This window comes from Microcaecilia unicolor, unplaced genomic scaffold (assembly GCF_901765095.1).
Source record: "Microcaecilia unicolor unplaced genomic scaffold, aMicUni1.1, whole genome shotgun sequence".
Taxonomy (NCBI): Eukaryota; Metazoa; Chordata; class Amphibia; order Gymnophiona; family Siphonopidae; genus Microcaecilia; species Microcaecilia unicolor.
In genome coordinates, this window is record NW_021962936.1 from 17,603 (window position 1) to 161,781 (window position 144,179).

The 144,179-nt window shown below is 44.4% G+C and overlaps 1 protein-coding gene across 1 annotated transcript; it reads left to right on the forward strand.

Moving 5' to 3' along the window:
* Positions 1-4,196: 4,196 nt before the first annotated feature.
* On the forward strand, positions 4,197-110,698 carry LOC115458681 (X-ray repair cross-complementing protein 5-like). Its single transcript, XM_030188509.1, is given in 11 exon segments — positions 4,197-4,211; positions 4,620-4,710; positions 12,378-12,490; positions 24,998-25,136; positions 45,717-45,971; positions 73,099-73,282; positions 95,293-95,479; positions 109,779-109,845; positions 109,848-109,946; positions 110,162-110,323; positions 110,565-110,698. Coding segments are annotated over 10 exon segments (1,416 nt in total). The 5' UTR covers positions 4,197-4,211; positions 4,620-4,634.
* The last annotated feature ends 33,481 nt before the right edge of the window (positions 110,699-144,179 follow it).

Here is a 144,179-nt window from a genome sequence, read left to right on the forward strand (position 1 = left end):
GACGGCGGTGTCCCTCCCTCAGCAATGCGCAGTACAGACCCTCTGTGTTCCGCCCCCCGTCATCACGTATTGACGTGGGGGCGGGGCAGAGGTCTCTACTGCGCATTTGCGAGTGAGTACGGTCACTCGCCGTTTATATGTTTGATGGAAGTCGTCCCATTCCCTTTATTATTTCATTGCCCTTTGAAGAGGGGAGATGTAAATAATTGTCACAAATTGAATGCAGTGAAAAACAGGTTCAGGCTTTCTAAAGTAAACTAGGCCTCTAAAATCATAGCATTTCTCAGTCCTGATACTTTACTGAAGAAATGTGACAGCCTACTTAACCTTGGCACAGTTACAAAGTTGGAAAGGGTTGTGTATAGCTGGACATAGACATACTGAGAAACTATAAAATTAATTGGGCCAGGTGAAGAAAAGTTCAATTTAAGGGTAAAGCGAAGTTCGGAGATAGGAGAGCTGAAAACTTGGTCATAATTGGATAAGAGATAAGAAAACTGAGACTTGGTCATGATTGGATTAGAGATAAGCAAACTTGCTAAGGTTGAAACTCGGTCCTAATTGGATGAAAGATAAGAAAAGTTAGAATTTGGGCATAATTGGATATCTGTGCCAATTATGACGAAAGTGCAGGTGGGAAAGTGAAATGTCTATAGGAATCTATGGGACCAAAAAAGTATAAAAGGTCTGCTACCTAAGCAGTGCGGGGGTGAGACGGAGAAGAAGCCAGTGATCTATGAAGACACATGTCATCTGTTGTGAAGTGCTGTTCTACCTGATTGTCTGTACTGCCTTTGGGTAAGATGCTTATGCTAATAAACTATCTTACTATATCTTTTGAATACTGGGTTTCCTCCTAATTACTGAATTTGCTACTGTCTAGACCCCTGATGGCGAACCTATGACACGTGTGTCAGTACTGACACGCGTAGCCATTTTCGATGACACGCGGCCGCATGTGGCCGCATAAAGAGAAGCAGCGGCGTTCCTTGCTGACACCCGGGCGGATCGCCGATGCGCCCCCCTCAAGGTGCAGCGCGACCCCCCCCCCCCCCCGGCGAAATCACCCCCCCCCCCCCCCGGTGCATGTTTACCCGTGTGCGCTCCTATTGGCTCCCTCCGAGTCCTCCGCTCGTTCCCTCCCTGCTGCTCCCTCTGCCCCGGCTCCTGCACGGCCGTTTGACCTCACTTCCGGCCGGCGGAGCAGAGAGCAGCGGAATGCCGTGGGGGACGCATCTCTGAGGGCCCTGTGATCGCCATTACCAGCAACCACATAACCACAGCAACCATCATCCAATCTACTGTTCTGGGGTGTCGTGGATTTCTAATTGACCATCATTACTGAGATAGGTGAGGGGGAGGCTGGGAGAGGCGAGGGCATGTGCTATGGGTGCCGTTTCCCGCCATTAGAAATAGCGGCAGCCATCTTAATTTACATAAGGTGGTCAGTTAGGCTAGTTAACCCCTAATTGCCTGCAGGGCTAACAGGCTATCTATAATTCTATCTTCTGTCACTGCCCCCCTGATGGAGAACCCAAAAAATAAAAAACCAAGGTTAAGTAAAGGAAGTGATAGTAGCAGTAGCCGACCCTTTCAAGAGACATGGACCGAGATGTATGGCATTATAGAAAAAAATGGCAGATCATTTTGCGTTCTATGTACTGAAACGGTAGTAAGCAGAACGTGGAATATAAATAGACATTTTGAAACTAATCATTCCCAGCTCTTGAAAAAAAGTGAGGATGAAAGGAAGGAATACATTTCCAGGCAGCTACACTTTTATAAGAGCCAATCTAATTCCATCCTTACATTTGTAAAAGGTTCTACAAATTTAACATCTGCAAGTTTGAGCATTGCTCACTCCATAGCTCAGCATGGAAAAGCACTCAGTGAGGGAGGATTTATTAAAGAAACTCTCCTAAGATGTGCACCAGTTCTATTTCACGATATGCAGAATAAAGATGCAATTATTAAGAGAATATCTGAGTTACCAGGAAATTTGGAGTGCCTGGATCCGATTACCAGACACTTTTAGCACCCTGAAAAATATAGCAATGGCTTTACTCACAATTTTTCCCTCTACGTACTTTTGTGAAACCTTATTCTCAGCGTTAAATAATATCAAAACCAACAAAAGAAACAGATTGAAAGATGACGTTAGTAGCGCTTGCTTGGGCTTGAAGTGTACAAAATACCAACCTTCAATTGAAGATTTAGCCAATGAAATTCAGCAACAAAAAAGTCACTAATAGGCAGATTAGTTAAAGAATTCCCCCTCCCCCTCACTTATCTTAGTTCACGGCACCCCACACAAGTTAAATAATATCAAGACCAACAAAAGAATCCAACTGACAGATGAACAAAGAAGTCACTAAGCAGGTAAGTTAAATAATTAGGTTTTGGTTTATTAAATACAGTTATATATTACAATTATACATTTTTGTTATTTAAACTATAAATATCGCGAAATTATGGTTTTTTTTCTCGAAGTGACACACCACCCGAGTTATGCTCGGTTTTTTGGTGAATTTTGACACACCAAGCTCAAAAGGTTGCCCATCACTGGTCTAGACTGTAAATCTTAGCAGGAGGAAATCCAGAAAGAAAACATTGCGAGGCTGGTACTAAGAACGGCTAAGGGGGAGCCCTTGACACAGCCTTTTAGGGCAAAACATGCATGTCGGGCATTGTTGAACCCCTGGTCTGACCGTTCAGTGCAAGTTAAGTATTGCTTATAAGTAACTTAGAGATTAAAAAGTAAAATGAACAGTTAAATAAGTAAATGAAGAAACAGTTTAATAAAATATTATCGCCAGTGAGGATTCGGGTGCTATTGAATGTCCAATAAAAGAGTGAAGTTGGTCATGTGCACTGCTGAGGCGATAAAAAACATAAAAAAACATATGAATGATTTCTATATGATATATGGTTAAGGTGGAGGTTAAAACTATATATGAGCCTTGATAGGGGAGTAGACTGTAAATCTGTCATGAGCAGATACAAGGTTAGAATAATTAAGTATTTAGAGGGGATATGAAGTTCTTTCCAGGTTAGTAGAAAGCCCATGCCGCTGCTGCCCAAACAGAAGAGGCAGATCCAATAGATAAACACCTTCTCTGTACCTTTTCTAATTCCACTATAAATTTGGAACTTTGTAAGTCTAAGTGCTTTGAAATGCGGTGACCAGAACTGCACACAGTATTCGAGGTGTGGTCGCACCAAGGAGCGATTAAAAAAAAAGCATTATAACATTATTCCATTCCTTTCCTAATAATAAAGTTCATATTTATTTATTTGTAGCATTTGTATCCCACATTTTCCCACCAATTTGCAGGCTCAATGTGGCTTACATTTGCCTTAATGGTGATTGCCATTTCCGGGTAGCAGAGTTACAAATGGTATTGCGTTAAGGTGCTTACATACATGGTAGCAAACATGGAGCATAACATATATGGAATAGATCATGGTATATATATATATATATATATATATATATATATAACATGTGCATACATACATGGTAAAGTAGAGAAAAATTGTGGTAGTGCATGAAGGCTCCTGAGTAGTAGATTGGTTAGTAACATGCAGGTCGTCGACTAAATAGAGTCCCTATTCCGCATAAGGTTTAAGTGAATTGCTTAATCATTAATATCATAGAGGTTAATTAGTCATGTGTTAAGAGTTCGGTTTTGTGTAGATCGTGTATAGTTTCGTTATGATACGCGCATAAACTTGAATGCAATCGAAAGCCTATTGCAAACTGCGGCTCTGAATGAGACGGGCGCTGTCTCTCTCCTTTAGCATTTCCAAAGCTAAATCCTGCACCCTTCCTCCAGGCAGCTCCTGGCTAACCCCAACACAAGGACGTCAGTGAGGTCAAAGCCGGCCCGATATATCAATGTTTCCAAACGCGATGAAGCAAAAACATACAATAACCAACAACCCCAGCCCGCAGTACAACATCTCTCCCCCCCTCCCCCTCCTGTCCTAAACTCGTCTTTCCCGCTAAAGATAGCCAGCGGCAGCACGTGACACAAGATACCTGCAGCGACCAACCCCCGGAGCCGTCTCTCTGCCGCGTCCCACCCTAATCTGACGCTATTCCTGTTTCCGGGCGGGACGGACGCGGAAGAGAGAAACAAACAGGGAAGACCCTAAATTTAGTCGCAGGTAGTTTGGGTGACGGGCTGTTTTTTAGTGGAAAAGACAAGGTGGGACGAGGGACAGATGCCTGACCGGGGGAGGGCGTGGCGCACGGACTTGCGGACACTTGCACCTTCTTGTTGCATGCGTGTGAAGAGGAGCTGTGGACGTGCGAGGGCAACCTAATACGCGTGACTTTGGTATTTTTGCAGTGTTTGAGGGTGTGGTAATTGCTGTAATCTGGGTAGTCAGCTTGTATGGATGTGGGAAGGTTATGGCAGCACCATTTTCTCTAGGCTCTTCTGGTCGACTTGTTTTCATGCTTCTGAACTTGTGTGATATTGTTTTGGTTTCCTATGGTGCTGTATTCTCTTTACCTATTTTGTGAAAAGAAAAGGTTTGTGCAAAATGTGAAACTATGGAGAAAAATTTAACCTGTTTTGTGTAATGTTTTGGCTGTTCACTTTTTACTTTAGGAAACAAAAACAACCATGGCAGACTGGAAGTCTTTTAACCCAGATGAGGATGAAGAAGAGGAGGAGGAGGAAGAAGGGGCTGAAACTGGAGGTATAACTAGGACAGAGGGGTGTGATCTTGGGTAGAGGACGGAAAGGTACCTTAAACAATTTGAGTGATTTAACAAAGTTTGATCACATTGTCTTTGTATGTTATCTCATATTGTAGGGATGTAGCTTATGGTGGCCCCATATGGCTCAGCCCAGCATAGTAATAGAAATGTAGGTGGTGGAGGGCTATAGGAAAGTTTTAAAGGAATACTTGGAGTTTAATATTGAATCAGGGCCTTCACTCAACACGGTGTAGGATGCCATGAAGGTGGTGACCAGAGGTTATTTTTTGCAATAACTAGTAAGCGCTCGCGTAAAGCTCAGGTAGCGAGATGTATGGAGAGAATTCACGTCTTGGAGGAGCAGCATAAGGCTAATCTCAGATTTTGCATGAGCTGCGCGAGCAGAGATTACAGTTAGATTCCATCTATTCGGATCAACTTAGTCATATGCAAGCGAAATATCAGGTCGGTTCGTATGAATTTGCCAACAAAGCGGGTCGACTCCTTGTAGTGCGATTATGTAGGCAAAAAGTAGAGCGTATGGTTACTCAGGTAAAGGATGGTAAGGGGGGTGCGTTGCGTACTTCCGAGCTTATCCATTGGCCTTTTGGGGACTTTTATCAAGCCTTGTATGCACAGGAGATTAATCCTTCTTTGGAGACAATAGAAGAGTATTTGGCAGACAGCGATCTCTCTACCTTGACATGTCAGCAGCAGGCCCTGTTGGACAAACCGGTTACCCCATTAGAGATACAGGAAGCCGTTCATAGTCTCCCTTCTTATAAGTCTCCGGGGTTAGATGGGTTTCCTAACGAGTTTTATAAGAAATTTGCCATGGAGCTGCCACCGCTCCTTGCGGATGTATTCAACCAGGTGGGTGCAGGGGAGTCTTTGCCACTGTCTATGAGGGATGTGTGGATAGCGGTGCTGCCCAAACCAGATAAGGATCACACGGAATGTGGCTCATATCAGCCTGTTTCGGTTTTGAGTGCAGATGTTAAAATACTAGCAAAGTCTTGGCGAATCCTTTGGCCCCGCTGCTCCCGGTACTTATACACCCTGATCAGGTGGGATTTGTGTCATATAGAAAGGCAATGGATAATATCATACGGGTGTTGGACCTCATGCATTTGGCTAAAAGGGCCCAGGGGCCTCTGTGTCTCCTTGGATTGGATGCGGAAAAAGCCTTCGACAGAGTTCATTGGCCCTTTATGTACAAGGTCCTGGAGGCTTTTGGGTTTGGGGTACAGTTCCGGGTATGAATACAAGCATTTTATGACTCCCCTAGAGCGTGTGTGAGGGTCAGTGGGAGTAACTCGGAGATGTTTGCTTTGTATAGAGGAACTCGCCAGGGATGTCCTTTGTCTCCTTTTATTATTTGCTATGGTGATGGAGCCTTTTGCCTCTAGGGTGCGAATGAATCCAATCATCTCGGGAGTTAATATTGCGGGCAGGGCGCAAAACTGTCTCTTTTCGCTGATGATGTTTTGTTGTTTGTAACCCGGCCCTTGACCACGTTTCCTTGCCTTCTAAATGTTATAGAGGAGTATGCGGCAGTATCCGGGTTCAAAGTGAATATGACAAAGTCGGAGGCATTAAACGTTGCTCTTCCTGTGGAATTAGAGGATTCTTTGAAGTCTTCTTTCCCATTTCGCTGGGCTAAAAAGGGAATTCGTTATTTGGGGGTGAATGTGACCTCAAATCTTTCTGAGCTTTTCTCAGCTAACTGTAAGGGTTTGGCTAGAGTTATTGCAACAGATCTGGGGAAGTGGGGGGACATGGCTGTTTCTTGGTTTGGTAGGATAGCCATTGTTAAGATGAATGTTTTGCCGCGTCTGCTATACTTATTCCAAGTCCTTCCTGTGATGATGCCCAGGTGATTTATTGCCGCTCTACAGGATCGCATTGTGCTTTTCGTCTGGGCAGGGAAGCGCCCGCAGTTGTCGCGTTCTCTTCTTTATCAAGAGGGAAGGGAGGGATGGGAGTCCCTAACCTTATATGGTATTATAGAGCAGCGCAAGGGAAGGCAGCTGTTGAATGGTATCAGGACTATCCAGATAGGCAATGGGTGCATCTGGAGCAGCATTCATTGGGCCAGAGGCCGTTGGGGGCGCTTATGTGGCTTCCAAGGTTGCATAGATCGCTGGGGGAGGGATTGTGCTCATCCATATCTGTTACACTTCACTACGGGGATAGCCTTTTTCCAAATAAAAGATGTCCTATCCCGTTTGTCGCCTATAGCGTTTAATCCTTTGTTTTTGCCTGGTGACACAAGAGGAGTATTCACGAGATGGTATGGGGAGGGCTTGCGAACTTGGGGTCAAATGTTCGAGGCGGATGTGTTGTTGTCCTTTTCTGCCTTGACAAAGAGGTACCCAGTGGTGGGGAAGGATGAATTCGCGTATCGCCAGCTGTCTCATTTTCTCAGGACGGCGGCAATAAATGTGGTAATGGGAAGGGAAAAGTTAGGTTTGGAAGAGATCTGTGAAAAGCGCACTTCATCTAGAGGTCTGATTGGCTGTTTATATAAATGTAGTAGCGCACAGGCTCCACTTTATACACTTCACAGGTTGGCAGAGGGAGCTGGGTATGGCCTTGGGAGATGCAGGATGGGAGAGGATAGAGCGGGCGGTGGCGAAGGTGTCATCTCATGTACCCTTTAAAGAGAATGCAGTGAAAGTGCTGTATAGATGGTACCTTACTCCTTAACGCCTCCAGCGTATATATCCAGACTCCTCAGGCTTGTGTTGGAGGCGGTGTGGTAATAGGGGAACAATGGGGCATGTGTGGTGGCATTGTGTAAAAGTCAGAGCGTTCTGGAAATCAATACATAGTAGGCTGCAGAGCTGGCTGGGGTGCACAGTTAATTGGGCCCCCGAGATCTTTCTCTTTTCTGTAAAGGCAGGGGGGTCTAACACCTGCTCATCAGGCACTGTTGAGGCATGCACTGTGTGCAGCAAGGGTGGTCATAGCCTGTTACTGGAAACGGGCTGTGGTTCCTCCATAGAGATAGCTCTATAAATTGAAGTATGTCTGTGAAATTGAGAGACTCTTAGCAGAGCGCAGACAACAGCAGAGTAAATGGTATTCTGTTTGGAAGCCTTTTCTTCTAAGTGCTCAGAGTGTGTAGTGAGAGTTGTGACAGTGGTGAATGGAAGGATGTGTTAAGTGACCTCCCTAGGGTATGGCTGGGGGGAGGGATGGGGGGAGATGGGTGGGTGTTGAGGGGGGGGGGGGGGAAGTATTTTCCAGTTAAAAACTTTAAAAAAAAATTATGAAGTTCCTTATGTTTCTTAGCGGGACATTGAAATGTGGAAAAGAGGTGCCTAAGTTGCATGTAAATGCCTGTTTCAATTCAGCAATTATGTATTATACGTACTGCTACATGAGCTTTCTGTTATGTTTTAATGGATAATAAAGACTTCATGAAATAAAAAGTAAAAAAAAAGAAAGGAGAGGGATGGAAGGAAGGAAGGAAATGTTGAAGAGAGCTGAGAAGGAAGAGGAAAAAAAAAGATGGTGAGATGATGAATACAGAGGGTGGACAATGTGTTCCTGCAGTGTACAGTGGTTTCAGATGGAGAAACAGATTAGGAAGGGAGAGTACCAAGAAGAGAAAGTGTACTGGATCCATAAGTAGTAACTGGGAGAAAAATAAATGTAAAGAAAAAAAAAAGATATAGCAGAATTAGAAAAGGTTCAAAGAAGAGTGACCAAAATTATAAAGGGGATGGAACTCCTCTCATATAATAGGCTAAAGAGGTTAGGGCTCTTCTTCTTGGAAAAGAGACAGCTGAGGGAAGATATGATTGAGGTCTACACCACTCAGGATTTTGTAGAACGAGTAGAAGTGAATCAATTTTTTACTCTTTCAAAAACCGAGGACACTCAATGAAGTTATATGGAAATACTTTTAAAACAAATAGGAGGAACTATTTTTTCACTCAAAGAATAGTTAAGCTCTGGAACTCGCTGCCAGAGGATGTAGTAACAGCAGTTAGCATTTCTGGGTTTAAAACGGGTTTGGACAAGTTCCTGAAGGAAAAGCCTCGCCTCACCCTATGCTTGGAATAAACTTCCTGAGCCCTTGCGCCAAGCCCCCTCCCTACCCATCTTCAAATCCTTGCTCAAAGCACACCTCTTCAGTGTTGCCTTCGGCACAGGGCTGTGCCAACACGGTAAGCGAGGTAAGCACGGCAGGAGGGCGCCGTCCTCTGGGGGGGGGTGCCCCGCCGCACCATGCTTATCTCGCCCTTCTGCTCCCATGTCCCAACTGCCCGCCCTCTTCTCCCCCCCAACAAGATCCCTTTTAAATTTACCTCCGGCAGCGAAGGCGCAGCATCAGTGAAGGAGGCGGCGTTCCCGACATCTCTACTAGTCTTCCCTTCACTCAGTGTTCCGCCTTCTTCTGACGTCAAGGAAATGACGTCAGAAGAAGGCGGGACATTGAGCGAAGGGAAGACTAGTATAGACGGGAGCGCCACCTCCTTCACTGACGCTGCGCCTTCGCTGCCGGACGGAGGTAAATTTAAAAGGGATCTTGGGGGGGGGGGAGAAGAGGGCGGGCAGGCAGTTGGGACATGGGAGCGGGAGGGCAGGGGAGAGAGGAGCGTGGATGGGAGGGCAGCGATCATTTTCACGGGGGGGAGGGGGTGCGCGGGCCAACTGTTCGTCTGCTGGGGGCGCCAACTGATCTGCAGGGGGGCGCCACAGACCCTTGGCACGGCCCTGCTTCGGCACCTAACCTTTATACCTATTCAGGAAATCTAGACTGCCCCTATTTGACTGACTGTACATTTGTCCTTTAGATTGTAAGCTCCTTGAACAAGGACTGTCCTTCTATGTTAAACTGTACAGCGCTGCGTAACCCTAGAAGCGCTTTAGAAATGTTTAGTAGTAGTTGTAGTACTTATTGAGACAGCTATGGAGAAGCCACTGCTTGCCCTGGAATTGGTAGCGTGGAATGTTACTCTATATGGGTTTCTGCCAGATACTTGTGACCTGGATTGGCCGCTATTGGAAACAGGATACTGGGCTAGATGGACCATTGATTTGATCCAGTATGGTTATTCTTATGTTTTAGGCTATTGCTCCTTGAGTCGCAGTTTGGCTTGGGACCCCATGGGATGGGGGCCCAGGGCAGTTGCCCAGGTTGCGCCATTGTAATGCCAACCATGCTTGAAATCTTTTTTTTAAATCACTACACACTCATTTTGTTTTGATTTCATTTTATTAATATTTGCTCATCTTCTACAATACTAGGCAGATCATAATCAGCTATTCACAAATATAATTAATACATCTAAAATGTAACTAAATAGTTATATATATATATAGTATATTTTTTTGTTACATTTGTACCCCGTGCTTTCCCACTCATGGCAGGCTCAATGCGGCTTACATGGGGCAGTGGAGTGTTAAGTGACTTGCCCAGAGTCACAAGGAGCTGCCTGTGCCTGAAGTGGGAATCGAACTCAGTTCCCCAGGACCAAAGTCCACCACCCTAACCACTAGACCACTCCTCCACTCCTATTTTAGCTTCTGATTGTTTTGTCTCGCATCACATCACTCAAACAATATAAATTCACAAAATGATATGGCAAGACCGAAAATATAAAGTTCTCTGCTTATGAAACCTCGTATAATCTTCTACACAAAGCTCAAGATAAAGAGAATTCCTAATCCTGGGAACTACTTCAATAGAGAGAGCATGTGATCTTGTCATTTCTATAGCAAAGAAACAAATAATTGACAAGATCACATGCTTTTTTAGGATTTGGAACAACCAGCAACTCTTGTTGGCTGGAATACAAGGATTGTGTTTCTGATGTCTAGAGTCCAAGTTTGACTATGGAAAGAAATGTAACATCCTAAAGGGCAAATGTAGGCATTTGAACTCTGCCAGTCACTGGCAATCAATGTAAACTCACTAAATTAGACATTATATACCTCAAAAATATAAGCTGTTCTCAGCAACCTCAATTGCCAGGCCAGCAGGATGGAGATGCATATGAACGGCTGTCTGGGAGAAAAACTTGAGTTTGAAACTGTAAAAGTTGCTCTTCCCTGCACCCTGGACTCAGCGATGTGTGTCGCCTTCTTTCCTCCCCCCCCCCCCCCCCCCCACCTGAGTTGCAAGGGGGACCTCCTGTCTCTCAAATAGGATTCCCTTTCAAGTTCTTCTCTAAGCTGGTGCTCTAAGGAGAACCCTTGGCCCATGGTGTTGGTAAGAGTCATTAATGTGGCCCACATTGAAAAAAATAAAGCCTGCCCACCCCTGTCTTAAAACTATGCACAGTCCCAGTCAGAACCTAACTGTTCTTTTCCTAATGTTTAGAAAAACAGCAAAGTTGCTTTGACAGAAAAAAAAACTTACACCTTAAAACGTTTTTTGGCTTAATAAAAGTGTCTAGTCCTTTCATCTCAATACTCTCCACTTCTCCCAACTACTCATAGCACCCCAGACGTTAAACTCTCCATATCTGACAACCTAAAAATACTTGGAGTAACGATTGATAACCATTTATCATTCGAAAACCATGCTACATTCATCACAAAAAAAAAAAGTTTAATATGATGTGGATTTTGAAACAAGTGAAATCATACCTTTCCCTGGACACCTTTCGGAACCTAGTACAATCCACAGTACTCATGCACACAGATTACTGCAACAGTGTTTTCATAGGATGTAAGGCCCTAATCCTGAAGAAACTTCAGACTACCCAAAACACGGCAGCCAGACTTATCTTTGGCAAGTCAAGATTCGATAGCGCAACACCTCTTCGAGAGAAGCTTCATTGGCTCCCCATCAGAGAAAGAATACATTTAAAGTCCACACTCTGATTCATAAGATCATATATGAAGAATCCCCTAACTACATGAATAACCTCATCGACTTCCCAACCAGAAATAGATCATCCTCTTCTCGTATTTACCTCAATTTACACCTTCTCAACTGCAAAGGTATTAAATACAAGACCTCCTATGCATCTAGTTTCTCTTTTTTGAGCAGCCAGCTTTGGAGCGCTCTGCCAAGATCCATCTGAACAATGAACGACCATCTACCATTCAGAAAAATGTTGAAGACCCATCTCTTCAAGAAACCTTACCCTAATGACCCAACTTAACTTTTTAAGCCCATCCACATGATTCCTGCCACAATGATTATTATACCTTTGACCATGTCTCACAATCTCCTTATGCTCATTCCTCAATCTCTTCCTCTCCATCCTTCCTACTCCTTACCCCTCCCAATCTCTTCTCCTTTTGCTCATCCTATCTTTGTTTACCTCTCCATGCTTAATTTACATATGCTCAAAACCCTGCTACTACTATGTTTACTACAACTTGTAACATTCTCCTTCAAGACTTTGTAATTCTATTTACTATGTAAGCCGCATTGAACCTGCTATGTGTGGGAAAGCGCGGGGTGCAAATGTAATTAATAATAATAATATTCTTACCACTGAAATACATTGGCTTCTTTTAAAGAAAAACAGGGGAAGAGGGTATGGAGTATTAAAACTTGAAATGAGTTTAGCCTTGCTCTGCCATTGATGAGTCAGTCCTTTCAAGAACTGGACATGTGTTTTCTGAAACTGTAAAACATCATGGGCTTTTTGAATGACAGATTCTGAGGGCATCATATTATTGCTCTGTTTTTCAGGGGACTATCGATTCTCTGGCCGGGACAGTTTGATTTTCTTAGTTGATGCCTCCAAAGCTATGTTTGAAAACCTAAATGAGGATGGGAACACTTGTTTTGACATAACCATTCAGGTAAGGCAAGACATGTATCAGCTCAGTACTGTAACCTGGAAGGTTCTTGCTGAAGCAGAAATGCACCTTTATGTGTGTGTGTTTTTCTTTTTTAACTTTAGATGTTGAGGTTTTGGGTTTTTTTGTTGTTTTTTTTAATTCTCCCAAATTACATCATAACGTTTCACAACACCCCCCTCCCTACACACTGGAAGTGAAAACCTGGCAAGCTTGGGAAGGAGCATAGTTAGCAATGTTTTTTTGCATATGTCTCGAAGTTCAACGTGAATTACATCAAAGAGAACTGAAACAATAGTCAGGAATTAAAATAAAAATATCAGTCAAAAAACATTAGTAATCAAACTTTAAAAATAAGCTTTATTGAACAAAAATTATTTTATTTTTATTAGGATTTATTTACCGCCTTTTTGAAGGAATTCACTCAAGGCAGTGTACAGCAAGAATAAGTCAAACATAAGCAATAGGATATGTCTCCAATTACAGCCCACAGGGGAAAAGATAGGACCACTGTTGTAGTTGGCGACTCAATCAGGCATGTAGATAGCTGGGAGGCTGGTGGACATGAGGATCGCCTGGTGACTTGCCTGCCTGGTGCGAAGGTGACGGACCTTACGCGGCACCTAGACAAGATTTTAGATAGTGCTGGGGAGGAGCCGGCTGTCTTGGTACACGTGGGTAACGACGACGTAGGAAAATGTGGGAGAGAGGTTCTGGAAGCTAAATTTAGGCTTTTAGGAAGGAAGCTCAAATCCAGATCCTCTAGGGTAGCATTTTCTGAAATACTACCTGTTCCACATGCAGGGCCCAAGCGACAGGCAGAGATCCAGAGTCTCAACGCGTGGATGAGACGATGGTATGGGGAGGAGGATTTTGGATTTGTCAGGAACTGGTCCAAGAAAACAAGAAGGCAGATGATCCGCAAAATCCAATGTGGAAGCAAACAAAAGAGCAAATCGCTAGGTGGTATTAATCAGACTTTATTGGAGAAATAATCGCCCGACACAGACTGTGTTTCGCCCCTGACGCAGCCCTTGTGGGCGAAACACAGTCTGTGTCGGGCGATTATTTCTCCAATAAAGTCTGATTAATACCACCTAGCGATCTGCTCTTTTGTTTGTGAGGAACTGGTCAGCATTCTGGGGAAGGGAGAGCCTATTCCGATCTGATGGGCTTCACCTTAACCAGGGTGGGACCAGGCTGCTGGCGTCATTTATTAAAAAGGAAATAGAGCAGCTTTTAAACTAGAAACGGGGGGAAGGCCGACAGTCGCTCAAAAGCGCATGGTTCGGGAGAAGGTATCTTTTGAGGATATCACCCAGATAGGGAAAAAAGGGTTACTTGTGAGTAAGGATGACAAAGAAATCATAGAGGATCAGATGGACTAAAATAAAATTAATGACCAGACAGAAGACAACATATTAATAATGCCATGTATTAAACATAATAAAAACGGAACAACAAGCATACATTGAAATGTCTATACGCAAATGCCAGGAGCCTGAGGCATAAGATGGGAGAGCTGGAGTACATTGCACACAATGAAAAACTGGATATTATAGGCATCTCTGAGACCTGGTGGAAGGAAGATAACCAATGGGACACAGTCGTACAGGGCTACAAATTATATCGTAGCGACAGGGTGGATAGGATTGGAGGAGTGGTAGCACTGTATGTAAATGAGAACCTTGACTCGGATAGGCTGCAAATATTGCAGGAGACAAAACCCCTATTTGAATCCTTGTGGATTGAAATTCCACGTGAAAAGGGGAAAAGGACGGTGATAGGAGTGTACTACCGTCTGCCTGGCCAAGACGAGCAGACGGACGCAGCAATGTCAAGGGAAATTAGGGAAGCGAATAAAAAGGGCAATGTAATATTGATGGGTGACTTCAATTATCCGGATATAGACTGGGTTAACGAAACCGGTTAACGCAAGGGAGGTGAAATTTCTTGATGAAATCAAGGACGGCTTCATGGAACAGCTGGTTCAGGAGTCGACAAGAGAAGGAAAAATACTAGACTTAATCATTAGTGGAGCTTATGATCTGGTGCAGGGGGTAATGGTGCGCAGGCCACTTGACAACAGTAATCATAATATGATCAGTTTTGATATTGCCTACGAAGTAAGTGAACTCAGGAAATCAAATACACTAGGGTTTAACTTTAGAAAAGGAGACTACAATAAAATGAGAAGCATGGTGAAAAAAAGACTGAAGGGAACAGCTCAAAGGGTAAAAAACTTGAATCAGGCGTGGATGCTGTTCAAAAACACCATCCTAGAAGTACAGGGCAAATATATTCCGCGTATTACAAAAAGAGGAAAAAAGACCAAACGTTAGCCGGCGTGGCTAAACAGTAAGGTAAAGGAAGCTATTAGAGCCAAAAAACAATCCTTCAGAAAATGGAGAAGGGAACCGACTGAAGAAAATAAGATAAAACATAAGGAATGTCAAGCCAAATGCAAAAAGGAGATAAGGAGGGCTAAGAAGGACTTTGAAAAAAAGTTAGTGTTAGAAGCAAAAACACAGCAAAACTTTTTTTTAGGTATATTAAAAGCAGGAAGCCGGCTAAAGAATCGGTAGGACCGCTGGGCGACTGTGGTGTTAAAGGGGCGATCAAGGAAGACAAAGCCGTAGCGGAGAAATTAGGTCCTGGGGAACTGAGGAACTGAGTTCGATTCCCAGCACAGGCAGCTCCTTGTGACTCTGGGCAAGTCACTTATTCCTCCATTGCCCGCCGCATTGAGCCTGCCATGAGTGGGAAAGCGCGGGGTACAAATGTAACAAAAATAAAATAAATGAATTCTTTGCTTCGGTCTTCACCGAGGAGGATTTGGGAGGGATACCGGGGCTGGAAAAAGTATTTGCAGCAGACGAGTCAGAAAGACTAAATGATTTCTCGGTAAACTTGGAGGATGTAATGGGGCATTTCTGCAAACTGAAAAGTAGTAAATCACCAGGACCGGATGGTATTCATCCCAGAGTATTAATAGATCTGAAAAACGAACTTGTGGAGCTACTGATAGTAATATGCAATTTATCCCTAAAATCAGGTGTGGTACCAGAAGATTGGAGGGTGGCCAATGTAACGCCGATTTTTAAAATGGGTTCCAGAGAAGATCCGGGATATTATAGACCGGTGAGTCTGACATCGGTGCCAGGAAAAATGGTGGAGGCAATTAAGAATAAAATTACAGAGCACATGGGCTACTGAGACAAACTCATCACGGATTTAGTGAAGGGAAGTCTTGCCTCACAAATCTACTGCATTTTTTTCGAGGGGGTGAACAAACGTGGACAAAGGGGAGCCGGTGGATATTGTGTATCTAGATTTTCAGAAGGCGTTTGACAAAGTTCCTCATGAAAGACTTCAAAGGAAACTGGAGAGTCATGGGATCGGAGGCAGTGTATTATTATGGATTAAAAGCTGGTTAAAAGATAGGAAAGCAGAGAGTAGGTTGAATGGTCATTATTCTCGATGGAGAAGGGTAGTTAGTGGGGTCCTTCAGGGGTCTATTCTGGGACCGCTGCTTTTTAACATACTTATAAATGACCTAGAGATGGGAGTAACTAGTGAGGTAATTAAATTCGCAGATGACACAAAGTTCAGGGTCGTCTCATCGCAGGAGGAGTGTGAAAGATTGCAAGAAGACCTCATGAGACTGGGGGATTGGGCGTCCAGATGGCAGATGAAGTTCAACATTGACAAGTGCAAAGTGATGCATGTGGGAAGGAGGAACCCTAATTACAGCTATGTCATGCAAGGTTCCGCTTTAGGAGTTACGGACCAAGAAAGGGATCTGGGAGTCATCGTGGATAGGACGTTGAAATCTTCAGCTCAACGTGCTGCGGCGACTAAGAAGGCGAACAGAATGTTGAGCGTTATTAGAAAAGGTATGGAAACCAAGCATGAGGATGTTATAATGCCGTTATATCGCTCCATGGTGCAACCGCACCTGGAGTATTGTGTTCAGTTCTGGTCGCCTCATCTCAAAAAAGATATAAAGGAATCGGAGAAGGTGCGGAGAAGGTAGTGACGGCAGCTAACCTTGCTGAGTTTAAAGGGGGTCTGGACAGATTCCTGAAGGAAAAGTCCATTGATCATTATTAAATTTTGGGTTTTTGCCAGGTTCTTGGGGCCTGGATTGGCCACTGTCAGAGACAGAGTGCTGGGCTTGATGGACCTTTGGTCTTTTCCCAGCGTGGCAGTGCTTATGTACTTATGTAATTACAGCAGTAAAAATATTCAAACAACAATATAAAGTATGGCGTGGAGGGGCATTTTCGAAAGGGACGTCCCAAGTTTTGATGAGGACATCCTCGCAAAATGTCCCCATCCAGGGGTGGGGAAACCCCTATTTTTGAAACAAGATGGATGTCCATCTTTCGTTTCGATTATACGGTCAGGGACGCCCAAATCCTGAAATTTGGTCGTCCTTAGAGATGGTTGTCACTAGACTTGGTCGTTTCTGATTTTTGGCAATAATCGAAACCAAGGACGTCCATCGCAGAAACGACCAAATCCAAGCCATTTGGTCGTGGGAGGAGCCAGCATTCGTAGTGCACTGGTCCCCCTGACATGCCAGGACACCAACTGGGCACCCTAGGGGGCACTGTGGTGGACTTCATAAATTGCTCCCAGGAACATAGCTCCCTTACCTTGTCTGCTGAGCCCCCCTAAAACCCACTACCCAAACTGTACACCACTACCATAGCCCTTACGGGTGAAGGGGGGCACCTAGATGTGGGTACAGTGGGTTTGTGGTGGGTTTTGGAGGGCTCGCTGTTTCCGCCACAAACGTAACAGATGGGGGATGGGCCTGGGTTCACCTGCCTGAAGTGCACCGCACCCACTAAAACTGCTCCAGGGACCTGCATACTGCTGTGATGGACCTGAGTATGACATCTGAGGCTGGCATAGAGGCTGGCAATCAATATTTTTAAAGATGTTTTTTGAGGGTGGGAGGGGGTTAGTGACCACTGGGGGAGTAAGGGGAGGTTATCCCCGATTTCTCTCCGGTGGTCATCTGGTCATTTTGGGCACCTTTTTGTGTATTGGTCGTAAGAAACACACGACCAGGTAAAGTGTTCATCAGGGATGTCCTTGTTTCTTTCGATTATGGGTCGAGGATGTCCTAGTGTTAGGCACGCCCAAGTCCCACCTTCGATACGCCCCCTTGAACTTTGGCCATCCCTGCGACGGAAAACAGTTGGGGACGTCCAAAATTGGCTTTCGATTATACCGATTTGGACGACCCTGTGAGAAGGACGCCCATCTTCGGATTTATGTTGAAAGATGAGCGTCCTTCTTTTTCGAAAATGAGCCCAATAGTATGCTACATTACAATGCCAACACAAACATTTTAACAGACAACCTAGCGTGTATGCAAAGATGGAACATATAGATAGGTATCGTTTTGGATAATATGCTGCAATCTTCTGTTCAGTGTTTGGCAGTGACCAAAAAAGCAAACAGGATGCTAGGAATTATTAGGAAAGGGATGGTGAATAAGACCGAAAATACTATAATGCCTATGTATCACTCCATGGTGCAACCGTACCTTGAGTATTGTGTTCAGTTCTGGTTAGCGTATCTCAAAAAAGATATAGTGGAATTTAGAAAAGGTTCAAAGATGAACGACCAAAATAATAAAGGGGATGAAACTCCTTCCGTATGAGGAAAGGCTAGAGCTCTTCAGCTTGGAAAAGAGACGGATGAGAGGAGATATGATTCAGGTGTAAAATCCTGAGTGGTGTAAAACGAGTAGAAGTAAATCAATTTTTTACTCATTCCATAGGTACAAAGATAGGGTCTCTCAAGAAGGTTACATGGAAATACTTTTAAAACAAATGGGAGGAAATATTTTTTCACTCAACAAATAGTTAAGCTCTGGAACTCTTTGCTGGAGGATATGGTAACAGCAGTTAGCGTTTCTGGGTTTAAAAAAGGTTTGGACAAGTTCTAGAGGAAAAGTCTATAGTCTGGTATATTGAGACAGACATGGGGAAGCAACTGCTTGCCCTGGGATTTGTAGCATGGATTGTTGCCACTATTGGGGTTTCTGCCAGGTACTTTTGACCTGGCAGTTGGCAACAGGATACTGGGCTTGATGGACCATTGGTCTGACCCACTATGGCTACTCTTATGTCAGGAGCAAGAAAATAAGGGACTAGTTAAAGAGAGTTGCAAATGAGGTCAGAAAGGTGCTTGAACCTTATCTTGGCTAGGGTAGGAGTGGATAAAGATGTCCTGCTATATTATGTGCAGCCAATGTTATTTACTTCTTCTATTAAAGGCCTGGTTGAGCAACCAAGCTTTCACCTGCTTCCTGAAGTAGAGGTAGTCTTGTTTTAAGCGGAGCCTTTCAGGGAGTGCATTCCAGAGTGTGGGGGCTACTCCGGAGAAGGCTCACTCGTGGGTATCACATTTTGTGATGTCCTTTGGAGAGGGTGTGGTTAGGGAATCTCCTTGGGAGGACGTTAGTGACCTTGAAGGTGTGTAGGGGGGGGGGGGGTGTCCTGTTCTTCAAATGCTTTGGGTCATCATTTTCTTTAAGGGCCTTGAAGATCAGTTTTAAATTTGGTTCTGTATTGGTAGCCAGTGAAGTTTATTCAAAAATGGTTTGATGTGGTCATGTCACTTACAACTTTCTATTAGTCTTGCTGTAGCATTTTGAATCAGTTGGGGTAGTCAGATGGTATTTTTGAACAGCTTCCACGCCTGATGTAAGTTTTTGACCTCAGTTGCCCCTCTAAGTTTTTTTTTTTTTCTTTTTCTTTCACCGTTCTTCTCATTTTATCATAGTCTCCGTTTTGAAAGTTAAATGCTAACGTATTGGATTTCCTATGTGTACTTACTCCAAAGCCGATATCAAATCTGATCATATGATCACTGTTATCAAGCAGCCCCAGCACCATCACCTCCTGCACCAGATGATGCACTCCACCAAGGACTAAGTCTAAAATTTTTCCTTTTTTTGTTGGCTCCTGTACCAGTTGCTCCATAAAGCAATCCTTTTTTTTTGTCAAGGAAGTTTACCTCCCTTTCATGCCCTGATGTTACTTTTACCCAGTCAGTATGGGGGTAATTGATAAAATGTCTAAGATCATCAAACTTCATTTACCTATGTTGCAAGTTCACCCTTGTTTTCGGGACTTAAGAGTGATTTTTGCATTTCAACGTAACAGCAATTTTAATGATACCTTATGTCCAGCAGAGGTTTGGAATCGAGATACGATCAGAAGACGTGAAGAGGGGTTTCATAGTGCTTGTGGTCATTGTTCTGTGTGTAATATTATGTTAGATTCTAACCAATTTATTCATCCAACTTCGGAAAAGATTTACAAGCTGTATGCTATAACGGACTGTACTTCAGTGAACGTAATATACATCATAATGTGCCCATGTGCATTATGTTATGTGGGTCAGACTTCTCGTACTTTAAAAACTCGGTTAATAGAACACAGACACTGTATCCAAGCTGGTAAGATATATGAACCTATGGTCTCGCACTGTATACAATATCATCATCAGTTTTCAGAATTGAGATGTGTTGTATTGGAACAAATGAGAGTTTCAAAAAGAAGAGGTGACATTAGACGTCTTTTAAGACAAAGAGAACAACGATGGATTTTTGAGTTAAAGACTGTCATGCCCAGGGTTTTAAATGTAGCGATTGAATGGAAAGCTTTCCTCTGACGAGTATGCTATGTGATTGGAAGATTCTTGAGTGACATCAGACGCTGAGTATATAAGCAGATTATGAAAGTGGAGAAGCTGTCCGCCATTTTTTGAACCAGAGCAAAGTGGAGACGGCGAGACGCTAAGAGCTTGGACTGTTCTTACATATGGAAATATTCCCCTGAAGCAGCTATATTGTAGCGAAACAGGGTGACCCTGTCGGGACTTTATAGAAGTGTGGAGTACAGTGTACGCGAGGCTGGGTTCATAATACAAAGTTGGATAATTCTTCAGCCAAGATAAGTACTCTCTCCAAGCCTTATAAATTGTGTTATTTAGGTCTCCTTTACAAGTGTTTGTAGAGCACATGGTTAAGCCAGTGGCAAAAGAGTTTTGTGGAGTTTTTTTTGAAGACATATGACTGATATGGTTCCCTCATTATACAAAAGGCTTGTCCTTTGACAAAGAGGTGTTTCTGTAATATCTGATGTCTTTTTTTTTTCTCCACGTTTTTGCTTTTGTTTGGATGATTGTTAAATTTTTTCGCCCAGGGGATGCCATAGTTGCTTGCAAACACATTGTATACAAGGTAGAAAGGTATATTTTTTGTGGGTAATTGAAATCACCCATTATTATAGTGTTTTCCAGTATGTTAGCCTCCCTAATTTCTGATAACATTTCTACATCTGTCCATCCTGGCCAGATGGATGGGAGTACACTCCTATCACTGTTGTATTCCCCTTTACACATGGACTTTCAATCTATATGGATTCCAAGATGTGTTTTATCTATTTGATTCAAGGCCCTCCTTAACATACAATGCCACTCTATCACTATGATATAATTGTACCCTGGTATGACAGTGTCCCACTGGTTATCCTCCTTCCACCAGGTCTCAGAGATGCCTATTATATCCAATTTTTCAGTTAGTGCAATATATTCTAACTCTTCCATCTTATTTCTTAGGCTTCTAGCATTCGCATATAGACATTTCAAACTGTTTGTTGTTCCTATTTACATCTTGCTCAGCAGTTCACTGTGTTAATTTGCAATCTTTTGTCTGATTTTTATTTAAGGACACCTGATTTACTATGGTCTTTTTTACAACCTCGTTATCTTTCCTGTTTTGGCGATATCTTTGAAAGATATCTTGTTCCGAACCATGTGTTTTTGAACAACTGTTGGCCTTCCCCCAGGTTCTAGTTTAAAAGCTTCTCTATCTCCTTTTTAAATGCCAATGCCAGTAGCCTGGTCCCACCCTGATTAGGGTGGAGCCCATCCTTCTGGAATAGGCTACCTCTTCCCCAGAATGTTGCCCAGTTCCTTACAGATCTAAAGTCCTCCTCCCTGCACCATCGCCTCATCCACACATTGAATTGAGACTCCGGAGCTCTGCTTGTCTTTTGTGCCCTGCGCGTGGAACGGGTAGCACTTTGGAGAATGCTACCCAAGAGGTTCTGTATTTGAGCTTTCTACCTGAGAGCCTAAATTTGACATCCAGAACCTCTCTCCCACATTTCCTATGTCATTGATTCCCACATGTACCAAGACAGCTGACTCCTCCCCAGCACTATCTAAAACCCTATCTAGATGACGTGTGAGGTCTGCTACCTTCACACCAGGAAGGCAAGTGTTTAGGCGATTACGTTCACCAGCCACCCAGCTATCTACATGCCTAATAATCGAATTGCCAGCTACAACAGCTGTCCTAACCCTTCCCTCCTGGGCAGTAGCTCCTGGAGAGACATCCTCTGTGCAAGAGGATATTGCATCCCCTGGTGTGCTTCTCTTGTCTACAGGATTACTTCCAGCTGCACCAAGGTGATGTTTTCCTTTTAGAAGACCTCCTTCCTCCAAGGCAGCACAGAGGCTACCAGATTGGAGGTGGGACTTCTCTACAATGTCCCTGTAGGCTTCTATGTACCTCTCTGTCTCCCTCAGCTCCTCCAGGTCTGCTACTCTAGCCTCAAGAGAACGAACTCGTTCTCTGAGAGCTAGGAGCTCTTTGCATCGAGTACACACATATGACATCTCACCAACTGGGAGATAATCATACTTATGATACTCGATGCAAAAGACTGGATAGACCCCCTCTCGCTGCTGGACTACTGTCTGCATCTTAATATTATTGAGTTCTTAACTTCTTAAAGTACTAGGGATATCAGATGAATATAAAGAGCCTTAAGACTGGTGTGATTTATTTAGTGTTTGCTTCTCAGAAACTAATTAAATGTAATTAAAACTCTAATGAAAACTCCCCTCTTTTTGTCTTATAAATGAAGAGTTGGGCTTGGGGTAGGTGGGAATGAGGACTGAACTAGGCCCTATGGTGCCTTCTAGAGAGTACCTGTTAATCCTGTGCAGAAAATTCAAGTTTTAAAACTATTGGGAAAAGGGTATGGAGACTAGCTGATAAAATTTGCTTTTTTTTTTTTTTTTAATTCTAACTGTGTTTATCAATATCCTACAATTCCTCTTTTAAACCTAATCTTTACGTTACCAAGCACAGAATAAAATATCACTTACCACAGAAATATTCTTTTGTCTCAGAACTTCTCAGAAAGAGAAGTTCATTTACCATTTCTCTTTGGGCTGACTGCAGTTGCGTTTTTTTCATAGTGGCTTGGCTACAAATTTTCCAAAGCTCATTGACTGGTAGGACAGGCGACCCTAGATCAGGGTGGGCAACCTTGATCGTGGAAGGCCACAACCCAATCGGGTTTTCAGGATTTCCCCAATGAATATGTATTTTTGTTCAAAACATAACTAAATTCACAGTCTATTCCAAAGTGGTAAATTTGCTGTAACACCTCAATCAAATCACCTACAAATTGTTATCATTAAATGATACTACTTTATTGAATACAAATATTTAAAAGCTAAAAAGCTTCATCTATATATTTTATCACTTCCTAGTTTCATTAAAATTTGCCAGTGTAGCTAAACACAGAATTGAGGGTCACAACCCCCCCACCCCCACCCCCATTCTCCTGTGAACAAAATTTCTTTCTTACAGGGTCATAAATGGATACTAGTGAGTTCCCGGTTTCCAAGTTCTTCTGTGTTCCCAAAAGTTGTTTCCAAACATTAAACCTTTTTGTCAGTGCCGGTTTCTTACCAAACTTCAAATTTGTAGTTGCTCCCTTCAAATTTAATATGATTTCTCTCTTCATGTACTGAACAGTTATAGGCCACCTTATACCAAGTCCAAAACCTCACAAACTGTTCATGTTTCAAAACCCAGTTGATGTCCGGACTCTACATGGTACCATGTTTTTCCACTGGGGTGTCATCAGGATCAGTCACTAAAATAAAAATATGAACCACTCAGATTCAATATTTTCTTCTTATTTTGTACATACAATGCCATTAATTCAATTTCTTACCTTATGTGCATTGTTAAAACACTCAAACCACCTCAAAATGGACTAAATCAACAGGTCGCTCTTAAACACTACCTGCTTGATCTCGGCTGCCACCGGAAATGACGTTCCGATATATTAACTCTTCGGATATATGCAATATGCCCATTGCTTGCTAATTAAGTTTTTCTAAACACACTTGTGTTATTAGTCTTTGAAGTCATAACTGTGACCATTCTGCTTCTTTGAGTCCTACCAGTTCCACAGTATTCCAAATATATATAAATTTCTGCTCCTTTTGCATTAAATTTGAAGCAATATCCCCCTTCCCCCTCATTACACTATGAGTCGCAAATCTGATGGTCAGTGGTGAAACTGATTCAAATGCATGACCAGAGGTACCGCCCATCGCTGCAAATTGCTTAAATGCTGAGCTATTCTACACTTCACTGGTCTGATGGTTTGACCAATGTACGTTTTTTCCACAAGGACATATGATTCCGTAAATTACTTGTTTACATTTAGATTTAGTATATGAACGTAATTTAAACTCTCCAAGTGTGTGAAATCTTGTCCCTCTCCGTTTCAATACTCAAGCAGCAATACACATATTGTCCGCACTTATAATGCCCACTGTGCTTAGTGAATATGTATGAGATCTATTTGTATGCAGTGCCTCCACTGTGTGTAATTACATCTCCTGCTTATTCATTGGGGAAATCCTGAAAACCCAGCTGGATTGTGGCCCTTGATGGCCCGATGTTGCCCACCCCTGCCCTAGATATTTCTCTAATTTGTGGAAGAAAGCTGTCACAGAATGACATACTGCTGTCACCTCTGTATACTGCAGCACAGCTTGTAAATGACACATTAGCAAGAGCAAAGAGCTTGTGGCTGGGCTGGAAAAAATGTCAGAAATCTTAAAAATGTAAAAGGAATAATGGGCTTTTGTTGTTTGGGCTGTCCTTTGCCTATTCTTTTAAAAGCAGAGGAAGAAAGAGTAAAGTTGTGGCAGAGGGAAGCTTTTAACATATTGTAGCATAAATATTGTAGCATAGCATGTCTTTTACATTTAAAATGAGAATATTTGATAATATTTTACTACATTTCAAAAATAAAAGGAAAAATCATTGTACAAAAGTGACACTTAGTGGCCAGATTTAGAGTCATTGCAGGACCTGGAAAGACCCTCTGATGTATGACTCCTGCTTTGTAGACACTGTAAAAGCTGAACTAAAAGCAAGTTGGGAGGGGATACAAACATTCCCTGGTAGTTGTGAATGATACCAGTTTCCAGCTTTAGGTCTGATTTTTGCTGATAGTCCTGAAGGAACAGGAAAAAAAACTGCTGGGTTCAGAACTGATACCAACTTAAAACTACAGAATAAATTTGTACTGGCTTTTCCATGAGAACTGTAATTTGATAGGGTCACAGAATGATTCATAATTGTGCTCTGTTTTCCAGTGCATCAGGAGTGTGTATACCAGTAAGATTATCAATAGTGAGCGGGATCTCTTAGGTGTGGTGTTCTTTGGCACGGACAAGCACAAGAACTCTGTGAATTTTGAGCATGTCTATGTCCTACATGAACTGGACACGCCAGGTAATTGAATGACCATTTTAAGTGTTCCAAGTTAAGTACAACAGATGTAACCCCTGATGAACTACTACCCTTTTATATTGTGAACTACTTCAGTGCAATATTTGCTTTAGTTTCCTGCATCTTTTCTTGTACTGCACCCTGCATCATTGTGTACAAAGGATTTAACTGTACAATCCTATGAATGTTTGTTAGTCCTGCCCTGCTGTCCTTTGAACATTATGGAACCCTGATCTCTTAACTGAGTCACTTTCTGGTCTTTGTAAGCAAACCTTTCATTTAAATGCATTTAGTCTCTCACAGTAATAGTCCGTATTTATGTAACGCTGACTGGAACCTTTCATTTTTGTTAAGCTTAATTTTTATATTGTGAAAATCAGCGAAAATTTTCAAGTTGATATTCTGCCTTTAGCTAAGTTACCTGTGCCAAAGTAGAGTACAATCAAAAACCAAACACAAATTTTAAAATGTTGAATAGTGAATACATAAATTAGAAATCCACCCCTTCCCCAATGCTTTTTTTTTTTTTTAAAAGAAACACCTTTAACTGCTTCCAAAATTGAAGAATATTCAACTCTATCCACAATATCAGAGGAAATTTGTTCCAGAACTGGGGCCTCATGATGTCAAATGCTTGCTGTCAATCAACAATCACTTCAACATGGGTATAAAAGACCTGTCAGCAAGGACCTACGTGCCCTTGGTGATTCATATAGGACAATAGCCTTTGCTAAATACTGTGGGACATCTCTATAATTGTACATTAAAAAATCAGTTTGAAATGAAGACATGCCTCAGTTTGACAGTCATGGGCTCCCTCAACAATCTGGTCACACTTTTTTCTTCCATAATAAGCTTGATAACCACATTCTGAACATTCCTCGGTTAACAGTGTAAAAACATATCAAGACCATAGCCGCTTTAAACAATGCAACGATTATAAAATTTTCCCATTTCTCCATCAACCAGTCTCTATCCTCACCTTACCCCCAATCCCCATCGCACCCATCCCTTCTACCTTTGAAAGATAGGTGGTTTAATTAGATCCAAGTCAGGAAGAGTTTAGCAGCGCACTACGTAAATGTTTGGTTAGAGGTCCTAGGAATGGGTCTCAAACCTGTAGAAAGTTATCCCCCCCTCTCACCCTTGACACACGACAAATAAATGCTCCTTATTGTTGCTAACAGATCAATCTAGGACTTGTAGGTTATGCCTGTCTGCCAGCAGGTGGAGATAGAGAACACAAAATGAGGTTGTGCCCTAATAGGCAGTGAACAGTGAAACGGCTAAGTATTCCTCTATCTCCAGCAGGTGGTGGGCGTGCCTTAGCACTTCTCCTGGATTGACTTAGACACTACACCTGGTCCAGTTCCCCTGGTGCCAGTTGGTAACAGCGGTTAGCGTATCTGGGTTTAAAAAAGGTTTGGACAAATTTCCTGGAGGGAAAGTCCATAGTCTGCTATTGAGACAGACATGGGAAGCAACTGCTTGCCCTGGGATTTGTAGTATGGAGTGTTGCCACAATTTAGGTTTCTGCTAGGTACTTTTGACCTGACTTGGCCACTGTTCAGAAAACAGAATACTGGGCTAGATGGACCATTGGTGTGACCTAGTATGGCTACTCTTATCGTCTTATGTATGTATTTATGGGTATTGCTAGTTGTCTTAGGCAGTGCAGGGAACACCTGGTGGTGCTGGGCATTTCCCCCTCTTCCCCCTCCCCCATCTGAACGGGTCTCCTTCCTGTATTAAAAAAAAAAATTGTAGAATTTCCTTGTCATCAGCAGCAGATGAATCCATTAACTGATGGGTTATGTCCACCTACCAGCAGGTGGAGATAGAGAACACTGAAAAACCATAGTGCTCTATGGACGGCTAGCTCCATCTGCCTTCAGTATTGCTCTATCTCCCAGCAGGTGTGGATGTAGCTTGATCAGCTCCTGGAAAAATTCTGCCAGGGGTGGCTCCTGTGCTTTTGCCAGTTGAAGCAGGGGTGTTGTGGCTTGTGGTGCCCACTTTGAAGGCATATAGGTTCGCCCTTTCCCTGCCTTACCTGTCCCCCTGCCTACCGGAGTACCTCTGTTGCTGCCTGCCTCCAACTTTCCTCACAGCATTAAAAAAAAAAAAAAAAAAAAAGGAATATGCATTGGTTCTGCGTGGCTATTCTGAGGCTATTTTCCACATGCAGCTTGACCGGAGCTCGTTTGACTAGGTCTTTTGAGGTGAGAGTGGTGCCCAGCTCCTCTGGGGAGGTCCCGTGGACGCCGTTCTGATTGGGGTAAGTTTTGCCGCGAAGCCGCCATTTTACTTATATAATTCCGTCCCTTCGGACGATGGCTGCTGAAGCAGTTAAACGCTGCTCCCGTTGTGGTAAACGTAGATCAGCAGCGGGGCTCTGTAAGATGTGCTCTTTAGACGCTAGAGCTAGTACGAGCATGGCGAGCGATGATTCTTCCTGGTAAATGGAGCTGGCAGCGGGCGCCATTTTGTAAGCGCCGCACGCCTCGACCCTCGCTGTTGCAGAGGAGTCTGAGTGCAGGGGGACGCTTCGGTTAAAGGCTACCAGAGGAGCTCCCGTTCCCGTTTCTCCTGATTTGGAGACGGAGGGTCAGGGTGAGTGTTTCTCCCCGGAGTTTGTGCTTTTAATGCATAAAGCTTTCATGCTGAAAAGAGCTCTGCCGCACGTGTCTGACACTGCGCTGCTACCTGGTTTCCCCCCGGGTGTTGATGGCCCGGGGCTGGCTGATTCCCCCGAGCGTTGGAAGGACGCAAAACACAGACTGGTAAATTCCCTGTCAGAGAGTGGCGCACTTCTCTCTCCCCCCACCCCCCCCGTGGTCGAGCGGTGTGGATTCTGAGGGTTCTGGCAGGGCCTCTTGGTCTGAAGAGCCAGAGGAAAGTGCCGGTTTGCCATGGGATCTGGATGATCCCAATGCTGTGAGGATTTTCCACCGCGATGAGCTGCCAGCGCTCATTTCGGACGCCTTGCAGGCCCTCTCGATTGATGATCCTGCCAAGGGCGAGGCCTCCTCTGGTAATCCGAGGATGGCGAGTACTAAGAAGCCTGCTCGAGCCTTTCCTGTGCATGACTCCATCCAAGAGCTTATTTCAGCTCAATGGTCTGAAACCGAAGGGCCTTTGAAAGTGGCCAGGGCTATGGGTCAGCTTTACCCTCTAAGTGAGGAGCACTTGGCCCCTTTGGAGATGCTTAAAGTGTTCGCCTTGGTCACGGCGGTGACTAAGAGGACCACCCTCCCCTTAGAGGGAAGGGTTGCCCTGAAAGATATACAGGACCGGTGGCTTGAATCCGCGTTGAAACGGTCATTTGAAATCTCTGGCCTCGCCTTAAGGGCTTCTATATGCAATTCCTATGCTGCCCGGGCCTGCCTTTCTTGGTTACAACGGGCAGTGGAACAGCCCGCTGATGGTGCGGAGTCCCTCGCTGAGGTTGCACCGCGGATGGAGTCGGCCCTGTCATTTTTGGCTGACGCCCTCTATGATCTGGTCAGAGCTTCGGCTAAGCAGATGTCTGTGGCAGTTGCGGCCCGCCACCTTCTATGGCTATGGCATTGGGCGGCTTACATGGCTTCAAAGCACAGGCTGGTGAAGCTTCCCTTTCGGGGCCACTTGTTATTTGGAGAGGAGCTGGAGAAGATTGTGAAAGACCTGGGGGACCCTAAACCCTAGCGCTTACCCGAGGATAGGCCGAGGCCTTCTTCCAAGGATTCTTTGTGGCCCTCCTCTTCCAGACCTCGCTTCTTTGAAGCTCGCAGATATCGCCCGAGGCGCTCTGCTGGGGTTTCTCAACGTGCCATTTTCAGCAGAGGAACAAGCGTTCCGCAGCGGCCGGTTCAAGGCCTGGAGTTGGGTGCTGGTCCATTCCTCGATTCCTGCAGTAGGAGGACGTCTTTCCCTCTTTCTCGAGGAATGGACCAAGATTACCTCCGATCAGTGTGAGTCCTGGACCTGATCAGAGAAGGTTACCGATTGGAATTCAGCGCCCCGGTGAGATATGTGTTTGTGGAGTCCCGATGCGGTACTGCCGTCAAACGGGCGGCGGTAGAGGAGACCTTACAAGTCTTGTTGCACCTTGGAGCAGTGATCCCTGAGCCTCCCACCAAACGCAGCTGCGGTCGCTACTCCATTTACTTTGTGGTGCCTCGGAAAGACGGGTCTTTCCGACCGATCCTCGACTCAGTCAACGAGGCTCTAAGAGTGCGACATTTTCGCATGGAAACCCTGTGCTCCGTCATTGCGGCGGTACAGCCAGGAGAATTTCTCATGTCTCTGGTAAAATATCAAATAAGAATAAAGTAAACCAAAATCAATAGTTCTGGATTAATGCTAACAATTACATGGGGTCTAGCTGGTAAAAGTGGTACCGTGAACACCTCTGGCTGACTCTTGCAAACTACCAAGTGGAGTGAAGGAGTAGCTTAGTGGTTAGTACAAGATTTTGATTATGGGGAACTGGGTTCAATTCCCACTGCAGCTCCTTGTGACTATATGGGCAAGTTACTTAGGAGTCCTTTTACTAAGCTGTGGCAAAAGGAAGCCTGCACTGGTGTCAGCATGTGTTTTGGACACACACGGAGGCCCCCTTTTTCCTAAGTGGCACTGCCCAATTACCGTCGGGTAAACACCGGCACTACAAAAATTAAAATATTTTTGTAGCGCCGGAAATGGTGCGCACTGGGAGGTGGGAAGTACCACCAGGCTGCTGTGGTAGCCTGGCGATACTTCTGGTTTAGCGAGTGGTAAGCCCGCACTGGGATTACCACTGCTTAGTAAAAGACACCCAAATCCCTCCATTGCCCCAGGTACAAAATAACCACCTGTATAAAATATGTAAACCATTTTGTAACCACAGAAAGGCAGTATATCAATTCCCATCCCCCCTTTACCACAGTTTTAGACTTACTCATGCCAACCACTGCAACTAACTCCTTTATCTACATACAAATTAATTTAGATTTTAGGTATTTTGGTGAATAATCGTCTGTTCTAGCGCTTATTCCCCTCTGCTCTGAAACTCGTAGGGGAGCTTCAAACCACTGCTGCATTTAGGTTCATCAGAGGAAGGTTTCACCTGCTGCATAAGGCGAGCTGCTAGGCTGCTCCAACAGGAAACAAGAAGGAGCTTTGCAATTGTAAAGCATCTGTTCACGCTTTCCAAAAATACTAGGACTAGGGGACATGCGATGAAACTACAGTGTAGTACATTTAAAACAAATAGGAGAAAAATTTTCTTCACCCAACGCATAATTAAACTCTGGAATTCGTTGCCTCAGAACGTAGTGAAGGCGGTTAGCTTGGCAGAGTTTAAAAAGGGTTTGGACGGTTTCCTAAAGGACAAGTCCATAGACCGCTGCTAAATGGGGAAAATCCACAATTTCGGGAATAACATGTATAGAATGTTTGCACGTTTGGGAAGCTGCCAGGTGCCCTTGGCTGCTCTCAGGGACAGGATGCTGGGCTTGATGGGCCTTTGGTCTTTTCCCAGTATGGCGTTACTTATGTACTTATGTACCTAAAAGAAGCTTACTTGCACGTCTATTTGGCCCCCGCATCAACGGTTTCTCCGGTTTGCGTTGTTGGGAAAACATTTCCAGTTTCGGGCCTTGCCTTTTGGCCTTGCCACAGCTCCCTGCAACTTTTCCAAGGTTGTGGTGGTAGTAGCTGCTTTTCTCAGGCGACAGGGTATCTGGGTTCACCCGTACCTTGACGACTGGCTCATCAGAGCGGATTCGGCAGACGAAAGTCATCTGGCCACAGCCAGAGTGGTCTCAGTACTGCAATCTCTGGGCTGGGTCGTCAATATACCCAAAAGTCACCTAACCCCCTCTCAATCTCTCAAATATTTGGGGGTTTGTCTTTCTACCCGACCAAAGGCGGTGCAAGCTTCAGAATCAGGTCCGTCTGCTCCTGCGGATGCCTCGCCCACGAGCTTGGGACTTTGTCCAGCTGCTGGGGTCGATGACGGCCACTTTGGAGGTAGTGCCATGGGTGAGAGCAAACTTGAGACCTCTGCAGATTGCCCTGCTTCAACGATGGTCTCCAATGTCCCAGGATTGTCAACGCAGACTCACGTGGCTCCCTGCGGCCTGGCTCAGTATGGAGTGGTGGCTCTCAAACAGCATGCTGCGGTGAGAAATGCCGCTGGCTCTTCCCTCTTGGTGCCTGGTGATAACCGATGCCAGCCTGGTCGGCTGGGGAGCACATTGCAAGGGAAGCTAAGCCCAGGGCCTGTCAAGTGGTTCATCAATCGCTTGGAACTGAGAGCAATATTCCAGGCTCTTCTGGCCTTTCACAAGACTCTGGAGGGGCTGACTGTCAGAGTTCTGTCGGACAATACGACAGATGTGGCCTACATAAATCGACAGGGTGGCACTCAGTGCAGAGCACTGGCCGCGGAGGCCGCTCAGATGTGCCACTGGACCGAGCTACATCTGCAGCTTCTGTCAGCAGCTCACATAGCAGGTCAGAGCAACGTGCAAGCCGATTTTCTAAGCAGGCATCAAATCGACCCAGCGGAGTGGGAACTGGCAGACAGTGTTTCTTCAGATCTGTGTCAAATGGGGAACGCCCGTAGCGGATCTAATGGCATCAAGTGCAAATGCCAAAGTCCCGTGCTTTTTCAGCAGACAGAGATGTCCTCACTCGGCGGGGTTGGATGCCTTGGCTCAACCCTGGCCTCCGGGCCTCCTGTATGTGTTCCCTCCTTGGCCCTTGATAGGGCGAGTCCTCCTGCGAATTCGGCTACATCAAGGAGTGGTGATTCTCATTGCCCCGGGTTGGGCCAGACGGCCATGGTATGCGGATGCTGGTGGAGGCCCCTCTTCCTTTGCCGCTGGTACTTAACCTGTTGATGCAGCGCCCAGTGACCATGGAGGATCCCTGCCGCTTTGATCTTACGGTATGGCTCTTGAAAGGGCGCAATTGAGAGAGAGAGGCTATTCTAACAAAGTCATCTCCACTCTCTTGCAGGCCCGCAAGCGGTCCACTTCTGTTGCTTATGCTCCGATCTGGCGCCAGTTTGAGGTATGGTGTGTTTCAAAGGCGATCACACCCAGGAGGGCTACAGTCTCGCCAATACTGGAGTTTTTGCAGGATGGTTTACAAAAAGGCTTGGCCTAAAATTCCCTGCTAGTGCAAGTGGCAGCATTGGCATGCTTTCGAGAGAAGGTCTCTGGCCTTTCCCTGGCCGCTCATCTGGACGTTGCCCGATTTCTATGAGGGGCGCTCCGGCTTCGCCCGCCAGTGCGGCTGCCGTGTCCAGCTTGGAGCCTGGGGCTGGTGTTGAAGGTGCTCCAGTGTTTGCCCTTTGAGCCACTGAGGCGAGCTTCAGAGAAGGATGTGACTCTAAAGACAGTCTTTTTGGTGGCCATAACTTCGGCGAGACGTGTGTCTGAGCTCCAGGCTCTGTCCTGTCGAGATCCCTTTCTGCAATTCTCAGAGTCCGGAGTTACGATGCGTACTGTACCTTCCTTCCTGCCTAAGGTGGTTTCAGCGTTTCACCTAAACCAGCCCATTTATCTGCCCTCCTTTACTAGGGAGGAGTTTCCGGAATCTTTTGGGCAGTTACATCTTCTGGATGTTCGCAGGGCTCTCTTGCAGTATCTGCAAATGTCAAATGACTTCAGGACCTCTGATCACCTTTTTGTCTTGTTGTCAGGTCCTCGAAGAGAGCCTCCAGTGTCTAAGGCCACTATAGCCCGTTGGCTCAAGGAAACCATTTTTTCTGCGTACCTGCTGTCAGGGTGGTCTACTCCTGACGCATTTAAAGCGCATTCCACGAGAGCGATTTCCTCTTCGTGGGCCAAAACAGGAGCACTCTCTCTTCAGGAAATCTGTAGTGCGGCTACTTGGGCTTCTAAGCTCTCCTTCATCCGGCATTACAGGCTGTATGTTGCAGCAAAGCGGGACGCGCAGTTTGGAGCGCAAGTGCTTGCTCGGGGAGTGACAAGATTCCCGCCCTACCTAGGGAGTGCTTTTGTACATCCCATCAGTTAATGGATTCATCTGCTGCTGATGACAAGGAAGGGAAAATTAGGTTCTTACCTTGGTAATTTTCTTTCCTTTAGTCACAGCAGATGAATCCATGATCCCTCCCTGTCTATTTGTTCAGTTGTTTCCTGCAGACATGTTCCCTCATTGGGAGAAGTTGGAAAACAGTCTTCAGGATTTCTGTTCTGTTACAGGATGTTGAGATCGTCCCTCCTTTGTGTGATTATTGCTCCTGTTCTGGGGCATTCGTTCGCTGTGAGGAAAGTTCATGTTATTCTACTTTGAGGATACACTCTGCTTTGGAAGTTTCGAATACTGAAGGCAGATGGAACTAGCCGTCCATAGAGCACTATGGTTTTTCAGTGTTCTCTATCTCCACCTGCTGGTAGGCGGGCATAACCCATCAGTTAATGGATTCATCTGCTGTGACTAAAGGAAAGAAAATTACCAAGGTAAGAACCTAATTTTCCCTTCAAAAGGGGGGGTACATGTCTTTTTAAAGAGTTGGTTCAGCCTCTGTACAGAGAAACCTTTCAGTGTCCCTTCGTCAGGTTGACTCTCAGGTGTGATGAATAGGATTTTCTTTCTGAGATTGGGGCTGCTTGGCATCTTCTAATGGTGCCTTTTGAATCTCTTGAGCTTTGTTCAAAATGGGGGGGCATGCTAATTGGTGTTGGGTCACTGCAGCGTTTGCTCTTCCTTTCCATGGAGTCATCGGCAATTTTGGGGGGCCTCAGCTGACTTGGGCTCCGTTTCGGACCATGGCTTCCTGAGTATGGGAATGGCGGCCATTTTGGAGCAGTGCACACTTACTGCAGTTCCCTCCTCCTAGGCGGCTCCTCATGCTGTGATTCCTTTTCAGCAGCCTGCTTCGGGGGCTGTTCAGGGGGCTTCAGGTATGCAACACTTGAGCCCTTCAGAATTGTTGGATACAGATGTGCCCTTTTCTCCATAATTTGTTTTGTTGACGCACCAGGGTACAAATTATATCGCAATGATAATGTGGATCAAATTGGAGGGGGTGGGCTGCGCTATATGTTAGAGGGAATTGAGTCGAGCAAAATTGTAAAATTCTGCAGGAAACAGGTAGCAATGTGGAATACTCTTTCCCTTCCATGTGTGAAGGGAGAGTATACTGGTAGGGCTGTACTACCCGTCTGCTGGGCCAGAAAGAAATGAATAAAATGCTAACAAATTAGGAAAGCTAGCAAATTTGGCAACAGTATAATGGTGATTTTCAGTTGTCAACCTAATCAGGAGCAAGAATTCTAAACCAAGAAAATCACAATAACAGTTCTTGTTACTTATTCTTGTGATAATGCCCACCAAACCACAAAAATAATGGAGAAAAAAAGACCTCAATGCTTTACATGTATCCCCTTCTCATTCCAACTTAAGGATGGATAGCATACCATCATGGATCTTGAAAAAACTCCACTAAAAATAGCAATATTTTGAGAAATGTTGTGCCTATGAACAGTGGAATTTCTCCTGATGTAGCCACAGAGGCGAAACAGGAAATCCTATCAAGAGAGCTATTGAGTTATTTCTATTAAGCTGGGAGCTTTTGCATTAAATTTTCAAGAGATACCCTGAAATTGGGCTAAGTGCACGTTTATTGTATTCTTAGCTCATAGATTTGGACTGAGCTGTTCCCTTTTCACAGGTTTAAGCCATACCATTGGATAACTTTTTGCATAGTAAAGCATGAATTAAATGGTTGCTATTTTTAGTGGAATTCTTTTTGAGACCTGTGATGGTGCACTGTCTACTGTGAAGTTGGAATGAGAAGGGTATATATGTACAGCATTCTAAGATCTTATATTCTCCACTAATTTTGTGGTGTGGGTGAGTGTTATCCTGGGTTGGTTAACTTTGATAAGTAACAAACATTGTTATTGTGATTTTGTTGATTGGATGATTGTCACATCAGGGAATGCTAGGGAGTTAAAATTCCTAGATGTAATAAATGACTGCTTCTTGGAGCAACAAGTCCGTGAACCGACAAGAGGGGGAGCTATTTTAGATCTAATCCTTATTGGAATGCAGGACTTAATACAACAGTGTTGGGTCCACTGGGAACAGCGATCATAACATGATCGAATTTGACTTAACTGGCGTGTGAAGTCCCTAAGGAAATCTACTGTAGCAGCATTTAGTTTTTGAAAATTATGATAAAATGAGGAAAATTGTTTTAAAAAAGCTAATGGGATCCAAAGCTAAGGTTAGAACTTTAAATCAGTCATAAATGTTGTTTAAAAATACCATCTTGGAAGCCCAGACTAAATGTATTCCACGTATTAAAGAACAAATGATAGCATGATTAAAGGGAGAAGTGAAAGAGGCTATTAAAGCCAAAAGAACATCCTTCAAAAAATGGAAAAAGGATCCAAATGAGGAAAACAAGAAGCAACTAAGCACTTGCTAGTTAAATGCAAAACATTGATAAAGAAGGCTAAAAGAGAATATGAAGAGAAACATGCCACAGAGGTGAAAACTCCTAGTAATAACAGCCTGTGAGGGAAACCATGGGACTGTTGGATCATCAAATAGTGAAATGGGTATTTGGGGAGGACAAGGCCATAGCAGAGAGACTGAATGAATTCTTCTCTTTGGTCTCTACCAAAGAAGATGTAAGAGGTCTACCTGTACTAGAAATGGGTTTCAATGGTGATAATGCTGAGGAACCTAGAATATGTAATGAGCCAAATTGACAAATTAAAGAGTAGTGTGGGCGAGGATCCAAGATGGTGCTGGAGAGCGGACGCACATCGTGAGTGCTCCTGAACCTCAAGTTTGGGTTGGTAGTTTGGTGCGTCCCCAAGATATGGGGAAAAAGGGAAAAATCGGTACCCCAGCCTCCTCGGGACCGATTGGGAACCCCCCCCACACGCCAACCTACCTTGGAGCAATACGGAGTTCGGATGTCGGGTGTCCCAACGAATACTCCAGGGGAAACCAGGCAGATAGCCATGAACACCAGCACGGAGGGAGCTACCTTAAACCCTCCTCCGCAAGGCATGACCCCGCCGCAACCCGGAAGCAACGGTGTGTTGGATAGTGAACACTTGGAGACGTCCGGAGTGGGCTTGGTTGTCCAGGCGCTCGGAGGAGGCTCCCCCACTGAACTTTTTGCTGGAGAAATATCGGATGGGGCTACGAGGGTTACCGCAACGCCTACACTGCCCAGAGAAAGAGCTCCCGGGGGAGATTGCTGTTCGGTAAGACCTGCTATAGTCACTCTAGACGCTCTCTAGAACTTAAGAATAATTTTCAACAATTGTCCAATAAAGTTGAAGAACAAAAGAATGACTTTAAAAGATTAGAATTTGAGATGAAATCATCTAAGGAAGTAATAACTACATTGATTAAGGAGAAAAATGTGACTGCTAAGAAAATGGAATCTCTTGAAAATCAGCTCAGGAGAAATAACCTAAGATTTCTTAATTTTCCTGTATCTACGTTTATCTCTCCGTTGGAACTGTTAAAGAAATATTTCTTAGAAATTTTAGGAATTGCAAAAGATAATTCTCCGCCGGTTTACTATATAAAAAGAAATTTGAGATTAAATGGTCAAAGGCCTAGTGAGGCTTTAAATGTTACTGAATTGCTAGAAACATCAGTTGAACTTGAACGAGCAACTTTACTTGTCTCTTTCGCTTTTGAATTGGACAAAACAAATGTTTTGCGTTTATATTTCCGACATATGAATGAAGTGTTCATGGGATCGAAGGTAAATGTATTTCCAGACCTGTCTAAAGAAACACAGTTGAGAAGGAAGGAGCTCTTGGCGTTTAAACCAAGAGTGATAGCCCTAGGGGCGACCTTCTTTGTTAAATTTCCTAGTAAGTGTTTAATTTGTTATGAAACTAATAATTTTCTTTTTACCGACCCCAAGAAACTTCAAGAATTTGTAGTAAGTAAAGAAAGTATGAGAAACCCCTCTGGTGTAGTAAACCAGAATAATGCTACTGTCTGATTGTATTGTTGGGATACCTTCCGCTCTAATAGCAGATTGTAATTGCAAATTATTTTATTTTTTCCTATATCTTGGATCTCCATGTTGTGGACAAAAGCAATTTGGAAACTTTCTTTCAATGTAGTATTTCTTATTGTATAATTTTCAGATATTCTAATAACTATTTCGTTTATGAATGTTATAAAAGATAATCAATAAAGAAATTTAAATATAAAAAAGAGTAGTAAATCACCTTTGTGTAGTCCCATCCCTTTCCCCTGGGGAGGGAAAAACACTTCAGCCCTAGGGGGCTGGAATAAGAGAGACAATCAGACTTAGGTGTAGGTGCAACCAGTAAAAATCTTTAGTGGTATTTCACTAAGCCAGTACAAAATAATTGTTCTCTCTGGAGCAGGATGTCACACAGAAAAGCCAGACGCAAAGATTGAATAACAAAATCTGCTCAGCAAAACTTTCTCAGTCTTCATTTATATACTGTTACAAGTTTAATTTCTCCTAATCTAACTTGTGTTCATATATGGATTTTCCTGTTTCCTTCCATTACACAATATAGTAATCTGTTATTTTTTATATATGTACAAAAATGGCAATTTCCTCTATTCTATCATCCTCTCCTGCTTTTGTTCACATGCACACTTAGTTGCCATTGGCTAATTCCTTAGCAGTAAAGTGTGATCCCAGCGTGCAAAAACCATGTTAACAAACAAGTAGTATGAAACACCTGGGGGCTCATTTTCAAAGCACTTAGCCTTACAAAGTTCCATAGTAACCTATGGAACTTTGTAAGGCTGAGTGCTTTGAAGATACGCCTCATAGTGTCCTTCTTCTCTGAACCCATATTTCCGGTGGAACATCTTGCACTTTGGAGGGTCCTCGGTCTCTCTTCACCATCAAGGTTGTATCCATTTGTATCTGCCATATATGGGCCGCATAGCCTCAGTTCTTCCTTTGTTTCTCCTTGACATGTGACCAATACTTTCCATGTACTGATCAAGCACTCTGCTTACATGCAGCTGCAGGGAGAAACTAAATTTATGCTGATGACAGCAAATCTGAGGGCTAGCAGGCCCATCTTACAGGACTAGTATAGGGAGGAATATACACCTGGACCAGATGGTATACACAATAGAGTACTGAAAGAACTCAATCATGAAACTGTTGATCTGCTGTTACAGATGTGTAAAGGAAAGGGATAGAAAATAAAACAAAGAATAATATAATGCCTCTATATTGGTGTATGGTGCAAACTCACCTTGAGTATTGTGTGCAATTCTGGTCGCTGTATCTCAAAAAAGATAAAGCAGAATTAGAAAAGGTTTAATAAGGAGATCACGTGATGAGTTGAAGGGAGCAGACGTGGTATAGCTCTCTTCTGAGGCCTCGCCCTGTCACCCGCACCCAGCATAGAGGGCCACGGTTTCTAACCACCACCCCAAGAGGAGGAGACTGAAAAGGACTTTATGGACCTGTTTGTCACTCGTTCAGAATCCAGCATGCCTCCAAAAAGCGGGAAGAAAGAGGAGAAGACTAGACTGCTCGATAACAAGATGGCCGTAAACCCGGCACCAGAGAAAATCCCTGCGGAGTTTACCGACGCGCAGTTACAGCAACTGACTGTGGTTGTAAAGTCGGCAATGGAACCGCAACTTCAACAACTCCAGCAACTCTCGGGTCAACTCACCTCCCTTGAATCGCTATTGGCGGAAACCACAAAGCGAACGGGTGAGTTAGAACAGCGAATGTCGACGGTGGAGGACGAGGAGGCCGGAATGTAGTCGCGGTTGACGGAGCTCACAGAGTTGGTGCAGAAACACACCCAGCTTGTAGATGAATTGGAAAATCGATCGAGGCGGCATAATTTGTGGATTATCGGGTTCCCGGAATCCACTCCGGAACACCACTTATCAGAAGTACTAGAGAAGTGGCTAAAATCGGAATTCGCCTTGTCGGATAGTGTTGAGCCATTGTGCCTTGAACGAGCCCATCGAGTGGGACTCAAGTCACGCCCAAATCAGTGACCAAGAGTAATTATGATAAAAGTACACAATTACATCCATAAAGTGGAAATCTTACGTGGGATGCAGCAGAAGAGAGACTCTAGCTTTTGAAGGTACGCCTGTTAAAATATTCCAGGAGTTTTCTGCTGCACTTCAAGAACGACGCCAAGCATTTGGACCTATATGTAAATCTTTAGCTCTCACTAAACAAAGATTCGCCTTGATATATCCTGCGATCCTAAAAGTATATTACCAGGAGAAATGGCAGACCTACAGAGCACCGCAGGAGGTTCCAACAGACTTACTTAGATCTCCTCCTCCTTGAGGATTAAACTTTAATAACCAGAGAGATCTGGGTGATAAAGAGTTCTAACTGTTGAAGTTGTGAGTATGTTAGTGGAACAGGCTAATTTAATGAAGGTTAAACAACTTGCTGTCCTGGGGTGCGGGGTGGTGGGGGAGAGGGGAGGCCACCATCATTGATTTCCATAAGAGTTACAGTTTGGTTAATGTGTAGTAGCAGGTTGGATAAAGGATTGGGTCAGGGAGGGGGGTTGAGATCATGATTTATGCACATTTTACGGGACATACTGGGTTTACACGGGACCTACATATAATACCGGGTTTTATAGATACGGGGTGGCGAACTAGGTCACAGGGTTCCTTGGGCGAGGCTGGGCGCCCGAGGAATGGCATTAAACCTTTAGAATCTGCGGTGGATAAGTTGCACAAATGTAAAAGTTAAGTCCATACGCTTCATCACGTGGAACGTGGGAGGCATTTCAACTCCGATTAAAAGAGCGAAAATACTAGCAGCACTGAACTGGCATAAAACAGATGTGGGTTGCCTACAGGAAACTAGACTCTCGGCGGCAGAGCACGCAAAGTTAAAGCGCCAGTGGGTGGGAGAGGTCTACTCATCCGCATTTGGTGATCGTAAGGGTGGGGTGGCCATATTAATCCGGAAAGGCCTGGCGGTCAAGTCTGAGGTAGTAGAAGTGGACCAGGGCGGGCGCTATATTTTGATTTGGGTGTGGGAATTTATGATACTGGGCTTATATGGCCCAAATACCTATGATCCTAAATTTTTAGCTCAGTTAATCCGAGTGTGTATGCCCTACCTCTCGATGCAGCTCATGGTGATGGGTGACTTTAATCTGGTGTCCCATCCACAATATGACTGTTCCAACCCTCATTCAGCACATAGAGGAGGTCCGCGATCACATGCTCTTTCTCATTTCATGCAAAAACTCAATTTGGTGGATACGTGGCGTAGTTTCCATCCAACAGAACGAGACTACACCCACGAATCACGTGCCCATGGGACTTCCTTCCGACTTGATTACATATTATTTTCTCACACCACCTTTCCATGGGTGTTGAATGTGGAAATTGGTCCGGAGGAGGTCTCGGACCACTCTATTGTGTGGATGGATGTGGAGTCCCCCGGGTTCTACCAGCAGGCGAGGAGGTGGAAGTTCCCAATTCACCTGTACCAAGATAAAGATTTTAGATCATATCTAGCTCAGAAATGGGAAGATTATACCAACAATAATGATCAACATAAGGATCAACCTGGCCTATTTTGGGCAACTGCTAAAGCAGTGCTGCGAGGCGATGATATAGCCTATGTCTCAGCTCATAACAAAAAAATTGCCTCAGCAATATTAAAGTTAGAAAAAGACCTTAAAAGAGCTAAAAAGCAACATCTTAAACACTCTACTACATCCACAAAGTAACAGCTCCACACAGTCCAGGTGGCCCTTAATTCTTTATTACATCAGAAAGCCCGACGTTCCATGGCATATCAAAAATACAAATTTCAACGATATGGGGATCGGTCGGGGGCCTTTTTAACGAGATTGGTTCAGTCCGGGGGACCGCGGAAGCCAATTGTTACCCTTAGAGACCATAGGGGGAAACTCCATAATAAGAGTGAGGAGATAGCTGGAATCTTTAAGAACTTCTTTAGCTCTTTATATGAGTCATCTCATCTCAGACCGCAGGCTGCAAAGAGACCATTCAATTTTTAGATCAGGTAGGCCAGCCGCACTTGACAGAACAGGAGCAGAGTGACCTAGAGCTTCCTTTAAATCTTAAAGAAATACAAGATGTAATTAAATCCCTACCTGTGGGATCTGCGCCTGGGCCAGATGGATACTCAGGGGAGTTCTATAAGCTGTTGCCCCCCTCCTTCTACCCCAGGATACATGACTTTTATGAACAGATCATTGGGGAGGGTAAATTTCCATCATACTTCAATAAGGCATTCATTACGTTAATTCATAAACCAGGCCGCCCGGAGGATCAGGCTAATTCTTATAGACCTATCTCCTTAATCAATGTCGATCTCAAGATCCTGGCCAAAATCATAGCGAATCGACTATCAAACATTCTGCCCAGATTGGTTGGAGAGGAGCAGGTGGGCTTCGTCAAAACCAGACAAGCGGCTAGTAATGTTCGACGACTACTACTGGCCATGGCATCAAGCCAACAACAGCAAATTCTAACCTGTATGTATTCCCTCGACGCTGAAAAAGCATTTGATAAGATCGAATGGGAATACATATTTACTGTGTTGACCCATATGTGGTTTGGTGGGTGGACCTTTGGGGCCATAAGAGCCCTGTACTCAGGCCCGGAAGCAGCAGTGCTAATTAATGGAGTTCAGTCCCAATCTTTTTACATAAAAAAGGGTACTAGACAGGGATGCCCTCTCTCACCATCGCTTTTTATACTGGCCATGGAACCCCTGTTGAGGGCCATTAAATACTCAAGGGAGATCCCAAGGGTTCGAGTAGGGGGAGAAACAATTAAGGCCTTGTCCTTCGCAGATGATCTCATGATCATTACTACTCAGCCACAGACTACTTTGGGAAAGCTGCTGGATATGATTCAAGAATTTGGGAGAATGTCAGGCTTTACCTTAAATGTGCATAAATCCATAGGCCTTAGGGTTTTCCCTACAACTGAGGGCGCACAGGAATTGGGTACTCCTCTATCTTGGGCAGAGAATAGAATTAAATACCCTGGCTCGTACATAACTCAGGATATGACGAGATTATATCATGAGAATGTAACTCCCTTGATGGAGATGACTTGTCATAAGTTGAGGTTGTGGACAGATTATCCCCTGTCCCTATTAGGTAGAATAGCGCTGTACAATATCCTGCTAGTGCTGAAGTGGATTTACATCTTTCAGACTCTGCCACTCTTCCTCAGGCCAGCAGACGAGAAGAAATTGAATAAACATCTACAATGTTTCCTGTGGAGAAAAAAGCGGGCTCGACTTTCCATTAAGTCCCTGTGTGTCCCGATGGAGCATGGAGGGTTGGGTTTGCTGAGCATTCGTTACCTTACTATAGCTAGTAGCATGCGGCATATTTCAGACTGGTTTCGATCAACTTCAGCATTTTCTGCTACTAAAATAGAGATGACACTCACTCGGGACACTCATTTTAGTTGCCTGCTTCATGTGGGAGGGGGCCCACTTCCACCCATATTGACTGACTCGCACATCCTTCCCACGGCAAAAGCAACATGGAGGTGGATCTGCCGTCACCATCAGTTTTCAACAAGAACGACTCCATTTATGGCAATTTGTGGTAATCCTAACTTCCCTCCAGGAAACATTTATCCTGCATTTGCCAGATGGCAGAGGAACGGGCTAATTTACTTAGTTCATGTACTAACAGAGGAGGGCCAGATGCGGTCGTTTGAGGAGTTACAAAACCAATTCAGGTTACTACCCTCTGATCGTTCCATTATTACCAACTGAGGTACTATGTCCATAGCATCCCATGGACAACACTAACGGAAGATGTACAGGAGGAGTTGTCCTCCGCCTTTTCTTTCCAATCACAAACAAAGGTGCCAATGCGGATGCACCACAGACATATTAGAGACTCAGTGCAGGAGCCCAATTACACAGCATTGGCGGCATCTTGGAGCGAGGAGCTGGCAGTGTCAGTGTCAAGGCCAACTCTTCAAGATTTTGTTCTCAGTATCAAGAGTTCCTCAAAGTTGGTGTCGCATCAAGAGATGGATTATAAGTTTGCAATGAGGATACATATGTCGCCTCGAAGGGCATTCTATGCAGGAGTGTCTCCGGACTGTGCATGTCCTAAGTGTCTAGCTCAGGGCGCCACTTTGGGCCATATGTTTTGGTCCTGTCCCAAGATAACAGCCTTCTGGACTAATCTATTACAGTATATTTCGACATTGTGGCACACTACATGGAAGCGCACTCCCCTTTAATTGTTTGGAAAACCATTATTGATCACCCCTATACCAGCAGGATACAAAGGATTTGTACGCAGAGCAACAACAACAGCTAAAGCAGTTATCTTGAAAGAATGGATCTCCTCCAAAAGTCCTACAATCCAACAATGGCGCAGCAAAATGATTGACTGTATGAAGTTTGAGTGGAGAGTGGCTAGGTCTGATTTGAGGTTTTCAGAATCTGCCTTCTTTCGTGTTTGGACACCTTTTTGGCAAACGCTCACTCCAGCCGGAAAAGGACACCTTATGAACATGTGAACCCCTGTGAGAGACTTAGTGTATAAGTTTGCTACCATGTATCTTACCATTAAGGGAGGGAGGGAGGGAGGGGGGAGTTAGGGAGGGAGAAAAGTGTGAGCATAATTTTCTTTACATTTGGTAGAGTTGGTAGACATGTGAGAGTTTAAAGTATTCCCAGTGTAAGTTGCACTAGTTGTTGAAGTAAGTTCAAATTTTGTATATTATTTTGTTTCTATCTTATGTTTACTATGCTGTGATTGACTACATGACTCACAATAAACAGAAATTGAAATAGAAAAGGTTTAATAAAGGGTGATTTAAGGGAATGGAACTCCAGTCATAGGAGGAAAGGCTTAAGAGGTTAGGGTTCTTCACTTGGAAAAGAGGTGGCTGAGGGGAGGATATAATAGAGGTGTACAAAATCCTAAGTAGTGTAGAATGGGTAAACGTGAACCAATTGTTTATTCTTTCAAAAAGTACAAAGACTAGGGGGCACTCAATGAAGTTACATGGTAACACTTTTAAAATGAAAAGGAAGAAATATTTTGTCATTTAACTAATAGTTAAGCTGAGGACCTATGATCAGATTTGATCTCTAGATTAAATACACACAGGAAATCCAATATATTAGCATTTACCTTTCAAAAAAGAGACTCTGATAAAATGGAAACAAAAAAAAATTGAGGAGCAGCTGCAAAGGTCAAAAGTTAACATTGGGCATGGATGCTATTCAAAAATCCAATCAAATTCTACTATTAAAGGATTCTTTTGATGAAAGAACTGTGTTCCCTTTGTTTTTAAAGGCCCTTTGTGCTGTTTTTCTGCTTGGACCTTTTTTGTACTTAGTTCCCTCTCTCTGTTACATGGTATTCAAAAATACCATACTGGAAGCCCAGACTAGATATAGGAAGAAGGCAGGAAGGCCAAACGACAGCTGGCATGATTAAAAAGCGAGGTGAAGAAAGCTATTAGAGCCAAAAGAAAATCCTTCAGAAAATGGAAGAAGGATCCGACTGAAAATAATAGGAAATGGCATGAGGGATGGCAAGTCAAATGCAAAGCGCTGATAAGGAAGGCAAAGAGACTTTGAAAAAAAGATTGCGTTGGAGGCAAAAACACATAGTAAAAACTTTTTTAGGTATATAAGAAGCAAGAAGCCAGTAAAATAATCAGTTGGACCACTAGATGAAAGAGGGATCACTACCTACACTGACTCTTCATTCTAGAGCTGTGTTTCCCAAGTCTAGTCCTGTAATACTCCTTGCCAGTCAGGTTTTCAGGATTTCCACAATGAATATGCATGAAAGATTTGTATATAATGAAGGCAGTGTATGCAAATCAAGTTCATTCATATTCATTGTGGATATCCTGAAAACCTGACTGGCAGTGGGTACTCAAGGACTGGACTTGAGAAACACTATTGTAGAGGATGCAAGGTCCTACAGAACAAAGGAATAAGACACTCAATACTTGTAACCATGTTAATGACTTAGGAAGGAATATAAGGTCAAAACCAAGATAAGAATATTTTTTTTGAATGGTACAGTGACAGTAAACATCTACTGTACCTAAAAGTAACTCGCCTTGAGCTACAACTGGAAGACATGCACCAAATACAACTCAAGAAAGAAAAAACGTCTTGATACGCCATTTGTAAAAAAAAATTTGGTGGACCTAGTTTTCTGTCTTTGAGAATGTAATACTTGCTCTAGAGACAGCATCACACTTTATTTTCTCTTCTTTGTAGAAAGGTATCTGATTCTGCTTGCATTTATTTTATGGAAATATGCTGCTAGAATTACTATCTTGTATTTTTAATCCGTCATAAATGGAGACTTGGTTTGTTTTCCATTTTTACTCAGTTGGTCTGGACTGAAATTGTGTTTATACTTCAGTTTTGGAACTTTTTTTCTTGATTTGTGGTTTTGTAATTATGTAGACTTGTACATGGAAAAAATTGATAAAAATAATGGTACAAAATCCATTCTTCCTCTAAAACTAACCTTAGTTATTACAGTAGAGACTGGTTGAAGATCTTATTTAAATTTACATGGAATATTAATGCTTTTTCCCCCTCAGGTGCCAAGCGAGTGCTGGAGCTTGACAAGTACAAAGGGAAGAAGGGGAGAGCTTATTTTAGTGAGAACATTGGCCACAGCAAGGACTTCTCTCTGGGTCATGCTCTCTGGATCTGTGCCAATCTGTTCAGTGATGTCAAGCTGAGAATGAGCCACAAACGCATCATGCTGTTCACCAATGATGATCATCCTCATGTGGGCGACAGCACCAAAATCAATCTGGCATTCACTAAAGCCAGTGACCTTAGGGAGACAGGTCAGTAGCATAATAGCTAGTAGCATAATACCTTCAGCTGAAAGGTTGCTTAGCAGGCTGCCTCCCTTATTCCATGATGTTATTGAGATACAGTATTGCTTCAGCCTCTACTAGTGTAAGATAGAAATGAGAGTAAAAATGGATAATTCCATATCATCAAGCTGATCAATCCATAGACTGGTGGGTTGTGTCCATCTACCAGCAGGTGGAGATAGAGAGCAAACTTTTGCCTCCCTATATGTGGTCATGTGCTGCCGGAAACTCCTCAGTATGTTCTCTATCTCAGCAGGTGGTGGTCACACACAGCAGCAGCTCTGGCTAGGCCTCCAAGCCTAATTCTTAGGTTTTGTTGAGTGCCTGGGGTTGAGGGCTCTTTTGAGCAAGTGCAAACCTGGTGGTGCCAGGTCCCTCCTTTTCTCCCCCCTCCCGCTGGCTCCGTTAAAAAAAAAAAAAAAAAAAAAATTTTGAACGTCCTTAAAGGCGTTTATTTCGACGTTTATTTAAACGTTCATTGCAGCTACTCACTGGGACACCAGGTCGTTACAGCTCGGAGCGGAAAGCAGGTAATTTTTACCTTTTTATAGCGGGCAGGGGGTTCCCCGATTTATCTCCACGTGGCATATGGCATCGGAGGGCGAGGGCGTAAAGAGTCGCTCCCCGGATCGCTTGGGCGCTTCTAGAGGGGATGCGGGGGTCTTAAAGTCTGATTCGCCCTTGTTGGGTGACAGTTTTGTGACCGATGAGTGTCCCGGTCCTTCCTCCGGTGTGGCGGTTTTTCCCGCCATAAACGCCCATCCCCCGCTCCTCGCCTCCGCCATCTTGGCCGGCCACGCGGCTCGGACAGCTTCTTCTTGGGCCGCCCTTGAGGTAGGAGACATTAATGCCATGAACGCCCTTAATTTGGGCGATGGCACAAAGGCGGCTAAAATTAAGCGCCGTTTTTCCCGCGCGGCTCCTTCGCGGAGTGTCGCGCCGGACGCCATCTTGGATGCGCAGCATGTCTCTCCCCCGCTCTTGCAAGCGCCGGTTGAGGGTGCGTCTAGGGCTGTTGCCCAGGCTGCGGAAGTGCACAGTCTGGGGGGTTTCTCCCCCGAGTTTATTTTGCTGCTGCATCAGGCCTTCCTTATGCAGAACGCTGCCCCTGCTCCCTCGTCAGGTAAAGAGGTTGAGGCCCCCGGAGGTAAACGCCCTCGGGTTGATTCCCAGGCCTTGGAGGACTTTGTCTCCTCCGATGTAGATGAGGGCAGCGTATCTGAGTTCTCCCAACGGTCCTTTGCGGATTCCTTGGAGGAGACGGATCCCCGCTCGGATGGAGCGGATGACCCCTCTGCAGCGCGACTTTTTAGCTCAGAGGATTTGCCCAACCTGTTTGTGCAGGCCATGGGCATTTTGAAGATTTCCTCTCCGGAGGACGTCTCTCCCTCAGCCCCTGTTGGCTCTGCCATTATGCTGGGGACGAAACGCCCGCCTAGAACCTTCCACGTGCATGATGCCATGCACACCTTAATTTCGGCTCAATGGGATGTCCCGGAAGCGAGCCTTAAAGTGGCTAGGGCTATGTCCCGCCTCTATCCTTTGCCTGTAAGTGAACGTGAGGCCTTTCTGTGGCCTACCGTGGATTCTTTAATCACTGCGGTGACTAAGAAAACGGCGTTGCCGGTGGAAGGTGGCACGGCCCTAAAGGACGCCCAAGACAGAAGATTGGAGGCGGCCTTAAGGTCGTCCTTTGAGGCGGCTGCTTTAAGTTTGCAGGCCTCAGTTTGCGGCTCCTATGTGGCCAGGGCGTGCCTGACTATGGTGCAGCGGGCTTCCCCCTCGGATCATTCCTTGAGGGCTGATTGGCCGGCCCTGGAATCGGGCTTAGCCTATTTGGCAGACTTGCTGTATGATGTCTTGAGAGCCTCAGCTAAAGGCATGGCTCAGACAATCTCTGCGCGGCAGTGGCTTTGGCTGAAGCATTGGTCTGCTGACCACGCCTGGATAGATTGCCTTTTAAAGGCAAGCTGCTCTTTGGGGTCGAGCTGGACAAAATCGTGACCGATCTCGGCACGTCTAAGGGCAAGAAGTTACCAGAGGTCGGGCTAGTACTCGCCCTGGTACCTCCAGAGGACGGTTTCAGGAAGCCCGTCGGTACCGCCCGGGCAGGTCGGGCTCCTCTGCCCCCTCTCCCTTCAAGAGGAACTTCTCCCCCAAGCAGCATTCCTTTCGCAGAGACCGCCGTCCCGGAGGTGCTCCCTCCGGTTCTCCCCCAGGGTCTCGTACCCAATGACGGGGCCTTGGTCCACGCCTCAGTGCAGATTGGAGGACGGCTGTCCTCGTTTATGGGCGAGTGGACCACAATAACTTCAGACGCTTGGGTGCTGGAAGTCATCAGAGACGGCTACAAGCTAGAGTTCTGCCGACCCTTAAAAGACGGGTTTGTACTCTCTCCCTGCAAGTCTCCGGTCAAGCTGTGGCAGTGCAGCAGACCTTGGACAATCTGATCCGCCTGGGGGCGGTCGTTCCGGTGCCAGAAAATCAGCTTGGCAAGGGACGTTACTCCATTTACTTTGTGATACCAAAGAAAGGAGGTTCTGTACGGCCTATCCTCGACCTCAAAGGGGTCAATTGGGCCTTGAAAGTTCGGCACTTTCGCATGGAGACCCTCCGCTCTGTTATAGCGGCAGTAAAGGCAGGAGAGTTCCTGGCATCCTTGGACATCAAGGAAGCGTACTTGCATATTCCCATCTGGCCTCCTCATCAACGCTTTCTGCGTTTTGCAGTACTGGGCCGACACTTCCAGTTCAGAGCCCTCCCGTTCGGGTTGGCTACTGCTCCGCAGACCTTCTCCAAAGTAATGGTGGTCATCGCGGGCTTCCTGAGGAAGGAAGGAGTTCAAGTCCATCCTTATCTGGACGACTGGTTGATCCAAGCCCCCTCTTATGCAGAGTGCGGCAAAGCTGTGAACCGGGTGGTTGCTCTTTTGAGCTCCCTGGGGTGGATCATCAACTGGGAGTAAAGCCAGCTGCGCCCGACTCAGTCCCTGGAGTATCTGGGAGTTCGATTCGACACCCAAGTGGGTAGAGTGTTCCTGCCAGACAATCGGATTGTCAAGCTTCAGGCTCAGGTGGACTAGTTCCTAGTAGCCTCTCCTATTCGGGCTTGGGACTACGTGCAGCTGTTGGGCTCTATGACGGCCACGATGGAAGTAGTGCCCTGGGCCAGGGCTCATATGAGACCACTACAACAATCTCTGCTGCTGCGCTGGACTCCGATGTCGGAGGATTATGCTGTGCGCCTTCCCTTGGACCCAGCAGTGCGCAAGGCGCTGAGCTGGTGGACGCAGACAGACAAGTTGTCTGCAGGAATGCCTCTGGTGACCCCGGAGTGGATTGTCGTCACGACAGACGCCTCTTTGATGGGCTGGGGAGCCCACTGCTTGGGAAGGACAGCGCAGGGTCTCTGGTCTCCTGCAGAGGCAAGTGGTCTATCAACCTCCTGGAACTCAGAGCCATTCGGTTGGTGTTGTTGGAGTTCATCCCGGTACTGGTGTTGAAGCCAGTACGGGTCCTGTCGGACAATGCCACGGCTGTGGCCTATGTCAACCGCCAGGGAGGTACCAAGAGCGCCCCTCTAGCCAAGGAGGCTATGAATCTATGCCAGTGGGCGGAAGCGAACCTGGAGCAGCTTTCAGCGGCCCACATTGCCGGAGTCATGAATGTCAAGGCGGACTTTCTCAGTCGCCATACCTTGGAGCCCGGAGAGTGGCAGCTATCTGCTCAGGCGTTCTTGGACATCACGAAGCGCTGGGGCCAGCCGAGCCTAGATCTGATGGCGTCATCGGCCAATTGCCAAGTGCCGGTCTTTTTCAGCAGAGGACGGGACCCTCGATCCCTGGGAGTAGATGCTCTTCTCCAACAGTGGCCGACACAAGAGCTTCTCTATGTGTTCCCGCCCTGGCCCATGTTGGGCAGGGTGCTAGACCGGGTGGCAAAGCATCCCGGCAGGGTAATCCTGGTGGGTCCGGATTGGCCCAGACGTCCCTGGTATGCGGACTTGATCAGGCTCTCAGTCGGCGATCCTCTGCGGCTGCCAGTGGAGCAGGGCCTGTTGCATCAGGGTCCCGTGGTGATGGAGGATCCCTCCCCCTTTGGTCTTACGGCCTGGCTATTGAGCGGCAGCGTCTGAGAAAGAAGGGCTTCTCAGACAAGGTCATCGCCACTATGCTGAGAGCGAGGAAGCGCTCTACTTCTACTGCTTACGCCAGGGTTTGGCGTATCTTTGCAGCGTGGTGTGAAGCAGGCTCACTTTCTCCCTTCACTGCTCCAATTTCTTCAGTGTTGGCGTTCCTGCAAGAAGGTCTGGACAAAGGCCTGTCGCTCAGTTCCCTGAAAGTTCAGGTAGCGGCTCTGGCTTGCTTCAGGGGCCGCCTGAAGGGTGCTTCCCTGGCTTCGCAGCCAGATGTGGTGCGCTTTCTCAAGGGAGTTAATCACCTGCGCCCTCCTCTGCACTCAGTGGTGCCTGCGTGGAATCTCAACCTGGTGCTAAGAGCATTGCAGAAGCCGCCTTTTGAACCCTTGTCGAGGGCATCTCTGAAAGACCTGACGTTGAAAGCAGTCTTTTTGGTGGCTATCACTTCAGCCAGAAGAGTTTCCGAGCTCCAGGCACTCTCATGTCGAGAGCTTTTTCTGCAGTTCACTGAGGCAGGAGTGACTATTCGCACAGTGCCTTCCTTCCTGCCCAAGACTGTTTTTCGCTTCCATGTGATTCAGCAGCTCTGTCTCCCTTCCTTTCGTAGGGAGGTCTACCCAGAGGAATACTCTGCTCTCAGTTTCTGGATGTGAGACGAGTCATCATCAGATACTTGGAAGTGACCAATGATTTCCGGAAATCGGATCATCTGTTTGTCCTGTTTACAGGTCCTCGTAAGGGTCTGCAGGCTTCTAAGCCTACAGTGGCAAGATGGGCAAGGAAGCCATTGCAGCGGCTTAGGGTCCATCTCCTTGGAAGAGATTTGCAAGGAGGCAACTTGGGCTTCGGCCCATACCTTTGCCAGGCATTACCGCTTGACTGTGGCTGCTCGGGCGGAGGCCCGGTTTGGAGCTTCAGTGTTGCGGTCAGGGATTTCTATGTCCCGCCCTGGGTGAGTACTGCTTCGGTACATCCCACCAGTCTATGAATTGATCAGCTTGATGATATGGAAGGTAAAATTATGTATCATACCTGATAATTTTCTTTCCATTAATCATAGCTGATCAATCCATAGCCCCTCCCAGATATCTGTACTGTTTATATTCTGGTTGAATTTTAGGTTCAAGTTTAGCCTTCAGTTACTTCAGGAGGACTTCGTGTTCAAGTTCTTCTTTCACTTGGATTCTTCAAGAGTTGAGACGAGTTTGTGTTACAGTGAGCTGCTGCATTCCTCTCCCCTCCGTTTTACGGGGCTGGATTGAGATTTAAATTCTGCCGGCACTCCCTCCCGCTTCGTGCGGCTGTAGGGCAGCTTTGTACCCCTCCCGCTTCGGCGGTGTTAGGGTCAGTCAGCTCCTCCCGCGGTTGCGGTTGCAGGATAAGCCAGATCCCCCCGCATCGGCGGGTGTGGTGTCCCTCCCCCGCTCCGCGGGGATGAGCTGGACGGATTCCCCTCCCCCACTTGTGTGGGGATGAGCTGGGTTAATTCCCCTCCCCCGTTTCGGCGGTGGTGAGCTGGGCAGAGTGTCCCTTCGTGGGTGTAATTCTCTAAGTGCTGAGTCCTGCGGATGGAGCTTTGATATCGACATACTGAGGAGTTTCCGGCAGCACATGACCACATATAGGGAGGCAAAAGTTTGCTCTCTATCTCCACCTGCTGGTAGATGGACACAACCCACCAGTCTATGGATTGATCAGCTATGATTAATGGAAAGAAAATTATCAGGTATGATACATAATTTTACCTTACTTCTTAGCTCGTTCAGATAAGAGATTGCCCAGTAAGGCTGGAACAAGGCAGCTGTGCAAGTATATGGACCAGGTGGGCCTGATTTTTAATGTCTGGCACTGTCTACATCCAAGGAAACAAGGCTTTACCTGCTATTTGGCTGCCCATAAAACCTATGCTAAAATTGTTTGTTGGCTTGTTTTGTACACTCTGACTTGGTATGATGTGAGCACCATTTTACTTTAAGATCAATGTCTTAGTAACTCTGACATTTTCAGATGGTGATCCAGACAGAAGTCTGCCTACCTGGTCCACAAGTAGATCTTTGCTTAAGATTTCTAAGGAGTCAATGCTGGAAGTTTCATATTAGAGCTATGAGCTGATGACTGAGCACATGGCTACTAATGTGAATGTAACATGAAAGCTTTGCTTGCCAATGCAGTAAGCTAGTCATATGCAAACTTGGAGTGGAGGAATAGCCTAATGGTTATTGCAGCAGGCTTTGATCCTGGCAACCTGGGTTCAATTCCCACTGCAGCTCCTTGTGACCTTGGGCAAGTCACTTAACCCTCCATTGCCCCAGGTACAAAAACTTAGATTGTGAGCCCTCTAGGGACAGAAAAAGTACCTGCATATATTGTGTACAGTGCTGCATACGTCTAGTAGCGCTATAGAAATGATTAGTACTAATAGTAACATGCAGATCTTGTGCACTAATCAGGATCAGCACACCAGATGCATGGACACAGTGTTCTGTGCTGAAGGCAGCTAGTACTAGTTCTGCCTTCTCCAGCTTTTGCAAGATTTGAGACCACTCGTCAGGCTGCATTTTATTGCTTGGGCCCATGCCCTCTGAAATTCCTTTCCCTGTTCCCTAAGGCAGCTAGTACTAGTTCTCCTTTCTCCTGCTTTTGCAAGATTTCAGACCACTCGTCAGGCTGCATTTTGTTTCTTGGCCCATGCCCTCTGAAATTCCCTTCCCTGTTCCTTAAGGCTGGAGGATAATCTCGAGAAGTTTAAAAGGTACCTTGAAGCCTACTTCCTTGAGCTGGCTTTTGATGAACAGCTGTGAGATGCCAGTGGTCTTTTTATACTCTTTGTTCTATATTTTTACCTTCTCTCTTTTTAATTCTCCTTCCTTTGCATGTTGTAGTTATTGTTATGTGAACTGCTTTGGTTGTAACCCAGAAAGGCAGTATATTAAGGACCAAATAAACATAAAACATTTCTGAGCAAAATGAAAGTGTTGGTGCACATCTGCGTATGTGCTGGAATGTTGTTCTTTGCGTAAATGGCGTCATCACAAAAAAATTTGAGTGCATTAAATTTTTAAGATGGCAGTATTTATACATAGAGCAAAGTTCTAGTATACGCACAGATAAAACTTCTTATGCTTAGTAATGTGCATAGAACAGTTACTCCCCTGTTGTGTCTTAAAAAATAGTGGATGAAATGGGCCTTAAAGAAAGAAGTAAAAAGACGGCTACCACTGCTAGAAAGATATGCAACAAATAAACTAGCTAAAAAGAAATGCCCCTTCTTCCATTGGTGAACTCCATGCTACACCAATAGTTCACTGACCGAAGGAGGGGCATTCGTTTTTAACTAATTTATTTGTTAATAAAGTCTCCTGTTTTCTAACAATCATGTCTGCTCCTAAGCCTTTATTCCGTTTGGAACTTGAAGACTCTTTGCCAGTCTGGTTCTTGAAATTTGTACCTAAAATTGAAAGAGCATTTCTCCGAGGACAAGCAGGCTGCTTGTTCTCACGACTGGGTGATGTCCATGGCAGCCCCCACGAATGGAAATCTTCCTAGCAACAAAGATTGCTAGAGCCTTCGAGTGCGCGCAACGCACATGCGCGGCCATCTTCCCGCCCATCGCGCGAGAGTCCCGACAGTTCTTTTCTTTCCACGGTAAGGGAGTGACTGCCTACGGTTTCTCTCCGTGTGCCCTTGAAAAGAGCCTTTGGTTTCATGGTCTTTTTCCGCTTTTTTCTTTAGTTTTCGCTCTGTGGAGCTGTTTCTTTTAAAACAAACAAAAAAAATCCTTTATTTCTTAGGTTTTTCCCTCTTAAGTTTCCTTTCGTTTCCGTCGCAACCTCTTAGGCCATACGTACGCGTTTCTCCATTTTGTGCCCTTTTTGGCATCATCGAGAATTTTGACTTCGCCGCCGCTATTTTTCCGTCCATGACATCAAGGATTCCCAGCGGCTTCAAGAAGTGTGGTCGATGCAACTGGGCAATCTCAGGTACCGATCCCCACTCGTGGTGTATCCAGTGCCTTGGGCCCGACCATCGCCCAGACGCGTGTAAGTTGTGTCTTAGCCTTAAAAGGCGGACACAGGCGTCGAGACTAGCTCAGCGGGACCGTCTGTTTGGAGCTTTACCCGGGACTTCAGCGTCGACATCGGTACCGTGGTCGGCGGCATTGATGTCGGCACCGGAGATGGCATCGGGAGCGCAGGTAATGGCTGTTTGGAGACCACCACACGTTGGGAGCAGTGAGCCATCAAGTGGGTCTCCTGCTGTGCAGGCCCAATGGGACCGACCTCTTTCGGACCCGACCCCGAGGAGGCATTTGGATTCCACGTCCTCCTCGTCGGTACCGAGGACTACCGATGACGTGCATCGAGCGAAGGCTAAGAAGCATCGCCATCAGTCTCCTTCTAGACACGGTACCAGGAGCTCCAGGCCGTCGAAGGATTCGGCACCCGTGAAGCGTTGACGCCGGGAGGACCGCTCACCCTCCATATAAGAGGTGTCGGTGCATCGGTCTTCGGACAGCCCGGTACCGCCTCCTCGCCCTTTGCAGATTCTGCCTCCAACTCCTGCACCGGGCCCACAGCCTTTCCTGGCAGAGACTCTGGACAAGCGCATCCGAGCCATTCTCCCAGGTCTTCTGGAAGGGCTGCTGCATCAGTCTGTTCCGGTACCGGAGGTGCTTGCGCCCTTGGTACCGGTGATGGAAGCAGCGGCTGGCTCTATGCCTGTGGTGCGGTCTCCGACGCCAGTACCGCTTGCGGTATCGGCGTCTGCTGCCACCCAGGTCGACTCCCCGTCAACATCACTGGAGGGAGCTTCATCACCGCCGGCATGGGAGTTGACTTCTCAGCATAGCCATCGAGGATGGGGTTCCTTGGCGTCGAGACGGGCACGGTTTCGGACTGCAGTCAGAGAACTCTTGTCCGATACCGAGGAGGATGCCTCCTGGGTGGGAGGAAGAGGAGGATCCCAGATATTTCTCTTCTGAGGAGTCTTGTGGTCTTCCCTCTGATCCTACTCCTTCACCAGAAGGAAAGCTTTCTCCCCAGGAGAATCTTTCTTTTTTTTTCTTTTTTTCTTTTTTTTGAAAGTGTGTTTATTAGCATTTTCATATCAAACAAACATCATAAACATCACATCCTAAACAGCATATCCTTACATCCCCATCAGAACTATACAATATCCCTTTGCCCTCCCCCCTCCCTCCAGGGTATTCAGAAGGAGAAATCTTATCCCAGAACAAAGACAACCGCCTCCACTAGAGATCACACTGATAAACCCCTCCACCCCATGTATGCAGTCCATGTTTTTAGAAACCGAATCATACCACCTCTCCGTAAAGCAGTAAGTTTATCCATTAGACAGCAGTAGTCCACTTTAGTCAAAACCTGATCCACCGTCGGGACCGCAGTTTGTTTCCACATTCTTGCAATTAAAGTCCTAGCTGCTGTAACAATATGAGCCATCAGATTGTGTTGCGAGCCACGGCTCATCTGTGGTGGGATATTCAGCAAACATAAGCCTGGACTAAGGATGACCGCAACTCCTAGGCCTCCCTGCAATCGGGCTTGTAGGTTTCTCCAAAACTGTTGAATCACTGGACAGTCCCACCATATATGCCAAAAAGTTCCTATGGACCCACATTTGCGCCAGCATTGTGCCTCACCAGTTTTAAAAATGCAGGCTATTCTGCTAGGGGTCATCGGAGAGTCTTTCTTTCTCTTCATTTGTCCGGGAAATGTCTGTGGGCATTCCCTTCCCTGTGGTGTCTGTGGATGAGCCCAGAACTGAGATGCTCAAGGTCCTTGACTATCCTTCTCCACCTAAGGAGTCATCCACTGTCCCTTTGCATAATGTCCTTAAGGAGACATTGCTTAGGAACTGGATGAAACCACTAAGTAATCCCACCATTCCCAAAAAAGCTGAGTCCCAATATCGGATTCACTGAGAACCTGAGTTGATGAGGACGCAGTTACCGCACGACTCTATGGTTGTGGATTCCGCTCTCAAGAGAGCCAGGAGTTCTAGGGATTTTGCCTTGGCGCCCCCGGGACGAGAATCTAGAACTCTGGACTCTTTTGGGTGGAAGGCCTATCAGTCCTCTATGCTCGTGTCCAAAATTCAGTCTTACCAGCTCTACACGAGCATCCACATGCGGAACAATGTGAAGCAACTGGCAGACTTGGTGGACAAGCTCCCTGTGGAGCACGCCAGGCCTTTTCAGGAGGTGATCAGGCAGCTGAAGGCGTGTCACAAATTCCTCTCCAGGGGTGTTTACGATACTTTTGATGTTGCGTCCAGATCCGCTGCTCAAGGTATAGTGATGCGCAGACTCTCATGGCTGCGTGCCTCTGACCTGAACAATCGTACCCACCGGGCGCCTTCTGCATCTACCTCAACAGGTAGACTGTTTTTCCGGGGAAGGAGGACTGCTCCCTATGCTTACAATAAGCGTAGGTACAATCCACCTTCCCGACAGCCTTCTCAGGCTCGGCACCAGCGCGCTCGTTCGCGTCAACAGGGTGCGCCCAGACAGGCCCCTGCAGCTCCCCAGCAAAAGCAAGGGATGGGCTTTTCACTGGCTCAGGCTGAGCATAGCCTCTCTAAAGGTGCCTGTGCCGGACGATCTACTGGTCAGGGGGAGGCTAAAATTTTTTTACCAAAGGTGGCCTCTCATATCCTCTGATTGGTGGGTTCTTTAAATAGTCCGGTTCAGGTATTCCCTCAGTTTGATTTCCATAATTCCAAATTGCCCACTGGGAGCTCAATCCTTCAGCTTCCAGCACAGGCAGGTATTTGCAGAGGAACTCTCCGCCCTTCTCAGTGCCAGTGTGATCGAGCCCGTTCCACCAGGGGAAGAAGGGCTGGGATTCTATTCCAGGTACTTCCTTGTGCAAAAGCAAACGGGGGATGCGTCCCATCCTAGACCTAAGGGCCCTGAACAAATTTCTGGTCCGAGAAAAGTTCAGGATGCTTTCCCTGGGCACCCTTCTTCCCATGATTCAGGAAAACGATTGGCTATGCTCTCTGGACTTGATGCTTATACACACATCCCGATACTTCCCGCTCACAGGAAGTATCTTCGATTCCGTCTGGGAACACAGCACTTCTAGTATTGTGTGCTTCCCAGGGTGTTTACAAAATGCCTAGCGGTAGTTGCAGCATTGCTACGTAGACTGGGAGTGCACGTGTTCCCTTATCTTGATGATTGGCTGGTGAAGAACACCTCAGAGGCAGGAGCTCTACAGTCTATACAGATGACTATTCAACTTCTGGAGCTACTCGGGTTTGTTATAAATTACCCAAAGTCCCATCTCCTTCCAATTCAGAAACTAGAATTCATAGGAGCTCTGCTGGACTCAGACTGCTCATGCCTATCTCCCCGAGGCGAGGGCAGACAACCTTCTGTCTCTTGTCTCCATGGCCAGAGTGTCTCAGCAGATCACAACTCGGCAGAAGTTGAGACTTCTAGGCCATATGGCCTCATCAGTTCATGTGACTCCCATGGCTCATCTTCACATGAGGTCAGCTCAATGGACCCTAGCTTCTCAGTGGTATCAAGCCACAGGGGATCTAGAGGATGCGATCCAGCTGTCCATCAATTTTCACAATTCCCTGCAGTGGTGGACAGTTCGATCCAATTTGGTCTTGGGACGTCCCTTTCAAATTCCTCAGCCACAAAAAATGCTGACAACTGTTGCATCCCTTCTGGGTTGGGAAGCCCATGTCGATGGGCTTCACACTCAAGGAGTTTGGTCCCTCCAGGAAAAAGGTCTTCAAATCAACCTCCTGGAACGCTCTAAAGAGATTGGTTATAATAACAAATCATTCAAATTCGGACAGACAATCAGGTTGCCATGTGCTACATCAACAAGCAGGGGGGTACCAGATCTCTGGCCGACAGATTGAGCAAGATAATGCAACCTCACGAGTGGTCGCTCAACTCGGGCGTGGTACGCAGGATCTTCCAAGTGTGGGGCACCCCCTTGGTGGATCTTTTTGCTATTCAGCTCAATCACAAGGTTCCTCAGTTCTGTTCCAGACTTCAGACACACGACAGACTAGCATCAGATGCCTTTCTTCTTCATTGGGGGCAGGGCCTTCTGTATGCGTATCCTCCCATATCTGTAGTAGGGAAGACTTTGAAACTCAAGCAAGACCGCGGAACCATGATTCTGATTGTGCCCTTTTGGCCACGTCAGATTTGGTTCCCTCTTCTTCTGGAGTTGTCCTCCGAAGAACTGTAGAGATTGGAGTGTTTTCCAACCCTCATCACTCAGAACAAGGGGGAGCTTCTACATCCCAACCTCCAGTCTCTGGCTCTCTCGGCCTGGATGTTGAGAGCGTAGACTTCGCCTCCTTGGGTCTTTCTGAGGGTGTCTCCTGAGTCTTGCTTCCAGGAAAGATTCCACGAAGAGGTGTTACTTTTTTAAATGGAGGAGGTTTGTCGTCTGGTGTGACAGCAAGGTCCTAGATCCTCGCTCTTGTCCTACACAGACCCTGCTTGAATACCTTCTACATTTATCAGAGTCTTGTCTCAAGACCAACTCCGTAAGAGTTCACCTTACTGCTATTAGTGCTTTTCATTATCATGTAGAAGGTAAGCCCATCTCTGGACAGCCTTTAGTTGTTCGTTTCATGAGAGGTTTGCTTTTGTCAAAGCCCCCGTCAAACCTCCACCAGTGTCATGGGATCTCAATGTCGTTCTCACCCAGCTGTTGAAACCTCCTTTTGAGCCACTGAATTCCTGCCATCTGAAGTATTTGACCTAAAAGGTCATTTTCCTGGTGGCTGTTACTTCAGCTCGTAGAGTCAGTGAGCTTAAAGCCTTGGTAGCCCACACTCCGTATACTAAATTTCATCATAACAGAGTAGTCCTCCGCACTCACCCTAAGTTCTTGCCGAAGGTGGTGTCGGGGTTCCATCTTAACCAGTCAATTGTCTTGCCAACATTCTTTCCCCGTCCTCATACCCACCCTGCTGAACGTCAGTTGCATACATTGGACTGCAAGAGAGCATTGGCCTTCTATGTGGAGCGGACAAGCCCCTTCAGACAGTCCGCCCAAATGTTTGTTTCTTTTGATCCTAACAGAAGGGGAGTTGCTGTGGGGAAACGCACCATTTCCAATTGGCTAGCAGATTGCATTTCCTTCACTTATGCCTAAGCTGGACTGACTCTTGAGGGTCATATCACGGCTCATAGTGTTCGAGCCATGGCAGCGTCAGTGGCCCACTTGAAGTCAGCCACTGTAGAAGAGATTTGTAAGGCTGCGACGTGGTCATCAATCCACACATTCACTTCTCACTACTGCCTTCAGCAGGATACCCAACGCGACAGTCGGTTTGGGCAGTCGGTGCTGCAGAATCTGTTCGGGGTTTAGAATCCAGCTCCACCCTCCTAGAACCATTTTTGTTCTGTTCCAGGCTGCACTCTCAGATGTTTCTTCGTAGGTCAATCCTTGTTATGTCCTCGCTGTTGCAAGGCCCAATTGACCTTTCTTTGTTTTGAGTGAGCCTGGGGGCTAGGGATACCCCAGTCGTGAGAACAAGCAGTCTGCTTGTCCTCAGAGAAAATGAAGATACATACCTGTAGCAGGTATTCTCCGAGGACAGCAGGCTGATTGTTCTCACATACCCACCCACCTCCCCTTTGGAGTTGTCTTTGTCCTTGTTTGCTTTATTGAACTGTCGGGACTCTCGCGCAACGAGCGGGAAGATGGCCGCGCCCGCGTGCGCTCAAAGGCTCTAGCAAGCTTTGTTGCTAGGAAGATTTCCGTTCGTGGGGGCTGCCGTGGACATCACCCAATCTTGAGAACAATCAGCCTGCTGTCCTCGGAGAATACCTGCTACAGGTATGTATCTTCATTTTTTGCTTTCATCTATGCCAGCATAAAGCTACCTCTCACTTTCTCATGGCAAACAGCTGTTCTGGGCTTGCATATAACCTGTATATTTCTTTAAAATGCAGATTTTTATAAATTTCTTGCCCAAGACCATTTGATCACAAATTTACCTTAGCCCATTCCTGATCTATAAAGGAGCGATCTCAGAGTATATGCTTTTTGCTGGATCCTTTCCACCAATTCCTGATCACCTTTAATTCCTTGTACAACCTTAAGAATAACTTTCTGCAACTTCCGCTATGAAACAATATGTTTTGACCCCAACCTCCCTTTGGATTCCTCTCAAGGTCCCACAAAGTAGAGCTCCTCATTAGAATCTCAATTGGAAGTATGCAAAAAAAAAATGGAATTGATAACCCTGTTTTCTTCACTCTAGCTTTGGAGATTGACACCATCTTGTACAAAGTTCTTGAAGTACTGCACTTCTCCTGACCTTAAGCGTGAATGGAACACTCCATTCCGGGAAGGAGAAAGGTGTAAAATCTTGCAGTTTACTACTAGGCCGCACCTGCCCTCTAAGCCCCCTCACCTGTTACAGTGGAAGCAAAGGGTGACTGAACAACTCCTGTCTGTCTTCTCCTTCCTCCCCTTCTCCCTTGCCACACTTGAAAATTGAAAGTGGTCAAAAAATGTCTTTTTCGCCCCCACCCTTTAAGCACTGCACCTTTTATAGTAAGTTTTTTTTTTTAAGAGATCTTTCTTAAAATTCCAATGTAAAACACTCAAAAGATACAGTAACCTTTGTACAAAGCAGTTTAATATATGGCATTGCAAAAAGGAATGACAATGTAATAAAGCCAGACACAAGTGCACATGTCCTTTAAATTTTAAAAGAAAATAAAGAAGAACAGGATACAGCAAACAATAACCAGCAAAATCCCCCACCTCTTGTCATTTAAAGAGAATGCTATAGTAACCCCTCCCCCCCCCCCAATTCCCGAATAACCTAAACAACAGGAACAGGGAAAGCAAAATACCTAATTGAAATTGTTTTTAGGCTGCTTGTATTCCTTCCCAAATTAGCATGAACCAGCCATTCTCAACTAGGAGCGGTAAAAGAAACCAAAGCTACATGCATATGAGAGAGTCAATTTTATTCACTTACCAAATACAATAGTTTCTCATGAGAGATCAACAGTTACATAACGAGATGTTTTCTGTTTGCATGTCCAAAATATTATTCTGATTCAGCTGCTTATATCGTTTGTTTCAGACAATGATTTACAAGACTTTTTCTGCAAAATATCCTTCTCACAGATTATTATCTGATTTCCAGCATCTGGTTTCCTTAAGCTGTTAGACAACATTCTTCCTGTTTGTTTACATTAGTTTTTTTCCCAGGCCTGCTTGCCCCCCTAAGGGTGTCAGAATAGGCTATAAATTCCAGAGTCATGCAGGCTCGTCAATCTCTGATAGATTCCAGAGTCATACAGATTTATCAATCTCTGGCCTTTTCACCCATTCCATAGTGCATAACTTGTGCTCATAATTCTACAAAATCAGCTTTGTTGGCCCTCTGATGAAGAAGAAAAATACTCTCAGCTTAAATGTGGGGAAAGAAAATGAGCTCAATAAGAGTAGTTGGACATAACTATATCCTCTCCCATTTTGATAAAGTATGCCTACACTTAGCAAGTAAGTTCAGTCAACCATTTAATCAGTGATGTGGTTGAAACATTTTCCAATCAGTGATATTACTACTGCTACTATTTATCATTTCTATAGTGTTACTAGATGTACGCAGCGCTGTACACTGGACATAAAGAGACAGTCCTTGCTCGACAGAGCTTACAATCTAATTAGGACAGACAAATAGAACAAATAAGAGATAAGGGAATTATTAAGGTGGGAATGATAAAACATGGGTACTGAACAAGTGAGTAAGGATTAGGAGTTAAAAGCCTGCAAGGTTAGCTGAGCAGCATTCAGAACGTGTTTTACTAGTTTCAGTTGTCTCCGAGTCAAACCTAAGGGAGTTTTGTTAAAAAGATAAATGCCTGGGTCCCATGATGTGGAGTGCCCTATCCAGTTGCAGCCTATGTTGAATAGCCCTCCAATAAGCTTGATTTTGTACAGTTAAACCAAATGTGACTCTTTGTACCAGTCTTCTCACATTGTCTCCAACACTTGGAGACCCTGGGAAAGAGCTGATGAAGTCTTACAGGAGTAAGATACCACCGATATAAAACCTTAATTTAATTCTTTTATGTTAACACCATTGAATTCTTGGCCAGAGCTTTCTCCATTGTATCCCACACATGCTCCTGATATTGAACCCCTGGTTCCCTCTTCTAGTTCACATTATGTAAATAATATGTCCACAGGCCCTTCCTCAGATACCTATAGAGACAGAAAATGAGCCCTCTACTACCTAGAAAATGTTCACATACATGTCTTAGAAGGGACTCCTTGTTCAACACTTGACCTCTTCTTACAAGTTCTTGTCTTTTAGATTTTCTTGTCGGGGGTGGGGTGGGGGGGTGTTAGTATTTATTTTTCCATGTCCACTGTTTTCACTGACTTCAGTGCTGTTAGGCTGTTCTGTCAGAATGTTTGTTTGGTTTTGGTTATCACAATCGTTTAATTTTGTCTGCCAACTTTTTTCTGTAGACCTCATTCACACAATGGCAAACATGTTTTGCACATGTTGGATTTCAGATGGCCTTGGCCTTCTGTTAGTAGCAGTTGAAGGCTCTTAGAAAGCTTTCCAGCTTTTTGTGTCTTTTGATCCCAGTAAGCCTGGAATTGGTATTGTCAAATACATATTGTCTGAGTGGTTCCCAAACCTGGTCCTGGAGGTACCCCGACTAGTCAGGTTTTCGGACTATCCACAATGAATATTCATGTATTATGGTCTTTCACTTTATTCACATATCAAAAATACTCGCAAAACAATATTTCTAAACTAAAATCACACACACAAAATCATTATTTATGTTGAGACTAGTAAAAAAGGCCCGTTTCTGACACAAATGAAACGGGCGCTAGCAAGGTTTTCCTCGGAGTGTGTGTGTTTGGGAGAGTGTATGTGAGAGTGAGTGTTTGAGAGTCAGAGTGAAAGTGTGAGTCCAATCCATGCTCCTCTGTCACCTGGCCCCTCCATTCATCCCTATCCAGCAATTCCGCTGTCTCCCTGAGGTCTGCCCTGCAATCCATATGCATCCAAGCCCATCTGTGCCCTCCATTCATCCCTATCCAGCAATTCCCCTCTCCCTGAGTCCTGCCCTTCCAATCCATGCCCATCCATGCTCATCTGTCACCTGGCCCCTCCATTTTTCCCTATCCAGCATTTCCCCTCTCTGCCTGAGGCCTGCCCTGCAATCCATATCCATCCATGCCCATCTGTCCCCTCCATTCATCCCTATTCAGCAATTCCCGTCTCCCTGAGTCCTGCCCTTCCAATCCATGCCCATCCATGCTCATCTGTCACCTGGCCCCTCCATTTTTCCCTATCCAGCAATTGCCCTGTCTCCCTGAGGCCTGCCCTGCAATCCATATCCATCCATGCCCATCTGTCCCCTCTATTCATCCCTATCCAGCAATTTCCCTCTCTCCCTGAGTCCTGCCCTCCCAATCCATGCCCATCCATGCTCCTCTGTCCCCTGCCCCCTCCATTCATCCCTTTCCAGCAATTGGCCTCTCTCCCTGAGCCCTGCCCTCCCAATCCATGCCCATCCATGCTCCTCTGTCCCCTGCCGCCTCCATTCATCCTTTTCCAGCAAGTCCCCTGTCTCCCTTCCATGACCCCCCCTTGCATCCATGCTCCTCTCTCTCCCATGTCCCACTCCCAGCCTGGGCCGCCCTCTTCTCCCCCCCCCCCCTTCGCATCCATGGTGTCGTTTCTCCCCTGCCCTCCCGCTCCCATTGTTTTTCTTTTGTGGCCACCCTCTTCGCTCCCCCCAACATGGTTTTTTTTTTTTTTCTTGTTTTTAAATGTACCTCCGTGGCGGTACCGGCAGCGAAGCGTCAGGGAAGGAGGCGGTGCTCCCGACGTCTAGGTTTCCCTTCGCTGTGTTCCGCCTTCTTTTGACGTCATCCTTGACATCAGAAGAAGGCGGAACACAGCGAAGGGAAGGCTAGACGTTGAGAGCGCCGCCTCCTTCCCTGACGCTTCGCTGCTGAGCGTTGCGATTGGTTGAGTGTCATTGCTCCGCCCTCGACGTCATCACGTTTGACGCGTGGGCGGGGCAGACACAATGCGATCTCACCCCCTTCACTTGGCTAACAGAGGCTTCATTCGAACGTTGGAGGTGCGTTTTATATAGACAATTGGTATATCCTCCATTATCATTTCTTCCAGTAATACTAGTTACATCAGTTCACGTATCTCAGTCTGGTCCTTTAAGTTGAATTTGTGAAATGATTACCAACTTGACTCCTCTCAACAATGAAAGCAATTATGGAATATTTGACTTGGCCTTTGTAAAGTTGCCTTCAGCTGTTTCTATTCCATATATTCATGTCGCTGGAAGTACTCCTTTGCATGCAAATCTGTCTCATGAATATTCATTATGGTTATCCTGAAAACCTGACTGGCTGGGGTACGTCCAGGATCAGGTTTGGGAACCACTGGGCTAGTAGATTGCACCTTTTTGTGTTTTTCTGAGCAGGCCTGTACCAAGGGGGTCATATTAAGTCCCCCACCATAGGAGCCGTAGAGAGGCATTTTTGAAAGGAACGTCCAAACTTTGATTTGGACGTCCTCGCAAAACGTCCTGATCCAGGGGCAGGGAAACACGTTTTTTCGAAACAAGATGGATGTCCATCTTTCGTTTCGAAAATACCGTCAGGTATTTGGTCGTCCCTAGACATGGATGTTTCTGATTTTCGGCGATTTTCGAAACCAAGGATGTCTATCTCAGAAACAACCAAATGCAAGCCATTTGGTCATGGAAGGAGCCAGCATTTGTAGTGCACTGGTCCCCCTGACATGCCAGGACACCAACCAGGTACCCTAGGGGGCACTGGAGTGGACTTCATAAATTGCTCCCAGGAACATAGCTCCCTTACCTTGTGTGCTGAGCCCTCCAAAACCCACTACCCACAACTGTACACCACTACCATAGACCTTATGAGTGAAGGGGGGGCACCTAGATGTGGGTACAGTGGGTTTGTGGTGGGTTTTGGAGGGCTCGCTGTTTTTCTCCAAATATGTAACAGGTGGGGGGGATAGGGCTGGGTCCGCCTGTCAGAAGTGCACTGCACCCACTAAAACTGCTCCAGGGACCTGCATACTGCTGTCACGGACTCGAGTATGACATCTGAGGCTGGTACGACATATTTTTAAAGATGTTTTTTGAGGGTGGGAGGGGTTTGGTGACCACTGGGGGAGTAACGGGAGGTCATCCCCGATTCCGTCCGGTGGTCATCTGGTCATTTTGGGCACCTTTTTGTGCCTTAGTAGTAAGAAAATCAGGTCCGGGTGAAAATGTCCAAGTGCTTGTCAGTGACATCCTTTTTTTCCATTATGGGTCAAAGACGTCCAAGTGTTAGGCACACCCAAGTCCCGCCTTCGCTATGGCTCCGACATGCCCCTATTAACTTTGGCCGTCCCTGCGACGGAGTGCAGTTGGGGACGTCCAAAATCGGCTTTCAATTATACCGATTTGGATGACCCTTTGAGAAGGACGTCCATCTTCTGATTTGTGTCGAAAATGAGCCCGATGGTCACGTTAATCAGTGAAGATTAGCTTTTATGTAGATTTGCAAGGCTGTGATACGGACTTCAGTCCATACATTCTCATCTCATAGATTGGAAAGAGATTCCCAATAAGAGAGTAGGTTTGATTAGTCTGTCTTGCAAAATCTCTTTGAGGTTTAGAATTCAACTCTTCCTCCTAGGCCCATTTTTATAATTTACATGCTGACTTTAAAAAATAAATAAAAAGGTCATCAAGAAAATACACTTTTCCATTGGTAGTGTGATTTTTTTCTTCCCCCCCCCCCCCCCCCCCCCCCAATTTTTAGCTTTTTAATTTTGTTTAAAAGCAGACTTTAGCTGTGAAATCCCACTGGTGAGGACTTGCTATGCTGCTTGACCCTGGGTGTTGAGGGGGGGGAGGGGGGACTCAAGATCTTTACCTCCCATTATAAACTACATATGGATCTGAGGTATCGTGTGATGTCAATCCCATTTATATGTAGGGGGTTCTCAATTTAAGATTTGTACCTTGGGCAGTGGAGGGTTAACTGACTTGCCCAGTGTGACAAGAAGGTACAGTGGGAATAGAATCTGGTTCCTCAGATTCTCAGCTCATTGCACTAACCATTGGGCTACTTTTCCACTCCATTTGTGAGGACTTCTGTACTGCTGTCTGTGGAGAACAGCTGTTAAAGATAAGTAGCTTGATTTTAGTGTATTTCTTGTAATTCACTTCTGTGGTGCTAAGAAAATGGGATATAGGCTTCTGATAGGGCCAGCCCTACTACTGGGGAAGAGAAGAGAAGGGGAGATGCTAGACACTTGGTATAGGTGTTGGAGAGAGATATGGGAAATGCTGTAAAAAAAAAAAAAAAAAGGAAACTGAATAATGAAAAGGAGGGGTAAAATCTGAGTAGAGAGAAAAGCGCAAAAAAAAAAAAAACCCCACCCAAGGAAGAAAGCTGAAAATGAAAGACCAATGCCGGAAATGGACGTAATGGTGGAAATGAAGATTGGCAGAGAGAAAAGACATGGCAGATGAACAGGAAACCCTGTAATAGAAGACAGAGGGAAGCAGAAACCAGAGACTGGGGAGTGAGAAAATTAGAAAAATATAAAATAGCCAGACAACAAAGGTAGAAAAAAGATTTTTTTTTTCTGTTTATTGATTTGGGAGTAAGTCAGTTTTTGGAATTTACATTTGATATCTTTACATTTTACATACTACTGGTGTGAAATGCATTACTACAGTAGAGTCTTGATTATCTGATGTAAATAGTTGTTGGATAATACAGAAAAAGTGGATGAGGGGTAAAATAAAAGTATACTGAATGTATGTTTCAGAAGAGGAAGCAGTAAAAGAGTTAAAACTTAAATGTGTCCAAGAATCTTACCTAACATTGCTGCCTTTTAACTGAACATGATGCCAGGAAAGAGAGAAACTTGCGTGCATCTCAGTGACAGTGCTGTGATGGCACCAAGGTGTGTTGGATAATCCAGAGCGTTGTATAAGCGAAACTCTACTATATTTCCATTTCTCTGGTGTTGCATAGCATGTAGAGCATGGCTTCTTGGGTTTGTGTAATTCTTTTGTACAAATATTTATTTCCTTGGCATCGGAGCAGACGAATCCAGAAACTTAAGGGTTATGACCATCAACCAGCAGGTGGCGATAAGAGTGCAAAACTGAACTGAGTCATATAGGAGAGTAAGTCTCCTGGTGATGCAGTATCTGCTGTATCACCAGGTGGTGAAGGTCTCTCATAAGCTTCTGGATTCATTGCTGCAGTTCAGCTCCTGTTCCAGTTGAGCTTTGGGAGGTGTGTGGGGGGGGGGGGGGGGGGGGAGGGGTTAAGGCTTCTGCTGGTGCTGGGGCCAGTTTTGGGATTCCTGGTGGTGGCAGATCCTTTCCCCCTCCCTTTTTCCTTCTGCCACGATCTTGACCTTTTCCTTCCTCACATTGTATGGAGGGTTGTGACAAGGTACCATTTCTGGCAGGAGTCGGTGCTCTGCTTCAGTTGGGGGATTTAATTATCCTTTGAAAAATCCAGCAATTCCTCAGAGTTACTGCTTCAGTTGTCACTGCTATCAGCATGGGGGAGGGAGGGGCGAGTACATAAGTATTGCCATACTGGGAAAGACCAAAGGTCCATCGACCCCAGCATCCTGTTTCCAATAGTGGCCAATCCAGGTCACAAATACCCAGCAAGATCCCAAAAATGTAAAAAACATTTTATACTGCTTATCCCAGAAATAGTGGATTTTCCCCAAGTTCATTTAATAACGGTCTATGGACTTTTCCTTTAGAAAGCCGTCCAAACCTTTTTTAAACTCCGCTAAGCTAACCGCCTTTACCACATTCTCTGGCAACGAATTCCAGAGTTTTATTACACGTTGAGTGAAGAAACATTTTCTCCAATTCGTTTTAAATTTACTACATTGTAGCTTCATTGCATGCCCCCTAGTCCTAGTATTTTTGGAAAGCGTGAACAGACGCTTCACATCTACCCGTTCAACTCCACTCATTATTTTATAGACCTCTATCATATCTCCCCTCAGCTGCCTTTTCTCCAAGCTGAAGAGCCCCAGCCGCTTTAGCCTTTCCTCCATAGGGAAGTCGTTCCATCCCCTTAATCATTTTCGTCGCCCTTCTCTGCACCTTTTCTAATTCCACTATATCTTTTTTTGAGATGCAGCAACCAGAATTGAACACAATATTTGAGCTGCGGTCGCACCATGGAGCGATACAAAGGCATTATAACATCCTCATTTTTGTTTTCCATTCCTTTCCTAATAATATCTAACATTCTATTTGCTTTCTTAGCTGCAGCAGCACACTGAGCAGAAGGTTTCAACATATCATCGACAACAACACCTAGATCCCTTTCTTGGTCCGTGATTCCTAACGTGGAACCTTGCATGACATAGCTATAATTCGGGTTCCTCTTTCCCACATGCATCACTTTGCACTTGCTGACATTAAACGTCATCTGCCATTTAGACACCCAGTCTCCCAGTCTCGTAAGGTCCTCTTGTAATTTTTCACAATCCTCCCGCGATTTAACGACTTTGAAAACTTTGTGTCATCAGCAAATTTAATTACCTCAGTAGTTACTCCCATTTCTAGGTCATTTATAAATATGTTAAAAAGCAGCAGTCCCAGCACAGAGCCCTGGGGAACCCCACTAACTACTCTTCTCCATTGAGAATACTGACCTTTTAACCCTACTCTCTGTTTTCTATCTTTTAACCAGTTTTTAATCCACAATAGAACACTACCTCCTATCCCATGATTCTCCAGTATCCTCTGGAGTCTTTCATGAGGTACTTTGTCAAACGCCTTCTGAAAATCCAGATACACAATATCAACCGGCTCCCCTTTATCCACATGTTTGTTCACCCCTGGTGAGGCAAGATTTCCCTTCACTAAATCCATGTTGACTTTGTCTCATTAATCCATGCTTTTGAATATGCTCTGTAATTTTGTTCTTAATAATAATCTCTACCATTTTGCCTGGCACCGATGTCAGACTCACCGGTCTATAATTTCCTGGATCTCCTCTGGAACCTTTTTTAAAAATCGGTGTTACATTGGCCACCCTCCAATCTTCCGGTACCACGCTCGATTTTTAAGGATAAATTACATATTTCTAACAATAGCTCCGCAAACTAATTTTTCAGTTTTATCAGTACTCTGGGATGAATACCATCCGGTCCAGGAGATTTGCTACTCTTCAGTTTGTAGAACTGCCCCATTACATCCTCCAGGTTTACAGAGAATTTATTAAGTTTCTCTGACTCGTCAGCTTCGAATACCATTTCCGGCACCGGTATCTCCCCCCCCCAAATCTTCCTTAGTGAAGACCGAAGCAAAGAATTAATTTAATCTCTCCGCTACGGTTTTGTCTTCCATGATCGCCCCTTTTACTCCTCGGCCATCTAGCGGTCCAACTGATTCTTTTGCCGGCTTCCTGCTTTTAATATACCTAAAAAAATTTTACTATGTGTTTTTGCCTCCAACGCAATCTTTTTTTCGAAGTCCCTCTTAGCTTTCCTTATCAGCGCTTTGCATTTGACATGACATTCCTTATGCCACTTCTTATTGTCGTTGGGATTTCATTAGCAGACTTTTCCCTTATGGTGGCTGAAACAGTTGTGCTTCTCCTGCTGTGAATTGTGGAGAGCATCATCGGGAGTCTGTTCAGCATGTTCAGGGGGACAGGATTTCAGTGGTGAGGACTTTGAATTCACACTCATCGCCTCCCTCGCAAGCCTCTGTCTCTGATCCCACACTCTTGGAGGTGCCAGCGGCCATTTCGAGTAATTGCAGATTGGGTGTAAATTCTTCCCCAGAGACTTGAGAGCAAGTGGGCTGTTCGGTTAGGGCTTTGGAGGAGGTCTTAGGCTGCTGCTGCTGCTTTCATTCCTGCTTCTGAATCCAACATGCATTTTTCCCCCAGAGTTTGTTTTATTAACGCATCAGACTTTCTTGCTTAAGAGGTCTGGCTCTGGGCTAGACTGTTCCAGGGAGGCTGCCCTAAAAGGAGGCACTTGGATTCCACTTCAGAGGTGCTCTCTACTTCTCCTCCTTCCCCTGTTCCCTCTGAGGGTGACATCTCAGCTTCTGTGCATTCTGGGTTGCCTGAGGTCCTGGAGGAAGAGGAGCTGTTAGTGGATAACTCTATGGCTGTTAGGATGTTTCATAGGGAAGTACTTCCCTCCATTACTAAAGTGCTGGAGGTATTAAACATTTCTTCTTCTACTTCTCTTCTAATCTATGATGGCCAGCACCAAAAAGCCACCCAAGTCCTTTCTGGAACATGAGGCCATGCTACACCAGATGGCAGCCTGAGAGTGGTTAAGGCTATGTTTCGCTTGTATGCAGTATCCCAGGAGGACTTAGAAATCATGCTCCCTAAGGTTGATGACTTGGTGGCAGTGGTGACCAAGAAGACAACCCTGCTTGTGGGAGAAACGGTTAGGAGCACCAGGCTGGAAGAACAACTAGCAATACAAATATTGCCATCACAGATAGTGAGTACTTTGAAACAGTCTATTGAGACTCCCTTCCTGTTTTTTCTTCGGGGACTATAGTAAAACCAGCCATAGTGACAATGGAGTCACTCTGGGACCTGACATTTAACATTCAATCTTCTTTACAAGTATTGATAATTAAAAACACTAGTGAAATTAAGGTATTATCTGAAGCAGCCATTATCCAGGCACAGGCAACTGCTCAACAATCCTCTGAATTGAAACTTTTAAATGAGAAAATTCAAAAATTAGAATCTGTGGAACAAGTCTCAATTAAAGAAAGAAACTTTACCTTTCACCATTTAGAATAGTTAGAAAATCAATCTAGGAGGCTTAATTTGAGACTGATGAATTTCCCTAGATCACCTTTAATTACACCTATAGAGATGGTAAAAAAAAATTTGGTGGAAATACTAGGTATGGTTGAGGATTCTTTGCCTCCTATAACTCGGGCGCAGTATTTACAACCTAATGCAAAATCTTTGCCTGAAACTTCTCAAACCCAAGTAGGAGATGCTATGAATCTCACATCTTTTTTGGAATCCTCATTAGAGGTAATTACTCAGAGAACTACTGTGGTGGTTTTCTTTGCTCTGGAGATGGATCGAGATGCAGTACTGAGACTTTCCTTTCGTCATTTGGATTCTCTATTCTTAGGGTCTAAAATAAGTATTTATCCAGATTTGTCTACAGAAACACAGAAAAGGCGTAAAGACTTTTTGGTTTTGCGTCCAAGGACTTTGGCATTAGGTGCAAATTTTGTACTTAAATTTCCTTGTATTTGCCATATATTATTTCAGTCTAAGCAATTTCAGTTCTTTGACCCCAAGCAGTTAGAAGACTTTTTGCAGTCTAAAGAAGAGGTTAATGTTAATTGTCTAGACACAGATGTACACTATAAGACAGCTTGGAGTAGGCTACCTGGGTAGCATTAATCTATTAATTATTTCCTAGATACAATGTAAAGTATTATTTTTTTCCTTTCTTGGATCCAATTTACCTAATGTATAGTGGATGAAAGTGTTGAATATATTTCAGTTATGGATAACTTTGAATATTTTATGTGGCATTTCCAGTTTCTTGTATTATTGCTCTATGAGTTGAATAATATATATAACTAGTAAAAAAGGCCCGTTTCTGACAGAAATGAAAGGTATTCCTCGCAGTTGCAGCTTAGCCTCCAGCCTCCCTCCCTGTCATGTGAATTACAGGCCCCCCCCCTGTATCTGGTCTGAGGACCCCCCTCAGGTCTCTGGGCCCGGAAGTCGGACATCAGGAGTGGAAGGAGGGAAGGAGAGAGGAAGGGAGGTTGGGGGATCATGAAACTCGGGGTGGCGTTTGGTTTCTCACCTCTGGTGGCTGCTGCTGGGTTCCCTTCCCTCTCAGTTCCCATTGGTCCACCCTGTGATGTCATCCCCAGGGCGGACCAATAGGAACTCGGTTACGAACCCAAGCAGCCAGATGGAGGTGCAAATTATTATATAGGATTTAATAAAAATAATGAAACATAAGAAAAACTGGGGTGTTCCCACCCTCGTGAGGGGGCAGAGAAAACTGGGGGGTTCCCACCCTCGAGAGGGGGCAGAGAAAACTGTGGGAGAAATCAAGCCTAGGGTGGATTTTCACTAAGCTGGGAAGCAAGACTACTGGTGGTGGTGGGAGGAAGAAAGTTGGGTGTCAGACCTGGAGCAAGGAGGACCAGGCCTCTATGATGAGGGAATTCTACACAAAACAAATTAATAACAATGCAGAATTTTCAAAATTTTTGCACATGGTTCTTTTTTATTTTGTTCAGAATTCCCCGAGGAGTAGCACTTGTACAGTCATCTTCGTGCCAGACAGTTTTCAAAACCTGGGCTGTGGAGAATTATTTTAAACTTGTATGTTTTACAGATACAAAGTATGCAGGTTAATGTGTGAGAATGTCAGAATCTTACATTTTGTAAAGCCATTCTCTTTACTCTCCCCTATTTATGGCAATAACTTTAGAACCAAGACTTTTAAGGTGTGTAACATTTGGGTCAGTGAACTGAACTGATTTATGTTATCAGTTTAGACCACTGTGTGTGTGTGTGTGTGGGGGGGGGGGGGGTACCCAATTTTCGTGCACAGTTTATTCTGTGATTTTAATTTTTTTTCCATCTATGCCCACTGGTGCAGTATTCCAGATCTGCTGTGGAGTAGATCAGAAGATAGGTTCACTTCCTGATTAGTATGCACTCTTATGCCATTGATCTGAGGCCTTTATCCCACTGATTTATCATGCTAGTATCTGTGGTGCAGGCAGATCACTGAGTCAGCAGAGAGCAGCACTGCAATTTTTTGGTTTGTTTTCTGGCATATGCTGAATTTCATGCTTTGATTTCATGACTCTTGTATATCACAGGTATTTTCCTTGACCTGATGCACCTGAAGAAGGATGGGGGCTTTGACATTTCCCGTTTTTACAGAGACATTATCAACACTGCTGAGGATGAGGACCTTGGAGTGCAGTTTCAGGAGTCAGAAAAGCTGGAGGACCTAATGAAGCAAGTGAGAGCTAAGGAAACCAAGAAGCGTGCTCTCTGCAGGTAGGTGGAGGAACAGGAACTGTACAGGCCTGAGAGAAAATATTTCCTCTCCGCTTGGTGCAATATTAGATGTGAACTGACTTGATGGCACTTAACAACAAATGGCAAGCAATGTGCTCCATGCCAGAGTAGCACAGAATATTACTGTTCATACACTACCATAAACTGCTGTACTGCAGCTTCGCTGACATCACAGGTTTCAAGAGAACTGCAGGAGACAAACTATTCTCCATTCCACAGAGAGGTCAAAACCTCTACCAAAAGTCTTATAATTCTCTTGTTCAGTGCAAACAAATGTAATTCTGTTTATCTTGAAGTTCATCATTGAACTGGATTTAAAACAGCCATTTGGAAATCAGTCCCCCGCCCTGAGACACAGCAGCAGCGAGAGAGTGTCCCTATGCTGTGGGACAGCATTCCCTTGCGAAGAGATGGCAACAGCAAGGGATTGCCCCTGTACGCTCCACAACCAATGCAGCCGGAGAGTCTAAAGAACAGATGCAATCCTGAGAACTGTAGGCCATTGAGAAGTCAAGGAGGAATGAGGTCAACCTCCGTGCAGTAAGTGAACACACTTGCGGACACCTCAGTTAAATCCAATCAAAATCCAGAGAGAAGAGAGCAGGTGACTTGAGCAGCACGCAACCCAAACTTGTAACCCAAACCTGTGACCTGCCCCATGCACGTCACAAGCCTGAGACCTTCATAACCCTGCGAGCTCTCCAATTTCACTTTGCTGTTTGAAGAGCTTTTTGCTTCTCTGAGGATGATCCCTGTGGCTCAATGCTAGGAGAGTGGATTCTGGCTACTTTTTTTTTTTTTTTTTTGTCAGAGTCCTTCCTCCGCCACTGCACTGAAGACCACAGATGATTCGAGCAGCATATGATACGAGCATACATCCCAAGACTGCGACTCGAGCTGTTCATGACCCAAGCCCACCACCTTAGACCTCTGTGGTCATTGCAATCGATCTAACCGGAGAGCTTGAGGATTCTGTGGGAAAGATTAAAGAGCTAACAAAGCAAGCGATAGAGGCACTTTATAGGTCACAGAGAATAGCAGCAGACTTGGAGTGATGACAGAAGCTCCAAAGTAAGTCCCTAGCTGAATTCCACTACTCCCAATCCCAAACAACTGGATACACCAAATTCCCAACAGACACCAAAGACTACGGAGTTGAGAAAAAGAGCACAAATCTATCTCAATCTTCTACAGAGGCTAAACACATACCGCATGCCAGCTATCATCATAAACGCACTATGACCAACATACTGAAGTTACTAATACTCTGTTTCAGTCTAAAACTTGTAGCAGGTGAGAACAGGATCATGTGCACAGATAAGAGATCTGCCTCCAAGGCAGAAGACTCCCAAGATACACACGAGCAACAAACCACAGGGAGTAAACCTCCATAACTTAATCGACTGCACTAATACAACCTCACCAACGCTAACCAATACAAACTTATTGACACAGAATAACACAGTGAGAAGGCCAAGCAGGGACCCCCCATACTTTAACTGACTGCATTAACGCCACCTTTCCTATTCAGGCTATCACAACAAGGAGATCAAACAAGAACCAAAAACACACCGAACACAGACACCACCTAAAACCAATTACAATATCAACTCTCAAACAAACGAAGACCCACCCAACAGCTAAGATGTCTTTCATATCCATCGGGTACTTCAATGCCAGATCCGTTAGGAACAAATATGATATCATCAGAGATTTTATACAGGACAAGGACTTTGACCTAATCTGCATCATAGAAACATGGCTGACCAAGGAGGATAACAGTTATTTTAAAAAATGATTTGCCCCAGAACTACCAAATCCTCTCAATTTTTAGACCAGACAGCAGAGGGGGGGTTACAACTAGTCGACTCAATAACACACAAATGGCTAGAAAGCATGTTTCTAAAAATTCACACAACCTCTACAAAAACCGCGCACAGAATGATACTGCGCTGCCGCCCTCCAGAGCCATAGTGAGAGGTAACGGATGACCTCCAAACATTTATAATCCAACCCAGAGACCACCACCAGGAGACCTGAATTTAGACTTTCAAGACTAGGAATCCACTGAAGCTCAATCACTTCTGAACTTCATGCACGACCTTGACTTAGAACTAATTAGTGATGGACCCACACACAAAGATGGCCACTTGATGCAGTCTTTGTATCCTCCCCTATGCATGACCTAACGCATAAATCATGGCAACCATCCACAATCATCTGGTCAGATCACAAACTACAAGGTGTCTAAACCTTCCAATCCTTCCGATGACTGAAGAGTCAAGAAACTTTGGCATTGAGCCTCTAGGCCATGAGGTCCAATAGAGGAGTAACCCATGCTGATGTAATCATGGAAAAGGCATGGGCGTAGATTGGGGGGGGCGAGGGGGGGCATTGCCCCCCCCCAAACGAGTCGCACCGGCGAACTGGCGGGGCTTAATTGTGTCTTCCCCGCCGGCGCTGCCTCGGTCTCTGACTCCCTGCAGCATTTTTGTCCGTCGCCGTCAGCGCTGCCATTCATTCTCACAGGCAGCCTCGTTCCCGCTCCCCTTTGCCGCGTCCTCCGGCTCTCTCTGATGCACTTCGTGTTTAACAGGAAGTGCATCAGAGAGATCCGGTCGGAGGAGTGGACGCGGCAAAGGGGAGCGGGAACGAGGCTGCCTGTGAGAATGAATGGCAGCGCTGACGGCGACGGACAAAAATGCTGCAGGGAGTCAGGGACCGAGGCAGCGCCGGCGGGGAAGAGCGAGGCAGCATGCTGGCTGGTGGCAGGGAGACAGGGAGAGACAGTCACAGGAGCACTGTTGAGGTGATGGGGTAATGCTAGGTAGAGGTGAGCGAGAGAGGTGGGGAATGTTGGTGGGGGGAGATGCATGGGGGAGAGAGAGGGAGAAATAATACTGGATGTGGAGGAGGAGGGAGGGACAGCAAGAGAAAAGGGGAAATGTTGGAACATGGAAGTGGGAGGGAGGGAGACAGAGAGAGATGCTGTATGGGGATGGGAGAGATGCTAAAAGGGGAAGGAAGAGAACGAAAGAGATAGATGTTGGGCCCAGGGTGCAAGGAAGGGAGATAGTGAGAGTGATGTGGGCAGTGAGAGAGAAGACAGAGGGAAGAGAGGTTGTACATGGGGATGGATGAGAGGGAGGGATAGATATACACTAGAGGGGAAAGAGAAAAAGAGGGAGATTGTGGATCCAGGGACAGAAGGGAGTGAGGGAGAAATGCTGGACAATTGGAGGGAGGGAAGAGAGAGAGGAAGAAATGCTGGACCACAGGGAAGTGGGGGCTGGAAGATGCTGGGGTGTGGGTGTGTGTGTGGAAGGGACAGGGAGATATTAGGCTACAATGGGAGAAAGGGAGCAGGCGTGCTGGGCTAGAAGGTTGGAGGGAGGAAGATGCTGCAAATGGTGGAACTATTTGGGAGAGGCCAAAGGGGAGGTGGGAAGGAAACAAATGAGAGGATGATAGTGATGGGGGGGGGGCAGAAATGTGGTAAGGGAGAGTTGATTAAAGATGAAAGGAAATGAAAGGTTGGAGGAAGGACAGAGAAGAGGAATGGGGCAGCTAGTGGGTGAGAGAAAGAAATGGAATTTGATAGCTGAAAACTAAAAAGGAGGAGGATGAGGACGAGGGTGAAATTTAAGTGATCAGAGAGGAAAGAGCTAAAAAAGAAATAATGTGTCAAAGGTAGGTGTAGTGAAGGAATGGAATAAGACAGGAGAGAAGAGAAAAGACAAATGGACAGCAAGCAGTTGAAGGAGAATTAGCAGAAAGACAGGAAAAGAGGAAACTGGAACCAGCATGATTGAACAGTAAAATGTCCAGACAACAAAGGTACAAAAAAGTATTTTATTTTGAATCTATTAAATGGAATATCAAATGGAAAGAAGACACTGCATAAAACAGAAGACACTGGGACCAAAGCGAATAGAAAAACTAAATGATCAGACAACAAAGGTAGAAAAAAGTATTTTATTCAGAATTTATTAATTGGAATATGTCAGCTTTCTGTGAAATTTTGCATGTAAGTTTCAATTTTTCTGGTATTGCTGCATGCTGAGTCTGACTTCTTGAGTTAACTTTCCAGTTCAGTATTTTGCCTTCATATTTTTTGCTTTCTAGTTCCTTGTGTCATGTCTGTTGTGTCATGTGTTTTTCACGAGGTAGTGTATTGGTGTTTTAGAGCCTGGTGTAATTACAGTTCTGCCTTTTCACGCATAAGGTTGCAGCTCGTCCTGTCCTTGGAATTAGTGCTGTTATGGTTTAGTAAGGTTATGAGTGTGTTTTTGCACAAGTTTGTGTATAGTGTGTTGCAGTGGAGAGATTGTGTGTTGGCTTTACTGAGGTGGCACCAAAACATCAGAAAGGGTGTAGAGCCTAAATCATGACACACTACCTCTTGAAGGATCTACATATAGAGCTTATGCATTTCTAAGGTCAACACTGGCATGGTATGGGGTGGGGAAATACTACTGGAGTGGAAGAAGGAAAGAAGGAAGGGAGAAAGAGCTGGCTTGATATCTCATACATATTCATTATGGTTATTCCCAAAAAAAGCCAGCTCTTTTTCCCTTCCTTCCTTCCTCCATATTAGCATATCATTTGCATATGTATATATGCAAATGAATATGCTAATATGCTCCGCCCCATCCTTTGCCCCCCCAAATGAAACAGTCAAACTACGCCTATGGGAAAAGGCATCCATCAATGGATCCCATTCTCCCTGGTGAAGGGAGGTCTGGAAAGAATGGAGAATCTGATTTCTGTATCAATTCCCTGCACAGCTGGGTCCAGCAGAAATGAGCTTGGGCAGCATAAGATACACAAATTGTAGCCTGAAGAGACAGTAAAGCCACTTAAAATAATAGCTTCAGCATAGCCTCTAGTCTGCGATCTCGGACATCCTTGAGAGCCATGCCCCCTTCCACTGGAATAGTAATCTTCGTGACCGCTGTTACCAAGGCATCAGCTACAGGAAGCTTCAACAGCTCTAATTCATCCAGGAGCAGAGGACACAGATGAGACATAGCTCGGGCCACCTTCAGACCTGCATTAGGAGTGTTCCTCTGAGCTGAAATTAACTCCTGCATAGCTGCATACATATGGAAAGCCTTAGGAGGTCTCTTCCAGAGCTTCCTTTGAACTAAAGAAGGCACTGGCTCAAGGCGCCAGTGATAAAGGATGTTAAAATTCTGGTTCGGTGTCTCTCCCTTCCCTCTCTCCTTTAGGTGGGAGAGGAGGGAGAGATGCAGGATGATTTAGGTACACTGTATCACCAGCAGGAAGGGGAAGACTTAAAAAGAAGGGGAACTACCGGATCACAGGGGGGCGCTGATGTAAAAGTTGGCTCAGGGTGCAACAGTTCCTTGAACCAGCCCTATCTGAATCAAAGTCCAAGTTGCTCTCTAGTCTCCTCCGTGTTCCTGAGGCTGCATAATAAAAGCAGGAGTGTCCTGAGAAGACCGTGATCTCTAACAAGAAATGCTTGATGTATCAAGAGGGCAAATTCAGGATGAAATGGAGCGGACAACGCTGAGCATAAATACTCTAAAATTGTGTTCCCTGCACTACGAACAGGCAAATTCAGGTGAGTAATGGCATTGAAGGGAAATCAGTATTCTTTGTCAGGAGCTGTGTGGGTGTAGACAAGATGGTCACCGCAGTTCTGTAGTCTGTGGTAAACTGCTGAGCTGTCAAAATTTTGGATCCCTGCTGCTTCCTGGAGCCTGTACTACCACCAAAAAATTAGTCTGAGGGAAAGAGTGGGCACATACCGAGCACTGACCTGACACTGTTCTCCGAGTGCCATGTTGGGAGCAACACTTCACTGACACCTGCCAGTGCTGACATAACTGCAAGGGAGGTGAAATGAAGGAAGGAAAGCAAGTACTCACCAAAGTTGAATCTGAGAACTCCTCTTTCAAGCAGAGCACCAGGGAATGTAAAAAGACCTGTGAAATGCTTCTTTGCTCTTTCAAATGCAGCACCAGCTAGCTGCCCAGCTGTGCTGAAATACAACTCCTTTAAAGGAGTAGCCAGTTCACTTTTTTAAAGGAGGCAGGAGAGTTTTAGTGGTAAAGAGGAGGGGTGGAAAAGGACCTAGTACCACCAGGTATAACCTGAAAGGCAGAATCTCAAAACCTTTAAACGTCCATTTGAACTGTGCCTAAAAAATAGCACTCCAGTCTCTCTGCCAGTTCCCTGCTTCTTTAAATGTCTTGTCTTTTTCTCCTGCTCCTTGCAACTCCAGCCCCTTTATGCCTGCTTCCTTCATTGCAGTCTTTTAATGTGCAGTGCTTCTTAATGCTGTTCACTGTAAAAGCCAAACCAAACAGAAATACATCTATATTTTTGTAGTTTCACTGTGACCTCTTTAAAGTCCCTTTGTTTTTGTTTTTTTGTTTTTTACCATTTATTTTATTGTTTTCCAGAAATAAATTTAACAATAGGTGAAACTTCTAATACAACAAAAGTGCTAACCAACATCCATCAGAGCAGTCTCATACAGTCAGGTCTCATCCTCCTGTTCTAATTCCTCCCCCTTCCCCTCCCCCCTCTCCTTTTTCAGTAGCTTTGTTTTAATGTAATTGGTGAGAGTCTTCCTACAAAGATGCCTTATTTCCATCCCACTCAAAAAAAACAAAAAAAAAACAAAACTTGAATGGCTACATCTTTCACAATCACGGTTGCCTATGACAATGTCCCATGGCAGTTGTTTCTCCATTTTTCCAGGGAACTATCTGCTCTATTCAGTTTGACTTCATGTCTGTAACTGGCTGTTCCCTTGAGGCTAGTTCTGCTTTGCATTTTTATTGCAGTATCTTTGCAGTCTGCTTATATTTTGGTCTCTGGTATCTCTCATGTGCAGGTTATTGTGTCTTGGCCAGTTTTCCATGTTTTTCGGGTTTTTTAGCCATTCATTTTCTTCCCGCTTCCACCTTGCACATTGCTGCTTCTAAAGATGCAATATCCCCTGTCTTCTCTCACCTGGCTTCCACCTCCACCCTCTTGTCTAGTCCTGCCATATTCATTCTTAGTTCCATTATTAGAGCTCCATGATCTCTTCTTTCATTGCAGCCAAGCCATCCTTTTACCTCCTGGAACCGGCTGTGGAATACCTCTCTATTAGTACATAAGAATTGCCATACTGGGAAAGACCAAAAGTCCATCAAGCCCAGCATCCTGTTTTGTAAATAAGCTGCGCTGGCAGGACCCATTATATTCAGTTTCCAACAGTGGCCAATCCAGATCACAAATACCTGGCAAGATCCCAAAAAAGTACAAAACATTTTATACTACTTATCCTAGAAATAGTGGATTTTCCCCAAGTCCATTTAATAACGGTCTATTGACTTTTCCTTTAGGAAGCCATCCAAATTTTTTTTAAACTCCGCTAAGCTAACCGCCTTTACCACATTCTCTGGCAACGAATTCCAGAGTTTAATTACACGTTGAGTGAAGAAACATTTTCTCCGATTCGTTTTAAATTTACTACATTGTAGCTTCATCGCATGCCCCCTAGTCCTAATATTTTTGGAAAGCGTGAACAGACGCTTCACGTCTACCCGTTCAACTCCACTCATTATTTTGTAGACCTCTATCATATCTCCCCTCAGTTGCCTTTTCTCCTAGCTGAAGAGCTCTAGCCGCTTTAGCCTTTCCTCATTGGGAAGTCGTCCCATCCCTTTTATCATTTTCGTCGCCCTTCTCTGCACCTTTTCTAATTCCACTATATCTTTTTTGAGATATGGCGACCAGAATTGAACACAATATTCGAGGTGCGGTCGCACCTGTTGGAATAATGTATTGTGTTTTACATGCATTGTCTGTCAGCAATGTTTTTTTTCTTTCTCTGTGATTACTCTGTGACCTCTGATGTGAATTGCCTAGAGAGGTCACACCCATGCAACTTCCTGTGGAGCACATGGAGCTCATGATCTCTCCTAACCTGAGGATCTATATCTATGGTGTGAGCATCCATTACCATCTAAGCACATGGAAAGAGCTGATAAACCAAATGTATTATATTATGTATATATAAGCCTGCTGAATATATATCTAACTACAAACTGTGAGTAAACAGATGTTTGTTACTTCAACTTAAAGTGACTCAGCAGTGAATTATTCTGGGGTGTATGTGAGAGAGATGAAGAAAAGAAATTAACATTTCTAAAGCTGAAGCTGTGTGTATAAAAATCTGCTAATTATTTACTACAAATAATCCAACAAAAGGGTTATGGGCCCAGCCCAGGAATTGAAAAAGGAAGAAGAGAAATATTACCAGGCAGTGAAAAAGCCAAATTTTTCTCTTAAGTTTTAAAAGAAAGATTCAGTCTGTCTCTCTCTCCCCCCCACACACCAAACAGATAAGCAATGGCTGAGGGAGGAAATTCACCATTTTTCCACTCTCTCAAGGTGCCTAAATTAACTGCATATAATTATCAGCAATGGGAGCTAAGATTCAGATGTCTCCTTCAAGCAAAGAAATTAAGCATATGTTTAGACCAAAACAGAACAGCTGAAAATATGGCTGAATGGGACAATGCAACTATTATGTGAAGTGCATGTTTTTTGAAGCTCTCTCAGAGAAACAAGCCATATGGTGGAGGCAAAAGATACAGCAAAGGAAATTTTAGAAAAACTGAGAACTATGTATGCAACTACATATGCAAAACAGCAACCAATTTGGTTGGCAGAGTTGAATGAAACCAAATTAAGGGATAAAAGTAAGTGTAATGATCACATTATGCATCTTATGTCTTCATTTCAAAAGCTAGAACTTTCTGGAATTCCCATGTGTGATGCATTGAAAAGAGCATTTCTTTTTACCTCACTATCAAAGAAGTTTGATGTTTTTAGGTCTGTGAATGAAGCCATTGAAGGGCAATCGTTTGAACAGGCAGCATCAAAACTGAGGCAGGAATGCATAATTAATGATTCTGAGGAGATGTGTTTTCAAAGACAGTCAGAGAGAAATGAAACAAATTTCTTGGCAAAGAATAGAGAAAGGCGGAGCTATGGGAAAACTCCACCCAAGGGCAAGCTGATTTGCTACTCATGTGGAAAGGAGGGACATGTATCTAAATGGTGTAAGGAAACACAAAACACCCCCTCTAGCTCACCTAAGCCAATGGAACAAAAGAATTTTCCAAGCATGTACAAAGGACAATGATAAACATAAGAGCTTTCTAATGGCAGAAAAATCTTTGACTATGGTAAATAATAATTCAAATGAAAGTACTTGGATTTTGGATTCGGGGAGCATATGCCATTTAACCAATTGTAAGGATTTCTTTCAGGAAATGTGTCCAGAAGAAGGTATTCTTAATACTGCAAACGCAGGGACTGCTAAGATCCAAGCAAAAGGTATTGGATTCTTAAAATGCAAAGTGTCTAATGAAGTTAAAGAAATTCCTGTAAGTGATGTCTTGTATATTCCCCAGCAGTTTGCAATATGCTTAGTGTATCTACATTAGATAAGAAGGGATTTGTGATTCATTTTGAAAACAGTAAGTGCACAATCTCTAAAAATGATGAAGTGTATGCTGAAGCTTTTATGCATAATGATATTTATAAACTGAGCATTTCAGGTGAAGCCTCACATATGGCGCAAGTAAGGAAGAATGATGGTAAATGTAGTCTGGAAATCTGGCACCGCCGCCTGGGACATCGTGATTTTAAGGTGATCCAGGATCTTCACAGTAAGCAACTTGCCACTGGCATTCAAATAAGTGCAGATACTGGTAAAATGGAGAAATGCATAGACTGTGTTACTCAAAAAGGTGTGAGACCCTCATTTCCTGCATACACAGGAAATAGGAGTAATAAAGTACTGGACTTAATACACAGTGACTTATGTGGACCGTTTAATATCCCATCATTGGGAAATAACAGATTTGTGCTAATATTCTTGGATGATTTCTCTAGATACTGTGTGGCCTATTTGCTGAAAGAAAAAAGTCAAGTCACAGACATGCTGAAGAAATACGTAGCCATGGTGAGCAATAAATTTGAAAGAAAAACCAAAGGTTCTTCAGACGACAATGGTGGTGAGTTCACTTCACAAAGCATGCGCACATTTCTAGAACAAGAAGGCATTCAGCATATCACAACAGTAGCTTATACACCAGAGCAAAATTCTGTTGCAGAGAGAAAATTTAGGTCACTTGTGGAAAATGACCAGATGTATGCTGTCAGATAGCAATCTCCCTAAAAGACTATGGGGGGAAGCCATTCTCACAGCAGTGTACCTACAAAACAGAATGCCAACTAAAGGCGCTGAGCGCACACCACATGAGACATGGCATGGTAGGAAGCCAAACCTGTCACACATAAGAACATTTGGAAGTACAGCATATGCTCATGTACCAAAGCAAAGAAGGCATAAGCTGGATTCCACAACAGAAAGGGGCATTTTAGTTGGCTATGCTCCAGGACACCAAGGATATAGAATTTTGAATCTGAAAACTGGCATTGTGGCATAAGACATGTTAATATTTTGATGAAAACAAAAGGGTTGATAAAGGCTGGATTATCCCAGATGAGCCTTATCAACCCAGAATATGAAACTAGAACCATAATAGACATGCCAGTGTATATAAATGCCATACCAAGGCAGATGTCTGAAAGCAACTCACCTGTATCTAACGAGGAACAGGCAGAGGAAGCAGACACAGAAAGGATCATTGAAGAAGACAGTACAGTTGGAGAAGGGAATCAATTGGAGAAGGACTCTCAGATTTAGAGGATGCGGAAAGGTCGGACCAACCTGTTGTCAGACGCTCATCCAGGGAAAACAAAGGTGTTCCACCCCAAGACTGTCTTACCTAACAAAGTCAGCAGAAGCTCAAGAGCCCTTAACATGGGATGAGATTGAGAAAATGCCAGCAGAAGAAGCTGCTGAATGGCGTAAAGCTGCACAAGAAGAAATTGATTCATTGCATAAAAATAAAACTTGGATTCTTACAAAATTACCTCCTGGCAAGAAAGCTATAGGATGCAAATGGGTATTCAAGTTAAAAAGGAATGCACAAGGAAAAGTGGAAAGGTATAAAGCCAGATTAGTCGCAAAGGGATATCTTCAAAAATATGGAGAAGATTTGATGAAGTGTTTGCACCTGTAGTGAAACACACGACAATTAGAACACTTCTGAGCATTGCAGTCTCAAAAGGCATGCAAGTCAACCACATTGATGTGAAAACAGCTTTCTTCATGGAGATATAACTGAAGACTTGTACATGGAACAGCCAACAGGTTTCATAAATACAAAACAAAGACAGCTAGTGTGTAAATTAAACAAAGGTCTTTATGGATTAAAGCAAAGTGCAAAATGTTGGAATGACAAATTGCATGAAATATTGACAAATTTAGGATTTAAGCAAGGTGAAGCAGATAAATGCTTGTACACTAGGTGCAGAAATGGACAATAGCATACATTTTAGCTTTTGTTGATGATCTGCTCATTGCAAGCGAAAGTGAGCAAGAGTACAAGGACATTGCAAAATATTTAAAACCAGAATGTGAGATAAAAGAACTTGGTAATGTGTCATACTATCTTGGGTATAGAAATTGAGAAACAAAATGATGGTTTCTTATCTTCTAAGCCAGAAGCAGAAAATAAATGAGCTTATTGAAGTTTAGGTATGCAAGATGCCCAAGTTGTAAGCACTCCCATGATCACTGATTTTCTGAAGGATGAAACAGTAAGAGAACCTTTACCAGATAACATCCAATATAGATCAGCCATAGGTAAGCTTTTATATCTGACTACCACATACAGGGCTGATATAGCAAATGCAGTAGGAATTTTGAGCAGAAGGGTCAGCTCACCTACCAAATCAGATTGGACTGCAGTTAAAGGGATGGTAAGGTATTTAAAAGGTACCATTGATTGTAAATTAAAGATTTCAGCCAATAGTAATCCAAAACTAATATGTTACTGTGATTCAGATTGGGCAGGGATCATTCTGACTATAAATCCACAAGTGGATATGTGTTTATGTATGGAAATGTACAAATTTCATGGGCCAGTCATAAACAAAGTATTGTGAGTCTGTCTTCTACAGAAGCTGAATATGTGGCTGTATCAGAAGCATGCAGAGAACTGATGTGGATTGAAAAACTTTTGCTGGATTTTGGAATAGATGAACAGAGACCAATCCAGATAATGGAAGATAATCAGAGCTGCATCAGACTGTCACAGAATGACAAGGTTCAGTCACGCACCAAGCACATTGCAAGGAAATATCACAACGTGCGAGAGCTGGCGAAAGAAGGAGTTATCAGTCTACACTATTGTCACACCAGTGAGATGACAGCTGACATCATGACCAAACCGTTACCCAGAGAACGTTTTGAGAATCTGCGAATAAAGCTTGGACTTTGTATGAATTAATAATTGCATGACAGTTATGCATGAGAAGGGGTTTGTTGGAATAATGTATTGTGTTTTACATGCATTGTCTGTCAGCAATGTTTTTTTTCTCTCTCTGTGATTACTCTGTGACCTCTGATGTGAATTGCCTAGAGAGGTCACACCCATGCAACTTCCTGTGGAGCACATGGAACTCATGATCTCTCCTAACCTGAGGATCTATATCTATGGTGTGAGCATCCATTACCATTTAAGCACATGGAAAGAGCTGATAAACCAAATGTATTATATTATGTATATATAAGCCTGCTGAATATATATCTAACTACAAACTGTGAGTAAACAGATGTTTTGGTATACTTCAACTTTAAAGTGACTCAGCAGTGAATTATTCTGGGGTGTATGTGAGAGAGATGAAGAAAAGAAATTAACATTTCTAAAGCTGAAGCTGTGTGTATAAAAAATCTGCTAATTATTTACTACAAATAATCCAACAGCACCATGGAGCGATACAAAGGCATTATAACATCCTCATTATTCATCTCGCTATCTTCATTACTCTTTCAAATGTATCAAGCACTTTGCCGCCGCACATTTTCTTGGTTGCCATCATTTTGAGGCTGCCTCTGCTCCCATTAATGCAGGTGCTGTGTGCATAGTTCTTTAAATCTAGTTCCTGACACCACATCAGTATCATCTACTCTTCCTGGTAAGTTTCCAGTTGTTTGTGCTACACTTATTTGATGCTTAGGAGCTTGGATGGGTACAGATTAATGCTTATAGCAAGTTAATGGGGCAGAGCTCTCTGCTTAGACGTCTTGACTTGGCTGCTGACGTCGTTTCCCAAACCATCCATTTTCATTTGATTTACTTGATATTCTACTACATGGTAATAGCATGAAAACAGATTACCTTTATAAGAATTAGGCATTGATTAATAAATGATGCATTTTATGTTGACCAGGGGCGTAGCCACGGGCGGGCCTGGACGAGCCCAGGCGCAGCCACTTTCCCTCCAGGCCCGCCCACCCAACATCTTCGCTGCTGTTGCTGCCTTTTCTCCCGCAGCTCCGGGTACGGCCTTTCGGGAGGCAGCGTTCAATGTTGCCTACCTGCCCTGAAATAATTCTTCTCCCCAGGCTCCGCTGCATTGGTCCCTGCATTCTCTTTTTCGCCTGTTGCGCAGCTCCGCTTCCCTCTGCCACGTCCATCTGGCCCTACGTAAACAGGAAGTGCATAGAGAGGGCCAGATGGACGCGGCAGGGGGGAACGGAGCTGCCTGTGAGAATGGCAGCGCTGCGCAACGGGCGAAAAGGAGAATGCAGGGACCGATGCAGCAAAGGATGTTGGATGGGTGGGCCTGGAGGGAAAGTGGCTGAGAGTTTCTGGACATGGGAGGGAGAGGAGGAAGGGGCTGGAGAGCTTCTGGACATGGGAGGGAGAGGAGGAAGAGGCTGGAGATCTGCTGGACAAGGGTGGAAGAGGAAGAAGGGGCTAGAGGGAAGGGAGAGAGCTGCTGGACATTGGAGGAAGAGGAGGAGGGGACGATGGAAGGGAGAGAGCTGCTGGAGGAAGAGGAGGAGGAGATCTGGGTGGTAGGGTGAGAGCTGCTGGATGTGGGAGGAGGAAGAGGGGGCTGGAGAGAGAGAGCTGCTGGATGTGCGAGGAGGAGGGGATCTGGATGGAAGGGAGAAAGCTGGACGTGGGAGAAAGAGGGGAAGGAGAACTGGAGGGAATGGAGAGAACTGCTGGTACAGCACAAAGAGAGAGGGAAGGGAAACAGAGATATCAGACCAAGGAGATGAAGGAAAAGGGATCAAATACTAAACCTACAGCGTGAGGAAGGGAGGGAGGGCGGGCGGGTGGGCAGGCAGGCAGGGAATCAAGCAACCAAACCAGATGCTGGAAAGGGGAGGGAGGGAGAGAAGCTGGATGGGGTAGGGTCAGAGAGGGTAGTGATATAATGGCACTGGGGACAAAGAGAGGGGAGAAGCTGGGTGTATAGAAATATAGGGACACAGTAAGGGAGATACTAAACATGGAGGAAGAAGATGGATAGTGGACATGGAGAGATAGTAGAAATATCAAATGGGCCTGAGACCTTGGTGAGTGAGTTAAGAGAAGACAGAAGGATGTAGAAACCAGAGCCTGGGACCGACATGACTTGGAAAAATAAAATGAGCAGACAACAAAAGGTAGAAAAAAGAATTTAATTTTTCTATTTTTTTTTTTTTTTAATTTGTAAAATTTTTTATTAATGCTTCAAAAATTACAAAGTCATACAGAACAATTCTTCTTCAGAATACAAAAATAAAGGAAAAGAAAACAGTAACATTCAAGCTTTGTTAACAGCCATTTTCCCCCTCCCCTTTTATCCTTCCCTCCCCCCCCTATTGCCCCCCCCACCTTACCCACCCCTGTCTCCTTCTCCATTTCCATCCTAAGTCCTTATTTCTCGTTCTCCTTCTTCCTTTTTCAATATCCCTTCCAGTTGTGACCACTCTTCTGCACCAGACTTATATTTTCCCTTACGTTTATCTGTCAATTTCTCCATTCCCATCAGGAGATATAATTTATCTGCCCAATCTTGTTTCGTTGGGCCTGTTCTTTGCTTCCATTTCAATGCTATTGTTGTTTTAGCTGCTGCCAAGCTCATACGCTTTATTCTAGTTTGCCATACCTTCCCTCCCGTATTCCCGTAACCCAATAGACAACATTTAGGCTCACAGGGGAACTGTACTCCTATCGCTTGTGTGATAAGTCCCGTAACCATCTCCCAGAAATCCTGAATTATCAAGCATTCCCACCATATATGAAAATATGTCCCTTTCTCCTTTTCACACCTCCAACATATATCTGAGGCGATGGAGTACATCATTTTTATCCTATCTGGTGTATAGTACCAGCGACTCATAATTTTATATGCATTCTCCTTGACCAGCACACATATGGATGCCTTTTTTTATCTCCACACATATCTTCTTCCACTCTTTCCAGCTAAATTCCTGTTTGAGATCTTGTTCCCAAGCTTTCATATATGGTAGCTTTTCGAAGTCAGTACCTCTAATATGCTCATACAATTTAGAAATCCCTTTCCCTCCCACACTTATGATCCCCCACAAGTTTTCGAATTGTTCATTCTCCACCCAATTTCCCTTATGCCATTTTGCTGTCATCATGTAATTTTTGACTTGGAGGTAAGCATAGTGATCAGTCTCAGGGAGATCGTATTCCCTTCTAATCTCTTCAAAGGTTTTAAGGGTACCCTCTGACGTGAACTCCCGGAATCTAATTAAACCTCTGTCAAACCATGAGATCATTATTTTATTCTCTTGTCCCCCCGGAAAGCCCGGCTCTTGGGTAAGCCAAGCATAAGAGGATCTACTTTGCACTCCCCTTAATCTCTGCTTGAGTCTACCCCACAGTGTAAACAGATGTGAAATGAAAGGGTTTAGAGTCAATGTTTTATAGGCTGATTCTGGGAAAGAACCCCAAAGTAGTGCATCCAGTCTTCCTGCTTGTACAAATATCTGTTCCAACCGTGTAACCTGTGAGAGATCTACTCTGCTCCATACTCCAATTTGTCTCAATTGTGCTGCCCAATAATACCAAGTAATGTTAGGGATTCCCCTCCCTCCTAGTTCTACCGCTCTCCACATTATTTTCCTTGACAGTCTAGCCGGATGTCCTCCCCATATGAATCCCCCTAATTCGGCCTGTATTCTCTGCAATTCTCCTTTAGGTACCGCGATGGGTCGCGTTTGGAATAAAAATAACAGCCTGGGAAGTATATTCATCTTGACCGCCGCTATACGGCCCCACCACGAGAGCCAGCCCTCCTTCCATTTTATTAAGTCTCTCCGGATGGCCGAAATAAGTGGCGTATAATTCAGTTGGTATAGGTTAGTAAGATCTCGTGATATGTGTATGCCCAAGTAGCGAAAACTTTCGCCCGTCCAGCGAAAGCCGAATTTCCTCCCTAACTGTTCTATTTCCTGGTCCATTACTGTGACCCCCATAAGTTCAGATTTATCAAAGTTTACCCGAAATCCTGAGAGCTTCCCAAATGAGTTCAATTCTTTTATAATCACCGGTAGTGTGTCTATGGGGGATCCGATAAAGAATAGGATATCATCTGCAAATAATGCTATTTTGTGATCCATCCCCCCTAGTCGAACCCCTTTTATTTCCCTCAGTAACCTTATTCGCTGAGCCAGAGGCTCAATGGAGATGGCAAACAACAATGGAGATAAGGGACACCCCTGTCTGGTTCCCCGTTGTATATTAAATGGGCTCGACCATCCCCCATTAACTTTAATCCTTGCCATCGGGTGTTCATACAGCCTTTTCACCCAGTCTATGAAATGGTTTCCCATCCCCATTTCTAGCATCACTTCCCACAAATACAGCCACTCCACCCTATCAAATGCTTTTCCTGCGTCTACTGTAAGTAGCGTCATGGAATCTCCCCTCCTCTGTGCACCCCACATCAGATTTAAAGTTCTTCTAATGTTATCTGCTACCTGCCTGTGCTTAATGAAGCCAGATTGATCTTCATGTATGAGTGATGGTAGGATTCCCTTCAGTCTGTCAGCCATTACTTTAGCTAGGATCTTAATATCTGTGTTCAACAGGGAGATCGGTCTATACGACCCACATAATGTGGGGTCCCTCCCAGGTTTCACCAAGACCGATATCCCTGCTTCTTGCATACTTATCGGAAATCCCTTCCCCAGAAAACAGGCATTACCCACCCTTACTAGGAGAGGTCCCAATTCTTGTTGAAAAATGTTATAATATTTGGCGGTGAACCCGTCCAACCCCGGGGATTTCCCTCCCTTTAAGCCTCTGATCACCCCCAACACTTCTTTCAGCGTGATTTCGGCCTCAAGTTCCCCTCTCTGTTGATCCGTCACCCTCTGTAGACCTAGTCCTTTTATATAGTCTCTGATGCCCTCTACAGTGGCCTTGGATTCTTTTTTGTATAAGGCTGTATAAAACTTCGTGAACTGATCCCTAATTTCCTCATCAGTATGAAATATCTTATCTGCTTGCCCTTTGACTTTAGTGATTGTGCTCTGAACCCTTCTGTCCCGCAACCCCTTAGCTAGTAATTTCCCCGCTTTATTACTGAACTCAAAAAACCTCTGCTGCATTAATTGTCTATGAAATTCCATGGTTTTCATCTGGATCAGCTGTAGTTCCGCTCTCCATTTTTTCAGCTCTTCTACATGTTGGTGTCCCCCTCCCTGTTGATGTAGTGCTTCCAGTCTCGTTAACTGCTTCCGGACTTCTAGCTCCCGCTCCACCCTCAGCTTCTTCTTATATGCCCCTTTCTTAATTAATACCCCTCTTACTACCGCTTTAAGGGCATCCCAGACTATCCCCTCCGTCACCTCCCCATTATCATTTTATTTCCAAATATTCCTTTATGGTTCTTTTGATTTCCTGACAATCTGTCTCTCCGTCTAACAGGGATTCATTTAACCTCCAGGTTCTTCCTGTTGCTTGCTTGCCCCACCCTACTAGGGTAACCCAAATGGCTGCATGGTCAGAGGCATGGATGCTCTCGATCTCTGCGACCATTGTGTCCCCCCAAACCCTCCGGCTGCCCCAGATGGCATCAATTCTAGCATATGTCCCCTGCACATGTGCGTAATGTGTGTATTGTCGCTGTCCCGGATGCTTCAGGCGCCATATGTCTACAAGATCTAACTCCCGCATCAGCCTGAGAAATTGATGACCATTATATCTTCCTCCCCCTTCCCGCCCGTCCGAATGATCAAGGATTCCTGCTGGGTGGTTGAAATCCCCTCCCATCATTACTATTCCCCCCACAAAGGAAAGCAATCCTGCCCTAATGGCTTCAAAATACCTCCCCTGTCCCTTGTTTGGTGCATACAGGTTTATTAGGGTAATATCTCGATTATTTACCTTCCCCTTCATGGCAAGGCAGCGACCTTCCTTGTCATTGTACACAGACTCTTTTACAAACTGTAGATGCTCTTTCACATAAATCACAAGCCCTCCTGTCTTATTTCCCCTAGAGTCGGCCAGTGCAAATCCCTCCCCCAATCCTTTATTCATAATTAGTGGTTCATCGCTCTTCCTGATATGTGTTTCCTGTAGCATTATGATATCACATTTCAATCTACGCAGTTCTCTAAAGATTATACTTCTTTTACCCGGATTATTTAATCCGTTAACATTCCAGGACCCAATACGTAACCTCCCACCCCCCTTCTCACTCTTATCCCCCCCCTGTTCCTCCCCCCTATCCGCTGGCAACCTCTAGTGTGTGCCAGTATTCCCCTCTAGGAAGCACCCCCTCCTTAGAGCATGGCTACCCGATCAAACATCCCTCCATACATCCCCTTCCCCTTCTTGTGTGCAACTTCTATAAACAATTCCCCCCATCTCAATATCTATATTTAACCCCACAACATCTTAAATTGTATTCATCCGCTCTCTATAGCGGAAAACTCACTCAATGTCCACATTCAGTCTATTTCATATTCACGTGCCATCTGCCTTCTCCATTGCTTCCCTCTCAGCCTGTGTGGAAAGACGATTTTTCTTTCCCTCAACCATCTTCCAGCCCGTCTGTTCCTTTCTCTCGGATCTGCCCTGAGAATGTTGTGTGGGTTCTTCCCCTCTCGGAACATCTGTGCATCCCATCTCTTTCAGTGTTTTCCACGCTCCCTGTGGTGTCTGAAGGCGGTGAGTGATATTTCCCACCGTTACTTGTAATCCAAACGGAAACAGCCAGCGGTAGCGTAATCCAGATTTTTGTAAATAGTTGGTAATCTCCCGAAATTCTCTTCTGCGCTGTAGAGTTTTCCAGGCCAAGTCCTGGTACACCCGGAGCTTAACTGTTTTCCACGTGATGTCTCCTAGTTCCCTCGCTTTTCTCCATACTCTTTCTTTGACCGGGAACCTGAGAAAGCATGCCACAATGTCTCGGGGCAGTCCATTCTTCGGTGATCCTAGACTTCTGTGCGCTCTTTCTATTTCTACAGGTTCCATCTCCAGTCTTTCTTCACTTGAGTCCTGGTTCAGCAAAAAGGCACAGATTTCCTGCACCACCTTCTTTGAGTCTTTATATTGTTCCTCCTCGGGTATGCCTCGAAATCTCAAGTTGCACCTTCTGGTATGGTTTTCTAGGTCTTCTATCAATGATTCCATGTCTGCCCTTGCTTGCTGCTCAGATTTGAGGGAACCCCGGATCTCCTTCACTTCCAGCGCTACTGCCTCCGTTTTTTCTTCATTTTCCGCCATTCTGTTTCCGATCTCCTTGACTTCCTCGCAGAGCTCTGCTACTGCTGTTTGAATGCTGCGTCGAGTTGTCACCATCTCGTTCTTCAGCTCTTGAAACCATCTAGCGAAATCTCTTTTGCTGATCTCCGCCTCGCTATCAATCTGCTCTTCGGGGTCCGGGTCCGATTCACTCTCCTCGGCCGCCATCTTGGCTCCTCGTGACCGGCGACCCGCACCTTTGCCTGCGCTCGCAGATTCCGACGTAAACTGAATCTTCGCCAGCTTCTTCTTTGCTGCCATATTTCAGATGTATTTTTCTCGCGGTGGGGGTTATTTTTTCGCGATTTGGTACTGGGGACGTCTCAATTTCGCTCTAAAGTTCTCGGAGCTCGCTGATCAAGCAGCCATCTCCTCAGCTGACGTCACTTCCCTCTAATTTTTCTATTTTGTGATTAGAATATGTCAGATTTGAAATGTACATCCTGCCAGAGCTGGTGTTAGAATATGGCTGGGGCCCAAGGCAGATATTTAGGAGGGGACCTCAAAGCTTACTAACAGGCTGCACCTTCTTCAGCTTCCAGCTGGCCTGGGGTTCTCTCTGGCTAGGGGGCCAAACGCAGTTGTCCTAGTTGTACCTCCCCTAACACTGTCTCTTGCATATGCTATCATATTTTGCACAGTATAGGAGAAAATGCATCTCTTTGTATTTCTCTGTGCTGTGCTAAATGCAAGGTCTGGCCTCTTGGGATTTTGATGTAATTTGTTTGATTTGTGGTCACTTATTCTGTATTTGGCATTTGTGTTCTGTATGTGTGACCAAAGTATTCTGTTAGCATCAATTTTCTATGTAGTATTCTATAGTACTTTGGCTTCAGTTTTCTTCATACATGCATTGATATTTTAGGGGCCCCCCTGTAATATTTAGGGCACATTTGGGGGAAGCATATGTGTGTTGGCGGACCGTGGCTCAGTGGAGGATGAAGAGTGCACCCTCTTATATTTCCCCTAGCTCTCAATGTGGCCTGCAGCCACTGAGGCCAGCACTGCTACTCCCATTGAAGTTATTGGGAGTGGGGTAGGTGTGCGGTAGGAGTAGGGGTGTGGGCAGGGCATATCAGGTGGCAGGTGTTTCTCTAGTGCCCATCCATCCAACCTGTTGGCCCACCCAAAAATTGCCTTCTGGCTACGCCACTGATGTTGACTAATGTCATGTAAAAGGAAAAGAAAAAGGATAGCATGAAGAAATGTTGTCCTTTCAGTCACTTCTGAGTTTTCAGAAACTCTTCCTGATCCAACTATATTATGTTATATATGCTGGGAGGAAGCAAATTTAAGAGCTGGAGAGCATGGCTAATTCTTAGCAGGAGGGCTTCCACATCTGGTTCTTGATTGGTACTGTCCCACATAGCAGTACATCAGCACTAAAAGCAAAGTTGCCAAATGTATGACAGAGCTTTGTGTTTCTAGTATAAGATGCAAACAGATTAGGTACCACACGGTAGAATAACATGGTTGTCTTAAACAGAGACCCAATTTGTATTTTTTTTTCTAGTAGTTTCATCTGAAGAAAAGGTCATTTTTTTTGCTCTACCTTTTGTGAGTTTCAAATGCACAAAAATCAGTTCCTTAACCCAGTTTTGCATCTGCTGCCTCCATACCCTCTCTCCTGGGCCCTGGTCTGCTACTGTTGCTGCTGCCATCTGCTCCCTCTCCAGCCTCAATATATTGTGTTATGGCAGCCAATAACTTGTATGGCAGATGCTGGTAATTCACATTTTATTTAAGAGTTAATCAGCTCATCATAAAACATATTTTGTCTCTTGAACGATGAGTGAATGAAAGGCTTCTTTTGTTTTCTACCATCTGTTTTAGCTCTGGTGCATAGTGACACTATGCTCTGGAATCTTGAATTCTTTCATTTACAAGCAATGCTTGCTCTCCTCCTTCCTTCCCCTGCAGAGCCTTGCATAGCTCTTGGGTTCACCAAACTGTTCTTCATGCAATTGTGATTGAATGTTGCTAGTGGTGGGCCTAGAATTGCAAACAGAAATGGCAGGTTTTATAATTCACTTCTGATGATGCTTCTGATCATGAAGTCTGTATAAAGAGCCACAAATGACTGAGCTGTCTGTTCTCCACCCCCCCCCCCCCACCCCCTCCCCAGGTCTGGCAGAAAATCTGAATGTCAGAACAAATGGGTGTGTGTATTGGGGTTCACAAATTCAAACTGAGGGAAAATACAAGTCTTCAGTACCTCTCCACAATGCTTTTGAATGCATATTTTCCAAGAGAATACAGGTTTGGATGCTGAGGATTACTCACTTTCTGTAATATGTACATATTTTCTCCTTGTAGATTGAATCTGAAGTTGAGCAAAGACATTGTTCTTGCTGTTGGTGTGTTTAACTTGGTCCAGAAAGCTGTTAAGCCTGCTACTGTGAAGCTGTACAGGGAAACCAACGAGCCTGTAAAGACCAAGACACGAATATTTAACCAAGAAACAGGAAGCCTGATGTTGCCTAGTGATACTAAGAGAGTTCAGGTAAGGTGATCTTCCAGTACAGACAAATCCTGACTCGTTTCCTCTCACACACATGCATTTGTAAGGGGAGCCCTGAAATGCTTGCCCAGCTACATCAGCGGAAACTGAGCAGGAAAGCAGGTACTTCAATCATATTCCTTTCCTTCTGAACTTTTTGTGCAGAAGAATAAAGTTTGTGATGAGTGCAATAAATGTATGATGTTGGGTACGAGTCCTGTGGTTCAGTTTGTTGCCTGTCTTGTTGTATAGCTCTGAGGTAGGTGAGAATTCTCAGATGTATTTAGTTGGTCCTGGGTTCACCTCCCAGAGGCAGTAGTTGTTAGAAAATACACAAATGTAGCTGTTCTGTAGTGTCTGTTCTTGATATAAGAATACTACTTGATTTTAAGATGTCTTTTTAGTAAGAAGACTGAGACTACAGGAGCCTGTCTGTCTGTACAGTCTCTAGTATGTAAAATAATGTTTCTTTGAAACAGATACTATCCTTTGGAAGTCTGAATGACCAGCAAAAGCTTGGAGACATTTGTCTGTCTCCATTGGCATCACCTTAAGTATGAGGGAGCAGGAGCTTCTTGATTGTGCACTAGTTCCTAGAAGTCTTAGTGAGGCCCACTTCCTTTTCATCAAGTCCAAAACTAATGGGTTAGGTCTGTGTTCTTCAGTTCAAGGCCCAGGGAACCAGTGGTGGCTCTTGGAGAACTGAGGCAGCTCCTATCGTCATTCTGGTTTTTTTTTTTTTGTTTTTTGTTTTTTTTGTTACTCTGCCTCTCTATCCAAGATTATGACAAAGGGGGAACTAGATAGGAGGAAAGCTGTATGGTGGAAGGACAATGCTTGAAGGAGAGTGCATTTGGAAATAACTCACCTCCTTGAGGATACTCCCAATGAAATGTTTAAAGGTGGACTAAATATTATTGACACATGCTGGTCAGCAATGTCATGGCCCTGCATGGGAAGATATTTGGCAGCTGTCCTTCAGCTTGTTTGAATCCATAGTGGTCCCCAACTTAAAAATTAATGAAGATCACTGGGTTATGTCCTTAATCCAGCAGATGGAGACAGACTAATGAGAAAAAGAGAAAATGATGACCAAAAAAGAAAAATCTTTTTGAAGGTGCAGTGAAATTATACCCAGTACTCTAAATGGACTGTCATCAGAGACTTATACAGAGACACTATTACCTTCTTTTTCCTTCTGGCCATTTCTCTCCCTATTTACCCAAGGAATTTTCTGTTCTTTGCCAACACATTTTCTACCTGCTTGACCACCTTAGATACGATTCTTTTCTACCTGAGGTTTCCAGTTTATTACCAGAGTACACGCTCTAGAACTAATTATATAAAGTACTCCTTACACCTTAAATACCTTAAACTTATTTCTTTATTGTATTACACATGCCTACTACCTCTAACCTCGAAACTCACATTCTCACATCGCATTCACACATGGCTCACAATGCCCTTGTATATTACCTTATCAATTAATCAACCATTTTACTACTACATTCACTTTCTAATATAGTGCACTAGCTATACAATTGTTCACTACCTTGTTTCAAACATTTCAAATCAATGCCTTCAGTTCTAACTCAGGCATCCTTCTGAAGCACCGATTAAAGGTGCCCTGCTAATGGTTATGCTGATTTTATCAGTTCAATTCCTTAGGCTCAAAGTCCAACGTCTTTGTCTCCCAAATAGCTGTGCTGAAAGCAGTTGAAACTGTGTTCCATGCAGAACCCCGCTGCGTGAGTGTCAGGTTCTCAGGTTCAGAGCCCGCGGGGCCGGGCTTGGAGCAAACGGGAGCCCTTGGGCTGCTGACGAGGAGCGACAGCAGCAGGCAAAACCCACCAACCAACGCTGGGCAAGCACACCGGCAGGGACTGCAGGCACCGCCCAGCGAGCCGGAACACACGGACTGGAACACGGGACTGGAATTCCCCAGACTGGAGGACACAGGACTGAACCCCGGACTGAACACTGGGACTGGAATCCCCCGGACTGTGAAACACTGGATCTGGAATCTCCCGGACAGGAGGACACAGGACTGGAACACTGGACTGGAGCACAACCGGACTGGTCCACACAGCTTCACCTGCACTTAGCCACTAAGCCCCCCAGGAGTTGAGCTCCTGGGTTTGAGTAGCCGGCAGGACTTACTGGACGACACAGGGACCAGGACTAGAACAGGCTGTAGCTGAAGTGCGCCTAACTCCTAAACTGACCAAAAGTGTTCCTAAGCCCGGCACCAACCAAAGAGCTCCTAAGCCTTCCACTAACAGCAGTGCTCTTAACAGAAAATAACAGGGGTGCCCCTACGCCCTACACTAACAGAAGTGCAGGGAAGACAAACGCCAGACCTAACACTGGTGCTTCCTAAGCACCAAGCTGCAGCAGCTAAACATGGGTTCTCACCCCGGTGCTTCCTAAGCACCCAGCTACAGCAGCTAAACACAGGTCACGAGGAAAAGCGGGGAAAGCAAAAGGAAACAAGCAGGAAAGCCAAATACCCAAACAACAAAAGGTGCTTGCTAAACACTTACTATCAAGGGTGCTCCCAGCACCAAAACTACAGCACTGCACTAACAGCAGTGCTACACACCGTAGCAAAAGGGAAGGAAGCAGAGGAGCCAAAGGGAAAAACAGGGAAGTCAAACACATAAGTCACAAATGCACACTGACTGCACTAAACTAACCTGGACCTAAAGCAAGTAGCCAGAAGCAAACGTCACCGTTGCAAAGGCCCTGAAGGATAGCACACCACTTCCTTATCAAGGCCCTCCCTGATGATGTCACGCTCCCTAGACCCAGGCAACACCACACTGAAACCCAGCACACTGAAACCCAGAGAGGCCCAACCCACACCAATGCAGCACCATGAAGCACTTGAAGCCAGTACACCCAAAGAGAGGTAGAGCAACTCAGGCCACACCCACAGCTGCAGTGAAGTGAGACAGTTAGAGGCAGATGCAGCAACCAAACGTAAAAAAATCTAAATCGTTAAAGTCCCTAACGATTTTAAAATAACGAAAAATGCACCAAAAAAAAAAGTCACACATGCTGGAGATCGGTAGTGAAACGTACAATGTATCAAAGAATCACAATACACATCGTTAATCGGCCCCCAAATCATGCGCAGAGCAGCCAAGCGTTATGTTAGCTGCTCTGCGCATGCCACAAACAGTCACAACACAGTCAAATCGCAAGCACATGGCTCCCAAATAAAAACAAAAATAAAAAAAAGGGTCGGGAGGGGGCAAGGGCGCTCATCAGGAGCGTCCTGTACAGACGGCCTTGCCCCCCCCGCTGCTCCCCACTTTCCGCCGCTCCCCCCACCCCGAAAAAGCAAAATTCTAGCAGCCCCTGCCCCCTCCCACTTTCCGCCGCTCCCCCCACCCCGAAAAAGCAAACTTCTAGAAGCCCCTGCCCCCCTCCCTTCCTCAGTACTCTCTGTCACCTGTGCTCCGCCTCCCGACATCCTCCGTCCGTGCCCCGCCCCCTTTTGGGTCGTCGCCGCCATTCCCCTCCTCCATCGGGCCCCCCTTCCTCTTACCGGGCCCGTGCAGCGCCTCTCTCCTCTGTCCGAAGGCGCTGCACGGGCAAGAAGAACGCTGATATCAGCTGATGCCTGCCTTCGCCTAGCTTCGATAGAGCGTCTTTCTCCTCCTGGCCCGCCCTGTCTGACGTCAGTAACCTACGTAGTTACTGACGTCAGACAGGGGCGGGCCCAGGAGGAGGAAAGACGCTCTATCGAAGCTAGGCATCAGCTGATTCAGCGTTCTTCTTGCCCGTGCAGCGCCTTCGGACAGAGGAGAGAGGCGCTGCACGGGCCCGGTAAGAGGAAGGGGGGCCCGATGGAGGAGGGAATGGCGCGACGACCCAAAAGGGGGCGGGGCACGGACGGAGGATGTCGGGAGGCGGAGCTCAGGTGACAAAGTAGTGAGGAAGGGAGGGGGGCAGGGGCTTCTAGAAGCTTGCTTTTTCGGGGTGGGGGGAGCGGTGGAAAGTGGGGAGCAGCGGTGGGGGGGCAAGGCCGTCCGTACAGGACGCTCCTGATGAGCGCCCTTGCCCCCTCCCGATCCTTTTTTATTTTTATTTTTTTATGTGTTGTCTGAGGTCCTTTGGACCAATCACAGCGCTTTTAGCTCTGCTAATGCGCTGGGATTGGCTCAAAGTTTGTTTATTTTTTCACTTAACACTTTTTCCTGGCACAGAGCTGTCCTAACGAGAGGTCCAGACCTCTCGTTAGTTTTCCTGCCTTTTTCCTGCGTAAAGGCAATCGGAAAAGGTTAGTGCATTGTCGTTTCAATGGGGTTTTCACACTAATTGCTCTCTCCATTCCGTTTTCGTTAGCTGCTACTGTCGTCGGAAAATAGGCTTAAGTGCATGGAAGGATAGGAAATTCTTCCCTGAGGGCTCATTTAACGATGAAAACGTTTAGTGCATCTGCCTCTTAGAGACATGCTGCTGGAAGCTGCCAGCACAGAGAGAGCGAGCCAGCTCAGACAGGACAGACAAACGAACCAAATGCCAGCTAAAAAGCTGACTACCAGGAAAAGGTAAGTTTGAGAGGGGTTATGACCACAATCATAACAGTGAGAAAGGCTAGCGAAGGACACAAGTCACCAACATTCACTCCTCATTGAAAAAACCTTTTAAAGCCAGCTGATATTCTCCTCTTCTCCGGTTTCTCTATGCGAGACCGCATTTCAATATGCGAGACCACATTTCGGAAGTGTCCATCAGGAGGAACTAGCACCCGATATCTGTATGATGTATATAGAAACATAACCAATATAGGCACAAGAATATAACTTCAATCCTACTCATATTCATAAATCATTCAGTGTAAAACTAGGCTGCTTACCATCGGGATTTCACTCCAAGTCAGGGTTTGCTCCCTGCACCAGGAAACGCTGTATACAGAAGCTCAACGAACTGGAAGTTTAAATCTCCCTTAACTCCTTCGTGCTAGTAACGTAATCACTCTACAGCCACTCTACCTCAAGATTGAGGCCGTTAGGGGTCACTTTGTCCCACTCAAAGGTATAACGCTGTTCAATGTTATGAGCTGGGCACTTATATCTCCCCCACAAACAGACCCTGTTAGCTGTATCAGCACTACACATTTTAAATCTTCAATCTTGTGCTTTTTTTTCTATCCAGTGGTTAACCAGTGGAGCTTCTGCCTTTTGAATTCTAATATTACTGACATGTTTAGCCAGGCGGGTTTTAAATTTCCTCTTTGTGTGCCCTATATAATACAGCATACAGGGGCATATAATGCAGTAAATAACCCTTTCGCTTTCACAAGTAGTGTGGGTAGATAAATAAAACCTTCTATTGGACCCAGGGATATTGATCCAACTAGTGTTAATTGCTATTACAGTAGACACATCTACCGCAGGGCCCATGCCTGCCCTCTTTTTTTTATACCTACCCGGTTTTTTTAATAACCTCTCCCACATTAGATTTCCGCCAGTACGCTATTTGGGGGCGCTCGCTGAACTCCGAATGCACTGATAAAACGTGCCAATATTATGGATTAACTGCCCAACCTTAGATGCTCGGTGGGAAAATGGGATAACACATGCTATAGGTCTGACCGTCTATTTCTGCTTAGGAACAAACAACCATGGTCTGTGCGCATACCGCGCTCTCTTGTATGCCTTTTTTAAAATGCTCATAGGATACCCTCGTTGGCGAAACCTATGCATCAGATCCGCAGCTTGAGACTTAACGTCCTCAAGTGACGAACATAATCTTCTCAGCCTCAAAAACTGACCGACAGGAACCCCTCTCTTTAATCCTGTATGATGGTAACTATTGTAAGGTAGGAGGGTATTCCTGTCGGTCAGCTTCCGATATATAGAAGTGGAAAATCCCCCATCCTCCCTACTGAAAATTCTTATGTCTAAAAATTCTATATCTGATTTTGAGATACGGTGAGTAAATTTGATGCACGGGTCCGCCGTATTGAGGAAATCAATGAACGTATGTAAATCTTGTTCAGATCCCTGCCAAAACATTACTACATCATCTATATACCTCTTCCATAGTACTACTTTACTGTACATGGAAGAGGTATAAACATGATCAGTTTCAAACATTGTCATGTACAGACATGCGAGCGATGGGGGCGACCGTTGCCCCCAATGCTACACCCTGTTTCTGCACATAAAATTTATTCTGAAATTCGAAGTAGTTGTCACAGATAACCCAAGTTAAGTTGTCTCAAAACTGATATTTTAGACTTCGATATAGATGACTTATCAAAATACGTGCAAGCAACATCAATGACTTTTTCTTGGGGCAAACTAGTATATAGGGATACTACATCTAAACCTACCATGTAAAAATCACCATCATCCTTTATATGTTCCCCTCTATCCATATTATCTAACACAGTGATAAAGTCTGAAGAATCCCGAACGTATGAACGTGCCTGACTTACAAATGGTTTAAGTATATAGTCAAAACAAAAAAAACAGCACCACGGGCCTTTAAAAATGGAACACAGTTCTTTAATGAATGAACCTTGACAAAAGGCCCATTTTTAAAGGCCGTGGTGCTGTTTTTTTTTGTTGGACTTTTCGTTTACTTCGTTCCCTCTCTTTTGTTATATTTAAGTATATAGTCAATCAATCTGAGACAGGGTTCAATATGGAATCCTTGTGGCAGGGGCGTATCTGGAATCCGGCGGTAGGGGGGCCAGAGCCAGAGAGGGGGGGCACATTTGCCTCCCTCCCCCCCCCCCCGCCGCGCCGCCTCCTCTCTCCACCCCCTCCCCGCTGTCAACCCTCCCCCGCTGCTTACTTTTGCTGGCGCCGAGGTCCCGACCCGCAATCTCCGTTTTTCGTCTTCCTCCGTGCCATGCTTCCAGAAGTAACGCTGCAGTGCTGATTCGTTGACTCCAGTTCCAGTCGGCGTCTGACGTCAGACGTCGAACTGGAGTCAACGAATCAGCACTGCAGCGTTACTTCCTGGAAGCATGGCCACGGAGGAGACGAAAAACGGAGATTGCGGGTTCGGACCTCGGCGCCAGCAAAGTAAGCAGCGGGGGGAGGGTTGACGGCGGTGGAGGGAGGCCAGGGCGAAATCTGCGGGGGCCCAGGCCCCTGTGGCCCCACGCAGATACGCCCCTGCCTTGTGGACACAAGGGGCGGCCGGGGGGGGGGGGGGTCCACAGTGGACTTTTGGAATCTTTGGAACAAACTATATAGGGGGTCCTATGATTAAAGAACACAACCATTTTTGTTCTTTTTTTTGAAAGTATACCCTCCTATTACCGCTGTATCCACATATTGGTAATTAATTCCTTTAACCTCTGGGTAGGATCCTGATCAATTTGCTTATACTGGGTAGTATTATTAAGTTGTCTAAGGGCCCTTCACCTACATACTTGTCCGTGTCCATCACACTGTGGACCCCCCCCCCCTTTGTCTACTCTATGATGGTAATCTCCTGCATTATTTGCTAAACTCTGGAGGCTACGACGTTGGCAAAAGGAAAGGTTCTGGAATTGATCAGCGCTGTCTTGATGTTCTATTTCAGCCAACTCAGCTAGAATAAGCTTTTGAAAAGCCATAATAGAAGAATCTGGAAGGCCAGGGGGTACCTTAAGATACGAACATAAGACAGCCTACTGGGTCAGACCAATGGTCTGTCTAGCCCAGTATCCTGTTTTTTTCCAAACAGTGGCCAATCCAGGTCACACATACCTGGCAGAACCCAGTTAGCAACATTCCATTCTACCAATCCTGGGGCAAGCAGTGGCTTCCCCATGTCCATCTCTGTTATTGACTTTTCCTCCAAGAGCTTGTCCAAACCTTTTTTTAACCCAGATATGCTAACCACTTTTACTAACTCCTCAGGCAAAGAGTTCCAGAGCTTAACTATTTGTTGAGTGAAAAAATATTCCTCCTATTTGTTTTAAAAGTATTTCCATGTAACTCCGCAAGTATCCCTATGACTTTGTACTTTTGGAACGAGTAAAAAATCGATTTACTTCTCGTTCTACACCACTCAGATTTTGTAGACCTCAATCATATCTCTCCTCATCCATCTCTTTTCCAAGCTGAAGAGCCATAACCTCTTTAGCCTTTCCTCATACAATAGGAGTTCCATTCCCTTTATCATTTTGGTCGCTCTTCTTTGACCCTTTTCTAATTCCGTTATATCTTTTTTGAGATATGGTGAGCAGAACTGAACACTGAACACAATCAAGGTGCGATTGCACCATGGAGCAATACAAGATGATATAGTATTTTCGGTCTTATTCACCATCTCTTTCCCAATAATTCCTAGCATCCTGATTGCTTTTTTGACCTCTGTACACCAGCAGATTTCAGCGTATTATCTACGACGACACCTACAATCTTTTTCTTGAATGCTGACTCCTAAAGTGGACCCCTAGATCAGGTACACAATGATTTGGACCTATTCTTTCCAATGTGCATCACTTTTGCATTTGTCCACATTAAATTTCATCTGCCATTTGGATGCCCAGTCTTCCAATTTCATAAGGTCTTCTGCAATATTTCACAGTCCACAGGTGTTTTAACAACCTTTAATAGTTTTGTATCATCTGCAAATTTAATCACCTCACTTGTCATTCCAATTTCCATAGCATTTATAAATATGTTAAATAGTACCGGTCCCAATACAGATCCCTGTGGCACTCCACTGTTCACCCTCCTCCATTGTATGAGAATGACCATTTAACCCTACCCTCTGCTTTCTGTCCAATAACTAATTCCTAAATCCACATCAGAACTGTGCATCCTATCCCATGACTCTTTAATTTTCTTAGGAGTCTCTCAAAAGGAACTTTATCAAAAGATTTCTGAAAATCTAGATGCACTACATCAACCGGCTCACCTTTATCCACATGTTTATTCCTACGCCTTCAAAGAAATGAAGCAAATTGGTGAGGCAAGACTTTCCTTGGCTGAATCGATGCTGCACCTGTCCTAATAAACCATGTTTGTCTATGTGTTCTGTAATTTATTCTTTATAATAGTTTTCCACTATTTTTGCCTGGCATCGATGTCAGGCTTTCCAGTCTGTAATTTCCCGGATCACCCCTAGAACCCTTTTTTAAAAATTGGCATCACATTGGCCAACTTCCAATCTTCAGATACTACAGACGATTTAATGACAGGTTATATTACTAACAGCAGATCAGCAATTTCATGCTTGAGTTCTTTGTGTACCCTTGGATTGTATGCCATCCAGTTCAGGTGATTTACTACTCTTTAATTTGTCAATTTGGTCCAGTACATCTTCCAGGTTCACCGAAATTACTTTGTTCCTCTACATCAACACTGTTGAAAACCATTTCCAGTACAGGCAAATATCTTACATCTTCTTCCGTAAAGACAGAAGCAAAGAATTCATTCAGTTTCTCCACTATGACCTTGTTCCTCCCTGAGTGCCCCTTTTGCTCTTTCATGATCTAACGGTCCCCACGGATTCCTTCGCAGGCTTTTTGCTTCTGATGTACCTGAAAAAGTTGTTACTGTGAGTTGTAGCCTCTGCGCAAGTTTCTCTTCGTATTCTCTTTTAGCCTCTTTATTAATGCTTTGCATCTGACTTGCCAGTGCTTACCTTGCTTCTTATTTTCTTCATTTGGATCCTTTTTCCATTCTTTGAATGACAATCTTTTGGCTGTAATAGCTTCTTTACTTCACCTTTTAACCATTCTGGCTGTCATTTTCTCTTCTTTCTATCTTTGCAAACATGTGGAATGCATCTAGACTGGCTTCCAAGATGGTATTTTTTTTTAATAACGTCCACATCCTGATGGTGTTGTATCCTTAGCAGCCAATCCTTTGGGGGTTTTTTTTTAACCATTTCCTCATTTTTTTTCTAGTACGCCTTTCGAAAATGAAATGCAGCTACAGTAGATTTCCTTTTGCGGGTTCATCCAGATAGTACCCTCAAACTTGATCATGTTATGATCACTGTTTCCCAAGGGAACCAACACTGCCCACCTTTCGCACTATGCCCTGCACACCACCAAGGACCAGATCCAAAATGGCTCCCCCTCTCATCAGTTCCTGGACCAGTTGCTCCAAGAAGCAGAGGCATTTATTACATCTAGAAACTTTATCTCCCTTGCACTCCCTGATGTATTATTTATCCAGTCAATATTGGGGTAATTGAAATCACCCATTATTATAGCGTTGCCAATTTGCCAGCTTTCTTAATCTCTTTAAACATTTCTTCATCTGTGTGTTCGTTCTGTCCCAGCGGACGTTAGTATAGCCCTACAAGAGAATACTCCTTCCCTTCACACATTGGCATCCCTCTTGCTCAGGTGATACCTATGGACCAATCTCTGCAGCAGAATTCATGGTGGACAATACAAGGCCTTGTGATAGCTTCAAAGAAACTCGTATCAGTCACAAGTCTGATGGTAGCAAACTCCCTACTCCTGGAGACTTTTGTCTCTGTGAGGTAAGCTCCTCCGTGCTTCCCAGGAGCTAACCGGGGGGCTAGCTTGCAGTAAACAACGTGTCCTTGGATGAAGTCATCACAGCTAGGGCGAGCAGTAATATTCCATTGTAGAAAGCTTGTTTCTGATGTATTATGAGCACAGGGTTTAGAATCCATATTAGTTGGTAACAGATTGCTCAGGCTTAGCAGACCAGCAAAGGTGAGATAGCAGGAAACTACCCCTTCAGTTTTCTGACCCTCATTACTCAGAACAAGGAGTTCCTTCTACATACCATCCTCCAGTCTCTGGCTCTCACAGCCTGGATGTTGAGAGCATAAAATTCGCTTCCTTGGGTCTTTTCAGAGGGTGTCTCCTGAGTCTTGCTGGCTTCCAGGAAAGATTCCACTAAGAGGTGTTATTCTTTTAAATGGAAATGGTTTGTCTGGTGTGAGAGCAAGGCCTTAGATCTCTTTACTTGCCCTATACAGACACCGCTTAAATATCTTCTACACTTAGAGTCTGGTCTCAAGACTGACTCCATAAGGGTTCACCGTAGTGCAATTAGTGCTTATCGACAATGTGTAGAAGGTAAGCCCATCTGTGGACAGCCTCTATTCGTTCACTTCATGAGAGGCTTGCTTTTGTCAAAGCCTGTGTCAAACTTCCACCAGTGTCATGGGATTTCAACGTCATTCTCACCCAGCTGATGAGAGCTCCTTTTGAGCCACTGAATTGCTGCTATCTGAAGTACTTGACCTGGAAGGTCGTTTTCTTGGTGGCTGTTACTTCAGCTCATAGGGTCAGTGAGCTTCAGGCCTTAGTAGTGGATGTACCTTATACTAAGTTTCATCATAGCAGAGTTGTCTTCTGCACGCACCCTGAGTTTCTGCTGAAGGGGGTGTCGGAGTTCCATGTGAACCAGTTGATTGTCTTGTCAACATTCTTTCCCCAACCTCATGCCCATCCTAGCAAAAGCAGCTCGCACACCTTGGATTGCAGGACAAGCATTGGCCTACTACATGGAGCGGACACGGCCCCACAGATAGTCTGTACAGCTATGAAGAGGGGAGTGGTTATGACCTTGTTGCAGGCAATGAAGTGATCTGCTTCCTTAGCCTACTCAAGGGTCTGACAGATTTTGAGGCTTTTTGCATGGAGAGAGATTGGTAGCCCCCTTAAATCCTCGGTTATGCTTCTTTTTTTTTAACATTTATTTTGAATTTTTATTAAGGAAAAGCATGACAATATATAGACTGTTCAACAACAACATATCATATAATCATGAATCTTCAAAATCCAATCCCACTCTTAACTCCCAACCCTCTCCTCCTCCCTATAGCCAAATCCAAAATCACCTCTCTGGAAACAGGTATTCAAGCATCAGCATGGGTACCCCACCCTCTCCTATTCAAGCAAAGACCTGTCGTCCTGAACTACTCAGGACCTCGACATGGGTACTGGCACTCCAGTAGTTTGCCAGTGGTGATAGATATCCCACTTCTTATGGAAAGAGAGCTCTTGACCATGCTGGATAGCAGTGAGTTTAATCGTCTGGTAACCATTTTTCAAAGGACCTTATCCATGGGAGATGCCAGTGGTCGTTTCCAAGCAGCCGCTAAAACAAGTGTACTAGGCTTCGCGTTTGGTTGCTATTCTCTAAACATATTACAACATATTACAGAAAAATTGAACAGGAAAGTCTTTTATTATTACTCACCCACCAGCACAGCATCAGATATCAGTTGCAAGTTGTAGGAAAATAACAAACTTACAAAATCTAACATCAGTACCTCTGGTAGTAATCAGACTAATTATATAAAGAAGAGAAAAAGGAGGAAGGAGAATTTATTTCTCATACAAAGGTCACAGAACAGAGAGAGAGAGAGAGAATGAATGAAAGAAAGATTCTTAGATATAGAGAATTAGTTTCTATGAAAGGGGAGAGACTACCCCCTTCAGGAAAAAATAGGCCATGGGAGGGATCTGAAACTCTTTCCATTATGGCTAGTTTTCAGCGTTTTTGTCTGCAGCGTGGTTTTATAGGCTGTGGTGAGCATCCACTTTATCCTGGACCAATCATATGTGCTGGAGACTTGTAATTGGGTCTTTCATATGTGTTGGAGGCTTGCAATTGGTGTCCTTGCCACACCTCTTCTCAGTAAATTACATATGTAACAACTACGATCTGTGCCCTGAAAATGGCAGATACAAATCAAGGTCAGGTATACACATAAAGTAGCGCATTTGAGTTTATCTTGTTGGGCAGACTGGATGGACCATGCAGGTCTTTTTCTGCCATCTACTATGTTACTATGTTATACTAGGTAGCTGAGTAGCCCTACCAACGGAAGGTCCCATCAGAGTTTGTGACTAGCCAGAAATTCCTTCATGAGGCTGATAGTAAAGTAAGATGGGGGATGGGAAATAGTGCAGCATACCTAAAGTAGAACATTATAGCTAAAAATTATAGACACTATTTTGCTAGCCGTAAAAAGGCTAGTATCAATTTTATGTTCCTCTTTCAGCCCAGCAGGCTTGAAATGGAGCAGACTGTACGCCACCTGAACTGAATAGGCCACTTGAAGAATCTGCTGTAGAATGTTACTAACCAAACAAGGCCTTAATCCCTTCATCTACGCTGACGATGTCACCATATTTATCCCCTTCAAATCCAAATTATCAGAAATATCTGATAAAATAACTACTGGTATGACCACCCTAACCTTTTGGGCTAACGCTTTTAAGATGAAATTAAACAAAGAGAAAACAGTGCGTAGTCCTTCACCTCAGTACTCTCCACTCCTCCCGACTACTCTCAGCACCCCAGACGTAAAACTCTCCATATCCGACAACTTAAAAATCCTTGGAGTAACAATAGATAGCCATTTATCTTTCGATAACCACGCTAAGTCCATCACGAAAAAAAATGTTCAATATGATGTGGATACTGAAACGAGTGAAATCATATCTTCCCTTGGTCACTTTCCAGAACCTGGTACAATCCAGTTATCACCCACGTAGACTATTGCAACAGTGTTTTCTTAAGATGTAAGACCCAAATCCTGAAGAAACTTCAGACTGCCCAGAACACAGCAGACAGATTTATCTTTGGCAAATCAAGATTTGAAAGCGCATCACCTCTTCGAGAGAAGCTTCATTGGCTCCCCATCAGAGAAAGAATAAACTTCAAAGTCCACACAATGATTCATAAGATCCCCTAGCTACATGAATGATCTGATCGACCTCCCAATCAGAAACAGATCAATGTCCTCACATACTTACCTCAATTTACACCTTCCCAACTGCAAAGGAATTAAATACAAAACCTCCTATGCATCCAGTTTCTAATTTTTGGGCAGCCAGCTTTGGAACGCTCTACCAAGATCCATCCGAACAATTAACGACTATCTACCCTTCAGAAAAAACGTTGGACATATCTCTTCAAGCAAGCTACCCTAACGACCCAACTTAACCTTATAGCCCACCCACACAACTCTTGCTCTGAAGATGATTACACCTTAAACCATGTCTCCCAAACTCCTTATACTCATCCCCTAGTCTTCTCGTCTCCATCTTCCCTACACCTTACCCCTCCCTATCTCTTTCCTTTTGCCTATCATGCCTTGTTTACCTTTCCATGTTCAATTCACATAATCTTAAAGCCTTACTATTACTATGTTTATTACAGTTTGTAATATTCTCCTTACAATACTTTTAACTCTATTTACTATGTAAGCCGCATTGAACCTGCTGTGTGTGGGAAAGCGCGGGGTACAAATGTAATAATAATAACAGAAGAAGTAAAATTGAGTAGTTTTGTATTTTCGTATCATGAAGCAAAGTGTTGGTTACTTTTATTAGGTCTATGGCAACCGACAGATCGTCCTCGAGAAAGAGGAGACAGAACAAGTGAAACGCTTTGATGAACCAAGTTGGTTCTGATTGGATTCAAGCCCCTGGCTCTATTAAAGAAACACCACTTTGTCAGGCCACCCCAATTCCTGTATCCAGAGGAATCTCTTGTGACTGGTGAGTGCAAGGGAGTGAACTCTGGATGGTGAAGACAGATGGATGAGTCAGGACTGAAGGACATTAGCAGAATTGTGTGTATTGGGTCCCAGATCTGGATTGAGATGTATTGGCAGATGTGTGTGGATATCGCTTGGAATGTGATGTTACATGACAAGAGTTGGAAGATCCAGTGATGAATTCATCACCTATTGATCTCTTTTATGATACTTTAGGGAGCACAACTCTGTTCAGTGCTTTGCTGACCCGGTGCTTGGAGCGAAAGGTGATGGCACTGTGTAGGTATACGCCTCGCAGGAACATACCTCCCCGTTTTGTGGCACTGGTCCCCCAGGAGGAGGAGATGGACAGTCAGAATGTGCAGGTAACTCCTCCAGGTAAATAGAGACTTCATGTTCCAATCTGTTAAATCGCAGAATGTGTGTTGGCCTCTTCTCTTTGTGCTCTTTGCTAGTAAATGCTTAGATGGCAGTTCACCATTAATCTTCCTTCCTCACCTCTTGTTCTATTTGAGATGCTCTGTATGCCATTTCAGTTTCTGCGCTGAATCTGTTCTCCAACATAAATCATCTCAACTCCTCTCCCCACTGACTTCTCTCCATAATCCCTTCTTTTCAGGCTTCCATCTCATATTTCTGCCTTTTGTTGATGACATCCGCAAGCTGGATGTATCGGAAAAGATGAGAGCTGGGAGAGAGCAGGTGGAGAAGATGAAGGAAATAGTTCAGAAGTTGCGCTTCAAGTACAGGTAGCACTTGGTTGGATGTGTACTGCCATTGGGAAGGGGGAAAAGGGGTAGATGAACACAGAGAGAGAACATCTGCCATTCGGCTGAGACAAAGCATGGTGCCCAGGAGAAGGCCAGGAATCTTTGTGGTGAAAGGTGGAGAGAGATTGTCCTGCAGATCATGGAACCTGTTTTGCAGCCTGGGGTCATCTGGTAACTTTTGAGGAGTTACTAAAACAGATTGAAGTAAGCAAAAAAAAAAAAAAAGGCAAAAGCTTGTAGTTCGGCTCCATGTTAAGCACTGCACACTTCTTTTTTTCCAAATTTTATTTATATTTTGCAAAAACATATGGAACAGCAACATCAGCATTTACAATATCCACTAAAGTGTTCATTAACCAAGCATATAACATGCCATGTTCCTTCAGTATGTAGCCAGTTCAAAACCAGAACATGTACCACAAAATTCAACTCCCCCCTTCCCCATCACAGAATAGAGCAACACATAGAAAGGGGCACAATCTGTCTTAAGTTGTCAAGACAAAGTGTCTTTTGCTTGAGCTTTCAAAGCCGCTTCCAACCAGGTGTTATAGCTATCCCAAATTTGGTGAAAAGATTATTCCTCTTGAGCGCCATCAATTTAGACATCAAATAGATATAATTCACTTTTGGCAGTAAGGCAGTTTGTCCTGAGGGGTTAGGTGTTTTCCAAGAGGAATCCAAAATCAGGCAGCCTCTTACGAAGAGGTAGAGTAAAGGGGCCAATATTAAGCAAGCAACTAGCTATGGATTTAGGAAGTGACATGCCAAAGATGTCTGACACCAACTTCATGACCTGATCCCAAAGAACGTGAGCTGTGGGACATGCCCACCAATATGTATAAAGGTCTCTGGTGCACCACAGCCCTGTCAACACAAATCACTTCCATGGCCATACATAGATTTAAGGTGGGTAGGGGTATAATACCATTGGTATAACATTTTATCACCATTCTCCACCATATTGGATGCTATGGAAACATTCAGTAAGGAGTTTAGGTGTTTCTCCCAGTCTTTTGTCTCAAAAACAGAGCCCAGTGTAATCTTCCACACCGCTCTATAATGAGTTGGCGAGGGACTCTGGAGCAATCAATTGTTAAAAGAATTTTACCAATGATACAAACACCACGAGACCAATTCAGGCTTAAAGCAGTTTTATTTCTTGCAAGGAGACAAATCCAGCATACCCTCATGAAGTTGTCTGCCCTCCCCATACCTTCCCGTTTCTTATATACCTTTTTAAACTCTCATCTACGTGCAGCTGTACATGAAGCATATCTTTTAAGCTTGGATGAACATGTTACAGTTTTAGACCATTAGGAGGTTTTTACAAGCTAGCCAGAAAGCATATCTAAGAATGTTCAGTTCTTCTTGTAACACACAAGGTCAGAAGCCATTTCTTTTCTTATCTACACTTGTTTAGTATATGTTAAAATGATTAACTCAATAATTTCCCTACAATAAGGCTCGATAGAATCTAGTGATACTCCCTCTGTCACTGCCCCCTTGTACTGCTCATTCAAGGAAAGAGTCCTCCAACAGCAGCTGTTTCCAAGCTTTACAACAAATAAAATCTACCACCTGTCTGTAGAAAAAGAAATCCTATTGTGTGAGGCCAAACTCATCCCTTAACTCATCATAAGGTACTAACCAGGCCACTCCCTGCCCATCCAATATAAACCCTGTCTTTCTGTCCTGGTAGGAAACCCTCCGCATAAGAGAGAGATGTAGCAGAGGTTTGATACTATGCTTATTGCTGGATTGTAGCTCTACAGCATGGGGGTGAGATGAGGATATAGGGGGATAAATGAGAAATTCTTGTTGGCGGCCATTTTAGTGTCTTCATGTTTCTGAACTATATTGAATGGTCAGATATTTTCTGTCTTGAAACATTTGTATTGGTTATGTTTGTGTCGTCAATAAAAATTGATGAAAGTAAAGAGAGAGATACAGCAGAAAAGTAGGTCCTACCCTTTAAAAGCTTAAGTTGAACTTTATGCCATAGGGTTAGAGTCAGGCTAATGATAGGATTCACTGATCTTTTCAAGTGCCTTATTGTATCCAGTTTAAGCCAGGGGATCACCCTTGAGGGTCTCAGAAAGCAAATTCTGTTCCATCTTAACCCAACTTTTGTTGTGAGTATCCCTTATCTAACTAGTAAGATACATAAGTTGTGCTGCTTGGTAATAAAATTTAAAATTGGGCACTGCCATACCTCCCTGCTAGCGAAGTTGATAAAAGCATTTTCCTTTGCACCCTTGGTGGCTTCCGCCATATATAGCAAAACACCCTCTTATAAAGTTGTCTAAAGAAAGCGTCCAAAAGAGGAATTGGGAGGGCAGTAAATAGGTACAATATTTTAGAGAGAACCACCATCTTAATTGCCTGTATGTGCCCCACCCAAGAGATGTTCTAATGCTGCCATCTATTCAGCTCCTCTCAGAGGGATTTTAATAGCAATGGGTAATTTGCCTGATATAGCTTATCCAGATGTGGTTAAATTTATCCCTAAATACTGAATATGATTGGAAGCCCATCTAAAGAGGAAAGTCTTTTTAATTTCTAATTGGTCTGATGCTGACACACGAGATATTTAACAGCTCGGATTTGGTTGGATTGATAAGAGACCATTCGATTCAATTTGACTCTGGGACTTCATTCCAAATTCCTTAGCAGCAAAAAGTGCTGACGGCTGATGCATCTCATCTGGGTTGGGGAGCTCATGTGGATGGGCTTCACACTTGAAGGTGCTTGGTCCGCCCATGAAACAGAGCTCCAGATCAATCTTCTGGAGCTTCTGGCTATTTGAAACGCTCTAAAGGCTTTCAGAGATATCTCGCCAAATTGTGCTGATTCAAATGGACAACCAGGTTGCAGTGTATTATATTACACCAACAAGCAGGGGGGCACTGGATCCATGCCCTCTGTGTCAGGAGGTCGTTTGGATGTGGCTTTGGGCTCCAGCATGGCATGCTCCTTTGTGCCACTTATCTGGCGAGCAAAACAGCCTGACTGACAGACTGAGCAGGGTCATGCAGCTGCAGCAGTGGTCTCTCTACATGGACATTGTCCATCAGATCTTCCAAGCATGAGGCACCCTCTCCGTGTATCTCTTTGCCACTCGCAGCAATCACAAGGTCCTTCAGTTCTGTTCCAGACTCCTGCCACACGACAGACTAGCGTTTGTTGCCTTCCTTCTTCATTGGGGGACAGGACTTCAGTATGCGTATTCTCCCATACCGCTTGTGGGGAAGACTTTGCTGAAAACAAGGAAGACTGCGGTAACATGATTCTGATCGCTCCTTACTGGATCGACAGATCTGGTTACCTCTTCTTCTGGAGTTATCCTCTGAAGAACCGTGGAGATTGGAGTGTTTTCCAACCCTCATTACACAGAATGGGGGATCTGTTCTTCATCCCAACCTCCATTCTCTGGCCTTCAAGGCCTGGATGTTGAGAGCCTAGAATTTGTTTCCTTGGGTCTTCCAGAAGGTGTCCTGGGTCTTGTTGGCTTCCAGGAAAGATTCCACTGAGAGGTGTTATTCTTTTAAATGGAGGTTTGATTTCTGGTGTGAGGGCAAGGCCTTAGGTCCCCTTTCTTTCTCTTCACAGACCCTGTTTGAATACCTTGTACACCTTTCTGAGTCTGGTTGAAAGACCAATGCCGTAAGGGTTCATCTTAGTGCAATTGGTACTTATCAACATATAGAGAGTAAGCCCGTCACTGGACATCCTCTAGTTGTTCTCTTCATGAGAGGTTTGCTTTAATCAAAACCCCCTGTCAAAACCTCCAGCAATGTCATGGGACCTCAACTTCGTCCTCACCCAGTGCCTTGCACACCTTGGACTGCAAGTGAGCATTGGCCTATTAGATGGAGCAGACAATCCCACCCAATTTTTTGTTTCTTTTAATCCCAACAGGATGGGGGGGGGGGGGGGGTCACCATTGGGGAAATGCACAATCTCTAGTTAACTGGTAGATTGCATTTCTTTGACTTATGCTTTGGCTGGACTGACCCTAGAGGGTCATGTCAAGGCTCACAGTACTAGAGCCGTGGCTGCATCGGTAGCCACTTGGCACTCCGCTTCCGTTGAAGACATTTGTAAGGCTGCAACATGGTCTCAAGCCACACATTCACATCTCACTACTGCCTTGAACAGGATACCTGACATGACAGTCAGTTTGGTCAGGCAGTCCTACAGAATCTGTTTGGGGTCTGTAATCCAACTTCACCCCCTAGGCTCATTTTCTTCTGTTCCAGGCTGCACCACTTTGTATATAGTTTCAGGTTGATCTGTGTTCTGTCCTCACTGTTGTGAGGCCCAGTTGACCAGTGGTTGTTATTTTTGTGAGCTTGGTTGCTAGGGATTCCCCATGAGTAAAAATACATAGGCCTGCTTGTCGTTGGAGAAAGTGAAGATGCCTGTAGCAGGTATTCTCTGAGGACTGCAGACCTTATATTCTCACAACCCTCCCACCTCCCCTTGGAGTTGTCTCCTATTTTTGTTTTTATATGTTGTAGTATTGTACTATGGAAACCGTGCTCTTGCGGCAGGCAGGAAGGCACTTGTGCCTGCGCATTGGAGCATGTCTCACGCTCCACAAAGCTCTTACTAGCTTATTATAAGCTCCGGGCAACACAGGGTTGCATTACCCCTGTTGGGATTTATCTAGGAATCTTCACGATATTGACCCTTCATCTCTATCCTCCCATGTTTCAAACCTCCTCTCTACTGTGGCACCATCCACGTCTGTCAATGAGGCTGTTTCTTCTTACAACAATACTCTATCCTCTGCCTTAGACACTCTTGCACCTTTGATGACCCGCCTTGTAAGGCGTACAAAACCCCAACCTTGGCTGACTTCTAATATCCGCTACCTACGTTCCTGTACCCGCTCCGCCGAACGCCTCTGGCGGAAATCTCGGGCCCTTGCTGATTTCTTACACTTTAAGTTCATGCTGACCTCCTTCCAATCTGCTCTTTTACGTGCCAAACAGGATTATTATATCCAACTGACCAACTCTCTTGGCTCTAATCCTCGACTTCTCTTCACCACATTGAACTCTCTCCTCAAGGTGCCCCCTCCCCCAACTCCCCTTTCATTATCTCCTCAGACCCTTGCTGAATTCTTTCACAACAAGGTTCAAAAGATAAACCTTGCTTTCTCTACCTCACCACCTCTCCCTCCACTAGTCCGTTCCCCTCTCTCTCCTTCCCCTCATTCCCTTTCCTCCTTTCCTGAAGTTACTATTGAGGAAACTACACTTCTCCTTTCTTCCTCAATGTACCACCTGTTCCTCTGATCCCATTCCCACCCACCTTCTTAATGCCATCTCTCCTGCTCTTATTCCTTTTATCTGTCACATTCTCAACCTCTCACTTTCCACTGCGACTGTCCCTGCTGCCTTTAAACATGCTGTGGTCACACCTCTCCTTAAGAAGCCTTCACTCGACCCTACTTGTCCCTCTAATTACCGACCCATCTCCCTCCTTCCTTTTCTCTCCAAATTACTTGAGCGTGCTGTTCACCGCCGCTGCCTTGATTTTCTTTCCTCACATGCTATTATTGACCCACTACAATCTGGTTTTCGCCCTCTCCACTCAACCGAAACTGCGCTTACTAAAGTCTCCAATGACCTATTACTGACTAAATCCAGAGGTCAATATTCCATCCTCATTCTTCTTGATCTTTCCGCTGCTTTGACACTGTCGATCACAGCATACTTCTCAATACCCTGTCCTCACTTGGATTCCAGGGCTCTGTCCTTTCCTGGTTCTCTTCCTACCTCTCCCTCCGCACCTTTAGTGTTCACTCTGGTGGATCCTCTTCTACTTCTATCCCTCTGCCTGTCGGCGTACCTCAGGGTTCTGTTCTTGGTCCCCTCCTCTTTTCTATCTACACTTCTTCCCTTGGTTCATTAATCTCATCCCATGGCTTTTCCTACCATCTCTATGCTGATGACTCCCAAATCTACCTTTCTACCCCTGATATCTCACCTTGCATCCAAACCAAAGTTTCAGCGTGCTTGTCTGACATTGCTATCTGGATGTCTCAACGCCACCTGAAATTAAATATGACCAAAACCGAGCTTCTCATTTTCCCCCCCAAACCCACCTCCCCGCTCCCCCCGTTTTCTATTTCTGTCGATGGCTCTCTCATTCTCCCTGTCTCCTCAGCTCGAAACCTTGGGGTCATCTTTGACTCTTCTCTCTCCTTCTCTGCTCATATCCAGCAGATTGCCAAGACCTGTCGTTTCTTTCTTTACAACATCCGTAAAATCCGCCCCTTTCTTTCCGAGCACTCTACCAAAACCCTCATCCACACCCTTGTCACCTCTCGTTTAGACTACTGCAATCTGCTTCTTGCTGGCCTCCCACTTAGTCACCTCTCCCCTCTCCAGTCGGTTCAAAACTTTGCTGCCCGTCTCATCTTCCGCCAGGGTCACTTTACTCATACTACCCCTCTCCTCAAGACCCTTCACTGGCTCCCTATCCGTTTTCGCATCCTGTTCAAACTTCTTCTACTAACCTATAAATGTACTCACTCTGCTGCTCCCCAGTATCTCTCCACACTCTTCCATCCCTACACCCCTTCCCGTGCACTCCGCTCCATGGATAAATCCTTCTTATCTGTTCCCTTCTCCACTACTGCCAACTCCAGACTTCGCGCCTTTTGTCTCGCTGCACCCTACGCCTGGAATAAACTTCCTGAGCCCCTACGTCTTGCCCCATCCTTGGCCACCTTTAAATCTAGACTGAAAGCCCACCTCTTTAACATTGCTTTTGACTCGTAACCACTTGTAACCACTTGCCTCCACCTACCCTCCTCTCTTCCCATTCACATTAATTGATTTGATTTGCTTACTTTATTTATTTTTTGTCTATTAGATTGTAAGCTCTTTGAGCAGGGACTGTCTTTCTTCTATGTTTGTGCAGCGCTGCGTATGCTTTGTAGCGCTATAGAAATGCTAAATAGTAGTAGTAGTAGTAGTAATATGTGAGAATATAAGGCCTGCTGTTCTTGGAGAATACCTGCTTACAGGTAAGTATCTTCGCTCACTGAACACGAGTAAAATCTTTTTCCATTTGATAAAGGAGACGCCAAGGGTCTGCCAAGTCCAATGCCTGTGTGAAATGTCTCAAGCCCCCCTCACCATCCTCCTTGAGCCAGTGGATTGTCCATTGGATTTGTCAACTGGGGGATCCATGACTAGGTTAAAAATCTCCTGTCACCAAAAGTGGTACGGCCAGAGCAATGCACAACCAAAGTATCGTAAAATTCTGAGTCATATAGATTTGGACCATACACTTGCAAAATTAATTCCCAACCCCTTAAAGTTAGTTTTAACATAAGATAATGACCATTCACATCTTTTGTCAACAGAGTGGCACTACATTGCAGGGATTTTCTGATTAACACCTCCAGTGCATGGATGTTCTGATTAACATCTCCCTCCTCCCTGCCGTTGTCCTGAAGAGGCATAATATATATCCCCCACCTAAGCACGCTGTAGTTTTTATGTTCTATGTCAGTGAGCTTGGTTTCCTGCAGGTATACCATGTGTACTTGATGATGGCGGAGGACAGCTAAAATCTTTGCTCTTAACTGGAGATGTTATGCCTGCAACTTTCAATATGACTGTTATGGGACATATGAGCATAGGAAAATGCACATAAGCATGAATTGCAGTATATCCCAGAAAGTGTGCAGTGCCCAGGTGCCAAGTCTCTGCCTGAGCACTACCACAAATCTCCTAACTACATATGCCTGTCCAGTTCTGCATTGCACCAAATACAGTAGTGTAAAGGCAAAAATCCATCCAGAACGTAAGCTACTCCCTAAAAGATAATATATCGCCCCTACCCTTCTCAACACAACAGATGTAAATATAGTGCACCATCTCTCTGGTCATAGAGATGTAAAGGATTATGAATTTGACATACTGCCTTTCTATGGGTACAACCAAAGCAGTTTACATATATTATATGCGGTTACTTTCTCTGTCCCATGTGGGCTCATAATCTGTTTTGTACCTGGGACAATGGAGAGTTAGGCGACTTGCCCAGGGTCACAAGGAGCAGTAGTAAGAATTGAACCCAGTTCCCCAGGTTCTAAGCTCACTGCACTAACCATTAAGCTACTCTTCTACTCCAGGTAGTGACTATGGAATCATGCTTACATACTCCTACACCACCCATCTGCAATTTGTAGTTAACCAAGACTGGAAACACATCTGACACTGCAGAAAAGTAATATGAGCAAGGATAAAACGAGTGCATAAATCTAGCAACAATGCTAGAACAAATTACATCCAACCAATAACCCACTCTGTTAGTTTCATTAACCTACTTTCGGTGAAATTTCAAATGGCTTAGAATGACTGTATGGAAGTAGAAAAACTCAGGTAACGGAAGAGGCCAACGCCTCATAGTGTTTGACAAAATCTTGCACTTATCTTGCAAATCATGGATATTCCAGTGCCCCTTGTGGTAAATTTTCAAATTGGCTAGATACAGAAATATAAAGCACACTTTTCTGTCAACCAGCTTGGTGCAGATAGGATGTAATTTATGTTGCTTTCTTATTGGAAGAGCAGTTTCCAGCACTCAGAACAGGGAGAAAGCGGCCTCTGTAAACTAGATACTGGTGGGTGGCATCATTAACTGTATTATTATTTGAGTGTGTGCTGCTTCCTGAGTTCTTCACCTGCTCCAAGTCCTCTGTCTGCTCCTTTGTACATTTGGGAGAGCAGTTTCCAGCACTCAGAACAAGGAGAAAGCGGCCTATCTAAACCAGACACTGGGAACCACCAGATCATGGTCTTGGATCTGCTGGACCGCACCCCTCAACTTATATGAAACTGGGAGCTCCGAGTATCGGCACTACCGGACCGCAATCCAACACTCTCACAGATGTTAGGGAATTGCTGGATCGGGTCCACGGGCCTACCAGACACGGCCTCCAGCTCATACTGAGCTGAGTACCCCAGGGAGCACAGTGGGACTCCACATAAGAAGAACTCCTCAGCGAACACGGGACGTGCGACCACCGAGGCCACTTTTCCACACATTCCCTTTACTGGATTGAGGGAGAGCAGCGGGACGAGCTCAGAGTGAACAGCAGCAGAAGCCATTAACAAGGAGGACCAGCTGACCTCATTCTTGCAGCACCACAGAACAAACAGCAACCAACCCCTCCAGGCCACCGACAAGGAAAGCCAGCTCTCTGTACCCCAGCATCAACGATCAAGCATCTGCAGGACATACAAAAAACAAAGGAGTTAACTGGAAATACATAAGTACTGCCATACTGGGAAAGACCAAAGGTCCAACAAGCCCAGCATTCTGTTTCCAACAGTGGCCAATCCAGGTCACAAATACCTGGCAAGACCCTCAAAAAGTACAAAACATTTTATACTGCTTATTCCAGAAATAGTGGATTTTTCCCAAGTCCATTTAATAATGGTCTATGGACTTTTGCTTTAGGAAGCTGTCCAAACCTTTTTTTTAAACTCCGCTAAGCTAACCGCCTTCACCACGTTCTCTGGCAACGAATTCCAGAGTTTAATTACACGTTGAGTGAAGAAACATTTTCTCCGATTCGTTTTAAATTTACTACATTGTAGCTTCATCGCATGCCCCCTAGTCCTAGTATTTTTGGAAAGCGTAAACAGACGCTTCAAATCTACCCATTCAACTCCACTCATTATTTTATAGACCTCTATCATATCTCCCCACAGCCACCTTTTCTCCAAGCTGAAGAGCCCTAGCCGCTTTAGCCTTTACTCATAGTGAAGTCGTCCCATTATCATTTTCGTCGCCCTTCTCTGCACCTTTTCTAATTCCACTATATCTTTTTTGAGATGTTGCAACCAGAATTGAACACACTATTCGAGGTGCAGTCACACCATGGAGCGATACAAAGACATTATAATAGCCTCATTTTTGTTTTTCATTCCTTTCCTAATTATACCTAACATGCTATTTGCTTTCTTAGCTGCAGCAGCTCACTGAGCAGGTTTCAGCATATCATCAACGATGATACCTAGATCCCTTTCATGGTCTGTGACTCCTAACATGGAACCTTGCATGACGTAGCTATAATTCGGGTTATTATTATTTATTATTATTATTATTTGTAGCATTTGTATCCCACATTTTCCCACCAATTTGCAGGCTCAATGTGGCTTACATTTGCCGTAATGGCTGTTGCCATTTCCGGGTAGCAGAATTACAAATGGTATTGCATTAAGGTGCAAACGTTCCTCTTTCCCACATGCATCACTATGCACTTGTGCACATTAAGCGTCATCTGCCATGTAGATGCCCAGTGTCGTAAGATCCTCTTGTAATTTTTCACAATCCTCCCACGATTTAACGACTTTGAATAACTTTGTGTCATCAGCAAATTTAATTACCTCACTAGTTACTCCCATCTCTAGGTCATTTATAAATATATTAAAAAGCAGCGGTCCTAGCACAGACCCCTGGGGAACCCCACTAACTACCCTTCTCCATTGAGAATACTGACCATTTAACCCTACTCTCTGTTTACTGTCTTTTAACCTTTTAATCCACAATAGAATACTACCTCCTATCCCATGGCTCTCCAATTTCCTCTGGAGTCTTTCATGAGGTACTTTGTCAAACGCCTTCTGAAAATCCAGATACACAATATCAACCAGCTCACTTTTATCCGCATGTTTGTTCACCCCTTCAAAGAAATGTAGTAGATTGGTGAGGCAAGATTTCCCTTCACTAAATCCATGTTGACTTTGTCTCATTAATCCATGCTTTTGAATATGCTCTGTAATTTTATTCTTTATAATAGTCTCTACCATTTTGCCCGGCACCAAAGTCCAACTCACCGGTCTATAATTTCCCGGCTCTCCTCTGGAACTTTTTTTAAAAATCAGCATTACATTGGCCACCCTCCAATCTTCAGGTACCATGCTCGATTTTAAGGATAAATTACATATTACTAACAATAGCTCCGCAAGCTCATTTTTCAGTTCTATCAGTACTCTGGGATGAATACCATCCGGTCCAGGAGATTTGCTACTCTTCAGTTTGTAGAACTGCCCCATTACATCCTCCAGGTTTACAGAGAATTCATTAAGTTTCTCCGACTCGTCAGCTTCGAATACCGTTTCTGGCACCGGTATCTCACCCAAATCTTCCTTAGTGAAGACCGAAGCAAAGAATTCATTTAATCTCTCCGCTACGGCTTTGTCTTCCCTGATTACCCCTTTTACTCCTTGGTCATCTAGCAGTCCATCCGATTCTTTTGCCGGCTTCCTGCTTTTAACATACATAAAAAATTTTTACTGTGTGTGTTTGCCTCCAACGCAGTCTTTTTTTCGAAGTCCCTCTTAGCCTTCCTTATCAGCGCTTTGCGGTTCACTTGACATTCCTTATGGTGTTTCTTATTACTTTCAGTCGGTTCCTTCTTCCATTTTCTGAAGGATTTTCTTTTAGCTCTCATAGCTTCCTTCACCTCACTTTTTAACCACGCCGGCTGTCGTTTGGTCTTCCGTTCTCCTTTTTAAATATGCGGAATATATTTGGCCTGGGCTTCCAGGATGGTGTTTTTGAACAGCATCCATGCCTGATGTAAATTTTTTTTTTTAATATTTTTTTCTTTATTTATGCTTTACAAGTTACACAAATTTCACTTGCAAAATTGAAACACAGAGAGGAAAAAGTATCAAATGAATATCAATACAACAAAATTTTTACATCTCTTGATTAGAACCATAAATCTAAGGGAGAAACATAGGGAGCGTATTCCAAAAAGGTTAAGGAGAACCTATCACAAATAACTAATTATCAGAAACTGGCCTGACCGTTTAATTCTCTCATTTTATATTTTCCAACTTCTCTCACTTCTTGGGTCCACTGGGTATACTTTTTGAATCTAAGAAAGCTTTAAGTTGTTCTGGCTCCCAAAAAATATATTTATTGTCCAGATATCTTATTATACATTTACAGGGAAATGTTAATAGAAACTTCGCTCCTATCAAATTTGTTTCTTCTCGAAGAGCCAGAAATGTCCTCCTTCTGTCCTGAGTAGATTTTATGACATCTGGATAGATCCAAATTCTGTGTCCACAAAAAGTTTTTGTACAGTTTTTAAAGTACAACTTTAATACAGAATTTAAGTCCTGCTCAAATACAAAGGAAGCCATTAATGTTCGTCTCAGAGTAACTTCATTTAGCGAATCTTCTAGCAAGGCAGAGATATCATTTAAAGTCTGATCATCTTGTTGAGTTTGTATCATATGCCCGGGGGTCCCCTGTTCTTCTCGATTTCGCTTAGGTAAAGGCAAGTAGTACATTTTATTCAAAGGGGGAACTGCTGCCTCAGGAAAACGTAATATCTCCATTAGATATTTTTTAAAGAGCTCCATCGGGTTAAGAGCAGGAACCATCGGGAAATTTAAACGGCGATTGTAATTTTCAATTTGCTCCAACCTTCTACGAATCAATGTCACATCTGATATGATAGCATTGGTAGAGGAATTTAAAGTCTTTACCTCAAGTTGTATTTGTGCCACTTGCTGCGTTGTTTCCTTTTTTATTTCGTCTATTGAAGCCGTCAGAATATCTACCTTGTTAACCAGTTGGGTCATATCTTGAGCAGTAGAAGTAGTCACAGTAGTTAAACGTTGCAAAGCTCCCCAAATGGACTCCAAAGTGATCACCACGGGAGCAATCTTTGCTTCCATTTTCTTCTCCTCCACGTTTGGATTAGAGGCCCTGCCAGCGGAAGCTAAAACAGCATCGACATCCGAATCTGTTATGCTTCCCGCCTCGCCTCCTGAGTACGCGGGACGTGGTGGAGGGTTGGGAGTCGGAGGAGACAAAGATGTTTCGTTCCCCAAGAGGGCCGAGTCTCCTTTTTCGGACCCTTCAGCGGGGATCTCCGCTCCGGTAAGAGAACGGGGTGTTGCATATCGATCCAGCATCTGAGGACCGGGGAAGAGGTTCTGTCCGATGGCAGTCGAACTTTCACCAGCCCCTTTCTTTTAGTATGTGGCATTAGGAAAACGATAAAGAAACACCAGCAGCTAAAATTGGACCGTTAGCAAACACTCATGGCCGCCATTTTGACACGCCCCCGCCTGATGTAAATTTTTGACCCTTGCAGCCGCTCCTCTGTTTTTGTTTTTTTTTTGTTTTTCCACCGTTCTCATTTTATCATAGTCTCCTTTTTTTTAAAGTTAAATGGTAACGTGTTTGATTTCCTATGTATACTTCAAAGCTAATATCAAATCCGATCATATTATGATCACTGTTATCAAGTGGCCCCAGCACCATTACCTCCCGCACCAAATTATTCGCTCCACTAAGGACTAGGTCTAGAATTTTTCCTTCTCTCGTCAGCTCCTGTACCAGCTGCTCCATAAAGCTGTCTTTGATTTCATCAAGGAATTTTACCTCCCTAGCGTGTCCCGATGTTACATTTACTACTACTACTACTTGACATTTCTAAAGCGCTACTAGGGTTACGCAGCGCTGTACAATTTAACATAGAAGGACAGTCCCTGCTCAAAGGAGCTTACAATCTAAAGGGCAAATGTACAGTCAGTCAAATAGGGGCAGTCTAGATTTCCTGAAAGGTATAAAGGTTAGGTGCCAAAAGCAACATAAAAGAGGAACAACAACATGTCTCAAGTCAGTTGACAGAACACTCTTTAATAGTATACAGCATAACAAAGCAAAACTATATACAATTTATTCAAAGTGCTGTGATACTGGTTGTCTAATTAAGCACTTACTGCCAGATTCTATATAGCACACAAGGAGATCCGTGCTGAAATCCCGGCGTATTCTATAACAACGCACATAACTTAATTGGCTTAACAAGTTAATCAACATTGATAACAGCGCTTAACAAGCAATGAGCACTAACTGGCAATAATTAGAATTTACATGTACTGCTCACTAAGTGTATTCTGTAACGAACTGCACCTAAATTCTAATGCGCACAGTTCAAAGGGGGCATGACCATACAGTGGGGGAAATAAGTATTTGATCCCTTGCTGATTTTGTAAGTTTGCCCACTGACAAAGACATGAGCAGCCCATAATTGAAGGGTAGGTTATTGGTAACAGTGAGAGATAGCACATCACAAATTAAATCCGGAAAATCACATTGTGGAAAGTATATGAATTTATTTGCATTCTGCAGAGGGAAATAAGTATTTGATCCCCCACCAACCAGTAAGAGATCTGGCCCCTACAGACCAGGTAGATGCTCCAAATCAACTCGTTACCTGCATGACAGACAGCTGTCGGCAATGGTCACCTGTATGAAAGACACCTGTCCACAGACTCAGTGAATCAGTCAGACTCTAACCTCTACAAAATGGCCAAGAGCAAGGAGCTGTCTAAGGATGTCAGGGACAAGATCATACACCTGCACAAGGCTGGAATGGGCTACAAAACCATCAGTAAGACGCTGGGCGAGAAGGAGACAACTGTTGGTGCCATAGTAAGAAAATGGAAGAAGTACAAAATGACTGTCAATCGACAAAGATCTGGGGCTCCACGCAAAATCTCACCTCGTGGGGTATCCTTGATCATGAGGAAGGTTAGAAATCAGCCTACAACTACAAGGGGGGAACTTGTCAATGATCTCAAGGCAGCTGGGACCACTGTCACCACGAAAACCATTGGTAACACATTACGACATAACGGATTGCAATCCTGCAGTGCCCGCAAGGTCCCCCTGCTCCGGAAGGCACATGTGACGGCCCGTCTGAAGTTTGCCAGTGAACACCTGGATGATGCCGAGAGTGATTGGGAGAAGGTGCTGTGGTCAGATGAGACAAAAATTGAGCTCTTTGGCATGAACTCAACTCGCCGTGTTTGGAGGAAGAGAAATGCTGCCTATGACCCAAAGAACACCGTCCCCACTGTCAAGCATGGAGGTGGAAATGTTATGTTTTGGGGGTGTTTCTCTGCTAAGGGCACAGGACTACTTCACCGCATCAATGGGAGAATGGATGGGGCCATGTACCATACAATTCTGAGTGACAACCTCCTTCCCTCCGCCAGGGCCTTAAAAATGGGTCGTGGCTGGGTCTTCCAGCACGACAATGACCCAAAACATACAGCCAAGGCAACAAAGGAGTGGCTCAGGAAGAAGCACATTAGGGTCATGGAGTGGCCTAGCCAGTCACCAGACCTTAATCCCATTGAAAACTTATGGAGGGAGCTGAAGCTGCAAGTTGCCAAGCGACAGCCCAGAACTCTTAATGATTTAGAGATGATCTGCAAAGAGGAGTGGACCAAAATTCCTCCTGACATGTGTGCAAACCTCATCATCAACTACAGAAGACGTCTGACCGCTGTGCTTGCCAACAAGGGTTTTGCCACCAAGTATTAGGTCTTGTTTGCCAGAGGGATTAAATACTTATTTCCCTCTGCAGAATGCAAATAAATTCATATACTTTCCACAATGTGATTTTCCGGATTTAATTTGTGATGTGCTATCTCTCACTGTTACCAATAACCTACCCTTCAATTATGGGCTGCTCATGTCTTTGTCAGTGGGCAAACTTACAAAATCAGCAAGGGATCAAATACTTATTTCCCCCACTGTAGGCGCGTAGTTACCCAGTCAATATTGGGGTAATTGAAGTCACCTATTATTATTGTGTTGCCCAGTTTGTTTGCATCCCTAATTTCCTTTAACATTTCTGCATCCGTCTGTTCATCCTGGCCAGGCGGACGGTAGTACACTCTTATCACTATCCTTTTCCTCTTTACATATGGAATTTCAATCCACAGTGATTCCAAGACGTGTTTTGTTTCCTGAAGAATTTTCATTCTATTTGATTCAAGGCTCTCGTTAATATACAATGCTACCCCTCCACCAATTCGATCCACCCTATCACTACGATATAATTTGTACCCCGGTATGACAGTGTCCCACTGGTTATCCTCTTTCCAAGAGGTCTCAGAGATGCCTATTATATCTAATTTTTCATATAGTGCAATATATTCTAACTCTCCCATCTTATTTCTTAGGATCCTGGCATTCGCATATAGACATTTCAAACTATGTTTGTTGTTCCTATTGACAGTATTAATTTGCAATCTTTTGTCTGATTTTTTTTATTTAAGGACACCTGATCTGTGGTCTCTTTTGCAACCTCACTATCAGGATACCCTATCTTCCCTGGTTTGGTGATATCTTTGAAAGATACATTATCCTGAACCATGCACTTTTGAGCGACTGTCGGCCTTCCCCCCTGTTTCTAGTTTAAAAGCTGCTCTATCTCCTTTTAAACTAGAAATAATATAGAAACCACTGTGTGTATACGACAACCAGAAGCCATCACCCCAAATTCGGCACTACCAACAACACAGAAGACAGCAGACAAACAAGGTAGGCAGAACACTGCAGCCAGAGAAACAGATCGAATCTTTAACCTAAACAGTGCTACAAGCAAAAAGGCAAACGAAAAGGCAAGCTAAAAGTGCTGCAAGCAAACAAGGCAGGCAAGACACTGCAGCCAGAGAAACAGATCTAATCTTTAAACTTAAACAGTACTGCAAACAAAAAGGAGCTGGAGATTATCCTACCTCTCCCCAACTTCAGTGTCACAGACCGAAACCGGCCATAAATCAGAATTCATTAAAAAAAAAAAATTTGAACCATACAAAACTAATCCTAGGGTTACACATCCTGGCCCTAGTACATACAATAGATGCCCTATCCCAAGAAGAACAGAATATCATCCCTATAATACACTCCCAACATAGGACAAACAGATTAAACTACCATCATCAGATCGAAACCAGACCTTACCATGGAAAATCATCATCACACAAACAGAAAACAGGAGAAAAGAACCCATACACACCCAACACATCGATCACACATCAACTAATAAATATTCCATTAATACCCACCTTAGATGAAACCCTTAAACAGATCCAAATAGGATACATAAACGCTAGATCAGTAATAAAACGGAAACCTTAACAGACTGGATTACTCAGGACAACCTAGACCTAATATTCATCAGTGAAACTTGGATTCATAACCAAGATGACCCCATAATCCTTGACATCTGCCTTCCAGGATATAAAATCAACCATTGGACTAGAACAGGAGGCGGCATAGCCCTAATCTACAAAGAGGAATTCATTTCAGAACCCATTGCGGAATCCATTAATACACAACTTGAAATCACCGCAATCAGGTTACAAAACAAATCCCTCCCAGCTCACCTGACTTGCATCATATTATATCAACCACCAGGAAATTGGAAAGATGCCCAACCAACTCTCATGGACTTTATATCAAACACATGCCTCGCAAATCCTAACGTAATAATAGGAGATATAAACCTTCACCTTGAGGACACAACCTCAAATGACACACTAGAATGCAAAGAGTTCTTACAAATGTGGGACTTCCACTGGCCACAATTCAACCCCACACACACATAAAAGGCCACGCACTGGATCTATTAACATACAAACTATCCAATGACCGAACCTTTTCGGTAATGGAACAGCAATGGAAAAGCGTACCTTGGTTTGACCACTTTAAATTAACTATGACCTTATGCTGGAAGAAGAAAGGTCTTCCCCAAACGCATCAATGGGCCTTATATGAAACAAGAGGTAAAATAGACCCCAAAACATTTTGGCAAGAAATATACGATAACAACTTGGCACCAAAAATCGATTCAACTGACTTCTCCACTGTTTGTGACGAATGATACAACAAAATCCTCAACAAAATAGCGCCCATACATACAAAATCAGCACAAAAACGCAGTAAAATGCTCTAGTTTAACGAAGAACTCAAAATTCTAAAAACGCAAACTAGAAAATTAGAACGAAATTGGAAAAAAAAACCCAAAAACGAACAATCACTAAAGGCCTGGAAAGAAAGTCAAACAAAATACAAATATAAAATAAGACAATCTAAGAGAAACTTCTACAGAGAACAAATAGGCACAGATTATAAAGACACAAAGACATTATACAAACTAATAAACAATTTACTTAACACCAGAACGGTAAGTACACCAAATGCAAACCTCCCACATGCAGACAATCTTGCCAAATACTTTGAAGAAAAAATTACCAATCTGCGCAAGAATCTGCATCAGGGAAATATTAATCCAGAAACATTCATAAACGAACTAGATCTGAACCCAAGGGAATACCCGGCAGACTGTATTTGGAATAACTTCACTCATCTAAGCACCAAAATAAGCACTCACGCACTCAGAAAATTCTCCTCCACCCACTGCCAACTAGACACCTGCCCCAACTATATAGTGAACCCCCCCACAATCAATACGCCACAGAACTCACAGACCACCTTAATTATCTATTCAAAAAAGGCCTGTTCCCACAGGACAGAGGAAATATCCTACTATCTCCCATCCCAAAAGACACACACACACAAAAAAAGCAGAAGACACCTCAAATTATAGACCGATAGCATCCATACCCCTAACAACCAAATAGGCATAGTCACCAAACAACTAACAGAATACCTCAATCTGCACAAATCTCAATCTGGCTTCAGACCTCAGCACAGTACAGAAACAATACTAACCACACTCCTGACCAGATTCAAGCAAGAAATAGCAAAGGGTAAAAACACCCTCCTACTCCAATTTGACCTATCATGTACATTCGATATGGTCGACCACCACATACTACTGAGAATCCTCAACAAGATAGGAATTACAGGAAAAGTACTCTCCTGGATCAAGGGATTTCTGACATCCATAGGCGCCCCGTATAAGAGGCTTAGCCCAGCTCTGACCTTCCCCGCGGCCCTGCCGAGACTCCTGACAAAATCTTCTGCTCCTGCTGCCGCCGCTTCTATTGAGCAGCACAGCGGCAGCCAGGAACGACATCTATGCAGCTGATCCGCTGCCACCGCTTCTCTCGGAGCCAGCATAAGAAGAAAAAGAAGCACGGGACCGCAGCAGCGTTCAGACATGCGCTGTCGGCTCTGCCGGTCTCTGCCCCGTGACGTCAATTTCCCGTTCCGGGGGCAGAGGACCGGCAGAGCCAACAGCGCATGTCTGAACGCTGCTGCGGCCCCACGCTTCTTTTTCTTCTTCTGTCAGTTAAAGAGGCCCGGGCCGGAGGGAAAGAAGGGAACGTGGCCACTGGCTGGAAAAGGTAGGCGGAGAGAGAAGAAAAGCAGGGGAGAGCCAGGGGACATGGCCAGCGCAGTGGAGAGCCAGAGAGCAATAGGGAGAGAAAGAGGGGACATGGAAAAAAGCAGGGGAGAGCCAGGGACATGGAAAAAAAGCAGGGGAGATCCAGAAAGAGATGGGGAGAGGAAGAGGGGCCATAGAAAAGAGCAGATGAGAACCAGGGAAATGGAAAAAAAGCAGGGGAGAGCCAGAAAGAGATGGGGAGAGAAAGAGGGGCCATAGAAAAGAGCAGAGGAGAGCCAGGGACATGGAAAAAAAGCAGGGGAGAGCTAGAACGAGATGGGGAGAGAAAGAGGGGCCATAGAAAAGAGCAGAGGAGAGCCAGGGACATGGAAAAAAAGCAGGGGAGAGCCAGAAAGAGATGGGGAGAGAAAGAGGGGCCATGGAAAAGAGCAGAGGAGAGCCAGGGACATGGAAAAAAGCAGGGGAGAGCCAGAAAGAGATGGAGAGAGAAAGAGGGGACATGGGCAGGAGAGAGAGAGAAAGAGAGAGAGAGAGAAGCTGCTGGGGAGAAACTGGGGGAGACCCTAGCTGTCAGACTGAAAAATGCTGCCTGGATGAAAGGAGGGAGAAAGAGGAAAAATGCTGGAAGGAGGGAAGAAACTGGTAGGGAGGGAAAGAGGAAAGACACTGGAAGGATGGGGTAAGAGAGGACATGCTGAATGGAAGAGAGATAACTGTCTAGAAGGAAGGGGAGATAGAGGAAGACAATGGACAGAAGGATTGGGAGAGGATAATGGGTGGAAGGATGGAGAGAGAAAGAAAGAGGGATGACACTGGATGGAATGGTAGGAGAGAAAGAGGGAAGGTGCTGGACATGGATGGAGGGGAGGGAAGTATATGCACATGGATGGAGGAGAGTGAGGAGAAATGCTGGATATGGATGGAGGGACAACTGTTGAATTAAAGAGCTGGATCGGGATACTGAAGGATAGGGACAGGGCTACAGATGGTAGACAGGAGGCATAAGGACACAGGAGGATGGTGGACATGGTGAGAGAAAAAAATATCAAATGGAAAGAAGACACTGCATAAAATAGAAGACACTGGGACCAAAGCAAATAGAAAAACCAAATGATCAGACAACAAAGGTAGAAAAAAGTATTTTATTCAGAATTTATTAATTGGAATATGTCAGCTTTTGGAAATGTGCATCTGTGATATTTTGCATGTAAGTTTCAATTTTTCTAGTATTGCTGCATGCTGACTCTGACTTCTTGAGGTAACTTTCCAGTTCAGTATTTTGCCTTCATATCTGTTGTCATGTGTTTTTCATGCGTGATCAAGGTGCAGTATCCTGCTAGCGTGTAGCATTTCCAGCCCTTTTTGTCTTGTTTTTTTGATGAGGTAAAAATAAGTTTTAAAAGTATTTGCCTTAAATCTAATTGCAGAATTCAGGTGCTGGGAGTCTGTACTTGGTTGTCATATGCTCAGATTTGTTTAAATCAAATGCAAATTAGTCCGGTGTTTTTCACTAAACATTCCCATGAGTGTCTGTATTTTAATCTGCATTCAAATAGAGCTCTCTGATTGGATGATCAGCTTCTGTTAAGAAATCTGCCCGGGAAGTGAACAGAGTGAGAGCTGTCCTTTGCCAAGAGAGACATCCAGCTGTGACTTCCTGTGTTTGTTGACTGAAGTTATAAAAGAGTGCCTGATTGTGGTAAATGAGAAAATATAAGTGAAAAGAGATTGGTGGCGATTGAAGTTTCTCTAGTGAGAAAAGGATCTGAATATTTCAGGATTACTTGAAGTTTATGAAGAATAGAAAAGGGTGAATTTCAGTTTAAGAGTGTTTAAATCCTATAAGCTATATAAAGGCTAGGTAGATTTAAGTGACTGTAAGCAAGGAAACCTTAATATTTGATCTGAAATAAATATTTTATCTGAGATAATTGATCAGAGATAAATGTTTGATCTGAATTATATCCTTTGGTGCAAAGGAGATTAGAATGCAATAGAGTATTTCTTTCTGTTTACCAGTACAGTCAAATAATTCCATTCCACTTAAATAATTTTTTGTTATATATATGAGGGAGTAGTATCTGGATTTATTGTAAATCAAATTGATTCCATTCACAGGAATTCATATTCACCTTCATGCATTCATCCGATATTATCTTTTAAGGATGAAGTTTTATTTTATGTTCACTCTGTCTCTTGTGAGCTGAGCACAGTTAGTTTCCTCGGCTGGCACAACTACATATTAGAGGTATTTTGATACTGTGTGAAGTTTTACCACAGACGGGTGACATATATAAAACATTCTCCTTGGATAGGATGTGATATGTGAAAATACATTTTGCTTTAATGAAATTGCTAAACTTTAGAGTCAGAGACTTATCAATGAGGGATACATACAATACAGTGCTATTTTTTCCTGAGGTCCGGCTTACTTGCCTGCTCCCTTCTGTTCCTGCTCTGCTGGACGGGGGGGGGGGGGGGGGGGGGGCGCCAACCGATAGTCTGCAGGGGGGCACCAGAGACCCTAGGCACGGCCCTGAAGGTGCCCCACTATAGCCCAGATGTGTTATCTGTCTCTGGCAAAAAAAAGATATGGCACCAAATATTTGTTTGCCACCTCAACTAGATATTCAGAAATACTGTAGACCTCTGACTCTAATATAATTTAGGAACAGCAGCAATGATGATTAGCATCGCTGGCATTGAAATCTTACTGAGATTGGCTGCTTTGCTTTTTCTTCAAACTTAAATATCATTTGTTTTTGAATTGTAAAGTAAGGATATTTCCTGACATAACAAAGATACTCGGAAATGTAGAAAGGAGTTTCTTCTGTGTCCGGGGGCTCTTCAATTGGGGGCTCTTTTCTTTCTTAAATTCCTTGCAAGTGTATTCTGAAGTACAAATCTCTTAAATATGTTTTCTTTCAGCCAGAACAGTTGGCAACTGGTTTGGCTGTTAATAGACTCTACGTCTAGCATGTAGTATTACTATTGAGCAGGATGTCCATTGTAAAATATGTTTGCATTTTAAATATTTGGGGCTAAAATGCTTGTCGGTCTCCCTTTTTTTTTTGCTTTGTTTTCTTCTTGGAAAATGTTCTTGTTGGTTCAGTCTGGTTATTGTGGACTTGGTTGGTTATGACTGTGTATTTTTTTTTTCTATTCTTTAGTTGTAACTGTTCTTTTATATATGGATATCACATCATATTCTGTACAAGTGGTTATGCTTGATCTGTTGTTCAATTTTGCAAAATAAAAAAAAAGAAGTCTTGAGTCGTGTATGTGTGTGGCCTTTAGTACTCGTTAAGAGTTACATGCTATAAAAAAAAGGGTGGGGAGGAATTACATGTGCATCATTTCAAAACTCACCCTAGCTCCTCTAGCACTTTATGTAGAGCAAAACAGAAGCAATTGCTAATGCCCCACAATCCTAACCTGAAGCACCCCTTTCCTTGGGTGGCAGCTTCTGAGGGGGTCAAAAAGAATAGTCGCAGTCAAAGCAAAAGAACAGGTACCGACAGCCACAAACTCAAAGGATCATCAACATATACTTTATACCCACAGGAAGGGTGGGTAATTTTCAAATGGCTCATTTCCCCAGGTGATAGCTTTTGGAAATTGTGCATACATATGTATAGACACACTTAAAAGTGCAGGAATAACCTAGTGGTTGGAGCAGCAGTAGGCTAAGAACTAAGAAAGCCAGGGTTTATATCCTACTGAAATTCTTTGTGACTTTAGGAAGTCACTTCACCCCCCCCCCCCCCCCCGGCATTTCCCTTTATCCTGAGGGCTTAGAATCCAGCTTGCCAAGAGCAAGTGGAGTCCTGCTCGCGCTCTTTCATGCTTCTCTCCCCTCCCCCACCCCACATTGTGCTGCTGCCTGCTGCTCAGCGCTACTCATTATGTAAATTTATTGCAATTGGCAAAAGCTCCCTTTCCTCACATTCTTCTACTGTATTTCTATTCCTTAACTCTCTTCCCTCTCCCCTACCTCATGCAGAAGCTTCACCTTTACAGCACAAGACCTTCTCCAACCTCGCTCACCTCTTCCCTTCCTATGACTAGAGCTACCCAAGGAGGTTGGGGAAAGAACAGGAGGCGGCATGATGTCACAAGGCTGAAGCTGGTTTCCCAGCAACCACCATATTAGTACACTCAAAACAAAGCAAGGAGGTTATCAGCTGTTGTATCAACGCTGGCGGCGTTCATTGTTGTTAGGGTTACCATATGGCTCCAGAAAAAGGAGGACACATTGATCCAGTCCAGGTTTTGCTTACATTGAAAGCAATGGAAGTAAAACCCAGACTGGCTCAATCTGTCCTCCTTTTTCTGTAGCCATATGGAAACCCTAATTGTTGTTTATCTCAGTTATGTTTAAAAACATGCTGGCTTGTCTAGCATTCAGATATAAACAGAGGAACTATCACAATGGAATAACCTTTCATTAGTTAGAGTAGTAATTTGTCCCAAATCGTAATCATTGTTTCATTTGGAGGGGCTGGTTATAGGGACCCCTAGCAGGTGAAAATTTTTCACATAGTAAAGGGCCACCAAAATGGACATGTTATGAGAATCAGGTGCTCAATGTTCAGAGTTTTTATTTTTTAAGTACAACGGGTTGGGTTTTTTTTTTTTTTTACCTTGGGTTGAAAACTGGGAGCATTAAAATTTTTTTTTCCTGTGTGTAATCAAGAGAGAGAGATGGTATGTGGGAACATGCTCCATTTTGTGGAATGCAGTGGTATATTATAAACATACACTTGATTTTGTTTTATTACTACTATTTTTAAGGTCTTCTTTTACAAAGCTGTGGTAGCAATTCCTGTGTGGCAAGTGAGAAGAAGCCCATAGTAATTGAATGGGCTTCCTCTCATTTGCAGCATCGGGAATCGGTAGTGCGGCTTTGTAAAAGAAGTCCTAACAGGTATTGAATAATGAGGAAAGAGCTATCTCCATGCAGAAGTTCTGTCCAGCGTCAGTCTAAATGTGCCAGTGTTTTCCAGTTCTGTTGTATATATATATTCAAGTCTGTTTGGATGTAAATGGCATGACTGTTGCATTTTTTTAAATCTGTTTCCCGGCTGTGTGTTAGTATATAGATGAGTCCTGGGAATAATACATAGTAACATAGTAGATGACGGCAGATAAAGACCTGCATGGTCCATCCAGTCTGCCCATGACAAACTCATATGTGTATACCTTACCTTGAATTTGTACCTGTCCTTTTCAGGGCACAGACCATATAAGTCTGCCCAGCAGTATTTCCCGCCTCCCATCACCGGCTCTGGTACAGACCGTATAAGTCTGCCCTCCCCTATCCTCGCCTCCCAACCACCACACCCTGTTCCCCCCAACTGCTCCGATGGTTAAGGGAAAGCAGTAGTAGAAGAGTTGGAGCTGAATGATATTTATATTTTGCAAATGGTGATGCATAAATGTTTTGAGTGATGATAGTGGCAGCAAACTGTGTTCATTGATTATGCGGAAAAGTAAAGGTGGCCGTATTTTTCCCTCAACGGATGTTATTGAAACTTGTGTTGTGTGAATTTTTTTTATAGACTGTATGTCTCAAATCCAGCTATTCCAGCCCTTTTTAGGTTTCTTGTTTTGAAATAGTTCAGTCAGTTCTGTTTGAGAAGCTTCTTACACAGTCTTCTCCATTTTTGTCAGGTCACATGTATGAATGTGATCCAGTAGGAAATCGTGTGCTTTTGTTAATGCTGTGGCAGGAAAATATTTGCAAGTGTGGCTTTATTATGCAGGCCAACAATACACTGCCAAAATACAAAATAGCTAGCAGTATACTATTGCTGCCAAGTTAATACAAAGTTAACTATTTTCAGTGGAAAATAAATTTGTCGGCTGCCTGTTATGTGAAAATTCCATCACTGTTTTATTATTGCTACCAAGTATTACATATTTTGGGCATGTGCTTAAAACTTTGATGGTCTTCATTTATTCAGGCCTTGTATGCACATGGTATTGCTTTTTAAACCCAATGGTGAAACCTAAGAGTAGTTGAATAATTAGGTATAAACTGTGTTTTTGTCTTTACTTGTTTTGGACTGCTTTGGATCCTGCTGATCTGTACATCAGTGTAGATTTTTTTGGACGATGGAAATGAGGAAATATAAATTTTAGATGCACTTTGTGGAAGTTGTTTACTTTTGCAGTGTGTGAATGGATGCCTGTGTGCATGTGATAATGTTTGAATAACTGTCTATACTTATGACTATGATTTCTAAACATGTAGCATCATTAAAGGACAGACTTTCAAATGCCCAGTTGGGTATATATGCTAATCTCAACTTTGTTAAATGTTTCAGACGTATCCATCGACTTGCTCCCATAATACTGAATTCTATTATTCTATTATTCTGTCTCATTGTATTTTCAAATGTAAGCCACACTGAACCTGAGTTTGCAAGGGATAATGTGGGATATAAATAGACAAATAATAAAATCCTCTATCGTCCACATTTTAAGGCACTGCCTACCCTACTGGAACAGCTTTAAACTTTTTACAGATGGACCACGCATAGGTAGTCCGTTATTTCTAATATGCGTTTGCTGTTGTTTTGTGTGACTTTGTGGCAGCAAGCTCTACCTACTGTCTTCAGTGTATATTTTTGATACTGTTTCACAATAGTTTTATTAGGTTTCAATTTACTGTTTTCAAGTTTACCTCATTTATTGTATTTGTTCTTGATTATTTTACTATTGTTATGCTGTTAAGAAAATTATAAGTTTTATGTTAAACTGTACCTACTGTACACCGTCTTGGGAGCGGCTGCCCCCGGGCCTAGCTCATTCTCCACAATTGTGCAAGTACTAAAACCTGTACTCTGATACATATGACCCAGTAACTCTGGAGTGGTGTTGCAGAGTGGTTCTCCTTGGTGTCTGTCAGTGCTGTCCCCTGGTATTATGAAGTTCCCCTTGGTCTTTCTGCTTTTGCTGTGTTCTGGAATTGCACATTGGAAGGTAGCCCTGTGTTCTGGGCAGAGGGTGGGGGGTTGGAGGGAAGGGGGAGGGCGCTGGGCCAATGAGTGACTCAGCTGTTGTAGGTAGGGTTCTACATGCAGGAACACATGCTTGGGCGGTTGAGATTGGGATCCAGGTGCATCACCCTTCTTGGCCTTTGCATGGCAAGAGGAGGAGGAACTGTGGCATTTTGTACTGAGGAATGAGTTTGGAATTAATCCAACTTACAAGCGTTTTTCTCTCTCAGCAGACTTTGGAGGATTTGGAGGGGAGTCTCTCTCTAGTAGGTTTTTTTTTTTTTTTTAAATATATTTTCCAATCACAGCTTCTTCCACTCTCTCATCTCATTTATTGGATCAGGAGATGCACCATCATATTTATTTTTGTCATCATTGACATCACATATCTCTTCAAAATCATTGAGGTGTGAAAATACAAAGAAGCTGCGATTGCCTGCTTCTTGACAGTACTGTCTGGTTGAAACCCAAAGGTCATTTACTTTGTGTGATCTGTTTGAATAGAATAATTTGCCTGCTGATTTGAGGGTAGTAGACAATAACAATTTAAGAAGCATTTTCTTTTAGCATGTGATTGATAAGAGAAAAACTGTGATTATGTATGATTGCAGATACGAAGATATTAGGAACTTTTTATTATTATTATTATTCTGGATGGAAGGAGAACTGTTTTATGTTTGTATATCAGTATTGTTATGTATGCATATTTTACCCTCTTTTGAACCATGGAAAGTATGGGATAGAAATATAAATAGCATGACAGAGATGTTTCCATTACACTGGTGTAAACGGGGTGGGAGGGGGCAAAGACGCCAGCATTACTATGGTCTGGTGTTCAGTGTCCTGGCTGTTAATGCAGCCCACCACCTTCAAGTGCCACTGCTACTATCCATACCCTAAGTTCAAGTATAACAGATGACGTTCAGGGGGTGCAGGTAATTTAGATGTAACCCATAATGCCCTTTCATTGGTAGCTCCAGACAAGGTACATTCAGATAAAGTAGATATGTTATTATACCCATATTCCTTCAGTTTTTCCGGTATCAGGGTAAGAGGAAGTTGTGAACAGCCCATAAATCACATCTTGTTTCATAAGAATTATTCTTCAGCTCCCCCCCCCCCCCCCCCCGGTATAATACATTATCACTTCCAGCCCATTTGCCCTTGGAGCTTCTGAGTGGCCCAGTGCCAGACAGCAAACTTTACTGATATGTGGCTTCCCTAAAACCTTCCTGATTCCGGTTTGGTACCTTTAGCACTAGTTTTCATTAGGAAGAGGACTGCATATACACAAGTGTCCTGTAACATAGGTTCAGAACCCGGCAATGGATACATGTAGGGGTAAATTCTATAAATTGTGTTCCAATTAAGGCACTGGGAAAAATCCACACCAAGCGCTATTTGAATAATAGGACTTGGAGCCAAGGACCAACTTTAGGTGCAAGGACTTCCACCTCCTGAGTGTGAATCCTGATGTGTATCTTTGCTGCTAAATATTTGGAATGCTCCTGACCTGCCCATGCCCCTCCCATGGCCACATCCCCTTTTGGGTTGCACACGAGATACTTTAAGCACGTAGGCAAATACGTAAATCCAAATTAGTGCCAAGTAACTCCAATTATTTGGTTGTTAATGCCCAGTTGACTAGTTAGCTTACATGCACATCTTGGCTTTTCATAGAAACATGACAGCAGATAAAGGCCATATGACCCATCCAGTCTGCCCATCCTCTGTAACCCCTAATTCTTCCTGTTCCTAAGCGATCCCACATGCTTATCCCATGCCTTAAATTCTGGAACAGTCCTCGACTCCACCATCTCCACCGGGAGGCCATTCCACGCCTCCACCACCCTTTCTGTGAAATAATACTTCCTTAGGTTACTTCTAAGCCTATTCCCTCTTAACTTTGTCATGTGCCCCCTCATTCCAGAGCTCTCCTTCATTTGAAAAAGGCTCTCTTCCTGTACATACCGTGTTTCCCCGAAAATAGGACATCCCCCGAAAATAAGACCTACCCAGGTTTTGGTGCCCTTAGTAAATATAAGGCCTCCCCTGAAAGTAAGGCCTAGCAAAGTCTTATTTTCAGGGGATGTCTTATTTCGGGGAAACACGGTTGGTCCGCCCACCCTCCCTCCGTCGCTCCTGCAACTAACCCCCCACCCGAGATCGCCGCCCCCCCTCCGTTGCTCCGAAAGTAACGGTTGGCCCGCCCACCCTCCCTCCATCACTTCTGCAACTAACCCCCCACCCGAGATGGCCCCCCCACCCGAAGTCGCCGGGCCACCCCTCCGTCGCTCCGAAAGTAACCTTTCACTTGCCTTCCAGTTCGCATCGCAGCAAGCAGCAGGGCAGGCCACACCTTCCTTCCGTGTCCCGCCCTCGCCTGACGTAACGTAACGTCAGGCGAGGGCGGGGCACGGAAGGAAGGAGAGGCCTGCCCTGCTGCTTGCTGCGATGCGAACTGGAAGGCAAGTGAAAGGAGGCTTCAGGTTAGTTTCTGAGCGACGGAGGGGTGGCCCGGCGACTTCGGGTGGGGGGCCATCTCGGGTGGGGGGTTAGTTGCAGAAGTGATGGAGGGAGGGTGGGCGGGCCAACCGTGTTTCCCCGAAATAAGACAGCCCCTGAAAATAAGACCTAGCGCCATTTGGGAGCAAAAATTAATATAAGACAGTGTCTTATATTCGGGGAAACACGGTAAATGTCCTTGAGATATTTAAACGTTTCTATCATGTCTCCTCTCTCTCTCCTCTCTTCCAGCGTATACATGTAGAGGTTCATAAGCCTGCCCCTATAATTTTTACATTCAAGATCACTTACTAATTTTGTAGCCGCCCTCTGGACCAACTCTATCCTGTTTATATCTTTCCATAGGTGCGGTCTCCAGAACTGCATGCAGTACTCCAAAATGAGGCCTTACCAGAGACTTATACAACAGCACTATCACCTCCTTTTTCCTGCTGATCATGCTTCTCTTTATGCATCCAAGCATTCTTCTGGCTTTGGCTGTTGCTTTTTCTACCTGTTTGAAAGCTTTAAGGTCGTCAGACACAATCACCCCCAAGTCCCGCTCTTCCTTCGCACACTGAAGCACTACACCCCCTATATTGTACCGTTCCCTCGGATTTTTGCAACCCAAGTGCATAACCCTGCATTTTTTTGGAATTAAACCTTAGTTGCCAAATATTGGTTCATTCCTCTAGCTTTGCTAGGTCCTTCCTCATGTCAATAACACCCGCCAGGGTGTCCACCCTGTTGCAGAGTTTAGTATCATCCGCAAAGAGAGAAACCTTACCAGACAGCCCTTCTGCAATATCGCTCACAAAGACGTTAAGAGCCAGCCCTAGGACCAATCCGTGCAGTACTCCACTGACAACATCCTTTTCTTCAGAGCAAGCTCCATTTACCACCACCCTCTGTCTCCTACCATTCAACCAATTTTTTACCCAATCCGTTACTCTAGGTCCCCCACCGAGGGCACTCAATTTATTTATCAGTCGCCTGTGCGGAACTGTGTCAAAGGCTTTGTTGAAATCCAAGTATACCACATCAAGCGCCCCTCCCACATCCAACTGTTTGGTCACCGAGTCGAAGAAGACAGTCAGATTCACCCAACTTTGAGAGCGACCTGTACACTATTGACTGTCTCAAGTAGATATGTGAGCTTAAATATGACAACCTTGAAGTGCTTTCTAATGAGCTCTGAACTTAACTTCCTCCCCACACTAGCACTACCTGTTGGAGGCCTCATGTGGGGAGAGCTGAGTTTAGTGCTGAGGATTAGATGCCTCCCAACTGCCCCAACCTGCTGCTACTACTTACTTCTGTGGTACTGCTGGACGTATGCAGCTATGTACACAAACTCTGCTTGACAAGAGTTTACATTTTATCCAAGACGGACAGACAGGCCACATAAGGGATTAGGGAGTTAGATTTCTTATGGAAATGATTAAAAACAATTTGACTTCTGTGGAATTTCCTGCTGGGCCTTGCCCTATGTTCAGGAGAGTATTGCTACTGTCAAGATATGTGTTTCTCATAGACCAGCCTAACGGACTGAAAACAAAGAGGCAAACGCCTGCACAAAACAGGCCAAAAATAAACAGGGTTGGGGTAAACCCAAGCAGAACAAAAGCGTAAACCTTTTTACAAAAACAAGGCTGGAACCATGCCAGCAATAGTTATACAGGTTTATGGAATAATGGAAAAAGGCACGAAAACAGAAAATCATAAAAATTGTCCACAGCTGTGTTTTGCCAGTAAGGTCTGTTCCAGAGACATAAACAAAACCTGTTTAATTCAGACACAGTCATATAACAGGTCAGTGGAATACAAAGTTTGCTCATGTGGATGTAAATCTACATTGCATTTTTATGGACTGTCAATTACCGGCCTAAACAAGAATCTTCAATGATAAATGGGGATTTATCTTACCTACAGAAAACAGGAGATGAAAGAACTAAAGGTAAACATCGCATAAACACAGGTGGACAGATTCATTTATTATTCCTCACATCTTTCTCACAGTGATTATGCATGAGATTTGTATGCACTGCCTCCATGGTATGTAAATCTATCGCATGCATATTCACTGTGGATATCATGAAAACCTGATGGGGCTAGGTGTGCCTCAAGGACTGAGTTCAAAAGCACTTCACTAGTCGGCTCAAAATCTAACCCCCCCCCCCCCCCCCCATGGCTAGTGTGGCTTAGTAAACAGGGAGGTAACTTTGTACCTGAGATAAGAGTCGATCACAAGGAACTGCAGTGGGATTTGAACTCTGGTGTCCTGGGTTCTTAGCTTGTTGCTTTAGGGGTCCTTTTACTAAGGTATGCTGAAAAATGGTCTGTGGTAGTGTAGAAGCATGTTTTGGGCGTGCGCAGAATTATTTTTCAGTGCACCTACAAAAAACGTGGTTTTTAAAAGATTTTTGCCGAAAATGGATGTGCAGCAAAATGAAAATTGCTGCGTGTCCATTTTGGGTCTGAGACCTTACTGCCAGCCATTGACTTAGTAGTAAGACCAAACTTCTTGTCTTCCCACCCAAACCCACTTCTCCTCTACCTCCACTCTCTATTTCGGTTGATAACACCCTCATCGTCCCCGTCTCATCTGCCCGCAACCTCGGTGTCATCTTTGACTCCTCCCTCTCCTTCTCTGCGCATATCCAGCAGATAGCCAAGACCTGTCGATTCTTCCTCTATAACATTAGCAAAATCCGCCCTTTCCTCTCTGAGCACACCACCCGAACTCTCATCCACTCTCGTTACCTCTCGCCTTGACTACTGCAACCTACTCCTCACTGGTCTCCCAATTAGCCACCTATCCCCCCTTCAGTCCGTTCAGAACTCTGCTGCACGTCTTATCTTCCGCCTGAACCGATACTCATATCACCCCTCTCCTCAAGTCACTTCATTGGCTTCCGATCAGGTACCGCATTCAATTCAAGCTTCTGCTACTAACCTACAAATGTACTCGATCTGCAGCCCCTCATTACCTCTCAACCCTCATCTCCCCTTACGTTCCTACCCGTAACCTCCGCTCTCAAGACAAATCCCTCCTTTCAGTATCCTTCTCAACCACTGCCAACTCCAGGCTCCGCCCTTTCTGCCTCGCCTCACCCCACGCGTGGAACAAACTCCCCGAGCCCATACGCCAGGCCCCCTCTCTGCCAATCTTCAAATCTCTGCTTAAAGCCCACCTCTTCAATGTCACCTTCGGCACCTAACCTCTACACCTCTACCCAGGAAATGTAGACTGCCCCAACTTGACATTTCGTTCTTTAGATTGTAAGCTCCTTTGAGCAGGGACCGTCCTTCTTTGTTTATTTTGTAGAGCGCTGCGTAACCCTAGTAGCACTCTAGAAATGTTAAGTAGTAGTAGTAACCAGGCGGTAATGACCTTCACACGTCAAATGCCACTTGACGCATGTATCTGACGCGAGCCAGAAATTAAAAAAAATATTTTTCGGACGTGGTCTCCACCATGTATCCTCGACTGTAGCTCAAAAGCTAAGTACTAATTTGACTATTATGCTAATCTTTTTCATATGCATAATATAAAGAAAATTTAGGCTAAGGATGTCTGTGAAAATATAAAAAATATTATAAAAAATTGTCTGGATAACAAAATAAGGATTAATAGTGAAAGATTTAAAACTTGGATTGATGAGGATTGTAGTACCGCCCCTAAAAAGTATGCTTGGCTCCTTTATTTAGCCAAAGTGGAGGCGGATACGCTGATCTGATGGATCCTATTATGATTCTCTGGTCCTGTTGACCTGTATAATATAAGGTAGAGAAATGCTGAGAAGTTGAGCACATAGAGAATTTGTGAATAAATATTGTTGGCATGTATATTTATTTTTTACACCATCACTGCTTGTTTGTGAGTATTTTAAAGGTCCAGTGGGGAAATTGTTTTTTAAAGCATTTTTTGAGTTGCTGACCAAATGCAACAGTACAGAAATGCCAAAACACAACATATCCATAAAAGGTTTATAGAACAAAAAAAAGAGGTGACAGTTTATTGTTTTATCCCTCCCATAAAATCCCTTCCAGTTAGGGAATTTTTTCCCATGAAACATTACATAGCAGATTCCACCCTCTCACAGGATCTCCAGCAAACCCATGGAGTGCTAGTGGCTGGTAGCCACAGATCGATTGCACTTCTCCACAAAGATCAGCTCCCTTTGGTTTCTTTTCCTATTAACAAGCTTATACTTCTGAACCCAAAAGAGAAAGTAATTGTACTGTACACCATGGTACAGAGCTATGAGCAAGAATCCATCCCTTGCTAATCTCCTGACACACCTCCAAATCTCAAACTCCATCTTCCTGGGACGCCCGCAGTTTGTGTATATGTGTGTGTGTGTGTGTGTGGGGGGGGGGGGGGTTGTTTTTCTCTTTCTGTTCCTAATTGGGATAACCAAAAGATCTGTGAAGGGTTTTTTTTTCTCTTGTTCCTCTCTAAGGCAAGATTTTTGTCTGTTTCCACAACCTGCCAGGTAAGGGAAATGGGCTTTCCATTTTAGCTACTGTTACAGATTTCTATTTAAGAGCTGCCTGATACCCCAGAGAATAACATCAGACTGCTGTGAGGATCAATACTTTAAACATCTTTAATGGAATCTCGGGGAAATTTTCTGAAAGGGTGAACTGGGCAGAAGATGGCCTGGTTACTTAAGCTTTTCCAACTCCTGTCAGTCTGTAAAAAGTTTCACGTTGGGTGAAGACAAACCAATTGCTTAGCCAGGACTGATGGGAATGGGCCTGAGGTTACCCAGGGT